Source organism: Mastigoproctus giganteus, chromosome 9 (genome assembly GCF_048544385.1).
Source record: "Mastigoproctus giganteus isolate SK-2022 chromosome 9, ASM4854438v1, whole genome shotgun sequence".
In the NCBI taxonomy this organism is placed as follows: domain Eukaryota; kingdom Metazoa; phylum Arthropoda; class Arachnida; order Uropygi; family Thelyphonidae; genus Mastigoproctus; species Mastigoproctus giganteus.
Window position 1 is genome coordinate 128,111,081 of NC_143583.1, and position 121,896 is coordinate 128,232,976.

Sequence of the window (121,896 nt, forward strand, 5' to 3'; positions counted from 1 at the left end):
ACTAAATCTTCAAATGCTTGAATAACGTTAGCAGAAGGAATAAATTCTAATGCTGGAATCATTCAGATCCAACGAGCAAATTCATGGTCTTGTTCGTATCAGGCTTTTAAACCTTCATTCTGTACCTTTCGCCAAACGCTTTGGGAAAGATGAAAAAAACAACCGGTATTTACAATACTAGGAAATTCTTGTTGGAAGGCTTGCATGACGCTTTGTTCGAAATCTGTAATAAATCACTGGGGTTGGTGACCCAGTTGTAGATTTTTAACTTCTTGAAGCAACTTGACGTATGTGGCATGAGTTTTGTTTGGCAGAAGCGCATAGACTACTGGAATAACTGCATTGAATTGAACCACATGAATTTTATAAAGCTGCTGGAAATGCATGGGTACTGTGCTAAATGTTCCATCAGAAAACCATTCCTGGCTACGTGCCAATAACTGAGGATTGAAATGTGAATTGAAATAGCAGAAATGTGTTTTGCAAGAAAAAAAAAGTAAGCAAACATTCAAAAAATGTGATATTGGCCTGTATATTGGAGATTGCGTTGCTAGGTGGCACTCAAAATAAGAATTTAATAGTTAAAATAAATGATTTTGCCTGAAAAAAAATATTTATTGACTTTCCAGTATGTTAAGAGTTATGGTAAAAACTAACAAACTGCTAGTAAAAAATAGGAAAATTATTGATTACTGGGTTTTGTATGACCATGGTCCTGAAAAAAAAGGAGCAAAATTTACTGCTAAATTATGGATATAAAAAGTTTAAAAACACTAAATTTCAACATAAATATTCATAACACAATGGAAATTAGATTTTTTTTAAAATTTTTTTAAAAATAATAAAAAATTTTGTCATTAATGGGGTAACAGTCATTGCCCCATGGTGGATCCATCACTTCTTGATGAAAGGAGCAGAATCCGAGTAGATGGTCAACCCATTCCAACAGCTGGGAATGGAATGGCTGCTCAGAGGATGCTCAATTTAGCATGGGGAATAGCTGAAAAGACCTGTCTCTTGCTTGACATTCTTGTCAATGTAGGAACACAGTGCACTCTGCTTCAGCTGTTGAAAGAGTTTCCTTTTGTCAATGAAGTCACTTAAAGTGTCGATGGATGGGTTCAATTTGCAATTTTGATGAGCAGATTGTGTTTCCTTATAAGCAGCTGAGAGCCATTTATTCATTATGGTTTGGAATGACCCAAAATTACACAAATCTTACACACTGCAGCTTGAATAATGAAACTAATCCATTGCAAAAGCCAACTCAAGACAGTTTGGAGAGGAAGATTTATGAGAGAGTTCCAAGAATACATTTCAAATAGAAATTTAATCACTGGAATGTTAAAGAATTGGGTTTTAAAATCTTTTTGGCCATCCCAGATTGGTCATTATGGGCAAGCACTGCATTAGTTTTGGACTGGGATACAAATTTGAAGGCACAGACTAAAGGCAAGTGGTCAGAATTAAAACAGTTGGTATCTACTTCACTGATATTGCTGCGAGGGAAATTTGAAAAAGTTTGTCAAGCTGTTAATTGAGCCGTATGGTAGGGAAAGGCAGTAACCTAAAACTTATAAAGACTTTCAAATTGTCAATTAGGTTATTCCATGTCTAAATGATGGCTGGGATTTGGAAGACTGAAGTCACCAATTATGATTTTGAAGCTATCTGCAAATATTTCCACTGCTAGCAACTTAAGCCAATTATTATATTTAAGACAAGTAACTAGAGGCTTGAGATAAATGGCACAGACTGTTACTGTGAGAAAACAAGAGATGAATGTCACCATTATGGCTTCAAAACTGTTGTCTTGAAATAAAATAACTTTTATAACTTTTGGGCATGTCAGAGATAGGACTAAAATTCTGCCACTGCTTTTCTTAGGCCATGTAAACGATTTTTCATCATAACCAAAGTTGAGTGCCATTGACTCAATAGAAACTTGTCCCTCAACCAATTTTTTAATGAGATAAAATCAAACAAGCTTTAAGGTAATATTTGATAGTGATTAAATTTTGTTTCTAACATTTCCAATATTTTGTGAATAAATCTGTAATTTAAGAGAAGATGTAACTCTAATAATGTGTAGGCAAGAAGGTCGTTTGGGTACTAGACTTAGTTTATCCTTGTAACGGTTAATCAGAAGGTTTTGGGAGAACTGCATTGAGAAATGATTTGAAGTTGGAAGAGATTAACACTCAGCATGATCTTTACATTTTATTGTGATTTTCTTGCCTTTTTTGAGCCTTAGAAAAGACAGTAGTCTTCCACTGAGAGGAATGGACCTTTGTTTTTGGGTCACAGCCATACATCCGTGATTCTCACCAGTAATAATGGAAGAAAAAGTATGGGTCAGCAGCAACATGTTGACAAAGATCCTGATATGTGAGAACTCACACCTCCCCGTGATCATCAATGAGGATGCAAAGCACAAACTTAGCTGAAATGGGTTACATTTGGAAATCTTGTATTAAAACTAAGTGACGTGTTCCATATTGATAAGAAATACCAATTTCATTAGCATTTTCACAAATAGTTAAAACAGAGATAGCTCCTAATCAGATCTCACAGTAACTGATTCATTGGTTTTTAAAATTGACAGACAGCCAAAGTAAAGGCCATCTTCAACAGTGGCCCTCTTTAAACTCTGAAAAACACTGAACAGTCTTCAAACAACAGACAGCATCTTCTCCAAACCAAAAGTTGTTTTTAACCAGGGCCAGCTTGTTTCAGGAGCAACTGAGCAGTGCAGCCACACAGGGAGCAAAATTTAGGGGGTGCAAAATTCCCTGCAAATTCACTGATTTGCTGTAAATCTCAAGTCACGATATGAAGTCAATCTTACGTTCCTATTCAAACAATTGGGAAGAGTTTGGATTTCAGTTATCGTGCATTCGAATGAATAAATGTGCCTTTGAATGAATAAACGTGAATATGTACTACATATGGGAAACAGCAACCCCAGAGCAATGTATCAACTCTGTGGTACTACACTGACAGTGGTAGAGAATGAAAGGGACCTGGGGGTGGTTGTGCAGGCAGATATGAAGTTCTCTGAGCAGTGCAGACAGGCTGCAAGAGTAGCTCATGGTGTATTGTCAATGATATATAGCAATTTTTCTAGCAGGGATAAGGAGGTGATTATTCCCTTGTATAAGGCAACGGTCAGGCCACACCTAGAGTACTGTATATAGGCCTGGAGGCCTCATTTCAAGAAGGATGTAGAGCTGCTGGAACGAGTACAGAGAAGGGCAACAAGATTAGTGAATGGAACAAAGGGGTGCTCTTACGAAGAAAGGCTTAAGTTTTGCGAATTACAGTGTCTGGAGACTAGGCACCAGCGAAGTGATCTGATAGAGGTGTAACAAAGCCTTGAATGGTTTGAGCATGCTCAATGCTGATGGGATTCTTCCTCAGAATAATCACCTGAGAGGACATAAATTCAAATTGAGGAAAGACAGATGTAGGATAGATGTGCAGAAATTTGCCTTTAGCCAGCAGGTGGTTGGTAGGTGGAAAGACTTCCATCCCTTGTCGTGGAAGCTGATAGCCTAAATAAGTTTAAGGCTCAGCTGGACAGGTATTTCGAACGAACAGAGGGGTGAAGTGGAAGTGGTTATTTATTTATTTTACTTTATTTTTTTTTTTGGCTGATGCTGCATAAGCTTGCTTTCTTGCATCAAATGCCTCTACTAATGCTAATATTGTGCAAATTTGCTGCTCAGCACAATCTCTCATTTTAAAATACAGAGAAACACAAACTACATCTTCATTTGACGCATGCTGATTCAGACTGATTGACTACAGATAAATGGGTGATTCATGAATTACTATGTCTAGATGAGTTCACTGAATATTGTAATAATTCACAACACTCACTAAAATGCACTAATTTCAACATTCAAAGTGAGTTCCCAGATTTTTTAATCATATCCCATATAAATGTATAGACGAGGGTTATCCCAACGCTAATGCGCACTTATGCTCCTCACTCCATACTGACACTTATCAAGATAATAATTTGAAGTATAACTGCAACATTATTTTGCATGAAACATGGTTCCTGCATTAAATGTTTATGTAGAGGCTTTTGAAAATGGATAGTGACACTGCTTCAGGTCAGATTACAGTCAGATCTGTTATCAAAATTGAAACTGTATGTGGTTAAACACAAACAAATTTATTTATGAATCAACAGTATCATGGCACAATTTCATAATGATCTCAAGGTCAAACCAGTTGAAGACCAACAACGCTCAAGTAGACTGAAAGCATTTAAGAACAACACATTAGAAGTCGTGATTACCACCAATTTGGAGGAATAAGACATGTGACCTGTGAGGAAATACTCAACAGATCTGGAACATCAAAATCATCTATTCACCAAATAAGGTGTTGCAAAGATGAAAGGTTGCCACCCAGTGGGTCTCACACACTTACTGTCAGATGAACAATATGTAAGGTGTAAAGAAACTGCAACACAGTTACTCACAACATTACTGACAAGAAGATGAAGAGTTTTTAAAATGCACTATTTCCACTGATGAGACACAGACACGTAACTTTGATTCTGAACTGAAGTCATAATCAGCTCAGTGCTTCAGAAGAACCAATCTTTGCCATGCCGCCGCTAAATGCTACTGGCAACAATCAAAGGTGAACAAAATAGTCATTACAGCCTACGATTGTGAGGGCATTAATGCTGCTGATCACGTGCCACTTAGAGATCAGTAAATGGAGACTACTATGCAACAATTCGTCATTTGAAATTATGCCCAAAAAATTCATCACAAGCAGCAACAAATGGTGAAAACTGGTGTGCTCATAATCTGTGACAATACAGGCCTTCATATCACTGTCTATAGAACTTGTTTTCACTGATTACGAGTGGGAGGCACTACCTCAACCCCTTATAATCCTGATATGCGTCCTTGTGATTATAATCTATTTCCCACGTTCAAAGAAAACCACTGCATGAACAAAGATTTCTATCTTTAGAAGCACTGAATGCAGCCATGACCCAACACAGAGAGCTTATCTTCAGCAGAACAGTTAGCATTAGTTGAGGCATATGATGCAAGAAAGCAAGCTTACAGCATCAGCCAAAAAAACCACCTTCCCATTTCACCCATCCAGTCACTCCAAATGTTTCTCTAGTTCAGTCTTAAATTTAGTTCAGCTATCAACTTCCACAACAGATGGAAGTCTTTGGAAAACATTGGAAAACAGGCATTGAGCTTCAGGTTGCATATCACAAAATTTTCTAGCAATGACCGACAAACTGAGTTAAAATAAATTTATTGAAATAAATAAATAATATATACATAAAATACTAAAACAGGGATAAAATATAAAATAAAATAAAAGCGTTAAAACGATTTTATTCAATTTGTCGGTATTCGCAAGAAATTTTATCGAGATGGAAGTCTGTTCCAGCAATCAACTACCTGTTAGCTAAAGGCAAACTTCCACACATCTATTCTACAACTGTCTTTCCTCAATTTGAATCTATGTCCCCTCAGGTTCTTAATCTAAGCAAGCGGAAGAATCCCATCAGCATTGAGCCTGTTCAAACCATTCAAAGCCTTATACACCTCAATCAGGTCACCTTGCAGGTGCCTAGTCTCTAAATGCTGCAAGTTGCAGAACTTAAGCCTTTCTTCATAAGAGCACCCGTTTGTTCATCACATCATTCTTGTTGCCCTTCTCTGTACTCGTTCTAGCAACTCTATATCCTTCCTAAAATGACATCTCCAGACCTGTATGCAGTACTCAAGGTGTGGCCTGACCACTGCCTTATACAAAGGAATAATCACCTCCTTATCCCTGCTAGAAAAATTCCTATATATCATTGACAAGACTCCATGACCAGCTCTGGTAACCCATGTGCACTGCTCAGAGAACTTCATTTCTGAGTGCACAATTACTCCCACGTCTTTTTCATTCTCCACTTCCCGAGTGTAGTACCACACAGTTGGTACATTTCTCTTGGGTTAATGCTACCCATATGCAGTACTTTGCATTTGTCAATGTTAAATTTCTGTTGCCACTTCTCAGCCCATCTGGCTAACTTTTCTAGATCCTGTTGCAGTAGCATACTGTCTTTACTGACATTAACAACCCTGCTAACCTTTGTATCATCTGCAAACTTGGACATTAAGCCTGATATACCTTCAACGTTATCACTGATAAATACACAAAACAACATGGGCCCAGCACCAAATTATTTATTACCACTCTCTGCCGTCTCCCACTCAACCATCCCTTTATCCATTGTAGCAATTTTCCCTTATTGCCATACCGCTCCAAGTTGTACAGCAGTCTTCCATGTGCAACAATATCAAAAGCTTTCTTGAAATCCAAGTATATATAATATCAAAATTATTTTTTGCTTCCAGTTCCTTTGTTACCACATTGTAATATCCACTCAAATTGGTCAGACAAGACCTCCCTTAACAAACCCATGCTGTGTTTGAACTATTACTACATTCTTGTCTAGATCAGTGTTTCTCAATATTTTTACTCTCGTGGCACATTTTCTGAAGAAGAAAAATTTCGCGGCACACCTATGTAGTTAGTCATAGAAGAAGAAATTTCTAAATTAAATAAATAGAACAAAAAATAATATTAACAATTTTTTTATTTATACTTATATTATATCTGTGTTATGCAAACAATTCTTACAACCAAAATAAAATATAAAAATAATTAAATAAATAATTACAAAAAGAAAATATGTACGCCTTCAACAAAGCTTTAAATTATTCAAATATTTGACAGAAATCAAATGAATTTTTATTTAAAAAATTATAGTCAATGTGAAATATGTGATTGGCGATGTTTTGTTATTTCTGCTATATCAGGTCTTATTTCAGACAGAGCAACTCGCAGGTCATCTTCGACATTTTCCAATCTTGATCGTTTTTTATTTTTCATGTTAGTGAGAGTTGAAAATCCTAACTCACATAAATACGACGTAGAAAATTGGAGTAAAATATTTATTGCTCTTTTAGATAACTTTGGATATTCATCTCTGACTGAAATCCAAAAAGTATCCAAATGAAATTCCGAATGTTTGATTTTTAATATTCTATCGGATGAAAGGGAAATCAGTTCTTCCTCTTCTTCAAGACAAAGATTCCAGTTTGATGTATCATTAATAAAAGGATTTCGAATCCAGTCATATTTTTCCGATTTAATAGATGGAAAATATGTTTTTATTGCCTTTTGAAGCAATTCCAAATGGTTTTTCACCACTGGTGCAAGAAAATTTCTCATCTGTTCAGGAATCTTAGGAAACATAGCTAAATTATTTTAATCAAGTTTATTCATCCACAAGCATAATTTTTTTTATCAAAAGCAATTAACTTATCTGTTGACGTTAAGATATTTTCGTTTCGCCCTTGTAAACTAGTATTTAAAATATTAAGATGTGCAAATATATGTTCTATGTAAGCCAGTTTTGCACATCACAATTCATTCTTAAAACAATCATAAAATTTTTGTATTTTCATACGATTCTTTTGTTTTCCTGCTGTATTTATTTCATTTTTAAAAAATGTACAAAGTTCTGTTTGCAATTCAAATACACGGGCTAAAACTTTTCCTCTAGAAAGCCAACGAATATCATTATGTAGTAATAAACAATTGTAGTTAGATTCCATGCTGTTGCATAATTCTTTGAAAATTCGTGATTTTAAAGGTCTGCTTTTAATATAGTTAACAATTTTTATTACGTCATCTAGTACAATGCTTAATTCTGTCTGGAGAGTTTTGCCTACTAAAGCTTCTCGATGAATAATGCAATGTGTAGAAATAAGATTTGAATTTTTTTGTTTTGCAAACGCCAAAAAACCTTTTTCAGGTCCAATCATTGATGCAGCACCATCTGTACAAATGCCTGTACAAAAATTCCATGATAACTTTGTCTTTTCGAAAAAGTTATCTACACAATTAAATATTTCCCTTCCTGTCGTTCTTCCTGGCAATTCTTGACAAAATAAAAATTGGTTCATAATTAAATCTCCGTTAATGAATCGAACAAATCCCATTAATTGTGCTTTCCCGCTGATATCTGTTGACTCATCTATTTGCAGAGCAAAAATTTGACCATCAAGTTTTTGTTGAACATTTTCTACTATATTTTCCGACATATCGATTATTCTTCGACTTATAGTATCGTTGGAAAGAGGAATTTTATTTATTTCAACTTCTGCATCTTTGCCAAACATACATTTCACCATTATACGACAAGCAGGACCAATCAACGTTTCTCCAATCGAATAAGGTTTCCCTTTTTTGTGCAATAAGTTGCGCTACTTCATAGGAGGCAGTTTGTGCTTTGTCAGACACTTTTGTGTTTTCCAATTTTTGTATTTATTTGGCACTATTTGTCATTAATCGTTCAAAATACCTTTTGTCTTTAGAAATCAAATTTCGATGAACTTTTTCCATATGGCGTTTTAGCTTGCTAGGAACCATTGCACTGTTTGCTTTTTTATGTCCACATACAACACATAAAGGTAAGGGGAAATTTATATCCCCTGTCCACGTAAAACCAAAATTTAAGTAATCTTCATTATATTTTCTTGTACTAATTTTCGATCTTTTTGGCTGAGATTCATCGGCACTGGTATTGTTCATATTATCACTATTTTCAATGGATATATTTGTATCTGCAGCAGAACTACTGTCGCCGACATCAATAGTTTTGTTTTTATTTAAAAATTTTCGTATATCCATTTTCAGTTTTTTCTAATAAACAAAAAACGGTTTTGTAGAATAACCCTAAATTATTTACTTTACAACACAAACACAGTTTAATATGACAATATTAATACGATATATATAAACACGTAATACGCCGCATGCCTACAACTCCCAGAGAACTAGAGAGAGAGAGACTAGAGATGGGATCCCTTATTTTGACTTAATGAGGTAATTCAGGGGCGCTGCGCACTTATACAGTATCGCGTCGGTCCGATTCACGTGGTCTGCGGGCTACAGAAATTGGTCTTTATTCAAATAGTGTTGGCGCCTGAACTGCAGACGCCCCTGTATTCGGATATGTCAATTTCAATTCGTCATAAAAAGATCCTTCGTGTACTTTATTCTTATTAATGGTATTGTACGTACCATTAATGGTAATACTTATTAATGGTATTGTATGTAAGTATATTCGGACAATGATGTTAAAATAAAAACGACGCTAGTTTTTTTTTAAGATTTCACGGCACACTTGGAAAATTTTGCGGCACACTAATGTGACGTGGCACACCCTTTGAGAAACACTGGTCTAGATGATCCTGCAGTGCTTCTTTAACCAGTGACTCCATTAATTTCCCCATAATAAAAGTTAAACTAACAGGTCTATAATTATTTGTGTCAACCTTTGAACCCCTTTTGTGAATTGGGGATACATTTGCACATATCCAGTCCATGGGGACCCCCCCATGGACTGGAGATGTGCAAATGTATCCCCCCCCAAATGTAAGTATGCTCTCATAATTATGGCTGAGGGTTTGATTACTTCCCTCAGTGCCTCCTTCAATATGACTGGATAGATTCCATCTACCCCAGTTGCCTTTTTTATGTTTAACTTCAAACAATTTCTCTTTCACTTTGCTCTCCATTATTACAAAATCATTTAGCTCCCTGTCAGTTTAGTATACTTTTGAATTCCTCATGTGTGAATGTAAAAAATGAGTATATTGCATATCGACCTCGCATAATGCGAGGTTGATATGCAAAATACTCATTTAGTTTGTCAGCTCTCTGAGCAGGATCATCAACAGTCGAACCATCAAGTGGTTCAACAACAACATTCCAATAGCATTAATTAAACATAGTTAAACAACATTCAAAAATTACCCAAAGGTTGGAAAGCAATCATAAGGTGCAACCAAAGGAGACTACATTGAAGGTTTTAATGTAAATTATTATAAACTAAATTCTTAAATTAACAGCTTTTGTGCATTACTTTTGGAATAACCTTTAGAATTATATATATAAAATTCTATCTCTCTGTAAACATCTTATAACACAAATTTGTATAAACTTAGAATTTTGCTTGTACAATTTCAATTTATTTACAAACATGCAGATGTGTGACAAGCATGCACAAATACTGTTATCTTTATCACTATATTAAAAACTCATATTTTTGTCTGAATACTTTTAAGAGGCACAGCTGGGTCTCACATAATGCGAGGTTGTTTAATGTGTTTTTCAGTTATTGCTATTTGAAAAAAATTATACCACTTTTCACTTTAGACAATGCAAATTTCCAGTTAACGTGATCTTTTTTTATGTGATAGTTGAAAAAGATTTGAATCACACACTAAGCTTACCACATGTTGGACAGGCAATAAACAAGCATTTGCCTGATGCCCACTTCAGTGTGTTCCTTCAACCATCGGAAAGAGACATATTACTTGCTTGTCTCCTGCTAATAAAGTCACTTGTAGACTTGCATTTAAAAATTCTGATTTTTAAATGCAAGTCTACAAGTGACTTTATTAGCAGGATGTTAGCAAAATGTTAGCAGTAGCAAAATGTTACTGTCTCTGCGATATTTGCCAGGCCCTAGAGAAGATTGTCAGCTATCGGAAATTGATTGATGAAAAAAAGAAAGCCAACACCGTTCAAGCAACTCTGTTCAAATATTTCCACAACAAATAGTTTCTTCATTGTGTATTTTATGCCAGAAGTTCCCAAACTTTCTCGGTTCACGGTGCCCCTTGGCCAAGAGAAATACCTAACATTTCTGTTTATTAAGTAGTTAGATCCAAACAACTTAATAAGTAATGTTGAAACTGTGAAATACCTTGAGCTAGTAGTTTGCACAGTGTCCAACAGATATCGAGCATCACTGTCTTTCCCTTGAAAATTTCAAATATTCCACGGCGCACAGTTTGGGAACTGCTGTTTTATGCAATAAACATTTAATTTTATAATCATTTTCATTATCTTTTATATGGTATACAGTTAAAAAGTTATTTTTAAAATTCTTTATGGACATTCTTGAAGGTCAAGGACCAATTATAATTTTTCCTATTGATTATTATATTTGATTAATGTGTTTCCATTTTGCGTAATGTGCTCGCGGGACAAATTAATCATGTTAACTGAGGTCAGCCTGTACTATTGTTGTTATTGACATACTGTTACCTTAGATCAAATTATGTCAGTGTATGATGTCTATAAGTGTTCACAGGCTAATTTTTCATGTTGTACAGGCTGAAAACCCCCCCAAAATTATTCATGGGGAAATGCCTACTCCCTCTAGATAAGCCCTGTTAGCTGCAGCTTTATTTAAAAAAGCCATTAAGAATTCCTCAAATCATTGAGAGGATTTAAACAGACCTCTCCAAATAATTAACAAGTTGTGAAAACCATTATACTGTCATGGAGGATATACTTTCTAAAGTCTTGTTAAATATATTTTTATTCTATTTGCATATGTTTAATTAAACAGTATATTCCTCTTATGTATGTATGTATGTATGTATGTATGTATGTATATATATATATATATACACACAGTGGAACTTCTCTATTACGAACTTCAATTTAACAAATTTCTCTATATTACGAATTTTTTTGCAAAACATTGCACCTTGAAACGAAATTACATGTAAAATTAACCCCATATAACGAAGTGTTAGTCTCTCTATAACGAATTTTTAAAAAAATTAGTAAAAGCATTTTTGAAGATTTTCAAGCATTTACTGCTAAACAGCCGCTCAAATATACTGCCTCCTTCCTTCCGAAATTGCGCATTAGCATTTGGAATTAAATAATAATCCTTTTAGTGAACACTTGTGGCCATTGACGCCCATAGGAGGGTCTTTGTTTCATTTTTGTAACAGTTATTAAACCAAATGGGTTTTCTTAAAAGTGGTCGTAAACTTTACAATAAATAGGGTAGATTTGTAAATTGATGTTGGCTCACGGGAAAACGAAATTCGCTGCGGTAAACCTTTAGCATGCTGCGGCGGCAATACATAGAATGCTACCATAGTCAGTTTTTAGTAACGCCTACTGAGTGACATTCGCTTCTCACCTCAACTGTACCACGTGACCTTCATGTCAATCATTATATGATATGTCCTTTCTCATCTAACTGGACTCCCAGTAGATGGTTTTCATGAATTTTTTTTTTTTTTTTTTTATTTCATTCGTCATCAATCACATAGGCTATATGCTCTTGTATTTTTTTTTTTTTTCTGAAAAGTAACATACAGCATACGTTAATCATAAATTTTCTTTCGTGTATATATGAATGAAAGCAGAATAAAAGAAATTCACAAAGTCGTATATTTCTTCAAAGTGAGTGATACTGCTGAATTGGCAAGGGAATGTCATTGAGTAGGAAGTACCTGTGCTAACAATTCACTATATGGCCAGCGCAGCGAATTTGCGGTGTATGTATTGGCAAGAGCTGCAGCCAGTAATTTTTACAATTGTGGAAACAATGTCGAAGAGAAAGTGTTTAAGTATTAATGATAAAGCAAAGATTATGATATTGACCAGGGTTTTAAGAAAAAAGATGTTGCGGCGAAATATGGCATATCTGCAACCAGTTTATTTGCGATTTTAAAAAAAAATCGAGAATCAATTTTAAATGCAATTGAAGGAGGAGCAGACAAGAAGCGAATTAAGTTGTGTATATACGAAGATGTTGATAAAGCTGTTCTAAAATGGGTGCAAATGATACGTGAAAAGAATATCCCAATATCGGGCCTAATAATTAAGCAACAAACTCTGAAATTTGCACAGTCCCTTGGACATACAGAATTTAATGCGAGCACTGGGTGGCTAGATAAATTTAAGAAGTGCCACAGAATTGTGGAAAAGGTTATTTGTGGAGAAAGTGTTAATGTAAGGAAAGAAGATTGCAACAGTTGGAGGAATGATACCTTAAAGAAGATTTTGGAAGAAAATGAGCGTAAGGATGTTTTTAATGCTGACAAAATGGGTTTATTCTTTAAATGTTTACCGAATAGAACACTTGCTTTTAAGGATGATAAATGTTTTGGCTAAACAAAGCAAAGAAAGAATCACTGTGCTATTCGGACCAAATATGACAGGAAGTGAAAAATTAAGACTTTTAGTCATTGGAATATCAAAAAACCCAAGACGTTTTAGAGGCACAAAATCTTTGGAAGTTGACTAAATTAATAAAAAAGCATGGATGACAAGTGATATTTTTGAAGAATGGATATTAAAACTAGACAAGCGTATAACAAAAGAAAAAAGGAAAATTGTGTTGGTAACTGACAACTGGCACATCCTGCCAATATTTCTGCCAAACTTAAAAGTGCGAAGTTGTTTTTATTAGCATTAGCATTAGTAGAGGCATTTGATGCAAGAAAGCAAGCTTATGCACCATCAGCCAAAAAAAAAAAAAAAAAAACCCACTTCCACTTCACCCCTCTGTTCGTTCAAAATACCTGTCCAGCTGAGCCTTAAACTTATTTAGGCTATCAACCTCCACCACAAGGGATGGAAGTCTGTTCCACCAACCAACCACCCGCTGGCTAAAGGCAAATTTCCGCACGTCTATCCTACATCTGTCTTTCCTCAATTTGAATTTATGCCCTCTCAGATGATTTTTCTGAGCTAGAGGAAGAATCCCATCAGCATTGAGCATGCTTAAACCATTCAAGGCTTTATACACCTCTATCAGATCACCTCGCTGGTCCTAGTCTCCAGACACTGTAATTTGCAAAACTTAAGCCTTTCTTCGTAAGAGCACCCCTTTGTTCCCTTCGCTAATCTTGTTGCCCTTCTCTGTACTCGTTCCAGCAGCTCTACATCCTTCTTGAAATGAGGCCTCCAGACCTGTATACAGTACTCTAGGTGTGGCCTGACCATTGCCTTATACAATGGAATAATCACCTCCTTATCCCTGCTGGAAAAATTCCTGTATATCATTGACAATACTCCATGAGCTACTCTTGCAGCCCGTCTGCACTGCTCAGAGAACTTCATATCTACCTGCACAACCACCCCCAAGTCCCTTTCATTCTCTACCACTGTCAGTGACCATGCAGCCATTACCTTCACACTGGTGCCACAGGGCAATCTCCCAGCTAAAAGAACATCACACAACCTCCCGAGATATCAGACTAAAAATATCACATGGAACAACTTTGACGAACTCATTAAAAACACTTTTACAGCAGATCTCATCGATTCCCTCAGTGATCTCCCCCCGGAGCACTTCCTGTTGGAATTCATGCACCAATGCACCACCATCTGTGATTCCTCCTTAAAGAAGAAACGCCACAAACCCAACCACGTACCTTGGTGGACCAGGGAACTCAATGTGCTAAGAACCTCGGTCAAGACTGCGCACAAACAGCTACAACGCGCCAGAAGGATTCAACTTCCAGAGCCTGTAATACGTCACCTACATGAAACATATCGTACGCAGAGGAAGAACTACTTTAACGAAATCTACAAAGAAAAGCACCAAGCATGGGGCCGCCTCATAGAAAATTCCTTACAAACCGATCACTGGGGACTGATTTACAAAATCATTTTTGATAAACTACATCCTGGGGAAATCGTCTCCTCCATCATGGATCAGAACAATGTGGAATCCTTGTCCTGGGAAGACTCCATCAACACCATCTTGGATGACATAATAAAACAGGACACACCATCCCCTGAGAGCCCATTCCAGACCTCCCTCCGTATAGACCATCTGAGCTACGCGGCTGTTGGCTACGAGGAACGCTTTTCACAGGAGGAAATAGGAACTGCCATTGAAGCACTCAATGAAGGCAAATGCCCAGGCCTAGACCTCATGGAGGTATCAATTGTGAAACGGATATGGTCACTCATTCCAAGTGCAATAATCAATTTGTATAACTCATGCCTATCACATGGAAAATTCCCCCTGGCCTGGAAACAAGCAAACCTGAAAATACTTTTAAAAAACCCGGATAAGCCACCAAATTTACCAACATCCTACCGACCAATAGCCCTCCTCCCAGTTCTGGGGAAGGTCCTAGAAAAACTGATTGCAGGCAGATTTCGTAACTATTATAATTCCAAAGGCCTCCCATCAGCTTCACAATTCGGTTTCACCCCTGGCAGATCCTCCGTGGATGCCCTAAATTACATCCTCAACTCTATCACTTCCGCGGAATCTACCTATGTCCTGGGCCTCTTTGTGGACTTCAAAGGGGCGTTTGACACCTTATGGTGGCAGAGCGTCCTGGCGAGGTTCCGAGAGGCCGAGGTCTCAACTCCAATATATCGCCTGATTGCTGACTACTTTTCTGACCGCAGCCTCGTGGTCTCGGATGGAGTACATACTGTGACCAGACAGGTTACTCGAGGCTGCCCCCAGGGATCCGTTCTTGGCCCTATCTGCTGGAACGTGGTCCTTGATGGGTGGCTCTCCATCCCACACCAACAAATAACCAAAATAGCATATGCAGATGATCTGGCCTTGATCTTATATGGCAACTCCAGACTACAACTGGAAACCTTAGCCACTGAAGCATTAGAAGACCTTAACCACTGGTGCAACCAACATAAACTAAGCATTTCAGTGGAAAAAACCTGTCAAGTTCTCTTCAAGGGCCGCCTGGATCCGCGTAGACCTCCCAATATCAAGCTAAATAACCAAAGCATTAAACTGGTAGACTCCCACAAATACCTGGGAGTAATCCTAGATAACAGGCTAAACTTTGTACCCCACTCTAGATACCTACTAAATAAAACAAAAATCATAACTGGGAAACTACTTAAAATCACCAGGAAAAAATGGAAAATCAAGCCATCAACCTTTCAGTTATATTACAAAACGCTTTTCCTTCCTACCATATGCTACGCCGCAGGGGCCTGGGCCCCTAGTGTCTGCCGGGACCAAGTAAACAAAATCCTTACTAGGGTTCAACGCTTCTTCCTCCTGGCCACATCCAGAGCCTGCCGCACAATATCATCAGCAGCCCTAGAAGTCATATGTGGGAAACTCCCAATCAAATTTGAGCTCATAAACTCATTCCTAAAATACCAACGCAAACTAGATACACCAAAGGAAATTGGGCAATACAGCATAGACCAAAACCTATCAGGAAAGGAAGACAGCACCCGTCTAAGATGCCAATTCCTGCAACAATGGCAGGAAGAATGGGCCACAAACACAAAAGGAAGAACCACGCTCCTATACTTCCCTGAAGTCATGGAATTCGGTAAAAACTGCAAACCCTGGCTTAACCCAAGCTTATACACGATGTTCTTACTATCAGGACATGGTAGCCTGAACTTCAAGCTCTACTCCTTCAACTTGACAGCGTCCCCAAACTGCCACTGTGGCTCCCCAGAGACAGTACAACACATCCTATTCGACTGCACACAATATACGGACCTGAGGATGCCGCTGCAACTTGTTACTAATGTTTACTTGCCAAGTGAGCTACCAATATTGGTGGCCTCCCCGGACCATTTCTCTGCCCTCTCCCTATTTGCAGAAAAGGTCTTCTCCCGCAGATCAAGACTACTGAACGCAAGAGAACAGACCTAGGTCGAAATTTGATGGAGGTCTGCACTCTACATCTGTATGAAACTGTAAGGAGCTGGTGAGTACAGCCGCATTGCCTACCAAGTAGAAGACTCAGTCAATGTGGGCACATGCCTGAATAGGAAACTCAAACCTGTTGTTGACAAGTGCGTGAAGTGAGTGATTGTGACCAGCATAACCACATCCAAAAAACCATTAAAAAACTGACAGCAACTTAAAGACTGACTACAAGAAGAGGTTGAACACTCAACCTACTGACTGTTAGGTAACTGATTCTGATGCACATAAACTGGTGGATCAGATACTCTTCCTTGTACTAGACAATAACTAACACAAACAACCAAACACAGGCTGCCAGCTCTAGGACAGGATGCGCCCTGCGGGAACTGTGCTGAAGCCTGCCATGTCAAACAGCCACAACCACTAGAAGAATCAGAGACAAGAATGGTGGACACAACCATATACTATGCCCCACTCTGGACAGGACTGAGCCCTGCGAGCTGAGGGACGAGTCTCAACACACTGGACTCATGCGACAGGATTCTAAGCCATGCACTGAAGCAACTGGCTCAGTACAGGTAAACCTTGTAATAGCTTTCTCCTCCCTCCCTCACCCAACTGCTGGGTGTGCCAGTTCCAGGACAGGATTGGGCCCTGCAGGAACAATGCACGTTTAGGGATTTTATTATTCTATTACACATTGTTATTAGCTAAAATAGTAGAACCTGGCTGCCTCCTCGTGGCTAGGGATGGGAGCGGGGGGGTTGGGGCACACCTCGCCTTCGACCCCCTGCTGCTAAATGCCAGGCGCCAGCCACAACCAACATAAAACAACACACAACTCACACTAACCTACCCAACTAGTAATCAATAAATTAAAATCAGAACAATTAAACATAAACTCAAACTTAAACTCGAACTCAAACTTAAATCTAAACTTTATCTATAACTCAATCTTAACTTAGACTTAAACTTGAACTTAAAATTAATCTTAACCTCAACTCTAACCCTAACTTCAACATAAACTAAAACTTAAACTTAAAACTGAACCTTAATCTAAACTTAAACTTGAACTTTAATTTAAACGAAAACAATAAATTAAACTTCAACTTACTTCAAACCTTAGCTTGAACCTAACTTAAACGTTAATCTAAACCTTAACTTAACCTTATTAGTGGAATTTCACAACACTGCTGGCAACAAAAAACGCTTAACATACGGCGGACATAGGGGACACCCTGGAAACCGCCAGTAACCTACATAAATACTTTGCAGTGTCACTACATTACTTGGCAAAAAGCCTTTGTAAATGTAAATGTCATCACATTACTTGGCAAAAAGCCTAACAAACGGCGGATATAGGGGAAACCCTGGAAGCCGCTAATAACTCACAAATACACTTTTTCTGTATACATGTCGCGAATGGATATATATGTGAGAATGTATATAAATTGTATATAAATCTTGTATCATGTATATATAAATGGATGTATATAAATCTTGATAATGTATATAGAATTGTGTGTATAAATAAAATGTAAAAATGTCAGTGTAGTACCACAGAGTTGATACGTTGCTCTGGGGTTGCTGTTTCCCATGTGTAGTACTTTACATTTGTCAATGTTAAACTTCATTTGCCACCTCTCAGCCCATCTGCTCAACCTTTCCAGATCCTGTTGCAGCAGCATAGTGTCAGTAGTGTCCTTGACAACCCTGCCAACCTTTGTATCATCTGCAAACTTGGACATTAAGCTTGATATACCATCATCAATATCATTTATAAATACAGAAAACAATAATGGATCCAACACCGAGCCCTGAGGGACTCCACTAATAACATTAGTCCACGATGAGCAGTGTCCATTGATTACCACTCTCTGTCTTCTCCCCCTCAACCACCCCTTTATCCATAGCAGCAATTTGCCTCCAATGTCACACTGCTCCAATTTGTGTAGCAGTCTTCCATGTGCAACAGTATCAAAAGCCTTTCTAAGATCCAAGTATATAATATCAAAGTTATTCCCTGCATCCAGTTCTTTTGTGACTGCATCATAGTATCCAATCAAGTTGGTCAGGCAAGACTTCCCCTTAACAAAACCATGCTGTGTCTGAGCTATAACTGAAGTCTTGTCTAAATGATCCTGCAGTGCTTCTTTAACCAGTGCCTCCATTAATTTTCCTGGAACAGAAGTTAAGCTCACAGGTCTATAATTACTTGTGTCAGCCTTTGATCCTCCTTTGTGAATTGGGGTCACATTTGCACATTTCCAGTCTATGGGTACCTCCCCTGAGTCCAAGGAAGCTCTCATAATTATGGCTAAGGGTTTGCTTACTTCCTTTGCTGCCTCCTTTAATATAACTGGATAGATCCCATCCACCCCGGGTGCCTTTCTTGTGTTTATCTTCAACAGTTTCTCCTCCACTTTACTCCCAGTTATTTCAAGATTCTGTAGCTTACTGCTAGAGTTGAATACACCTCTGGCATTCCCCTTGCTGAATAACTCCTCATGTGTGAATGTCGATGCAAAATATTCATTTAGTTTGTTAGCTACCTGAGCAGGATCATCAACAGTTGACCCATCAATATCAAGTGGACCAATCTGATTCATCCCCTTCCTTCTAGAGTTTACATAAGTAAAGAACTCTTTGCTGTTTTTCTTTGCATCCCTTGCCAAGGATTTCTCCTAATCTGCCTTCGCCTGCCTAACCTCTTTTGTAACTTGGTTGCATATCAACTTGTATCTATCATAGGCTTCTGTGTCATGTGTTAATTTGTAAGTATCCCATGCATTTTTCTTCTCTGCCATATGTCTCATTAGTTCATCTGACATCCATTTTGGCCTAAAGCTTGAACAATATTTCTTGGTTGGTATGTAAAGCCTAGTAGCTTCCAAGATAAGTTCTTTGAATGCTTCCCATTTTGAATTTGCTGTTGGTAACATCATCAGTTGGTCCCACTGTATAGAATTTAAATACTGTCTCAATCCATCGTAGTCACCTTTATGGAAGCAATAACCCTTCCCTTTACCCCTAATGGTAGTTACCTCTTTGAGTAAATCCCACTTCAGCACACTGTGATCACTGCCACCTAGTGGTTCATTTATCTGCAGATTCTTAATGCATGAAGAATCACTGCTGATAATCAAATCAAGAGTATTACTCCCTCTAGTTGCCTCCCGAACATGCTGATGTAGAAAACAATCATCCAATAAATCCACAAAAGCCCTGCTAGTGTGTGAGTAACCAGCCCCCAAATTCCAGTCAATATCTTGGAAATTAAAATCTCCCATTATAAGACTCTCTGATTTACTGGCCCACTCTATTTCCCTGTACAGTTCCTTATTATACTCATCAGAGTCATTAGGCCTATAGCACACTCCTACTCTCAATTTTGATCTCCCAATGCTTATGTCACACCAAACTGACTGAACACTGCACTGTGCAGCGATGTCGACTGGCTTCACTTCCTTGGTTTTTATGTGTTTCTTAACTAATAGCATAACCCCTCCCCCCTTCCTATCCTGTCTATCCTTTCTGTAGACGTTGTACTCCCCAAATTGCAGTTCTGCATCCCTTATATCTGTGTGACACCACGTCTCTGATATCCCAACAATATCTGCCTTTGAAATTTTGAGCAATACCTCAAATTCATCAAATTTGTTTACTAAACTCCTAGCATTGGTGTACACGCAAGTATACCTGCACCTGTTTCTATTCTTAGCTACCCTAACACAGCCCATGTGTTTACTTGTACCGCAATGGCTCCCAGCAGTCTCTGAAATACCATGCATCTTGTTTTTCAGGCTTCTGCTCATTCTAATAGAAGCAGTGCAAGAATCTCTTTCACCTCTGCCAGTGGCTACTGTCAATCTATTGGTCTTTGTCTCCCCCCAAGCTAGCAGTTTTCCGACCCACCTAACACAACGTCCGACCCACCTAACACAACACCACCAAACATAACGTCAAAACTCCAGCCAATGGACCAAGGCATTATTAAAAATTTTAAATTTCATTATCGAAAGAGAATAATAATGAAGATTGTCAGTGCATTATCAGAAAATGGAAACTTGGAGGTTACAATTAACCTTAGAGATTGCATCTCTGAACAGGCAAAAGTTTGAACAAACGATGTCACTGAACACACTATTCAAAATTGTTTTTCGAAAGCGGGATTTGCATTGAATACAGAAGTCGAACAACGACTGGACGAACAAGATGAACTGCCCCTTTCACAACTGAAAAACTTTTGGACATTATTAGAATCGTCTGGAAACATCGAAAATGAAATAACAATGGATAGTTATGTTTATGTAGATCACAGCAGACATCCAAATGAAGATGAAATACTGCTGAACAGTGTTAGACGCGACCATGATCACGAAGAAATTAATGATGACGCTGAAGACGCATCAGAACAACCCGTAGAAAAGCCAACTCGTGAAGAAATGATTAACGCTTTTAAAACGGTTCGTACGGTCTACAGTTTTGTTAAAAATGTTCCTGATAACGTTTTTAATGCTCTGAAGAAATGTAAGGTTTTCTTTGAGAATCAGACAATTTTTTAATTGTACTGTGCAAATGAAAATTACAGATTTTTTAAATTTGCGATACTTACCGGCGAAAATTGTGTAAACGTAATTTAAATAAGTATGGTCATTTTCTAATTAGATAACAATTTCTAATAAAAAAAGATATTCTCTGTATAATGAAATTTCTCTATAACGAATTTTTTCGCTGGATTTATCGAATTCATTATAGGGAAGTTCGACTGTATATATATATATATATATATATATATATATTAAAATAGTTACTGTAAAACTGTAATCCAAAGGAAGAAGAATTTCATTATATTCTTTGGTTATATTTCAGAGTCAGAACTACAATTAGACTACCTATTGATTGAGATTTTAATATTATCCAGAATAAAGTTGCTTTGGCGGTGATAATTGCTTAAAAAGGTAAAAATTAACAGAGAAAAATCAATATTTCAACTTGATAAGATGGTCAGAGTGTGAAAGGCTTCAGCAAATGGATAATTTATTATCCATAACATATATGAGTACACACATGAATTTTTTTTAAATAGTTTTTTTTTCTATTTGCAATATTGCTTAAATCAAGAAGCTCTCCTTCCTCTATTAATCTCTATACAAAATTTTACTAATGTTTCTGTATTTCTGGAATGCACATTCTGAATATTCTACTAGAGAATACTCAAAAACTGCCAAGTATAACAAACAGTTCTGGATATCAAATATCTGGAATCATTTTTTAACTATTTTTCTGGAACATAAGCATAATGGATTCCTTAGAAATTTAAATCTCCTGTGTTATTTTTACAGAATATTATAAGGTATAATTTATGAAAAGATTTATGACACTTACAAAATATAAGCATCATATAACACATAAATATTCACTAAACATACTGCTTCATACATAACCTTTTTGTGCTTTATTGAACATTTTATTAGTTTTAAAATATTTTCAATTCTTATTATTAAAAAAATTACATTTGCCTAGTCCTCAACCTGGAGCCATTTATTATATTTAAAAATTATTTAATAAATTGCTGATTTAGAAACTCATAGGTGAATCTGTAAGGAATTCTGCAAACTATATTAATATTGATAGCCTGAAAGGGTTGGGCAAAAGTCACCCGACAGTTGAATTGGTAGGGTTAGATTAGGTTAGGTTTATGTTGTGTTGAACATTATCTAATATACTTCTATATATTTTTAGATATAAAAAGAAATAAATATCTAGTAATGAATAAGCTTATAACAGCTCAAAGTTTTCATCATCAAGAATTATTGGAAAATAAATGCTGCACAAGTAAGGGAAGCATCAGAAGAAGAACATGGGAAAAATGCACCACATAGGGAAATTAAGAGACATGTTCCACGAATATGGAACTGTTGCTGACTTGCCATGTTCAGGAAAGCCACGTTCTGTCAGAACTGATGAAAATGCTGATATTGTGGCTTCTGCTCTGGCACAAAGTCCACAGAAAGTGCAATGTGCTTGAGCATTGTAATGGACATCTCTAGGAGACCTTTATGAAGATGTTTGTTTGTTTGTTTTAAGGAGCATTAGCAACTAAGGCCATATTGCTCCGGGATATGCGGTGGTCATTCCTCGACCTTTCCGCATACTCCGTATTTGGTGGTGACGGGCTCGAACCCCGGTCTAATCAAGAAGCATGTGCTACGCACTGCTGCTCCTTCCCACCTGGCTACGGAGGCGCCCTCACCTTTATGAAGAATAATAGATGATTGCAGATTTAAACCTTTTCAGTTTCACTTTATCCACTTCTAAAAGATGATGCAGACAGAAGACTAAATGTGTGAACTCTTTATTAATCAGTATAAAGAACATCCTGAGTTAATGAACAAGATCATGTAGCTCGACGAAGCCTCCTTCAAATTAAATGGCAAAGTCAACCAGCACAATCACATTTATTGCTCCTTAGACAACCCCAATATTACATGGGAACAACTAATCCAGCCAGGAGTAACTATCTGGGGTACTACACCCACTGAAGGGTTGATTGGACCGTAACTTAGGATACAGTTACAGGAGAAAATTACTGTCACATCCTTGAATCTGACCTTTTCCCAATACTGAAAAACCTAAAAGACTATAACTCGTTAATCTTTATGCATGATGGAGCGCCACCTCACTATGCTGCTAAAGTATGCAATTGGCTTGACTCTTTGTCAGATGGTTGGATTGGTAGATGGGGCCCAATTGAGTGGGCACTTTGCTTTTGCAACTCTCCATGGAATGCTGTGTCTGGGGAGTACTGAAGAATGAAGTTTACAAGAGAAAGCCAATGACACTTTTAGAATTAAGTAGAGCAATCCATGCAAACAAAGAATTGCTGTTACATGATATGCCATTCAGTAATAAAGAGAATGGTTTTTTTTTTTTTTGTTTTGGTTTTATTGGCGCATTAGCTACAATAAAGAGAATGGAAAATTGTTTTGATGCTGACAGCTTACATTTTGAACATCTTCTGTAGGCTAGTCAATTTCAAGTTCAATTTCATTTTTTTGTTCAATAAATTTGATGTAAATGTTCAATAAAGTTTTGTTTAATCGATGTAATGTAATTTTCAAGATTTATTGATGAAAAAACTCATTACATTTAACTGACAGGTGACCCAACCATGTGTGCATGGGTATGAGGGGTGATCATTTAATTCACAGACTGGTGCAAGATTTTATGTTTACAGCACAAACTTTCCATAACTGCCGCTGGAGCCGCTACTGAGCAGACTGTGTGCACATGCCAGTACAGCTGAAACCTGTTAAAACGTTACGCAAGCATGGCTCCCATTTTTCATTAGTTGAAATGCATTTTTAGTCACTGAAGAGCAACATTTTGGATTCCTTGTGAAAGTGTGGCGATATTTTCAGTTTAATGCAAATCTGTGACGCGTTTGATTTCCGTAAGAACAATAATAAACAACTTGTAACTTTACTGCAAAGTGTTTGAACATACATTTGCATCAATCGACAACTGTCGATTTTTTTTGTTTCTCAAATTGTAAGTTGTTATTTTTAAAATATAAATTTAAAGAAATGTCTGAAACTTCCAAAAAAATGGAAGAAGTATACTATAGAAGAAAAAATTGCTGCTCTTTATAGAATCAAGTTTGGAGTCCAGCAAACTCAAGTGGCTAGAGACCTTGGAATGAATGAATCTACAGTGGATGGAAGAAAGAAGAAGAGAAACTTCGTGATGCAATCAAATCTATGGAAACAAGCGATGGACTGCAACAAAAATGCTTGCAGCAACATGAGGATGAACAATTGGATAAAGATGTGTTTCAATGGTTTGTTCAAGAACAATCTGAAGGCACAACTCTATCTGGACCGCATCTGCAAACCCAAGCTAAAAAATTCCACAACAATCTTGGTGTAAACGAGTCCACAGGCATTCCCTGCAAGTAATGGATGGCTAACATGTTTTAAAAAGTGGCATGGAATAACCAAAACAACTATATCACGTGAGATACATTCAGCCAATGATGAAGCAGCATGCCCTGCCCAGCTTCAGAAAATAACTGAAGATGGTGGCTATACTGCAGAACAGGTATATAACTGTGAGACCGGACTTTGTTATAAAATGTTACCCAATACCACTCTGGCCTGTAAGAATGATGCTCAAAGAACACAAGGCCTCAAGCAAATAAAAGACAGTGTGACCGTACTTTTCTTTGTAAACCAAACAGGAAATCACAAATTGAAACCACTTTGCGCAGGAAAGTTTAAATCACAACAGTGCTTCCATCATGTGAACATTAACAAAAATGCATGGATGTCTTCCAGCATTTTTGAAAACTGGTTTCATAAGTAATTTGTACCTGATGTACGTAAACACTTACAGCAATAAGGGATGGATACCAAAGCTCTCTTGCTGCTGGTTAACTGCCCTACCCATCCTACTGCCGATTACCTAATAAGCTGAGATGGTAAATTTGAGTGAGCTACTTAATGAAAAACATATCAAAGATACAGCCTCTAGATCAAGGGATTATATTAACATTTAAAATGAACTTCCACAAGACCCTGCCCTGATACAGCAAATAATCACTAGTGAGGATTCTGTTACCCCTTATTTTTAAAGAAGCTGAACTTAAAGGAAGTTTTTTACATTGGTGGCAAAGCCTGGGAAACCGTGACAAAAAGGTGTCATTTCAAAATGTCAGAGAAACATATTGGGTGCAAGTCTGATCCTGGATAATTCCCAAGTAGCCAGTGACGGTGATGAAGAGAATGACTTTGAAGGCTTTATAGGCAAATGTCACTTCTGCTGACCAGTTTTTGGAAAGGTACACAAATGAAGGCCTGACAGAAGATGACATGGCTAATGTTGGGCGTGTACTGGCACAGTTCGTTGATAGAGAAGGAAGGGCCACAATAGAATGTTGAGTAGATGGGGACAACAACTGTCCTACATATGAGCACATGACTGACTTGGGAATAATCAAAAACGTTACTGGCAAAAGTCATGATCCAGGTTCAACCAAAGACAATAAAGACGAGGAGCCAGAGCTGCCACCTAAGATTGTGGAGGCACTCACTGGTTTGCAAAATGGACTTAAATTTCTTGAAATAGAAAAAGTAGATTCCCTTTCAATTTTACAGTTAAAATGCCTTATGGAAATTGTCAAAAAGAAACAGAATGAAACAGCCAATCCTTGAGTTTTTTTAAAAAATGAAAGACTTGAAAGTAATGACTAAAATGTGCAAGAGTTTGTTCACTCATGTTTACTTGGTAGTTGAAAGAACATGGGGCACTGTTTTCCTTTTTCTCCCGAATTTTTGACCGTTTGTTAATTTCAAAACACGAATGTAACAGTCAAAAACCACCTGGAAAAGCAGTTTTTGCGAGTTGAATTGTTTTTGTGATAAAAGGTGTGTATTTATCATGTTTACGTATATTTAACAACATGAATCTACATTTTTAAAAAAAAAGTATTTTTTTAAATACTTTATTTTTTAAAGTATTTTAAAAAAAATACAATGCATCAATAAAAGATTTGCATTGTTTCAATCTTTTATTGATGCAACGAGGCATCAATAAAAGACTGAAACAATGCAATTGCATATTATTTCCATTGTTATTCCTTCGGTGATTTTTCTTAGTGTAGCATTACAATTATCATGCAAAAAACGAGATGCGCAAAATTGATAGTATGTATGAAGTTTGAATGCCGAAAAATGCCCAGAATTTTCTAACATGATCCCGCTTATATCGCGATGCGAGTCTTTGGCCCCCGAGTATTGTGTTATAATGGATTTCACCTGCACTTGTATGAAGAGAGTTTTTTAGTCGCATGTCACTGAAGTTTTGAAGCAAGTATCAGGTCAGACATACAGACTGAACAGCAATATGCGATTCATTATTATTATCATCAGACAGGGCTTAAATGCATCAGAAACAGTTAAAGAGATGAATGAAGCGCATGGAACGAGTGTCTTGGTAGGATGGCTAATTTCCGGTGTGAAGTGGTTTCTCCATCAAGACAATGCCAAATCCCATGCAGCTAATATTATGCAGGAAGTAATCACTGTTATAGGTGCCAAGGTTCTGACACAACCCGCCTTATTCACTGGACTGATCCCTGTGTGTTTCTTCCTGTTTCCATGTCTGAAAAAAGCTCTGAAACACAAACATTTTGCATCCGACACAATGATGGTCGCAGGGCCACAACAGACGCACTTCAGTCTTTCGAAAAATGGCTTGCAAGAAGCATTGAATGCGTGGGTACGACGGTGGCGAATGTGTGTAAAGCTGTGAGGAGAAATCCACAGAAGATTCAGATGACAATTAAGATAAGATCTTGAACCAGTCCGCAAATATACATATTTCTATTTACTCTTTTATGAAATAAATAATAATTAAAAGTAAAATGCTTGAATGGAAAGAAGGAAAAGTGTCCCAGATCAGATTAATGCCATCAAATTACTGATTAAACATTACATCAGTCTGTAAAATAATTACAACAGTATGTAAGATAATAATTATCAATAATTTGCCTCATCATCATTATTTTACTTTTATTTTATTAATTATTTGTTTATTTATAGGGCATAACACATTAAACCAACTCAGGCTATCTTAGCCTTTATTGGTTCTTTTGGCCTTATGGCTCACTAGGAATGCTTTCATTCTGAACACTTTTATTCTGAATCCTTATGCTAAATTCTTATCTTACATATGCTCTATTGATCTAAAAGGCTCATTTGGAATGCAATGTACAATTTTATTGTACAGTTTTATACTTTATACACTATTATTCAATATCCTCATCTTACATACTGTTGTAATTATATTAAAACATATAAAGGTCAAAAACAGCATAAATAATAATACTCTGCAGGTCTTTTGGCTGATTTTGACTGCCATAAGAAAAAAAAAATTGAATAAAAGTGACATTAAGTCTTTCTAAGAGATTCTGACCTCTAAACATTGTGATGCAATTGCTATGAGTTCCTGAAACTGCACTATAAATGAATGCTTAAAAGTACTATAATAGATGTATAATGCTACATATTATTAATGTGGTGCCACAACCCTAATGGTTACTTCCATCTTATCCCAAGGTGACCAGATACCCAGTTAAAGCACTTTCCTGGCACCTCCGTAGCCAGGTGGGCAGGAGCAGCAGCAGCAGCAGTGAGAAGCACACGCTTCTTGATTAGACCGGGGTTTGAGCCCATGATCCATCAAATACGGAGGATGTGGAAAGGTCAGGGAATGACCACCGCATATCCCCGGAGCAATATGGCCTTAGTTGCTATGCTCCTAAAAACCAAATAACAACAAAGCACTTTCCATCTTTTAAATCCACTGCCAAACATAGCACAAATGAGTTCCTGGCAACTCTAAAATGAGATGGCACTAAACACAGAAACAGCTGTCAGAGTGGGAGCACAATATTACAATACAGATAATAGTATATGCCTCTTATAAAAATGTTTATTTCTAGTATAATATCAAGACAACTCATGATGAATGTATCACAGCATGAGAGATAAAAATGTCTTTTTACATGTTTCAATGAAAAAATCTTTGAGCAGCAGACCATATATAGGCAAGCAAGAAAATGCTCCATAACGTGTTAGCATTAATACTAATAGTTGAAAAGTAAACAGAGTTATAAAGCTTTGCTCCTATTAAAAACACAAAAACAGTAATTAAGAATTCCAAAACATGTCATCACATAAGAAGAGCAAAGCTCTCTCATTATGACAATCTTTTAGAGGTTATAATGTTATCTCCACAAGCTGCCTTGCATTTTCTGGCAGAATTATTTCATCTTGTAACACCATATTACAAATAAACAGCAATTATACCTTGATAACAGGAAATGATTATTTGTACTATAACACAAAAGAAAGTTTGTGATAATAGCATTACAACCTCAGAGCTCATAATATATGGACTTTACCTTTCCATACCCTGACTATTAAAAAAAGAAAAGAAAAAGAAAAGTGCAAAACTATCCAAGTAAATTCTGCTTTAAAAAATAAATAAAAAGCCCCAAACTTAAATGTGGTGAATATCAACAATCATCAAGATCATAGTCCTTTAAAAGAATATTCACAGTGTTTTCCATTAAATATATTTTAAAAATGCAAAATTACAATTAAAAACTACAAAGTTTTAAAATGGTAGAACTACGTTATTTTACATTCCATTTTAAAATATATACAAAATTAAACACTAATTTGCTGAACATATACATTATAGTGTGTAAAAAAATTTACACTATATTTGTATTTTCTGAAAAAGTGACATCAAATTTCCTTGACAAAACAAAAAAATTATTCAAGCCTGCCTCCAATAAGAAGCTTAATTGATTTCTAGATTGATAAGAAATCTATATTCAGTGAAATCTCTTAGTGGCTCTCAATGTGTTTGTGTGTATATATATATATATACACACACTAATGCTAATAACTGATAAAAGAGTGCAGATTAATATCAAAAAATGTCAACAATTATTACAAAATAGGTTTCTTCAAAAAATGTACAGTGGTAACAATACTAACTTTCAAAATTCACAGATCAAATGGCGAATTATATATATATATTGTACAGAATTCAATACTTTGGTCAACAGACTACAGTGCAATCAGCATTTTTAGCAAATAAAGATAATCCTACTTGTGTGCCTTATTAAATCCCACCTGCTGTTTCACAGCACTCAACATAAGCAGGCACTTGATAATTACCATGTAAGAAAAATCTTAAAACATTCCAGCAAGGGATTCTTCAAACCTGAAAAACAAAAACAGCATTAAACCCACCTGCAGTTTCATAGCATTCAACATAAGCAGGCACTCGACAATTATCATGTAAGAAAAATCTTAAATACTCCAGCAGGGGATTCTTCAAACCTGAAAAACAAAAACAGCATTTTATTTATTATGTCTCAATCACTGCCACTAATTAATTTTTATAGTCTATCTCATCAACCTAAATAGTGAATAATCTTTATATATAACTAATGATCAAAGTATTCAAACACCCACCTTTATGTATGTATATCACATACATCTCATGGATATGGCACAGCAGCAGCACATTAGAAACTAGATTGTGGATTATGTACTCCAGTTTCAACATGGTACGATGAGTGCCACATCGATAACAATGGGATGAAATTCAAACCATTATAATTATTACAAAAGCATCTCATCAGTAGACAAGGAGTTGTGGAAGACTGCGAGTTTGCCACACAAGGTGATGTAGGTTTCAACTATCTGAAAGAACTGTGAAGGTAACATATAAAGAGTGAAGTGATTTGAAAGCTTTAGCTGCTGTACCATAATACAAAAAGCAAGTTTGTGATAATAGCACTGTAACCTCAGAGCTCATAATATAGATTTTGGACATATCTAAGACTCCAGCTGGGAGTGTTTGAAATGGACTCTTGATAGTACATTCTAAAATTTAAAAGAGGATTACGGGTTCTTTGAGAGCCCATTATAAAGAGATCACAGAGATCTGCAACAAAATACAACATTCTTAACAAGTTTTTTTTTTTTTTCTTTAAGAACATTGCAACTGCATTTTATTCCCCTGCAAAATCTTGTAAGACCCCTTTCCAGAGAATCTTCAAGAGGATACCACATTTCTCTAATCATCCTCCCATATCACTGCCACCATTGTTAGCTTTTCAATGTCATCATCATCGGGAAGTTGTTTTATTTTTCATTTATTCTTCATAAAAAAAACATACTTTCATATTTATTTTTATTATAAGAATGGTTATTACATATACTACATGTCAATGCTTATTGTTCACTAATGTTTGCCTTGATTTCTGTAAGGATGGTCTGTTTAGCCTCTCTTTTTCACAAGATTCTGGCCTTAATATTTTCAGTGATTTCCAGAACACCCACACACTGCAATATAATATTTATATTACAGTGTGTGAGTGTGTAACTATAATACATTTGCTTTTGTTGGACTGCTTCTGCTTATCTACATGGCTTCGGCACACTATAATATAAATATTACAAACATATATTTAAAGAATGAATTTCCCTTCCGAGACTTATTCGAATGTAAAGCCATGAGGTCTTGGTAAATGAAAGGACATAGCATTTTGATAACCCTAACACTGTCAGTGGAACTATACTTTGAAACTTCACTCTGTAAAATCTCACAAACGTCAAAAGAGGAAAACTTTAATATATATATATATTCACACCACAATGCACCCCTCTATTGAAAACTTAAATACAGTTATTGAAACACCTCATAAGAATGAAGTACATGATAAAAACCTAATAAATAAATTAATTAAATAAAGTAAAAATAAAATAAATTAATCTACAATCAGAGATCTCATACCTGGATACTACATGAAAACCATCCTGGATGTAAAAATTAAAGCTGAAAATAATCCTTAAACTGAAACAGAAATAAAACATAATTTTACCCGTGATTAAATAAAACATAAGACAGCACAGGTCTCAAAGAAAAACACTGGTGCTATTTTGCCTAAAGCTAAATAAATCCTCAAATTTATATTTTCCAAAACATAATTCAACAACCAAATCCGAAACAATTTTTTAATTTTGAAAATATTTTAGAGCTCAAAATTACTAACAATCACTATCTGTAAAAGAAAACTTTTCTGTACTCTCAACTGTGAACAGACAAAATGTGTAAAAATTTCCAAAAGTAGCACTAACAATATATTTGATGAACCTGGCAAGACAATCTAATCCCATCATATAGCTTACTTGGGGGACACTTAATAGGCATAAATTAAAATTAAATGCTGAATATGGAAATTAATGAAATATGATTATAACCAAAGTTAGAAGTTTAAACAGAAAAGAAGTAAAACTAGATGAAATGAGATTGATATAATATGAGCAAAAACTGCCAACTTTTGACTTTCAGAAGTTGTAGTTCAGGTAATTGTAATTGAAGGAAACAATCAAAATGGGAAAACGTGAAGACAAATTTTTCAGAAAAAAGCAGGATTTTTTTTTTTTTTTTTTTAAGTCCACACTGTTCTAGAAATTAAATTTCACTGATATTTTTTACATTTTTATATTTTATTTTTATACACATTTTACATAAAAATACAGCCATAGGACTGTTTACCAGTACAGTATGGTTTCCAACATTAGCTTACCTTGGATTTTTCTGCCTATTTCTTTATGGAATTTTCTCTAAGACATCAACTGATTTTGACTGCTTCAAGAAAGATATTGTTGAAAACTTTGCCCTCTTCAGAACTGTCAAGACAAAGTTTTGCTCACAACAAAAGACTGCTGTCTAGACTTCATCCACAAAAATTCTAATTTTGAAAACAATGCAGTGCCAACTGATGAAATTTATACTACCTCAGCATTTATAAGGACATCATTTATCAATAGGAACCTGTGCACCATACAGTACTTCCTCAATGAGCAAAAGGAGAGAATTTTCTCCTGTTTTAGATTTTCCACAACTTTGGCAGAAGAAATGTTATGACTAAATTAGAATCATTCTTCTGGTTTAGTCTACTATACATCAACTTCCAAAGTGGAAGTGGAAGATTTAAAATACTCTTGGTATAATAAATTTGAACATCTAGGAGTAATAACTTCAGTACACAGATATGAGATACACAGGACTGAAGAGCTATGTTCGGATCCTTAACAGCGGAATAACATTTAAAAGAAACAAGCAACTGCTTTATTCAAGTCACAAGAGAAGAACATGAACAGACTTTCTGCACGAGTGAGGACAACATGCCTAGAATTATTCGGCTTTCTTTGCCTGTTTAGGATTGCTATCACTAAAAGTTTGCAAATCAGTTCTTTTTCTCGAGCTCATTAATTTGTCTTCTTTCAAAGCTTTTGGATTGTGCACTGGATCTGAAGACGAGTCCCTAGTGTCACTTTTAGTTGTCAATTTGGTAACTCTGAAATGTGTTCATATAGCTTTTATCATTACTTCTAACCTCTTCCCTAAAGAGGCTTGCTTGTTAAAGGTTGCCACTGTTCTACCAATCTAGTTAACACATTTAACCAAAGATACACACTTGCTTAAATATTTTGTGCTTCAGTGGTACGCATCAGTTGAAACTGTTTAAACCTGTCTTTCCTTTTAGCATTTCTTACTGAATAGAGTAGAGCATCAGTTATCCGGAATAACTGATGTCAGACCTCTTCCGGATAGACAAATTTTCGGGATAATTTTTCCAGTAAGATTAAATAAATTAAATTTAAATAAAGTTAATCTTACCGGAAATTTAATCTTACAATTAATCTCACCTTATTAGCATTAGCAGAGGCATATGATGCAAGAAAGCAAGCTTATGCAGCATCAGCCAAAAAAAAAAAAAAAAAAATCCTTCCACTTTAACCCTCCGTTCTTTCGAAATACCTGTCCAGCTGAGCCTTAATTTATTTAGGCTATCGACTTCCACAACAAGGGATGGAAGTCTGTTCCACCAACCAACTACCCGCTGGCCAAAGGCAAATTTCTGCACATCTATCCTACATCTGTCTTTCCTCAATTTGAATTTATGCCCTCTCAGGTGATTATTCTGAGCAAAAGGCAGTATCCCATCAGCATTGAGCATGCTCAAACCATTCAAGGCTTTGTACACCTCTATCAGATCGCCTAGTCTCCAGACACTGTAATTTGAAAAACTTAAGCCTTTCTTCGTAAGAGCAACCCTTCGTTCCGTTCACTAACCTTGTTGCCCTTCTCTGTACTCATTCCAGCAGCTCTACATCCTTCTTGAAATGAGGCCTCCAGACCTGTATACAGTACTCAAGGTGTGGCCTGACCATTGCCTTATACAAGGGAATAATCACCTCCCTATCCCTGTTAGAAAAATTCCTGTATATCATTGATAAGACACCATGAGCTACTCTTGCAGCCTGTCTGCACTGCTCAGAGAACTTCATATCCACCTGCACAATTACCCCCAGGTCCTTTTCATTCTCTACCACTCTCAGTGTAGTACCACAGAGTTCATATGTTGCTCTGGGGTTGCTGTTTTCCATATGTAGTACTTTACATTTGTCAATGTTAAACTTCATTTGCCACCTCTGAGCTCATCTGCTCAACCTTTCCAGATCCTGTTGCAGCAGCATAGCATCAGTAGCGTCCTTAACAACCCTGCCAACCTTTGTATTGTCTGCAAACTTGGACATTAAGCTTGATATACCATCATCAATATTATTTATAAATACAGAAAACAACAATGGACCCAACACTGAAGCCTGAGGGACTCCACTAATAACACTAGTCCACGATGAGCAGTGTCCATTAATTACCACTCTCTGTCTTCTGCCACTCAACCATCCCTTTATCCATAGCAACAATTTGCCACCAATGCCACACTGTTCCAATTTGTGCAGCAGTCTTCCATGTGCAACAGTATCAAAAGCCTTTCTAAGATCCAAATATATAATATCAAAGTTATTCCCTGCATCCAATTCTTTTGTGACTACATCATAGTATCCAATCAAATTGGTCAGGCAAGACCTTCCCTTAACAAAACCATGCTGTGTCTGAGCTATAACTGAATTCTTGTCAAGATGATCCTGCAGTGCTTCTTTAACCAGTGCTTCCATTAATTTTCCTGGAACAGAAGTTAAACTCACAGGTCTATAATTACTTGTGTCAGCCTTTGATCCTCCTTTGTGAATCGGAGTTACATTTGCACATCTCCAGTCTGTGGGTACCTCCCCTGAATCCAAGGAAGCTCTCATGATTATGGCTAACGGATTGCTTACTTCCTTTGCTGGCTCCTTTAATATAACTGGATAGATCCCATCCACCCCAGGTGCCTTTCTTGTATTTATATTCAACAATTTCTCCTCCCCTTTACTCTCAATTATTACAAGATCATCTAGCTCGCTGCAAGTGTTTACTTCATCTATGGCATTCCCCTTCCTGAATAACTCCTCATGTGTGAATGTAGATGCAAAATATTGATTTAGTTTGTTAGCTACCTGAGCAGGATCATGAACAGTTGAAACATCGATATCAAGTGGACCAATCTGATTCATCCCCTTCCTTCTAGAGTTTACATAAGTAAAGAACTCCTTGCTGTTTTTCTTTGCATCCCTTGCCAAAGATTTCTCATAATCTGCTTTCGCCTGCCTAACCTCCTTTGTAACTTGGTTACAGATCAACTTATATCTATCATAGGCTTTTGTGTCACATATTAATTTATATGTATCCCATGCATTTTTCTTCTCTGCCATATGTCTCATTAGTTCATCTGACATCCATTTAGGCCTGAACCACCTTGAACAATATTTCTTAGTTGGTATGTAAAGCCTAGTAGCTTCCAAGATAAGTTCTTTGAATGCTTCCCATTTTGAGTTTGCTGTTGGTAACGTCATCAGTTGGTCCCACTGTATAGAATTTAAATACTGACTCAGACCATCGTAGTCGCCTTTACGAAAGCAATAACCCTTCCCTTTACACCTGATGGTAGTTACCTCCTTGAGTAAATCCCACTTCAGCACACTGTGATTACTGCCACCTAGTGGTTCCTGTATCTGCAGATTCTTAATGCATGAAGAAGCACTACTGATAATCAAATCAAGAGTATTGCTCCCTCTATTTGCCTCCCGAACATGATGATTTAGAAAACAATCATCCAATAAATCCACAAAAGCCTTGCTAGTGTGTGAGTGACCAATCCACAAATTCCAGTCAATATCTGGGAAATTAAAATCCCCCATTATAAGACTCTCTGAGTTACTGGCCCACTCTATTTCCCTGTACAGGTTCTTATTATACTCATCAGAGTCATTAGGCCTATAGCACACTCCTACTCTCAATTTTGATCTCCCAATGCTTATGTCACAACAAACTGACTCGACACTGCACTGTCCAGCGATGTCAACTGGTTTCACTTCCTTGGATTTTATGTGTTTTTTAACTAACAGAATAACCCCTCCTCCCTTCCTATCCTGTCTATCCTTTCTGTAGACGTTGTGCTCCCCAAATTCCAGTTCTGCATTACTTATATCTGTGTGACACCACGTCTCTGATATCCCAATAATATCCGCCTTTGATGCTTTGATGCTTTGAGCAATTTATTTACCAAACTCCTAGCATTGGTGTACATGCAAGTATACATGCACCTGTTCTTTTTCTTAGCTACCCTAACACAACCCATGTGTTTACTTGTACCCCAATGACTCCCAGCAGTCTCTGAAATATCCTGCATCTTATTTTCCAAGCTGCTGCTCATTCCAATAGAAGCAGTGCAAGAATCACTTTCACCTCTGCCAGTGGCTACTGTTAATCTATTAGTCCTTGTATCCCCCCAATCTAGCAGTTTTCCAGCCCACCTAACATTTCCTCGATAGCATCAGCAAACATTCTTGCACCCTTTCTATTTAAGTGTATCCCATCCCTGTAGAAGCAGTCTCTCCTGTTAACAAGTACAGACCAGGCTGAAAAAAATTCTACCCCCTGAGCCTTGTACAATCTTTCCAGGGCCGAATTGATAGACGAATTGACATGATTAAATTAAATTTAATCTTACCTTATGATTAAATAAAATAAAATTAATTAAATAAAAAAAATTATAAACCAATCTCAGAAAACAGAAACATACATCCAGGCATTTTTTATACAAAACAGGAAAATTAGAAAGATTTTTAAATGCTCTCGGTTTTTCCGACTTACTGATAACAAGCACGGACAATCTGTGTGCCCCAGTAGCATTTGCACACATAGATTGTAACTTGCCTTGCTCTTTTCTCATCTTAAAACTTGGTGCAGGCATTCCTCTTTTGGTGGCTGGGATTTTTCTCGGTAATGCTTTCCATAATAAGCCCATCTCATCAACATTATAAACATTTTATTTCTCATAATTAAAATCTCATAATTTATTTCTCATAATTGAAAAGTAAGTTTCCTGAAGCAAACTTACTTTTCAAAGGACACCGATGCTGATTCATCTGCAGAAAGTTTCTTGCCTTGAATATATCTAGTTCACATATACCTTGTCTAAGTTTTTCAGCCAACCTGTGCTTGCCTTAAAATCTTCATTACCTATTAATTTTCGAATAAAATCTAATTCTTTTTCACACAACATTGGGCCAGATGCTGGTTCACTTAAACTTCGCTCTGAAGAAAACAAAAAAATAAAGTGAGTGTACTCTCTAAAGTGACATTTTCAGGTTTCAACACTTTTTCCTGCTAGTCCTCCTTCACTATCCATAATCTACACAAATTCTGTTATAGCATTGGAATTTTTCTTGATGTTGTAAATTGTTGAAGTCCCCACATTAAACTTTTTGGAAAGATTTCCTAAATTTTCACCTTTTCTAATTCTAGTAATAATTTTTGTTTTTCGTTGCAATGTTAAACCTACACATTTTCTTTTCGTTCCCAATTTACCATTAAAAATTGAGAAAAATAATAAATCACATAGTTTTGGGCCGATATTTTTCTTACAAATCTGGAGCTAAACTAATCTGAAATTCAATCATGGTTTCCGAGAAAACCCAGTAGTCTCTGTAATATTTTTCTAAAGCACATTTCTGAAGGTCACATAGAATTCTAGAGGTAACAACCATAAAACAATAAAAACAATTTGCAGTTTTTGGTTTATTGGGCTTTTTGTTTGTACAATCTGTTATAAACAGGTAGTAAACTCGATCTTTCACTTATCATAATTAAAATTCGATTTGTAAACGTAACCATAACTGGAGCTTACTGTACTACCGTTAATTAAAAAAAAAAGAAGAAAGATCAGCCTTTCAAATTATTCCAGATAACCAACGTTCTACTGTAATAAAATTTCCACTTATTCATCGACTTTTACCTTTCAGAGGAAGGCATGCAGCATACTTTTCAGCACACAAATTAATAAGATGACAAGGCAGCCTATTACTACCAAGTACTCACTCTCCTCTTTCAATATCCTTGCTACTCTATATTTAGGCCTACCATAACATGCACATTATCAACATTAAGTGCTAGATGGTTTCTTAAAGGAATCCGATGTGCTTTTAAGTTGTTCAATAGATGCCCAATGCTGTACCCTTCCAATACTGGAACGGTACAACATGGAGCACAGGGAAAGCTGCTTTCACTTTGATATATTTTATTTTTTATTATTATTATTATTTTTTTTTTTTATTACAAAAGGCCACAATAGGATATAGCTTGGAATCACTTTGATTATACCAATCTATAGCAATCAAAAATAGCCCATTTCAGAGAAGAGCAATGAGATAGGTGAAGGGAACAAACAGGTGCTCTTACCTAGAAAGGCTTCAGTTCTGCAAATTGCAGTGTCTGGAGACTAGGCATCTATGGAGTGATCTGATTGAGGCATTTAAGGCCCTGAATGGATTGAGTTAGCTGAATGTAAATTATATTCTTCCTCTTGCTGACACTACATACGAGGGAGCATAAATTTAAGTTGAGGAAGGATGGTTGCAGGATAGATATGTGGAAGTTTGCCTTCAGCCAGCGAGTGGTTGATTGTTGGAATAAACTTCCATCTGTTGTTGAAGTGATCGGTTTAAATTCAAGGAAGAACTAGACAAATTCTTGGAGGATAAGGACGGTGAAGAGTGTATGTGTGTGTGTTTTTGGCTGATGCTTTATAATCTTGCTTTCTTAGCATTAGTAGAGGCATATGATACAAGAAAGCAAGCTTATGCAGCATCAGCCAAAAAAAAAAAAACCCTCCCATTTCATCCCTCCATTCGTTCTTGCATCATTTGCCACTACTAACTACAACCCCATGTTTCTATTTTTCAATGTAGACTAATACACTTGATGGTCAATTGAATAATGAAAATAAGCATAATTTTTTTAAAATACTATGTATCGGGCAAACCAAAAGGCACAGATGACATCATAAATCTACAAAGAATGGAAAGAGACTTAGATTGCAGGATGAGCAAGAAGAATAGAAAAATTTTGCTCTTTGTGAATAACTGCACTCCTCATTATCAAATAAACGACCTACGTGCAATTCTTACACAAAGTCAAAGTCCAGAGCATTAGCATTAGTAGAGATGTATGATACAAGAAAGCGAGTACCTATCACCAATTTGACATCAGCTATTCAGCCACTTGATCAAGGTGCAATCCAGTGTTTTAAGAAAAACTATTGTAGAATGCTATTAAACAAAACTGTGCTATGATTTAAAAGCAAACTTCAAAGCTTTCCTAAAATCCAAGTATATGATAACAAAATTATTTTTTGCATCCGGTTCCTTTGTGCCCACATCATAGTATTCAATCAAATTGGTCAGACAAGATTTCCTCTTAACAAACCCATGCTATGCCTGAACTGCAGTCTTGTCTAGATGATCCTGCAGGGCTTCTTTATCCAGTGCCTCCATTAATTTCTCCAGAACAGAAGTTAAACTAACAGGTCTGTAATTACCTGTGTCACTTTTCGATCCCTCTTTGTGAATTGGGGATACATTTGCATATCTCCAGTCCGTGGGGACCTCCCCCAAGTCCAAGGATGCCCTTAATCTGGCTAAGGGCCTGTTTACCTCCTTTAGTATAACTGGATAGATCCCATCCACCCCAGGTGCCTTCCTTATGTTTAACTTCAGCAATTTCTCCTCCACTTTGCTCTTAGTTATTACAAAATCAATTAACTCCCACTTAGAGTTTGGTAAGCTTCTGGCCTCCACTTCCCTACAGAATTCCTCATGTGTGAATGTAGATGCAAAATACTCATTCAGTTTGTCAGCTACCTGAGCAGAATCATCAATATCGAGCAGACCAATCTGATTCATCCCCTTCCATCTAGAGTTTACATAAGTAAATAAGTCTTTACTGTTTTCCTTTGCATTCTTTGCCAAAGATTTCTTGCAATCTGCCTTTGCTTTCCTAACTTCCTTTGTGACTTGATTAAAGACCAGCTTATATCTAACATAGGCATCTGTGTCTCCTGATAATTCATGAGTCCCATGCATTTTTCTTCTCTGCCACTAGTCTCATTAGTTCGTCTGACACCCATTTAGGCCTAAACCTTGAACAGTATTTCTCAGTTAGTATGAAAAGCCTAGTAGCTTCCAAGATAAGTTCTTTGAATGCTTCCCATTTAGAATTTGCTGTTGGTAACATCATCAGTTTGTCCCACTGTATAGAATTTAAAAACTGTCTGAGACCACTATAGTCACCTTTACAAAAGCAAAAACCCTTCCCTTTACCCCTGATGGTAGTTACATCTTTGATTAAATCCCACATCAGTGCAATAATTGTAACCTTACTGCATTCTACAATCAATGCAAAATTTACAATCATGATTTTCTTATTTAATACTGTAGTACATATTATAAATAAGATTATACTACATTGTATTAGTAACATTACATTAAATGTTCAGGCTTTTACTTGTTTTTTTGCTGATTTTACGAACAATCGATATAACAACAGTTTTTCTCATTACCCTCGGGGGAGGAGATCGTTATATAGAGCTCTGACAGTATTTCAAACTGACTAAGGGGATGGGCAACAAATTGTGACTGTTACATTCTTTTAAGTTTAACCCTTCTAGTTTTTTGTTTAAGAATACTTAAAAATAAACATACATAGCACAAGGTTTAATAATACCTTCAGGAAGACACCAAACTTAAAGTTGCTGCAGATATCAAAAATTCAGATAAGCAAAGCAGATGTTTAGGGTAAGAATTGATCATTATTGAAATCTCACCATGAGGTTCCCCTTAACAAATCACATTCATTATTTGACAAGAATTTTTGGGTAATCTCTAAAAGAGATTGACTTCTTAACTACCCCACATAATTACAAATAAGTAACAAATTAGAAACAGGAAATCTGAGAAGTTGCTTACCGATACACTTCTTTAGTTAGATAGTCCAACACAGCTGGTCTTAACCTACCAATCCTTGCTGTGCTATGGTTACCTCGCCCAGTAATTACAGTTAATACCAATTTTCTTTGTGAACATGTTTTTAATTCGTCCTTCTTAATATGTAAGAAATGTTCCAAGACTTCCAGAGCTTCGTGCACATAGAGACCATGCAAATCTAAGAGTGTTGGATCATTAGCAGAGTTCCTAAATAAAAGTCAGAAAACTATTTTAAACATTTAAAAATGTATAATTACAAGTACATCACAGATTTTCCTGGAATCCTTCTAGGAAAGTTGGTTAACAGACTGCAAGCAATATTTAAAACATAAGATGACTAGCACTTACATTAATTTTACATAAATTGTTTCTTTCTTTTTTTTTTTTAAGTTTCCTTTTAATGTTTAGTGGTTACATTATTTAATAATCTGTATACTCTGAATATCATAATTTTGACTAGGGTACAGTTTAACTTCATTTAATAACTGCAGTTAAACTTTACTGTAGCTATAAAATGTCATGCACTGCTGTCAAATTCATCAGGTCCATTTGAAAAGCTCTGAAAAATCATGTGTATATAGCATGTTCCATTGTTAAGTTGTTTCATCCTGAATAATTTAACTTCATTGAAGAGCCAAAATACATTTTTATTCGCACTGGAATCAACACCGGCAACTGAAAGAAGTTCAGATAAGGTCAAATCACCATTAATGATAGCTAATGAAATGTTCTTTTAAGTCCTCAGCTGTTGTATAATCCATATAAAAATTCTCCAGGTGACAAAACTACACCTTTTTATGTTTAGAGATGACCAGCATCTTATCATAGTTTGTGGCCCTGTGTTTAATAGCACTTTTAGTTGTTTCATCCTACTGTAATACATTATGTGAGAATCGGGCTACTCTAAAACCTCTTACGGGAACTACTGTGACAATATGTTACTTTCATAGGATTAACTGAAAATCCTCCTGGGACTGCTCCGTATAGAAAACAGTCTAGTATTTAAATTTACATTACACAGCATTGCATCCCTCCCTAGTGTGTGAGAAAAAAGATGAATGAGTGGGGATGCCTACTCTATCATCCCCATCCTTCTACCTGTTTCCCTCCCCAGTCTTCAGTCTTCCTCCCCACTCTAACTAATCCGACCGAGTGTGTCCCTAACAATGCTGCCAAATTCTAATCAGTGTCTAAATTCAACTGCTTTCACATAAACTTCTTTCGACCTTTCCAAATTCTAGTGTTCACCCCTTTTATATATATGTATACACACACGCACAGGATCATCGAAAAAGGCATCCGTGATTTCCCTTTTAATTATCTTTGGAAATATTTGATCGATTGCTGTGATCGTAGCAAACAGTGTGGTAACTCACTAAGTTTTATTTGACACCTCAACAATGACCTTGGCTGTGCCATGAGTGTGCACAGAATGACTACTACGTGCACTGCCTCAGTCAGTATCAGTAAGATGGCCATGCAATAGAAATTGCGTGTTTGTTGTGGTATGCTGAATTTCAATACTGACGTATGTCAGTATTGACATTGCACTGTTATAACAGATTTAAATTCAGCGTACCACAACACACACTGCACTTTCTAGTGCACAGCCATCTTACTGACACTGACTGAGATGATGCAAGTAGGAGTCTGCACACACTCATGGAGCAGCCAAGGTCATTGTTGAGGTGTCAAATAAAACTTAGTGAGTTACCACACTGTTTGCTGCTATGATCACAGCAATCGATCAAATATTTCTGAAGATAATTAAAAGGGGAATCATGGACACCTTTTTCGATGACCCTGTATATATACAGGCCTTGTCACTGAAATTCTCAGAAATTAGGTGGCAGGGCCTAGCACCCTCTTACTTAAATAATCTACTGGGTGCTTGACCTGCCTCCTCATGGCTAAGCATGGGAAATGGTGGGTCCCAATGGCTAAATTGTCAGAGAAACAAACAATAGAACATAACACTACACAACAAAACCCTCTCCACACACTTTTTAAATCTCTGGCCTCCACAGAGTTCTGTGTCACGCGTACAAAGAATATAACGCGGAGATGGGGAACCCCTGGTGCCGTCAGACAACTAACACACTTTACATTGTAGAAAACGTTCCCAATCCCAATACTTTTAGTTTTTTGAAAGACACATTCAAAGCATGGCTTTCATTGCCCAAATAAATTCAGCCGTGTGAGTTGAGGTGCATCCTGAATGATGCAGATGTGCACAGTCCTGCTGCAACTGCTATAAAATTACCCAGAATGCTTTGCATCTTACTTTACAAATAAATTAATTTATAATTATTAATAAATTAATAATTCATTAATAGAGGGCAGTAGTCATTTTTACTGTTTAGTTGCAGCTCCCCAATATTTATCTTATTGATTTCTGTTATACCTACTAATAGTTTCTGATACCAAAATGACCCAGTTCTTCTGCTAATTCCACTTCTTTGTCAATTAAACTACTAACACTAATGGTAGGCATTTTTAGCACTGTTTCCTGGTTCCTTGGCAAGCACAGCTGGCAAGCACAGCAGCAAGGAAGATCCATGGTGTCCTATCAATGATTTATTGAACATTTGCTTTTAGAGATAGGGAGGTCATAATACCTCTGTTTAAGGCAATTGAAAGAACACATTTGCATTACCATGTCCAGGTATGGAGAATGCACCTAAAAAACATTCCTGATAATATGAGTTTCATTCTTCTATCATGGTGAACAATAAGACAAGATTCATAACAGAGGTTTAGATGATATGAAGTAAAAATATATACAGAAAAAAAATAAATTGTTACTCTTTTTTCTTTTCTTTTTTTGCAGACATTTTTTTAAAGAAATGAAACAACCTTTTGAGAAATTTAAAAACATCAGTAAATGCTACTACAAAATACAAATTTGTAATAGTATTTGTTAATATTATGTTTTAATGTCAATGAAATTTTTTTTTTAAATCTCACCTCATTTCGAAGATCTTTTCAGAAGCTCTCCAGTTTGATTCTTTTAGTCTCAATGAATGCAAGTGGCCCTAATAAACATGGAAGTAACAAATGAAAGTTAGAGTGCTTTCTGGAAGTTAGAGTGAATCTGAAACTAGAATCCTTTTAAAAGATAACAGAATGGAAACAATCTCTGAATTAAAAATAATGCAAATACTAAATAAGCTTGGGTCCAGTGTTATTTGGATTCCAATGTATAGTTGAGTGATTTCTATTTAATTGGCTTTTAAATTTCAAAGAATTATTATTCGTATATTTAGATTTTCTAAATTAATTTAGTTTCAGCTGCAATATTTTTACTCTTGTTACCCATCTCTTCCCTCCCTGCTTGATTTGAATTTAGTTTTAATTTCGCCTTTTCGCTCTTGTCTTGCCGTACTGGTGGCATTGCTTTATTTTATTTTTATTTTAATCCTTATTCTAATTTATATGGTTATATTTTAAGCATCATGTAGAGGAATATGCTTTTTGCTGCCTCTGATGTATGCTGTACCTGATGTATGCTTTTTATTATTTTTTGTTATGAAATATTCCGTTTTCCAACTATTTCAACATTATTTAAATATATGTATATATATATATACACATATATATATATAAAAAGTGTTAAAATGGTCAAAAATCAAAAAGCTTTGATGACATTATATATAGAAACCTTCTTCCTGAAGAGAAAGTAACAATTCTGATACCAATGCAACTTTAGAGAAAGAGTACAGAAATTAAATTTAAGAGATATAAAAAGCTGTCCAATTTGATGACTATTAAATACAGAAACTTTCTTCCTAAAGAGTAAGTGACAATCCTGATACGAATGCAACTTTAGAGAAAAATCATAGAAAATTAATTGAAGAAATATAAGAAGAAGATTTACATAGAGAGAAAATTCATAATGCCATAGTGCCCAAGAAATTACAAAGGCAGTTAGAGAAAATAAAAAATAATATTCAGGAATTTTTTTAAAATAAATCCTTATTTGCAATATAAGGATTTATTTTTAAAATAAAATTTTTGTGAAAATTCTTGCCCAGCTTCTTCAGGGTGACACACAGACTTCAAAGATCATCAGAAAAGTGGCAGCTATCTTTTAATGCAACAAAATGTAAGGTCTTACACTTGGGGAATAGCAACCCCAAAAAAAACTTACATGCTTGGTGGGGTTGAACTAAAAACCATAGAAAGAGTCAGATATGACTTTCTCCAAGCAGTGTAGACAGACAGCAAGGAAGATCCATGGTGTCCTATCAATGATTTATTGAACATTTGCTTTTAGAGATAGGGAGGTCACAATACCTCTGTTTAAGGCAATTGAAAGAACACATTTGCATTACCATGTCCAGGTATGGAGAATGCACCTAAAAAAACACAAGCAACATGCTTGGTGAGATTGGAAAAATGGGTTGCAGTGGAAAAATGGGTAAATATGTGGGCTGCAGAGCTTGTAAACTAGACACCTTAGAGGAGATTTGAATGAGGCGAAAGTAAAATGAACGAGGGTGAAATTTTTAGTTATAAATGATTCCAGAAATAGGAGCCATAAATTCAAATTAGGGGTGGAGGTTTAAACTTAATTGCAGAAAGTTTTCTTTTAGCCAGCAAGTAATTATTAGAATAAGTTGCCTCCATGGGTGGTTGGGGCTGACAGCCTGGGGTGAATGAAGAACGTAATTTTTCTTTCACCCACAGGTGTACCTTTCTTCTATAGTCCCCATCCCCTAAACCCAGCAAGGCCTGCGTTGAACAGCTAATCCCTACACTACAACAACCACTAAATGAATATATTCCTGACCAGCAAGGCACCTGAAGCCATAAAAAAATGGGCCAAAAATATTTCAAATAGAGTGGAAAATAATGCAAGGAAGCAAACTTATACAGCATCAGACAGGAGTAAAAATAAAAAAATAAAAAAAACGCATCTATCCATTCTCTCTAATAATTTATCTAAAAAGGTAAAAGGTAAACTGCAGCCATTATCAACCCACTGCAGAATCGAAGCCTCCTCAACAATTCATGATGAGGGAAATGGACCATAATCTGCCACGCTGGTCCAGTGTGGGTTGGCAGATCGACCGTATTTAGCAGTCAGGGGCTTGAACCCCGGTCTACTCAAAGGAGCATGTGCTACTGCACTCCCGCTCCTGACCATTCGGCTACGGAGTTTATCTAATTCTTCTTTAAATTTATTCAAGCTACACTTCACAACACCAAATGGTTGTTTCAAATCAATAGCTCTCTGGCTGAAAGAAAATTTTCATGTGTCTATCCTGCAACCATCCTCTTTCAATTTAAATTTATGCACCTTATGTGTACATCCAAGGAAGAGTAAGGATGCCATCAGCATTTAGCTTATTCATCCATTTAAAGCCTTAAATACTTTCCTGATGTTTCAATTTGCAGAACTAAATATTTTCTTGAAAACAGTACCCTTTTGTGCCCTTGGCTAATCATGCTGCCCTTCTCTGCACTCACTCAAGGCCATAATACCATAGTGCATAGGCCAAAATACCATAGTGCATCACTCCAAAGCATAGCTTTCCATTGGTTCATGGCCCAAGAATGGCAGACCATATACCAAATTAGACAGCATCTGGCATTAGTTGGGATGTTAGTGGCTTGTAAATGGTTGCACGACTGTGGTAACCCATATCATACAGCATCCTGAGCACTGTATTGGTGTTGACATGTGCCTCAATCATCTCACTGAGGGCCCGTGTGTGTGTGTGTGTGTGTGTGTGTGCGCGCGTGTGTGTGTGCGTGTGTGTGTGCGTGTGCGTGTGCGTGTGTGTGTGTGTGTGTGCGCGTGTGTGTGTGTGCGTGTGTGTGTGCGTGTGTGTGTGCGTGTGTGTGTGCGCGCGGCAACAACTTAAAACTTGTGTTCCAAACAGATGATTATTTTCAGGACTCTCCTCTCACATTCTATCAGTTTCAGAACACTTCCATTTGCAGATCACATCACTAATCATTGACCTAGGATCTTCAGTGCTGTTGAAATTTCATGTATAGGCAAACTGCTTATGTGACACCATATTATCATTCTGTACTGGAAGTCTGTTCACTCTGTTGATCACAGCAGCTTGCATTTGTACTACTGTCTCCTCAAAGGCCTACGAGAATATTTATAGTTGTATGTGAGATTTAGTGCTTGAGTAGGATGTAATCAACTATCGACAGAGGAGCATCCATACAGTAATGGTACGGCAGTGTATTTTACCATGCAGGACTTTCTGCTTCTGCATAATAGTGAGATTTAAAAAAATTCAAAGTGGCTATATCTATCTACTAAAATCTGATTTGTTTTCTCCCATCATTATGTAAAATATATAATTGATATAATAATGAAAATATAAGATGTTATGACAAAGGTAGTAATAAAAAAATAAGCTTAAATTTCAGCCATACCCAATTCTGCAATCAGTCCACTTATATTTAACCTTTTACAATTTTAATATTTTATATTTTAGTGTAACTATTTCATATGCACTGTATTTGCAATGCATGTGCAAAGATGCACAAAGGCTTTTGCTGCAATATCCAAAAAATAAAAAGGAAAAAGAAAAATAAATAGATAAATAAACTACCTGCATGTTTCCATTCTCACACAGGTAACTATCCAGCTGACCTTTGAATTTACCAAAGCTGTTAGTCTCAACCACCCATCGAGGTAACTTATTATAGTAATTAACAACTGATTAGCTAAAAGAAAACTTCCTAGAATCCAATCTAAACCTCTTTTCCCATAATTTATGGTCCCAGTTCTGGAATCATTTATAATTGAAAATTTTGCCTTCATTCATTTTACTATGCCCTCTCACAACTCATACATCTCAATCAGGTCTCCCCCCCCCACAAAGTTGAAGCCTACATATTCAAATTCTTTCCTTTTTTTAAATGTCTCCTCGTGCATATCTCACCAAGACAGGCGCCCACTTTTGGATCTTTCAAGAAATCTGATGGGTTTTTTTTGAGGCAGTCTCCATATCCAAATTTGGATACAGATTCCTAGTGTAGCACTGTCTTCTATCACTGCCATCAAGCAGTGGTGGAAGACATACTTCCACTGCCACTGAAAACATTGTGGCATCATAGAGAGTAGAAACACAGACCTGCACAAATGGCAGTTTGTGCAAGGTATGGCCAGAATATGCCTCTGACTTTGGTGGTTCTAGAATCAATATTGACAATGTGGCTGCAGCCATTCAAGAGATCACAATGGCAAGCCAACAAGAAAGGCTAGACTGGAAGGTACAAAGATGAAGATTGAGCTGCTACAATCTCATAATGAAAACTTGTCCAATGAGGACTTAATCCAAACTGGAATAAACACAGAGCACAAGAGGATAAATTGGCATCTTCTCTGGGGTATTTATCACTAAAGCAAATACCCCTTAGAAGATGCCTACGACAAAGTTTTTGCCTCAATTCATCGAAAAAATGGAAGTGGGACTGGATGTAAACTAAAGCTATTAAACAGATAACAGAGCTCTAAATGGCCAGGACAGTAAACAGCAGCAGCTGGAAGGAATTGTATATTAAGAATAAACTGGCTAAACAGTTATCTTTGGAGAAATTTCTAGTGCCAACAGCCAAGGAAGGTACAACAGAAGAAGCAGCTGAAAAAGAGCTAAGGTTCAGTTGAATCTCAAGAAAATATGTGGAAAAACAGCAGCAAATTCATTGCCACAAATACATCTGTTAATTAGGCTGCAATGACCCTGTTCATCTTCTAGCTAGTCAATGAATGATATCACTGGATGATGAGGTAATCATTTCAGCTTCTTCACCTTCATATTTTCATCTCCATTCAGCTCTTCCACTTGGTGCCTCTGTAGCCAGGTGGGCAGGAGCAGCAGTGCGTAGTGCACACTTCTTGATTAGACTGGGGTTCGAGTCCGTGACCACCAAATACGGAGGATGCGGAAAGGTCAGGGAATGACCACCACATATCCCCAGAGCAATATGGTCTTAGTTGTTAATGCTCCTAAAAACCAAATAACAACACAAATAAATAACAGCAGCTCTTCGCTTATCAACTCATTTAAGTTACATTGCTTACCATTTCAAGAACTTTAAAATTTTATTTTTGTCACATGACTGGAATTGTAAACATTTACATCTTAATCACATCCTTAATTCACTCAGATAATTTTTTGAATAATAATTTTAATTTATTGATTAGAGCATCTGTACATGAAGGCTGGTTATTTGTGTTGTATTTGGTTTTTAGGAGCATTAGCAAATAAGCCATATTGCTCCTGGGGATATGCTGGTGGTCATTCATTGACCTTTCCGCATCCTCTGTATTTGGTGGATCGCGGGCTTGAACACCGGTCTAATCAAGAAGCGTGTGCTACGCATTGCTGCTCCTGCCCACCTGGCTACAGAGGCGCCGTACATGAAGCATTGAATGCTAGAATATAATCAGTTATTCTTGTGAAAATATCTAATAAGTTAACACTGTGTTCTTCAGGGATGCAACTCCTACATTAACTGATCATTCCTTACTGATATACTTACTGATTTTATACTGCTGTATACAAATAAATTTATCACATTGCAGCCAACAGATAATAAGCATTAGTCACACATTTTAACTATAATACTATTTTTTTTTTTTTACAAAATTAACGAAAAAAGTTTGAAAAAATTTTTACCTGTTGAGCATAAAAGGATGATACTGATTTCATTCCTGCACGATAAGCATCCTGAGCTTTTTGAAAGCACTCTCTACGAAGCTGATAGTGTGTAGTAGCTTCTGTTCTTAAGTGGCTATAATCTTCGCCACTGTATATAGCAGTACGTTTAACTGGTTCTTCATCAGTACAGGCTATCCAATCTTTCCAATCATCTCCCATCTGAAATTTAAAAAATATATAAAAAATTTTCTAATAACATAACTATTTAACTTTCTCTTTTTATAATATGAAAGACAAAAATGATATTCACCCTATTATTTAAATGTTCATTAAATTTCTTTTCCACTTCTATTTCCATGAAAGGTTATTTTATCCACACAACTTGGGGGGGGGGGGGGTTTCTTATGAAAATCCCAAACACAAGAGGTATTGGAACTTATAGTACTTAGTACCATGCTTGGGTTGGAGATTGGGAAGACAAAAGAAGATATTTGTTGACATTAGACTTGAACTTCTGTAGACTAATTTTCAGGAAAGACATATAAAGGAAGGTTGTTCCAGAAAACGGCAGGTGAATGAATAAATGAGGAAGATGAAAAGTTGGTTCTGTGAGTTTGAAGTTGGACAGTAAAGGATGTTGGATGGTGGCGGCACGTGTTCGGACTGTTTTGAAAGAGAGAGCGGGAATTATAGAAGCCAATTCAGAAGAACAGTGCCCATGGAAGTATCTGTAGAAAAGGCATGCAGCAGAAATAGTACATCTATGAGACAGTGAGTGGAGAGACTGTTAGAGAGGAGTCATTAATTAACCTAAATGTCCTCTTCTGAATGGAATCTAGAAGCCTAAGAGAGGTTTTGGGGGCAACGCCCCAGATATGGGAATAATATTCCATGGTAGGGCAGATTTGCGATTTGTACAGAGTGAACAGCTGTTTGGAAGAAAAGTAACGCCGAGAGCGAAAGAGAAAACCAAGTTTTTTAGATGGAGAAGAAGCAATATTTGTAATGTGCTTGTGCTAAGAGAGATTAGAAGTCAGGGTAATCCCCAAAAGAGATATATCATTTTGCCTAGAAATCAGAGTGTCACCAAAGATAAGCACAGGAGCAGAATCCTTTTTGCAAGATATAAGACAAGACTGAGTTTTAGAAGGATTGAAATCAACTAAGTTGCCAATGCCCAGGTAATTCTCCCCACTGGAGAATTACCTGGACATCGGCATTTAAGGAATTTGTAACGGATATTCAAAAAGCTGTAGCTGATTGAGCAGGGCAAGGTTTTTCAAAATGGAAAGTGGAATGCAATGTGCTATCATCAGCAAAACTATGGATAGGATTTCCAGTCAATGGAAGAAGATCATTAATACACAAGAGGAAAAGAGTGGGGGAAAGAACTGAACCCTGGGGGACATTAGTGAAGAAGTTAGAAGACAGAGTCATCTACCATCACCCTCAGTGAGCGATCAGAGAGAAAACTGGATAACCAATTACAAAAAACAGTTGGAAACCATAAGAGGAAGTTTTTTTTAGAAGACTTTTATGCCAAACACGATCGAAAGCAATTTAAAATGTCAAGAGCAACTGCTTGTGTTTCACCAAACTTTTCCACTGAATTTGTCCATAAATGGGTAACATAAGCCAGAATAACACCAGTGGTGGATCAACACTGACGGAATCCATACTGGCGATCGTTGATCAGATGGAAGGTTTCTAGGTAGTTTAAGAGTTGGTGGTTAATTAATTTCTCCATTAATTTAGAAAGAGTAGAAGTAATTGCAATGGGACGATAACTGGATGTGTAGGACTTGTCACCCTTTTTAGGAACTGGCTGGATATGAGCAAATTTCCAAGCAGAAGGAAAAACACCTTTTCCAAGCAGAAGGAAAAAAAGGAGGCAAAGAACAGGAGTAAGTTCAGGAGCACAGATTTTGAGAACAAGTGGAGAAATACCATCAGGACCTGGAGCTTTCTTAGCATCGAGATTCGTCAAAATCCTTCTGACATCCTTTTGACAGAAGACCACAGGAGGCATGAATGGAGCATGCTGGGAATGGTGGGAGGTGTTTTACCAAGATCATTAATACACGAGTTGGAAGAAAAATGGGATGCTAGAAGGTCAGCTTTATCCTTGGCTGAAGTGTCAACAGAACCATCTGGTTTTGACAGAGGTGGGAGCAGAGATGGGCAAAAGCTGCGGCCAATAGCTTTGGCAAGAGACCAGAATGCTCAGCTACCATTAGGGCAAGAAACAAGTTTTTTACTCTTAGCCTGTTAAAAATCTAGTTTGGACTGATTAATGACTGCTTCACAATTGTTTTGAGCTTTGGTGTAGGCAGAAAATGAAACTGAAGAATTAGAAACAAGGCAATTACGATATACAACATTCTTCTCTTGAACAGCCTTACCACATTTATTGGAAAACCAAGGTTTAGATAAAGGACGAGATTTTAAAGTGGAGTGTGGAATAAAGGATTCCATTCCTGCAAGAATAATTTCACTGACACGATCTGAGCAAACGTTGACATCAGGAGTTTTGAAACAGTAATCCGACCATGGAAAAGAAGAAAAGAAGTCTCACAAGTCATCCCATTTTGCATTCTTGCAATGCCAAACAACACGAGGTTGGGAATAGTTATGAGATAAAGGTTTCATTGGAGAAGAGACAATCACCAAGTTGTGATCTGAAGTGTTTAAAGGACCTCTCACTTCGACCGTGTACTGAGAAGGGTTGTTTGTGAGAAAATGATCAAGCGTATTGGCTGTATGATTAGGATTGTCCGGTATTCTTGTAGGTAAATGAACAATCTGTGCTAGGTCATTAGTAATTGCAAAAGCCTCTGCGAAAAGATCTAAACCTCCCAAGCACTTCCTAATTAATTTCACAAATATACGTGGTCTCAATTCTAATCTCAACGATGTCCATTTCCACTTGCAGTCTGCCAAACCCCATGTACTTTTTCTGACAGAATCTCAGTTATCGGTTGATTCAACTACTGGACATCTCAGATGCCCAAATTATTCGCTGCATGATTCCTTTCGCCTCAAAGGTGGTACTTGTGGATGTGTCCGTTCTGATATTCCCTGTCAGAGACTTGGCAATTTGGAATCTCCTCTCTTTGATCTTCTCTGGCTTAAAATCTCTCTACCTCACTGTGTCAAATTCATCTGTTGTGTCTACCGTTCTCCCAACTCCACTAATCACTTGGAGCTCTTTGACTTCCTTGCTTTGCAACTTGACTTTCTCCAGTCCAACTTTCCTAACAGTGAGGTAATTTTCCTTGGTGATTTTAGTGTTCACAACTTGAGCTGGCTTCCGTTTTCTAGTCATACCGACCCAGCAGGTCGAGATGCTGAGGCTTACATTGCTGAGCGTTACTTACAAGGTTTTGTCGGAAGTTATTTATAACAGACTCTCAGCATATTCGGAGAAAATCATTAGAGAATATCAATATGGTTTGAGACCCAACCACTCAACAACTGACCAGATTTTCGTCTTGAGGCAGATACAGGAAAAAGCATTTGAGTACAATATACACTTATTCACTTATTTAACCTATAGGTATAATTTAAACAAACTTTTGATTCCCTCAAGAGAAGAAATGATAAATGATCTCCTTCTCTTGGGCATACCTGCAAATATTGTTAGGCTCATGAAAGCAACTCTGGCTGGCTTTAAGGCAGGGGTGAGAATTGATGAGTTGACGACTCCCTTTGATATTAACACTGGTTTCAGACAAGGTGATGTACATTCTCTACTATGTCATTTAACTTGGTTTTAGAGGCAGCTATCAGAAAATTAGAAGTGACTGGACCCATAGGCACAAAAGACAGTGCAGGTCTGTGCATATGCTGACGATGCTACTATTATCAGTATTACTAAAGGAGCACTGGAAGAAACAGTGACTAGGCTGGATAGTGAAGCACAAAGAAGAGGACTTAGGATAAATGAAGAGAAGACAAAATTATATGGAAGTCCAGAAAATGGCAGATAACATGGAAAATTTAAGAACCAGAGGCTTCTCATTTGAGTATGTTCAAAATTTTACCTATCTAGGCTTGCAGATAAACCAGTCCAACTCTATTACAATGAAATTAAGTCCCGTATCCTGGGTGGAAACAGATGTTTCTATGTACATGAAAAACTAACAAAGTCCAGAATATTGAACAGCCATTTAAAATTAAGAAAATACAAAAGTCTCATTAGACCGGTTGTGACATACAGTTGTGAAGCTTGGACATTAACAAGTAGAGATGAGCAGTTGTTGAGAGGGTTCGAGTGTAGAATTTTATGAAAAGTTTTTGGGCCTGTACAAAATGTTGATGGATCCTGGGGGATCAGGATGAACCATGAACTAGACCATCTTAAAGGTGTGCAGACATCGTCAGATTTGTGAAGAACCAGAAATTTGCCTGGTTGGGACATGTTATGAGGATAGATGACAGCAGAACTAAAAGTATAATGAAATGGAAACCTACCTGTAGGAGGGCAAGAGAAAGACCACAGAAAAGATGGATGGATGATGTAGAAGAGGACTTAAAGATCATGAGAAGAAGTTGGAGACTTCTGGGAGGGCTTACTGGTGGAACATTGTTGAAAAGGCTAAGACCTACCCTGTGTTATAACACCAAAAGAAGAAGAAGTACTATATTCCAAGATCTATACTAATAGATTATCAAAATTTTTTTCAATTTTCTCTATGCAGGCCACTAGACAATACTGTGTTGAATTTATATAGTTTTTTTTTTCCCGAAAACCAGGGATGAACTAATCCTAGAAATTTCTTTTTTCAGAGAAATATGGATAACCGTCCATTTTTCCCTAAAAAATAGAAAACACAGATCAATCAACAAGCAAACTGCTTGAACTTTGTTTTCAAACATATATAAATGCAAAACTCAAGAAATACATGCAAATTCGGTTGTACAATAATGCATAACAGTAAAGTATATGTAGAATTTTTACTATTTTTGCTGAATAATTTAGTGGCAGATTCCAATGGGACCTGCATCATTCTTTTTCAATTTAGCCAGAGCTTCTTTTCAAATAATGAAAGGCTAATTATATATAGGAAGGTGTTGACTGAAGTTTAATTTATATTTTTGAATCATAACATTTTTCATTTTGGGTTTTTTTTTTTTTTTTCCTGAAAAGATGGCATGTGCTAATATTGATGATATATTTGCAAAGGTGTTTCTTCCTAGAATGCTGTCAATTATATGAGACACAGCTATACCCAGTCCATTGCAGTTTATTACTGGGGTTGGCTCTGGCTGATTGTAGAAAAATCGACAAATGAAATGCTGCAAATCAGTTCAAAATCATTATTCTTTTGTTCTGAGCCTGTTCCGACCAAAAGTAGCATGGTGGAACTACCTCCCAATACTCCTGGTTGATTCAAAAATAAGTCATTTATTGGGAAAGGGTTACATATTTCAAGAAACTCAACAGCAGTGCTGCTGAAGAAAATTCTGTTTAACTTACACTAGTTCATTAAATTTGGTACAATGTAAAGAAGGGCAAAGTGGATTTCTGGACCACATGTTTGTGACCCATAGCGAAGTTTTTTGAGAAATCTGGAAGTCTGTAAAAACTGACAACTATGCATATAAATGCTTAATATTAATATAAAGCTTAATATTAATACTTTATAGCCAAACATTACAGCAGAATTAATTTCAAAAATCAAATCAAATTTCATTTTAAAAAATAAGGGAGAGAAACTGAGGAAAGAAAGGGGGAAGGAGTGTTTTAAAAATTCATAAAAACAAAAACTTGCCATTACCTTTTTTTTTTTTTTTTTATTTATATACATATTATTTATAATTTATTTCAATTAACTCCTAGATCCAAATTCCATACAAAATCTTAAAGTTTGCTTGTAGTAGTATTAGTGGCATGTGATGCAAGAAAACAAGTGTATGAGCTTATGCAGCATCAGCCAAAAAAAAAAAAAAAAAAAAAAAAACACACCATTCCCTCCAAATGCCTGTCCAGTTCCTCCTTAAATTTATCAACTTCCACGACGACAGGTGGAAGTTTGTTCCAGCAATTAACCACCCGCTGGCTAAAGGAAATTTCTGCACATTATTCTATATCTGTCTTTCCTTAATTTGAATTTATGCCCCCTCAGGTTCGTAATCTGAACAAGTGGAAGGATCCCATCAGAATTCAGCGTGCTCAACCCATTCAAGGCCTTATTACACCTCAATCAGATCACCGTGCAGGTGCCTGCAATTTGCAGAACTTAAGCCTCTCTTGGTAAGAGGATCCCTTCATTCCCCTCACCAATTTTGTTGCCCTTCTCTGTACACGCTCAAGCAAATCTACATCCTTCCTAAAATGAGGCCTCCAGACCTGTACGCAGTACTCAAGGCGTGGCCTGACCATTGCCTTATACAAAGGGATAATCACCTCCTTTTCCCTGCTAGCAAAATTCCTATATATCATTGACAAAACCCCATAACCTGCCCTGGCAGCCTGTCTGCATTGCTCAGAAAACTTCATATCTGACTGCACAATTACTCCCAGGTCTTTTTCATTTTCTACCACCTTAAGTGTAGTACCACACAGTTGGTACGTTTCTCTGGGGTTACTTCTACCCATATGCAGTACTTTGCATTTGTCAAGGTTAAACTTCAGTTGCCACATTCCCATCTGCCCAAATTATCTAGATCCTGTTGCAGTAGCACACTGCCATTACTGTCATTAACAACCCTGCCAACCTTTGTATCATCTCAAACTTCGACATTAAGCCTGATATACCTTCATCAATATCATTGATAAATATACAATACAACAGAGAACCCAACACCGAACCCCATGGGACTCCACTAATAACATTAGTCCACGAAGAGCAGCACCCATTAATTACCACCCTCTGTCTTCTCCCACTCAACCATCCTTTTATCCATTGTAGCAACTTACCCTTAATACCATTCTGCTCCAATTTGTACAATAGTCTTCCATGAGCAACAGTGTCGAAAGCTTTCCTGAAATCCAAATATATGATATCAAAATTATTTTTTGCCTCCAGTTCCTTTGTAACCACATCATAATAACCAATCAAATTTGTCAGACAAGACTTTCCTTTAAGAAACCCATGCTGTGTCTGAATTATTGCTGCAGTCTTGTCTAGATGATCCTGCAATGCATCTTTAACCAGTAACTCCATTATTTTACCTGGAACAGAAGTTAAACTAACTGGTCTGTAATTACTCATTTCAGCCTTCGATCCACCCCCCCCCCCTTTTGTGAAATGGGGATACATTTGCACATCTCCAGTCCATGGGGACCTCCCCTGAGTCCAAGGATACTCTCATAATTATGGCTAAGGGTTTGCTTAGTTGCTTTGCCGCCTCATTTAATATAACTAGATATATCCCATCCATCCCAGGTGCTTTTCTTATGTTTAACTTCAACAATTTCTCCTCCACTTTGCTCTCAGTTATTACAAAATCATTAGGTATCCTGCTACAATTTGATAACATTCTGCCTTTTTCAAACCTTAATAACTCCTCATGTGTGAATGTAGATGCAAAATACTCATTCAGTTTGTTTCCTATCTGAGCAGGATCATCAACAGACAAACCATCAATATCAAAGTGGACCAATCAGATTCATCCCCTTCCTTTTAGAGTTTATATAAATAAAGAAATACTTGCTATTTTTCTTAGCATCTTTTGCCAAAGATTTCTCGTAATCTGCCTTCGCCTGCCTAACCTCCTTTGTGACCAGACTAGCTTATATCTGCCATAGGCTTCTGAGTCACTTGATAATTTATATGCATTCCATGCATTTTTCTTCTCTGTCACGAGTCTCATTAGTTCATTTGATAACCATTTAGGCCTAAACCTTGAACAATATTTCTTAATAGGTATGAAACTTTTAGTAGCATCCATGATTAATTCCTTAAATGCTTTCCACTTAGAATTTACTGTTGGTAACATCGTCAGTTGATCCAATTGTACAGAAATTAAAAACTGATTGAGACCACAGTACTCACCTTACGGAAGCAAAAACCCTTTTCTTTACTCCTAATGTAATTATATCTTTAAGTAAATCCCACATCAGTACACTGATCACTGCCACCTAATGGTTCCTTTATCTGCAAATTCTTAATACACGAATGATCACTGCTGATAACCAGATCAAGAGTATTACCCTCTCTGGTTGCCTCTCGAACATGCTGCTGCAGAAAACTATCATACAATAAATCCACAAAAGTCTTACTAGTGTGCGAGTGACCAACCCATAAATTCCAGTCTATATCTGGGAAGTTAAAATCCCCCATTATAAGACATTCTGATTTACTAGCCCACTCTATTTCTCTGTATAATTGTTTATTGTACTCATTCGAGTCATTAGGCCAATAACACACTCCTACTCTTATTTTTGCTTTTGCAGTGCTTATGTCACACCAAACTGACTCAACAGTGCACTGTTCATCTATATCAACTGGATGCACTTCTTTTGATTTTATGTTTTTCTTAATTAACAGCATAACACCACCTCCCTTCCTATCCTGTCTATCCTTTCTGTACAAATTGTACTCCCCAAATTCCAGTTCTGCATTCCTTATATCTGTGTGACACCACATCTCTGATATCCCAACAATATCTGCCTTTGATGTCTTGACGAACACTTCAAATTCATAAAATTTATTTACTATACTTCTAGCCCTGGTATACATGCAAGTATACATGTACCTATCCTTATTATTAGTTACCCTAACAAATCCCATATACCCACCTGTTTCACAATGACTACCATCAGTCCCTGAAACTCCCAGCACCCCTCGTTCCAGGTTGCTACTTATTCTAATAGAAGTTGTGCAAGACTCACCTTCACCTCTGACTGCGGCTACTTTTAACCTTTTAGTCTGTGAATCCCACCAAACTAGCAGTTTTCCGACCCACCTAACACTGCCTCAATAGCATCAGCAAATATTCTTGCACCCTTTCTATTTAAGTGTATCCCATCCCTGTAGAAGCAGCCTCTCCTGTTAACAAGCACATACCACGCTGAAAAAAATTCTATCCCTTGAGCCTTGCACATTCCCTCCATGGCCGAATTGATTGACAAGGTTCTCATCATGTATTCCCTCCTATCGTGTCTGGGCAGAATTGCACACACTTTCAAATTTAATCCTGACTCACGACTTTTTTGCAACATTGACCCGTACTTGTTAAGTAAATCTGCAGATCTCCTACTCTTAATGTCATTGGTGCCAACGTGTACAACAATATCACCTTTTGTGCCCTTAAAAGATGATATATGCTTTACAATGTCATCAACTTTTGTCCCTGGCAGACATACCCTGGTCCTGTTCCATCTATCCTTTTTACACAATATATTCCCCGTCTTCCTGACAATAGAGTCACCAACAATAACCAATTCCTTTGGGACCAGCGCATTCTGCCTTGGAGATTGCCACTGTGTTGCCTGATGCCCAGGAGTGAGCTCTGGTGTTGAGTTGGGCAGCTGAGAGCTTGACGGGCCCCTCATATTAATTTCTTCGAGGGCATCTACCCTGCACCTCAAGCTCCCATAGATGCCCAGTAGAATGCTGAGTTGATGCCTAATTTCTAGACACTCTCTGCATCTGGCACACACACACACACAAAGACATCCTCCTTGGCTAGATCATGTTCTGTTCCAGAGAGTTCGGCACATTTCACAAGTTGCACATTTTTTTAGGCTGTGATGCGTTGGAGAATTGCCCACCTCAGTTCTCCCAAGTCACAGCACTCCTGCCACTTTGTGCCCGTTGCTTTGCAGCTCTAGTCAGGGGCATGATATTTTAAATTAATAAGATCAATAAATTTAATTAATTAATTGTCAATACTATGCTATCTAATAGAATCCTAAATGCAGTGATGCGTATTACGTTATATAATTATACATTAGAGCTGCCTAGTTACTACAATTAAAAATTTTAATTCCCTACTACTCTATACAAAAACAATGGTTGCAAGATTCGAACGAAACAACAGTTTTACGTATATTAAGTAGTAATCTACAAAAACTATCTAAATTAAAAATAAAAATAACCAGCGTAACAATAACTATAAGATTACATATGAAGAACAATATAAAATAACAATTAGGTAAATAAAAAGGCAAACACTTATCGGAGCCTGTAATTCACAACTGTAATTTTTAAAGAGAGTCAGCGCCCTCTTGTATAAGCACATTGTCAAAAATTTTGTTCAGAGGGTACTTACTAAAAGGATATTTATAAATATCCTAAAAATCCTAAAATCCTAAATATCCTAAAAATGGTAAATATCCTAAAAGGATATTTACCAATCAGGTCACAAATGTCATCAATTTAACCTCTACAATTCCACAGTAAAATCTCATTAACACAAACTTGGCTTATACAAAGAAATCCTTTATATGAAGTACATACCATTCCCCTACAAAAGGATAGGCTTTTCTATGTAAATATATTCATTTATTACAAAATGTGGTTTAATATGTATTGCAAAGTTTGTTTTGCAATACATATTTGCCCTGTGAGAAATAAATACTGTTATTTTGTATGTTTAATACAAATCTTGGCACAGTTATTGTCCTTATTGTTGCCTCTGGCCACTTACACAGTTCCCTGCTTCCCAAAAGATGCCACTGACGTGTTATAATTTACTTTTGTGTAAACAAAATCAATTTATGGTAGCAACAACGTAAATGCACTCCGAAAAACATCACTGTGAAGGATGAGCTGGTAATTAACAAAAGAATAAAAACAGTTTGTCTAAGTTATTATTATTATTATTATCAGTTTATTTAACAAACACCCCTGTACAGAAATTTCCTAGGAGGGTGAAAAGTTGTTTACATGCACTCCCTCGCTCTCCACAGAATTAAGGTCGGTTGCCATTGCTACGCCAGTTGAACAATTCTTTTGCTACAGTATAATCTATTTTCTGCGCCATTTTATCTGAGCTGATGCTTTTTTGGAACTTGTGTCTTTAAATTAATTAAAGTTTGTTTGTATTAAATCTCATCTAGTAGTGTTAAGGCGACAAACATAAACAGACAGAATTAAGCCTGTAAATTAAACTGAAAACTATACAAGAGGCTGATAGGATGGAACGAAGCAAAACAGACACTGCAAAGGAATACAACATCCCTTTACCTACTTTATTTACAACACTGAAAAAAAAACAAAAAAAAACGTGAAGCGCATGACACTGGAGTAGCGATAAAACAAATTCATGGTGCAAAACACGAGGAACCTAAAACAAAACTTTGAGTGGTACCAACAAATGCATGCATCTAATTTGCCAATATTACATCCGGTTTTGCAAGAAAAGGCAAATTATCTAGCTCAGCAATATGGAATTAGCGACTTCAAATGCAGCAGTGGCTGGATCCAAAATTTAAAGACGGGAATAACTTGGTTTCACAAAATGCTGCAGCAAGTCTGGATTAGTCAACAAAGAAAAGGCTACAGACTGGTTGTGTTCTGTATGGTCCATTCTTGAAAAATATGAGGCAAAGGATATTTTTAATCTTAATGAGACAAGTTTATTTCATAATTTGCTGCTAAACAAAACTATGTTCCAAGATGTTCTGAGGGCAGAAACATTTCAAATGAGTGGGTAGCTAATGCCAGGGAAGCAAGCTTAAATAACTTTAAGGGGTATGTCAGAGTAGTTAACTATACAAGAACAGTAAGTCTTAATTGTTTATGTAGTAATGTCAGAAGTGGCATCAATAAAATGAGCGAATTCGAACTGCTGGTTAGGACAAGGAATGCTGACATAATAGGGCTTATGGAATTTTGGCATTCATGGTGAGCAGATGTGGCTTGCTGAGCTCTTCACAGCAATAGCAAAGAAGTATAGATAAGAGGGGATTAGAGCAAGATTAGTGGAATACAGGTTATTGATTATTTAGTATACTGTAAAGTTTATTTTGATAAGTTTTTTTTTTTTCCTGCAATAGTTTGATTTTTAATATTATAAATATAATTTTTTGAAAGTTTCTTTTATTAATATTTAGTAAATTTTACAATGGTTGCTACAAAATCTGCCTTGAACACTTCGTCAGAGGGTACCATGACTCATACAGAAATAGCCGATGGCGATTTCCAGGCAAGTCATGATTTTATCCTTTGCAGAACCTGTGAACTGCGGCACGTATTCCAAGATCAACCTAGATAATCATAGTTTATCTGGAGATTCTTTTCGTTGTCACCATTGTAAGGAGTGCACCGATCTTAAGTTAAAATTTGGTGCATTGCTAGAACAATCTGAGTCACTGAAAAAACAGGTGCTTGCCGTCGAGAATAATATAACTGGGAGCTCATCGGGGACTCAAAACGCTAGTATCCTACCAAGTGATGCACTCCCAATTCAGGCGCCAGAAAAGAATAACCCAGTACAAACTACTCTGATACAAAAGGACTTAGTTCTATTAGGAGACGCCATTGTCGGGGAAACGGGAAATATTTTATGTAATAAGGATAGGTGGACTAGAACCAGGGTATGTCTGCCAGGAGCAACTATTAATGATGTCACCAATAGATTTTAAGGGGGGCTTAAAGAAAATATTATTATTCATGTGTGGACTAATGACATTAGGCATACATGATCTGATGATTTGTTAGACAAATATAGGACCATGCTGAAGAAATGCCGCAAGTTAGGTCACAATGTCTACTTGTTTGCAATTCTGCCCAGGCACGATAGGAGGGATTATATGCTAAAAGCCTTGTGGATTAACTCAAGACTTGGACTCTGCATGTCTTTTAGGGGGAAATTTCTATCAGCTTGGCCCGCACTTGTAGGTAGAAGGAATCTGTTTTATAGAGATGGGATAGATTTAAACAAAGGTGGTGCAAGAGTATTATTGAGGATACCTTAGTGGTTCAAGGAAACTGCTAGTTTGAGGGATCAAGGGTAATACAGATATGTTTATTGGATAATACTGGTCAAAGTAATGCTTGCACATACCTCAAGAGTTCTTGTTTGTTACGACAACAGAACATATTAGCAAGATGTTGTGAGGGCAGAAACGTTTCAAATGAGTAGGTAACTAATGCCAGGGTAGTTAACTATACAAAAACACTAAGTCTTAATTGTTTATACAGTAATGTCAGAAGCGTCATCAATAAAATGAGTGACTTTGAACTGCTGGTTAGGACAAGTAATGCTGACATAATAGGGCTTACGGAAACGTGGTGCCACCTTGAGATAAGGGATGATGAGCTTCAGTACAGTTTGCATGATGTATTTAGAGAGAGAGAGAGAGAGAGAGAGAGAGAGAGAGAGAGAGAGAGAGAGATAATCTTTAATGCCCTTCATGGCCAAAAAGCCAGGGGTTTACACTTTTACAGCCTCCCGAAACTTCCGGGAAACTCGAACAATTATTTACAAAAAAAAGTAATTTTACAAAAGTTTGATTGAGATGACTTAACATCGAGATAAGAGCACCAGCTCAATCAGACAGGAACAGATGCAAGGTACACATCAGTCATTGCTGATTAGTCCTGTTAGTCATAATTTTTTTCCGATAAGTCCGGTCAACAGCGAATTTGTTCAGGTCAGCGTCAAGTGCCTGGGTTTGCTTGAGCATTTTCTGAGGGAGGAACCTGTCCGAGAGATGGAGTCGTGCTGAATGCGAGTAGAGCTCAGGATTGGCCCCAAGGGCAGAAGGGGGGATCCTCCAGCCACAAGTATCCCAGAATGGTGTTGTGATTATGCCTGTTATCATCTTGACTGTTGCTAGCAGGCGTTGGTCGTTGACTAAGGTGGGAAGCCGTGGAATCCCGAGAGAGCTGGCAAGCTGCGTGGTACGAATCAGAGCTGGAAGGTTGTGCTTCCTGTTGGCCCACTTTAGGAGCCAGAATTCTGTGGCAAAGAGTGGTTTCTTTATTGACGGTGCCGCTGACGCCCAAATTTCAGCAGCATGGAGTAAAGGTGGAAAGATAATTGTTCTTGTGTACCTCACGGTTGTCTTTTTATCTCTGATATGAAGGAGATGCTGTTTTGCTATCCACCGGAGTCTTGAAGCACGTGTGAGGAGCATGTCTATGTGGGCGTTGAATCGAAGTTTGGAGTCTAATACAACGCCCAGATCACGATGGCTGGACACAATTGGGATGAGAGTGTTGCCGACCGAAGGCTGGAGAGAAGAAGGAGTTTGCTTCAATGAATACACTACGAATTCGGGCTTAGCAGGATTGATCTTGGGCCCAAACTGGCAGAGGTAAGATGTGACTGCAGCGAGAGTGTTGTTAATTTCTGTTTTTACCAGATCGAGGCCTTGACCAGGGATGATGGGAGTGAGTATCTTGATATCATCTACATAGCTCAGTAGACATTGAGAATGTACAACCAGTGGGAAGATAATAGATGAGAACAGAAGGCCGGAAAGGACCCCTCCTTGTGGGACTCCTGCCGTGACGGATCTAGTAAGGGTGCGATCTCCTGTATGAAGCTTTATAACTCTGTTATTCAGAAGAGAGGAGAGAAAGCATAATATGTTCCCTGTGATCTGGAAGTGGCATTCCAGGAGAGAGAGTAGTTGGTTTACTTGGACAGCATCAAATGCAGCCTCAATGTCTAAGTAAGTAACAGCTAGTTCGTGCCTTTTCTCGAATGCTGACAAGATAGTATTCGTGGTGGCTAGCAGATTGGTGATCGTTGATCTGTTTGGAAGGGAGTAGTGAATTTGGGCTGGATTACTGGGCAAGATCTGCTTGGTGAGGATGGGGAGTAAGGTCTTCTCCAGGAGCTTCAGCAGGCTGGAGGAGTTGGAGATGGGTCGGAAGTGTTTAGGTTTCAATGGCGACTGAACTTTGGCTAAAGGTTTGATGAGATAGTTTGTCCATTGCTGTGGGAAAATCTGGTTTGAGAGTAACTGGTTGAAATAATTAAAAGTGGCTGAATAATGTACGGACTTAGACATTTGAGCATGAATGGGGAACTCCATCATCACCAGTGGTTGGCGAGGCGGGTAGAGAATTGATGGCGACGATCAGCTGTTGTTTTGTGATCTGAATGGTGTTCAATACCTCTTGCTGGGTTGGATCTGTTAGTAGAGCCAGATCTGAGTTCGGCATAGGATTACGATTAAATCTTGTGACGAAATCGAGCCACGATTCAGGATCAAGTTGCAAAGGAAAATGAAGGTTCACTTTCTTGTATGGAATTTTTCCTTTAGCCAGATCTCGTTAACGTATAATTTGATTGCCTCAGATTTCAGGCGATTAAATTGAGCCCGTGCCCTTGAATAAACGATGCGATCATTGACATTTCGCGACTGTTTCCACGTGCGATGGAGCTGTTGCTTCAGCTGGAAACTCATTTTGAGTTCTGAATTCCACCAAAGTCTTGTTATATGGACTGATTGTGATTTTTTTAGAGGCAGCATATTTGGCAACCATGTTGATCCAGTTTGTGAGAATGTTCACAGCTAGCTCTGGGTCACAAGTCTCTAACGTCACCCAGGGAATGAGAGAGGCGGCTCTGATGCACTTATCTACATCAAGTAAATTGGGACTAGTGATGTCAACCTTTTTTGTTCTCTTTCTGGTTTCTAATTTGGGGGCTGGCAGATATGTAGTCACATGTATTGGGACATGATCAGAGTGAAATGACGTTTCTGCATTTCTGTTATTCCCCCTGGTTGGAGCTTCATTAATAAGTTGTAGATCAGCACATCTCAAGTGTGCCAGAAGATCCTTTTTCAGATTAGATAGCCGAGGAGGTAAATTGAAATCACCACAAACTAAGTGAGAAGCTGTGGGATGCGGCTGATTGATTATCCAGTTGGAAACTTCAAGGATGATTTGCTGGGAAGGCGTTGGAGGTATGTACACCACACAGATGTCAAACATCACGAAGTTGTATCCTAACGTAACGAGGATTGCTTCGTAGTTAGGGGAGTTACTGGATTTATTATCCAATAGCTTTAAAGCGGATTTCTTGTAAAATATTGCGATGCCTCCACCCTTGCGTGCAATCCGAGATGTGAATACGATCCCATAATTAGCTGGGGCAGCTGCCACTAGGAATTCTTGATCATCATTGAGCCAGATTTCGGTGATGGCGAGCAGGTCAAAATATCCGGGGAGCAGAATTTGCTCCATAGTGTCAAGCTTGTTCCTAAGACTACGCACATTCTGATAAAAGATGGTGCAGGCAGGTACTCTAGGTACTTTGATACGGACGGGTGGTCTCTGACATGGCACTACTCGATTCAGCAGGGTGTATCTAGGACTGATGAGCACAGGGATCGGCATATTGGTGTTCTGTGTCTGTGGTTCTGGTTGCGGTAACGAGATCTGGGAAGGATAGGGAAGATAGAAGGGATGGTGAGGTCATGCTTCTTATCAAAAGCAGCCTGAGCATGACAAAAGCTTTCCCAGATTCAGACATTTCACATGCTAGTATAGAATCTGTATGGTGTGAGATGGTTGGAAGCAAAGGTATAAAGAGAGTGGGAGTAATCTAGAGGCCAGGTGATTGCGAAGATTATGATGAGAGCCTCTATATGCAAATGGAACGGGCAAGTAAGAATCGATGTCTTATCATTGGCGATTTTAATTTGCCTCTAATTGATTGGAGCAAATGGGAAGGAAACTCCACATGGGAGACAAAATTTTTAAACCAACTAGATGATAGGGAAACATGTTAGGGAAAGTACTAGGGAAAAGAATACTCTAGACCTCATTACCACCATCACCCATGAACCAGATGACATAATAGGGTTGACAGTACAGAACCAGTAGCAGGAAGTGATCACAGAGTTCTACAGTGGATGATGAAGAGAGAGAGGTTGCAGTAGTTACAGGCAAAGGAATGGGTTATAATTTCAGGAAAGGAATTTACAACAGCTTAAGGTACTACATGGCCTCTATTAACTGGACAGATATCTCACAGAGAGAATACAATTGAATTATGGTATACCTTTAAAATCATTAATCACAGAAGCTTTAATTGCATATAAACAATTAAAAAAAAATGCACCACAAGAACAATTCCAAGTTGGACGAATAAGAAAGTTGCCAAATTATTTGAGCAGAAAAAGACGGCATGGAAAAGTTACAGAACAATAAAAAGTACAGAAGCCCATAACAGCTACAAACTGTTCTGTAATAGTGCCACAGAAAAGGTTAGGCTGCCAAAGGCAGATTATGAAAAATCGCTGGCAAAGAGAGGGCAAAGAGTGAGGATAAGGAAATCTTCACATATATAAATGCAAAAAAAAGAGGACAAACTAGATCAGCCCTTATGTAATGGACATGGGATAGTATTAAATACCCCAGCTGAAGTTGCAAATGAACTCAACATATTCATTAACTAACAAGTGAAATTTCATTCCTATAGGTGAACGTACACCAGAAGTGGAGCCCAGAATCTGAGGAAGGACGCTATGGTTGACAAAGTGGAATATCAAGCAATGATCAAGTTCCTGCATTTGCAGGGTAAAACAGCTCAAGAAATTGATGAAGAAATGAAAGCTGTGTATGGCAGAATTGTCCATCCTATGACACTGTAAAAAAAAGTGGAAACGGGAGTTCCAGTGCAGTTGTACAAGTGTCTTTGATGAGCCAAGAGAAGGAAGGTCATCAACATCCATAGACAGTGAGATGGTTGCAAAGGTTGTGCAGCTGGTGCTGAGTGACAGACGTGTGACAATTCATTTCATTGCAAATGCAGTGGGAATTAGTTATGGGTCTACCTGCAGCATTTTACATGACCAGCTGCACATGCCTATGGTCTCTGCACAATGGGTTCCAAGATTGCTGATGCCTTTGTAGAAGCAATGTCGAATGAAATGGTCTCGCCAACTGTTGGATTTGTGTAATGCAGATGTTGAGAACTTTTTGATCGGTTGATGACAAATGATGAATGCTGGGTGTACCAGTATGATCTGGAGACTAAAGACACGTCAAAGCAGTGGAAGCACACCTCCTGATTCATCTCAGTAAGTCATCAATGAAATGGAATTGTGGTTTCGGGCAAAAAAGTGCGGACTTCTATGATCAAGGTATTAAACAACTGATCCATAAATGGGAGAAATGAGTTACTATACATTTTTTTTTTTTTTTTTTTCCTTTTTGGTAGTTGGCGCATCGGCTTCTGTGGCCATAATGCACCTCCCAAGGCTTTTGCAGTATTTTGATCCAAGCCCGAGGCGGGATTCAAACCCGCGACCTTTGGGTTGCCAGGCAGACAGGCACTTTACCCACCCGGCTAGCCCGGTCGGCACTATACACATAGAGTACATAGAAAAGGATTAAAGTTCCTGTGAAGTTTCACCTTTCTACTATTATTTATAGGTAAGGGTGGGAACTTTTTGATACCCCTTGTACTGTGCATCGATATTTACAGATGAAAAACCCTTATGTCAAGGAGAAATTATGGGAGTGAAGTTCAAAAATATGTAATTAATGATATTGAAATTTCACATGTTTATTTAATGAAAAACAGTTTCAAGCCTACAGGGCAGTAAAGCTCCTGGGGTTGATGGCATATGAGGACATATACCCTAAGGGAGGCAGCAAGTGAGTACATTGAACTATTGAGCCTAATTATGAGAGCATCACTGGACGCTGGAGTAATTCCGTTGGATCAAAAAAGTGCCAACGTATCTCCAATACATAAGGGCAGTTCTAAAAATGAAGTGGGGAGTTACCAGCCGATCAGTCTAACTTCAATAGTAGGGGAAATCATGGAGACAATGATCAAGGGTGGAATTCAGGATCATTTAGATAGAAGTGGAATTCTGAAGGATACTGAGCATGGTTTTGTAAACGGAAAATCTTATTTAACTAATCTGGTTAGCTAGTTTGAAAGGGTCACTCAAGACCTGGACTTAGGGAATAATTTCGACATAGTTTATTTGGATTTCAGTAAAGCATTTGACTCAGTGCCACATGGATGGTTACTTTATAAACTGAAACAGGTTGGAATCATGGGGAAAATCCTTAGATGGAGAGCTAGATGGTTTCAGGGCAGGAGGCAGAGGGTTTTGGTTATCAAAAGTGAGCAGAAGAATGGCTTCAGATTGGACTGATGTAAGAAGTGGGGTTCCCCAAGGATCAATATTAGGACCACTGTTGTTTTTGATTTTCATAAATGACACTGATGAAGGGATAGAGGGCGTGATGTTTAAATTTGCAGATGATGTAAAGATTGGTAAAGTGGTTAATGATCGCCACCAAGCAGAGGTCTTTCAGAGTGACCTAGACAAACTTCAGGGATGGTCAGAAAAATGGCAGCTATGCTTTAATCCAGCAAAGTATAAGGTATTACACCGGGGGAATAGTAACCCCAAAATAACTTATACACTTGGAGTTGAACTAAAGCCGGTAGTGGAGGAAAGGGACTTGGCTGTTATGATACAGTCAGACATGAAATTCTCTGAGCATTGTACACAGGCTACAAGGAAGGCCCATGTTGTCCTATCGATGATTTATCAAAAAATTGCTAGTAGAGATAAGGACGTCATAATCCCATTATATAAGGCTATTGTTAGACCACACTTGGAATACTGTGTTCAAATATGGAGACCGCACCTAAAGAAAGACATTGTGCTTCTTGAAAGGGTCCAAAGACGGGTAACTCGTCTGGTGAGATCAGTAAAAGGGCATTCATATGAGGAAAGACTTCGAATATGTGGGTTACAGAGCTTGGAAACTAGGCACATTAAAGGAGACTTGATTGAGGTGTTTAAGGTGCTGAGGAGCATAAGTAAAATGAACGAGGATGAAATTTTCAAGGTTATAAGTGATTCTAGAACTAGGGGCCATAATTTCAAGCTATAGGGAGATGTTTAGACTGGACTGCAGAGAGTTTTATTTTAGCCAGTGAGTTATAAATTACTGGAATAAGTAACCTACATGGGTGGTAGAGGCTAACAGTTTGGGGAAATTAGGGAAATTCAATTTAGGAGCAGCTGGATAGGTTGTCTATTTCCTTTTCTCTTTTTAATTATTATTTATTTTTTTTTCTTCTTATTTATTTTTTTTTTTTTGGCTGGTGCACCATAAGCCATAGGCTTCCTTGCGGCATGTGGCCATTGCTAATACTAAAATGTTTGCTGTTCAAGGAGAGTCTTGTCATGGTGGAAAATAAAGACACTGTTCTGTTATGCTGAAATTCAGATGGCAGCACAAAACTACGTCCACTTGTGACTGGTAAGTTTTCAAAGCCATGATATTTTAAAGAAATTAACCAACTTCCTTGTAATTACGAGGCCAATAGAAGTGCTTGGCTTATAGCCAAAATGTTTCGGTCTTGGTTGAGCAGAAATGTGGTTTTAGAAAAAAAGGAACATTTTGATGATTCTAGATCGTTGTATAGCACATTCTGCTGTTGTTAGCATTAGCAAAGGCACACGATGCAAGAAAGCAAGCTTATGCAGCATCAGCCAAAAAAACGGTCCCATTTCACCCCTCCATCCTTTCCAAATACCTGTCCAGCTCAGCCTTAAATTTATTTAGGCTATCAACTTCCACCAACAAACTACCCGCTGGCTTATGGCAAATTTCCGCACATCTATCCTACAACTGTCTTTCCTCAATTTGAATTTATGCCCTCTCACTCTAGTTAGTAAACCGGACCGAACCTATTGGTAACTCTCTAGGAGGCTTCCAGATCAGCTAGTGTATAACCTTGCTACCTCTACTCTGCCAGATAGTGCCTGGAGGGAGACCGAGTAGTGCGTATGCGGGGCATTGTCGAGACACGTTATGTGAAGGATCTGAGCATATTCTTACCATGTGTATACCAAAATTTCATTACTTCATACAGCATGTCCCACCCACTTTTTCTTACTATTGAATACACCATGAATTGTCAAACTAATAGAGTAAGCTTATCTGCGAAAAGATCTAAACCTCCCAAACACTTCCTAATTCATTTCACAAATATACGTGGTCTCAATTCTAATCTCAACGATGTCCATTTCCACTTGCAGTTTGCCAAATCCCATGTACTTTTTCTGACAGAATCTCAGTTATCGTTTGATTCAACTACTGCTCATCTCAGCTGCACAAATTATTCGCTGTATGATTCCTTTCGCTTCAACGGTGGTACTTGTGCATATATCCGTTCCGATATTCCCTGTCAAAGACTTGGTAATTTGGAATCTCCTCTTTTCGATCTTGTCTGGCTTAAAATCTCTCTACTTCATTAATTTTTAAAATTTCTTCTGCTGTCTCTACCATTCTCCCAACTCCACTAATCACTTGGAGCTCTCTGACTTCCTCTGTTTGCAACTTGACTTTCTCCAGTCCAACTTTCCTAACAGTGAGGTAATTTTCCTTGGTGATTTTAATGTTCACAACTCCAGCTGGCTTCAGTTTTATAGTCACACCGACCCAGCTGGTCGAGATGCTGAGGTTTTTACTAATGACCTTGCACAGATTGTTCATTTACTTACAAGAATACCGGACAATCCTAACCATACAGCCAATACGCTCGATCTATTTCTCACAAACAACCCTTCTAAGTACACGGTCGAAGTGAGAGGTCCTTTAGGCACCTCAGATCACAACATGGTGATTATGTCTTCTCCAATGGAACCTTTATCTCATGACTATTCCCAACCTCATATTGTTTGCCATTACAAGAATGCAAAGTGGGATGATCTGCGAGGTTTCTTTTCTTCTTTTCCTTGGTCGGATTACTGTTTCAAAACTTCTGATGTCACAGTTTGCTCAGATCGTGTCCAAACCAGATGGTTCTGTTGTCACTTCAGCCAAGGATAAAGCTGACCTGCTAGCATCCCATTTTTCTTCCAACTCATGTATTAATGATCTTAGAAAAACATCTAGCACCATTCCCAACATGCTCCATTCAATGCCTCCTATGGTCTTCCATCAAAAGGATGTCAAATGGATTTTGACGAATCTTGATGCTAAGAAAGCTCCAGGTCCTGATGGTATTTCTCCACTTGTTCTCAAAACCTGTGCTCCTGAACTTACTCCTATTCTTTGCCGCCTTTTTTCACTTTCTTATTCCAAAGGTGTTTTTCCTTCTGCTTGGAAATTTGCTCATATCCAGCCAGTTCCTAAAAAGGGTGACAAATCCCTCCCAAAGAGTAGAAGTAATTGTCCCACTGCAATTACTTCTATTCTTTCTAAAGTAATAGAGAAATCAATTAACCGCCAACTCTTAAACTACCTAGAAACCTGTCTTATCAACAATCGCCAGTATGGATTCCGTCAGTGTCGATCCACTGGTGATATTCTGGCTTATGTTACCCATTTATGGACTAATTCAATGGAAAGGTTTGATGAAACACAAGCAGTTGCTCTTGACATCTCATAGGCTTTCGATTGTGTTAGCATTAGCAAAGGGATTTGATGCAAGAAAGCAAGCTTATGCAGCATCAGCCAAAAAAAAAAAAAAAAAAACTACTTCCACTTCACCCCTCTGTTCGTTCAAAATACCTGTCCAGATGAGCCTTAAACTAATTTAGGCTATCAACTTCCACGACAAGGGATGGAAGTCTGTTCCACCAACCAACCACCCGCTGGCTAAAGGCAAATTTCCGCACGTCTATCCTACATCTGTCTTTCCTCAATTTGAATTTATGCCCTCTCAGGTGATTATTCTGAGCGAGAGGAAGAATCCCATCAGCATAGAGCATGCTCAAACCATTATACACCTCTATCAGATCACCTCGCTGGTGCCTAGTCTCCAGACACTGTAATTTGCAAAACTTAAGCCTTTCTTCGTAAGAGCACCCCTTTGTTCCATTCACTAATCTAGTTGCCCTTCTCTGTACTCGTTCCCAGCAGCAGTGTTTGGCATAAAGGTCTTCTAAACAAGCTTCCATCTTATGGTTTGCCAATGTTTTTTGTAATTGGTTATCCAGTTTTCTCTCTGATCGCTCACTGAGGGTGATGGTAGATGGCTCTCTGTCTTCTAACTTCTCCACTAATGCTGGTGTCCCCCCAAGGTTCAGTTCTTTCACCCACTCTTTTTGTCTTGGATATTAATGACCTTCTTCCACTGACTGGAAATCTTATCCATAGTTTTGCTGATGATAGCACATTGCATTCCACTTTCCATTTTGAGAAACCTTGTCCTGCTCAATCAGCTTCAACTTCTCGGATATCTGCTAACAATTCCTTAAATGTTGATCTCCAGGTAATTCTCCAGTGGGGCAAAAACAACTTAGTTGATTTCAATCCTTCTAAAACTTAGTCTTGTCTTATATCTCGCAAAAAGGATTCTTCTGCCCCTATGCTTATCTTTGGTGACACTCCAATTTCCAGGAAAAATGATATACAGCAGGCCCCCGTTATAACACGGTTCGCTTTATGCTGATTCGCTATAACACTGTTCTTATATTATAACCCGTATCTGACTATAACGCTGTCACAGATCACTATAACGCTCTTTTACAGATTGCATTTTTGGCATATTTAACGAAATCGTTTCATTTGATGGAGTCGATAGCTTGAAAATGAATAGCAAAACAGCATTAAAACGTTTCCCACGCCGACTTGAAAACGTTTCCCACGCTCAGTGAAATTTTCTCGCACGCTAATTCAATTGCAGTACAGTGACTTGTTACGTAGTTCCGAGATCTAACATTTTAAAAAATGATCAAGTATATTGCTTGTAATATTTGCGTTATATGCATTTATCCGAAGTCTAGTCATCACTCAGTACCGTATTAGACATCGTGCGAAACGGACAGTTTACTTGAACATTGTATCATAATTAATGCAACCAACGCAGTTACATTTTCGAAGAGTTAATAATGGCCGATAAGAATGAAAAAGCAACAACGTCTGAGCGCAATACGAAGACTATAAATGTAAGAAAAAGACTGAATTTAAAAATTAAATTAGACATTTCGAAGCGAATTGATTCCGGTCAAAGACAAGCGGGTGTGTGCCATAATTTAGGACCTGCAAGTTTAACTGTAAGAACAATTATAAAAAAAAATAAAGAATTAATTTTAGCAGCGGGAAAGATAGCTGTTCCACTGCAAGCAACTAGGGCTAGGCCGGCTATTAGGATTGAAATTGAAAGACTAACTAATTTTATTGAAGATAATATCCAATGCAGAATTCAGTTAAGTTAAATATTATTAAAAAAGGGGGGGGGGGAGAGAGAGCCAATATGATGATCTGAAGAAAACTCACCTAAAAAAAAAAAAATTGTGGAACCATTTAAAACTAGTAAGGGCTGGTTGAATAGATTTAAAATCCAGGGAGAAGCTGCAAGTGCAGAAGGAGCCGAAACTTTCAAAAAAGAACTTGTTAAAATTATTGAAGAGGGATATTATGTGTTATACTTCTCAGCAAGTTTTTAACATAGATGAAGCAGGACTTTTGTGGAAACGAATGCTAAAAGAAGTTTCATATTGAAAGAAGAAAAAAGCATGCCAGGTTTCAAAGCGGAGAAGGATCGGTTGACTTTATTGTGGGTGGTAACGCTGCGAGAGATTTAAAATTAATACCCCTTTTAAAAAAAGAACTTGTTAAAATTATTGAAGAGGGATATTATGTGTTATACTTCTCAGCAAGTTTTTAACATAGATGAAGCAGGACTTTTGTGGAAACGAATGCCTAAAAGAAGTTTCATATTGAAAGAAGAAAAAAGCATGCCAGGTTTCAAAGCGGCGAAGGATCGGTTGACTTTATTGTGGGTGGTAACGCTGCGAGAGATTTAAAATTAATACCCCTTTTAGTTTATTTGGAAGAGGGCCAAAGTTCAACCCAAAATCGACACATTTTTCATGAATTAAATTAAATCAATTAAATTCATGATTTTAATTGGAATTGTAAGTTTAATTTTGATACGTAAGTAGTTACCACATAATTATATATGTATGTAATGCAGAATATTTTATATGTACAAATATTTGAATATTAAATATTTTGACCGACATTTGTGCATCTTTTCCCTACCGTTTATTATTGATTAGAAATATCCTATGGCACCAACCACAACTCACAAATACATATGTTACCTTATGGGAATGTGGCGCTCGCTTAGCGTAGATTCACTTAGCGCTCTGTTTTTACGGAACGAATTATCAGCGTTAAGTGGGGATCACCTGTATCTCTTTTGGGGATTACCCTGACTTCTAATCTCTCTTGGCACAAGTACATTACAAATATTGCTTCCTCTGCATCTAAAAAAACTTGGTTTTCTCTTTCGCTCTCGGCATTACTTTTCTTCCAAACAGCTGTTCGCTCTTTATAAATCGCAAATCTGCCCTACCATGGAATATTGTTCCCACATCTGGGGTGGTGCCCTCAAAACCTCTCTCAGGCTTCTTGATTCCGTTCAGAAGAGGACAGTTAGGTTAATTAATGATTCATCTCTAACAGAGTCTCTCCACTCGCTGTCTCATAGACGTACTGTTTCTGCTGTATGCCTCTTCTACAGATATTTTCATGGGCACTGTTCTTCTGAATTGGCTTTTATAATTCCTTCTCTCTCTTTCAAAACAGTCCGAACATGCGCCGACACCAGCCAACATCCATTTACTGTCCAACTTCAAACTCACAGAACCAACCTTTCATCTTCCTCATTTATTCATTCAACTGCCATTTTATGGACCAACCTTCCTTCATACGTATTTCCTAAAAATTATAGTCTACAGAAGTTCAAGTCCAATGTCAAAAAATATCTTCTTGCATGTTCTCAACCACCAACCCAAGCACAGTACTAAGTACTATAGGTTCTAATACCTCTCGTGTTTGAGGTTTACATAAAAAAAAAAATTTGCTTTTCTCTTAGTTTATCTTACAATTAAAATAAAATCTTTAGAAACGGTGTTATTCCTGTTACTGTATTGGTAGACAAGGTTTTTATCGTTATTATTTTATTTTATTAATTTAAATTAATTTATTTTTGATATTATTATTATTATTTATTATTAGATATACATACAGTAATATACACAAAAAAAAAAAAAAAACACACCAGAGGTAAAATTTTTACACTTTTTGGGGACCTGGTTACTACAAACCTCGAAAATTTAGGTCCCTTGAAGTTTGTATGAAGTAGATTCAACTGTACTTCAAACATTCCTTGGGTTCTGTGTTTGTATCTATTTTTTTTCCAATTGGCATTCTGTTTAACTTAGATCTGTAATTACTTTGAATAGGAAATTACAGGCGTGTAATTACTCTGAATTCTGAATAGGAAAGACAACCAAACAGTTTGCACATCCCCAATCTTTAGGAATTTACTTCCCCTGAATGCAAGAATTCTTTCATTAACTCTTTTGCTGCTTCTTTTAATATAATGGATTCCATAATTTTCCGTCACAGGTAAAATGGGTAATTAATTACATTCCTGTAAGTTACATTTATAGGTCTATAATTTCCTATAATATCGTCAGCCCTACCTTTGTAGCCCCTAATACCAGTAAGGCTGGACTACCTCCAGCCAGCTAATATGTTGGCAATGATTCATATCACCAAAAACTAACTTAAACCACTAAGAAAAAATTCAGTGGAATTCTTATCTCATTTTTGTTTCCCAATGCTTATATCACACCACATTAACTCAATATTATGCTGAGCACTCATGTCCACTGGGTATACTGCTTTAGATAACCTGTGCTTGCAAACTTCTTTGAGAATGTCTGTACTGCCTAACATAAAGTAACAGTATTGAAAAATAATTTATAAAAAGATGATATTCAAAAAAGAAAGGGCAAAAAAAAAAGTTATCTATTTACATGGAATACTTACAAATTCTAAGCTTTTCTTCTTTCCTGCTTCTAACATTTCCTGATCAAGGAGTTCTAATTCAGCTTGACTCAATCCTCCATTATCAATACCTATAGTATGCTCAACAGAAGCCACTGTTTCTGGCAAAGAGTAACTGCATAATAAAAATGTAATTCTTATCAATAAGTTTATCATTAAATTGAAGAACAATCACACACAGCCTTCAAACAAACATTACAGACTTATTTTAAAGAAACAATGGAAAGGAGTTCTTGTGCAGGATTACAGAAAATATAGTTTCTAAAAATTACATTTTATCAAGATCAAAATTTTAAAAAATAACAAAAAGAAATATCACATGGGAATGGAACAATATTTTATATTTTGTAAATCAAAAATAACAGCCATATTTTATGGACCACAAGACATCCAGTTTTTCCTGTGAAACATTGCCTAAAATTCCTGTACATCCTGTAAATACCTGCACCTAAAACTGCAAAGCAGCATTAAAGGATGCATCTCTCATACACTTTCACTTATCTAATCTATTTGTCTACACACACATACCACACACACACACACACACTCACATATATATATATAATTCAGACTTGATACCCATCAGGGAGGGTGCCGTCAAATTCTTAAATAAGAATTCGACGGAATTTGGCTTTCAAAATTTAATTGGGTGTTCAAATTTATTACTCATTTAGATTTTCTGAATTATTCTGGAGCATTGCTTCTACAATATTTTTAGTCTTGGTTACCTTTCTTCCCCTCCCTACTAGTTTGATTTTTTATGTTTAGTTTAACCAATTTTCACTCTACTACTGGCCTAATTTTTATTTTTATTTTATTTTAGATTTATAGAACAAGCAACATGCAGAGGAAATGAAATTATGCTGTCTCTAATAGTTTGTCCTACTAACTTATTTTTCTTTTATTCATTTTCGTTCATTAATTATATTTATCTTACATGGTAGTAGTGGGATGATATGCTAACACTACACCCGTACTGCCCTCTTTAGTCTAATACTTATCTATATAATCTGGTTCAACATTCATTTCGTCAGTGGTGTGGTTTTTCCATGTTAGTGCTTGTATCTGTCCTATTTTATATTTTTCCCTGCATAATGACTACCATTATTCAAATCCTCTGCATTGGCGGTTCGATCTATTGATTGGATGGGGGAGCTGATCTTTCAATTGGTTCGCCTTTGCGAGGATTCGTCTAACATTTGAAATGCAATGATTCCCTGATCATTATTAACCTTGTGATCCTATGTCAATATGGGCATAATGGTCAGTCTATTTTTGTTTATTGTATCTTATTTTCATTGTAGTTAGCTTCTGTCTCTATTATTTGTGATATTTCACATAATTCAGACTTGGTACCCATCAAGGAGGGTGCTGTCAAATTCTTATTTAACTGGCTTTCAAAATTCAATTAGTTGTTCAAATTTATTACTCATTTAGTTTTCTGAATTATTTTGGAGTGTTGCTTCTACAATATTTTTAGTCTTGGTCACCTTTCTTCCCCTCCCTACTAGTTTGATTTTTTATGTTTAGTTTAACCTATTTTCGCTCTACTGGTTTGTCATACTACTGGCCAAATTTTTATTTTTTATTTTTATTCTAGATTTATACAACAAGCAACGTGTAGAGGAATATGCAATTATGCTGTCTCTAATGTTTTCCCTACTATCTTATTTTTCTTTTATTAATTTTTGTTCATTAATTATATTTTATTAATTATATATATATATATATATTTTTTTTTTTTTTTAAGATAAGACTAAATCATTGTTGTCTAATATATTTGAGTGAAGACTGCAGAATGTCTGGCTAGAACTTGTTACTTTATTCCCAAGAAAAAATTAATATACCTTTAATTCATTTGTAGAATAACAATTCATTCAAGACTGTGGAATCAGCAATGCCCTTGATAGCATAAAAGATGGTCACTCTTTGAAGAAATAGAAAATTCAGATTGCAATATCAGTAATAATGAGTAGCAAATTTTTGGGGTTCTATGATTAGTATTAGTAGAATAGCAAATGAGGCAAGGAAGCAAGCTTACACAAGGCAGGAAAAAAAAAGTGATGAGCCTGAATTAATAAAAAATATATCTTATACAAATATTGCTCTGGGAGAGGGTACTAGAGAAGCACAAAAGTGTGACCTTGGTAGTTTCTTTAACCCAAAACAGTCAGCCTTAGTTTCTTTTTTCATATGTGTGTTCTTTGTGTATTATATATAATGTCACCACCAGAAACCAAAGAACAGAACAATGGATCAACATCAGCTTTTGTGTAAAGCTAGGGAAAAAGTACCACTGAAACACATTACAATTTGCAAAAAAGGTTGAAGATGAGGCTCTCGTGTCCCAAACACAAACATTCTGATGGTTTAAGCATTTTAAAGAGAACCGAGAAGATGTAGCAGACAATTCTTGAAGTAGACGACCAAAAATAGCCCCAAATTGGTAAACAAAGTGTGCAATTTACTAGCAACTGAACATCAATTAATACTGAGAATGTTAGCAAGTGAGTTAAATTTGAATAAGGAATCAACTAAGATCAACAAGTACCCAAGACTTGGGAAAAACAAAAATTTGCACAAAGTTTGTTCCACACTGCATGATGATGGGGAAAAAAAATTCAGACAACCAGATGCTTACAAAAATTTTGTTCAAACAACAGACAGTGAACCTGGATTCCTAAACAGCATTATTACTGGGAATGAAAGTTGGTGTTGAAATTGAGATTGAAAGGATGCCAACACCATCAAATAGCTGAAAAAGGTATTTGATAGTGTTCATGACATTCAGAAGAACTGAATGTTGTGAACAGCAGAACTAAATACTCTCACAGCAGACGAGTTTTTCAAAGCTTATATGAATAAATCAGTCTCATTACTTTTTTTGCCGCACTATGAATACGTCAGCCAAAAAAAAAAAAAAAAAAAAAACTACCCGCCTCACATGTCTTCCCCTCTAATAATTCACCACTCTGCATGGTTTTCTATGTTTGTAAACTAATAGCTGTTTTTAACTCTGGTTTTTTTTACGCTGATTTCAGAAATGTTATTCATTTTTTTCCCCCTATCACATATCATTTTTTCACAAATCACTTAAGTTGATGTCATGAGTTGTACTATTGAATATATTAAGTTAGGAGTAAATGCTGGGAATTAAAGAAAAACATTCTGGAAACTTTTTTCATAGCTTGTACTCATAGTTAAGAAAACTGATTACTTACTTATTTGCTTCAAACAACTCAACAAGAGCCCTCTTATCAATGCCAGGAAATGATTCATATAATTTCTGAAGTTTGATTCTTGTGGCAAGATCTGTATTATCACTATCAGCTCTTTTCATCTAAAAGTATTGAATAATTAGATTCAGAAATATGCTCTGGGATTTAGCTAACAAAGTTTGCTAATCATGTCAGAAACCTGACTTTTCCATTTAGGTAATTTTTATTTATTTATTTTTTAACATTAAATAAAATAAAAATAATATTTCTTACAGTAATAATCAGATACAGCTGACTCAACAGTTTTACAAGTTCCAATTACTTGTTTAAGCTGTAAAGGTACTCTTTCTTTGTAGCTCGAAGATGCACTGAATTATATGGTGTAGCACTTACTCATTATTTAAATAACATATTTTAAACATCCAGAGAACCACTGGTATTTTAATTATACAGAGTTTATAATTTATTTATACATGAATCACTGTTTACAACAACTGAATTCCGTCTACTGCTAAATAAGAAAACTAACATCAGTTAATTAAATTAAATTCAAAAATCAGACAATGTGAAAAGTGGTGCAGTTGTGCTAACTAGTATCTGCTTCTAATGTGATTTTCATATTCTACATCAGGCACGGATGGTGGAGTAATAGGATAGGACTGCTGACCGGCCGCAGTTCCAATCTGTTTTCTCTGACGGTCATCCCACAGTTAGTTATCTTCAGTTATTATCTTGGTGCCAGCAGCGATAAAAATAATATTTATGCCCTTTTAAAAATGAATAAAAAACAAAATTCAACAAGAGCATCGTGTCTTCAACGAAGAGTGGAACACAAAATATTTTTTTGCTAACATAAATAACAAGACTATTTGTCTCATCTGCCGGGAGAGTGTCTCAGTGTTGAAAGAGTACAATATTAAAAGACATTTCACTCCTAAACATTCCGAATATGGTGCCGATTTAACTTCAGAAGCGAGAAAGAAAACTGCTGAGGGATTGATTCAAAATTTATCTAGACAACAAAATGTGTTTACGCGGCTAACTAAGGAACAAGAAGCTACTGTAGAGGCAAGTTTTGTTATTTCTCATATAATTGCGAAAAAACAACAAGCCTTTTTCTGATGGAGACTATATTAAAGAATGTATGACCAAAGCTTGTGGAATTATATGTCCTGACATTAAACACAAATTTGAGAATATAAGTTTATCTCAGCGAACCGTAGTAAGAAGAACTGAATGTATCGATACAAATTTGAATGAGCAATTATTATCAGTATTAGAATCCATAACGTGGTACTTGATAGCTCTCGACGAAAGTAACGACCAAAAGAATACTGCACAGTCATTAATTTTCATACGTGGATGTACCTCTAATTTTGAAATTATTGAAGAGCTTCTTTCAGTGGAATCTCTTAAAGATCAAACAACGGGCTGATATATTTGAAAAAGTTGAAAAATGCTTAACAAGATATAATTTACAATGGAACAAAATGGTAAGCGTAACAACTGACGGAGCACCAAGTTTGACAGGTATAAATGTTGGGAGAAAATTCAGGATAAAATTTGTGAAAATTATCCTGATTATAATTTAATTACAATTCATTGTATTATACATCAACAAGTATTATGTAAAAATGTGTTAAAAGTTGAACATGTCACATCTTGTATTATTAAACTAGTAAATTTAATACGATCGAGGGACCTGACACTCAGACAATTCGTTAATTTTCTTCAAGATATCGAATCAGAGTACACAGATATTCCTTATCATAGCCAAATTCGATGGCTTAGCATAGGAAAAGTTCTTCAACGAGTATGGGATCTTAAAGATGACATCATTCTATTTTTAAAACTGAAAAATATTATGGACTTTCCCGATGTTGTTGTTATTTGGTTTTTAGGAGCATTAGCAACTAAGGCCATATTGCTCCGGGATATGCGGTGGTCATTCCCTGAATGACCTTTCCGCATCCTCCGTATTTGGTGGTGACGGGCTCGAACCCCGGTCTAATCAAGAAGCGTGTGCTACGCACTGCTGCTCCTTCCCACCTGGCTACGGAGGCGCCTGGACTTTCCCGAATTAACTGATAATAACTGGATTTGTGATTTTGCGTTTACCCTGAACATCGTGACACACTTAAATACTTTAAACACCGTGTTACAAGGAAAAATTTATACGCCCATGATATGGTAAAAAGTTTGAATGGATTTCAATTAAAGCTCCAGTTGTTCCTTTGACATTTATTGATTAACAAGGTAGACCACTCTCCAACCATATAGTTGCTGATTCCAGAAAATAAATTTGAAAAATATTGTGAAATTATCAACACGCTGAATGATGACTTTTCACGAAGGTTTGGCGACTTCCGAAAAATTGAGACAAGTTTGGCAATAGTGCGCGACCCATTTTCAATAGAAATTGATAGTACACCGAGTGAACTACAACTTCAGATTATAAATCTGCAGTGTGATACCGATTTAAGGGAATTGCACCGTTGTAAGGAAGTCTGTAAATTTTACAATACTCTTAATTCAGACAAATTCGACAAACTTAAAGATTTTGCCCGAAAAATGTTGGTTATTTCTGGATCAACCTACATATGTGAACAAACATTTTCCATCATGAATCTAAATAAAAATTCTTTACGATCAAGCATCGCCGATGAACATTTACAAGTTTATCATGAGTTTTATCATGAACATTTATCATGAGTTTTAAGAATCTCAACTACAAAATTAACACCCAAAATTAAAAAAATGTTAAAAGAGGTAAAACAGTTCCATTCATCTCATTAAATTCTTGGTTGTTAAAGAATGATTTTTTTATGTTATATTTCTTCATGATAACAAATAATATATATCTAAAAATAGTATTTTACGTGCGGCTCGCCTTCTTTTTGAATTCCTAATGTGGCCCTTCAGCCAAAAAGTTTGCCCAGGCCTGTTCTACATCTCGTGGTTGCCTGAAACAATCCAAATATATTTTGTTACATTTGTGACAACTACGGTGTGGCAAAACAAAAGGCAAAATATAACATCACTTGTGAAAAATGTATGTGGCATATTTTGGAATTATATTAGGTGAGCAAGAAAAAATTACGGTCCCATAAAGCAGGCCATACATGTGTAAAGCTCGTGATTGTGAATTGTGGTAAAAAGAAAGCCAGATATTTGCTATTTGCATGGTGTGTAAAAAACCTTAGGATCATATTAATGACTACTATTTTTGTTTCAAAAATGTAGCAGGTTATAACACAAAGAATAAGCAGAGCATTGTGAACTCTAACAACATTACTTGAACTCTCAACTACCAGTTCCACCAGTTATTCTTGACCATATGCCATCAGATCCTGAATTTGACATTTGTGACCTAAAGGATGGTATAAACTACTGCGGTAAAGAAATTTGTAATTCTGGACCACAGCTGTTTACATAAAGTGATCTTGTGAGAGATTTATATCAATCCAAAGGGTCTGCAGAGTTCTTAGGATTAAGACTTAAATCCAGAATGTGCTGGCTTTGAGAAATCTTTTTGCAGTATAGACATCATGAAAAAGAATTGGTTCCCCATTTTTTCCGAAGAAAGCTCAATGATATACTGCAACAACATTCCTGCAGTTATGAACTTTTTTTGGTTTCTCCCAACCAACAGAGTGTGGGCTATTTATTGACTCATTGAAGCAAAGGTTCGAAGGTTCAATTATCTTTCTTAATGGAAACAAGTATGCATCTATAGCTGTAGCCTATTCAGCACATGGCACCTCCGTAGCCAGGTGGGAAGGAGCAGCAGTGCATAGCACATGCTTCTTGATTAGACCGGGGTTCGAGCCTGTCACCACCAAATGCGGAGGATGCGGAAAGGTCAGGGAATGACCACCGCATATCCTGGAGCAATATGGCCTTAGTTGCTAATGCTCCTAAAAAAAAACCCAAATAACAATATTCAGCACACCTAAAAGAAAAAAACTGTGAAAATGTTAAGCTTCTTTTTGTAAAAATTTGAGTACAAGAATCATAGTTGGATAGTATGTGAAGAATTTAAAATTAATGGTCTGCTACTTGGTCAACAACTTAGTTACAACAAAAAGGCCTTGCTTTCTGCACAAGTGGGATATAACTGAGCAAGAAGTAGACATTCAGAAAGTGTGGCCACCAAGACAGTCTCTAAGACTGGGTTCAAAGAACATTAAAGTCAAACCACTAGCAAATCGAAACAAAGTGTTACCTCCTCTACATATAAAGCTATGTTTGATAAAACAGTTCATCCAGGCCTTTTAAAAAAAACGGAAATAAATTGTTTCAGTTGGGTTTTTTTTTTTTTTTTTTTTTTGAAAATCCCAAACACAAAAAGGTATTAGAATCTATAGTACTTAGTACCACATGCAGGTTGAAAGATGAGAAGATAAACAAAGATACTTGTTGACATTAGACTTAAGTTTCTATAGATTGTAATTTTCGGGAAATAGGTGTGAAGAGAGGTTATTCCAGAAAATGGAAGTTGAACAGATAAATGAGGAAGAATTGATCAGCTGATTCTGTGAGTTTGAAGTTGTACAGTAAAAGGATACTGACTGATTGCAGCAAGTTTTTGGACTGGTCTGGAAGAGACAGGAGGAATTACAGAAGCCAATGCAGAAGAAGTTGAAGCTGTTTGTGAGGGACAAGGTATCTCAAACTGGAATATGGAAAGCAATGTGCCATCATAAGCAAAACAATGGACAGGATTTCCAGTTAATGGAAGGTCATTATCATACAGGAGGAAAAAGAGTTGTTGTATTTGGGTTTTTTTAGCACAAGGGCCTCTTCGGCCAATATTCTGCCTGTTCAATTTTTGCTTATCATGAATTTCACATGTTATTGTGATCACAGACTATTATAAAGATTTATCTGTTTCAAATAAGTAAACAGTTTCTCAAAATTTGCTTCAGTGCCCAGAATATGTAATAAGGTTAACGGTTCCTGCAAGTGAGATAGGGAGATAAAGCTTAATTTTCTGGTAGTTGGGGACATTCGATGAGAATATGTTTTATTGTTAGCTGTGACTGGCAAAAGAAACACTGAGGAGGGTTCTCTCCCATAAGCATATACAGATGAGTTGGATGTGAATGACCAATGCGGAGCCTTGCTAGAATTACTTCTTGTCGCCTGCTTTTCCTAATACTAGATGTCCACAGTTTTGGCTCTTTTTTTTTATCTGCAGCAGTTTATTATTTATTTGAGCTTTCCAGAGGTGAGACCATTGTTTCTTACATGTTGTTTTAATGTCAGATTTTTAGTCGGTGTAGGGCAATTTTAGTTGCCTGGAAGAGCCTGGGTCAGTGTGTTTAGTGCCGTCATCTGCTTGTTCATTACCTGGGATGCCTACATGACCAGGTATCCAGCAGAAGGTAACCTTCTGGTTGGCTGTTTGATGGTAAAGTAACTTAGATCATATCTTTTTAAGAATGGGATGAGAGGGTGAAATGGTAGATTGAATGGCAGTGATTGCACTTAAGAAGTCTGTGTATATCAGAGATTGCTTGATATGGCTGTTGTGTATTTTATCTAGAGCTAGTTTTATAGCAAATAATTCTGCAGTATAGATACTGCATTCCATAGGAAGAGACGCAGCAACTAAGAAGGTGGAAGAAACTGCTGCAGCACCTATGGCTGCATCTGTTTTGGAACCATCAGTAGAAATAGGTATTTTATCCGAGTTTTCTAACGAATGAGTTTTATAGAGCTGTTGAAAGTTGATGTTTGCCAGACAGGATTTTCTCCATCTTAAAAAGAAATTGTCGCAGAGAGGTGAGCATTCAGTCCAGAGAGGTTCAGGAGTATCAAGGCCTTGGAATATGTTCTGAAATTTAATATCCCAACTGATCATGAGTCTGTCTGTTTGTTTGTTTGTTATTTGGTTTTTAGGAGCATTAGCAACTAAGGCCATATTACTCCGGGATATGCGGTCATTCCCTGACCTTTCTGCATCCTCCGTATTTGGTGGTGACGGGCTCGAACCCCGGTCTAATCAAGAAACGTGTGCTACGCACTGCTGCTCCTTCCCACCTGGCTATGGAGGCGCCTGATCATGAATCCTTGCAGTCGAAACCCTGAGGGGCAGTTTTCATTAGGTTTATTGTGATATAATTTGGCATATTGAGGATCAAACAGGTATTGGCAGCTGGGGTGGGATGGTATGCATTTAATTTTTGCTGCATAATTACAGAATAGTTTTCCTCCTGAGTTGCAGAGAGTTCATTTGCCTCAATATACAGGCTGTGGACTGGAGATGTTCTGAAGGCTCCCAAAGCTATCCTGAGGGCACTGTGCTGTATGGTGTTCAGACGTAATAGGGAGCTTTTCCTTGCAGAGTCATAGATGGGTGCACCATAATCCAAACATGACCAGATTAAGGTTCTGTAGAGGTGTAAGAGGGAGCTTCTGTCAGCACCCCATGACATAGCAGAGACAGCTCTTAGGATGTTTAGTTTTTTAAGACAAGTAGTTCAAAGGTAAAGCTATATGGGAAGCAAAATTTTGCTTGTTATCTAAATGTAACCCCAACAGATGAAAATCATTGGTGACAGGTATCAGCTGTTTTTTAAAAATATTTCTGGATCTGGGTGTGTAGTTTTCGTTTTTTACAAAAATGAATTGCAGTGGATTTCTTTTCTGCTAGGGAGTAACCATTTCGTAATGCCCATGATTCTATTTTAGCAATGGAAATCTGAAGCTGCCTTTCTATGATGTTCATAGTTTGGGACTGACAAGAGGTAATGTTGTTATTGTGGTTTTTAGGAGCATTAGCAACTAAGGCCATATTGCTCCGGGATATGCGGTGGTCATTTCTTGACCTTTCCGCATCCTCCGTATTTGGTGGTGACGGGCTCGAACCCCGGTCTAATCAAGAAGCGTGTGCTGCGCACTGCTGCTCCTTCCCACCTGGCTACGGAGGCACCTACAAGAGGTAATGAGGTTGTCAGCAAACATGTACTGTTCTACTGTATTAGGTATATCCCATGTCATGTTTGTAATTCTAATTGCAAATAATGTTGCACTGAAGATGGAACCCTGTGGTACACCCTCCTGCTGTTCAAATGTTTTGGATAGATTTTTCATGTATCTGACCTGAAGCGTTCTGTGGCATAGAAAGTTTTGTATAAATTGCGGTAGATGACCTCTCAAAGCCAAAAGAATGAAGATCTCGAAGTACACCATATCACAAGATGGTATCGAAGGATTTCTCAATATCGAGATTAATCATGACTAGATGTTGTCCCCTTATGAAGCATTACGGATATTTGCTTCCGCTTTTATCATTACATCTAACATGGAATGATTCTTTCGAAACCCGTACTGATTATTATTTAGCAAGTTGTTAGTTTCTAGGAACCAAGTTAGCCACCTGAGAACCATTTTTTCCAGGACTTTGCCTAAACAACTAGACAGCGAAATCGGCCTGTAGTTATGTGGAAAGGTACGATCTTTTCTGGGCTTCGGGAAGGCTAGAACTATTGGGTGACACCAGGAGGCTGGGTAAGCATTTTCTAAGAATATTCGGTTGTAATAGTTTAACAATGTTTTTTTTTGCACTGCTGTTAAACTGTTTTAACATTATGTAGTAGATCCCAACTGGACCAGGAGCACTACTGGATGTTTTATTGAGTGCCCCTAAAAGTTCTGTTAATGTGAATGTTAATGTGTTATAAATTATTATAAAACATAAACATGAAACAAACACTTTGAGAAAATATAAATAATAAGATTAACATTTTGGTTTGATTACAAAGTTGCAAAAATGAACATAGGCGGAATACAGCGACATTGTCCGAACAAATCTCATTACTCGATGGGCGCTCTGACTGCGTGCCACCTGCAGCCGACCAATAGGAGCCCTGCCCACCTGCTGATCACGCATCTACTCTTGTTTACGTTTACTTCGTCTTTAACGTGAATAAACAGTAGTTCAGTTCAGAAGCGCGAGAACAGTTACCTAAGCAAAATAATTATTATTTTTATTACCATGGACAAACAAACAGCAAAAAAGAGATTATTTCAAGATGTGCGTGGACTGAAAGGTATGGATGTATGGAAAATGGTGACAAATTGATATGTACTTTATGTACAGATATAATTACCGCCAGGACTAACAATATTGAGTGACACTTTTCTTCAAAACATAAAATGTGAGTGAAATGCCAAATGATGAAAAATATAAATACATTGCTAAACGTGTATTAAATTATGGAAAACAAAATAAATTTTTGAAGAGATTTGTTACCAGCCACAATTACGCTACATCTGCCAGCTTTGTTGCAGCTCAGTATTGGTACCAATGGAAAACCGTTTAGAGACGGCGAATTTTTGAAAAATGCATTCATAAATTGTTCCGAACACTTATTCAATGACTTCGCAAATAAAAAACAAATAATTGAGAGAATTGCCAGAATAATTCCATTGTCGTCAGTGAAGAAATGCCATTGTCCGCCAGAACAGTTCAGCGTCGCATTGAAGATATGGCAAAAAATATTGACGCACAGATCAAAAATGATTTGTTATCTAGTGACATAATTAGCATGCACTCGATGAAAGTACCGATGTAAATAGTATGGCTAGGCTGGCAATTATTATTAGATTTGCATCAATAAATAGTTCGAACATCAATGAAGAACTATGCGTTCTTGTTTCAATGAAAGACACGACCAAAGGCATTGATATTTTGCGTCAAGTACAAGAGTTTACAAATTTCAAAAATTGGAAAATATTGGATTTAAAAAGTAAATTGTTTTCCATAACAACTGATGGTGCTCCAGCTATGAGAGGAAAAAATGTTGGATTTGTGAAACTAATGGAAAATGAACTTGGCCGTCCACTTTTATCGTTCCATTGTATCATACATGAAGAAAATTTATTTGCAAAGGCATCTACACAACAACTTAAGAATGTAATGGAAAAGGTTGTTAAGATCATAAACATAATAGTAGCACGATCTGCATTAACACACAGGCGCTTCAAAGCTTTTTTGGAGGAAACTGAATCGGAATATGGAGATTTGCTGTTACATGCTGAAGTACGATGGTTAAGTCGAGGCAAAATTCTTAATAGATTTGTAGAGTGCTTTGATGATATACAAATATTTCTTTACGAAATCGGTGAAAATGATCTCGAACTCAATGATAAACAATGGTTTTTAAGACTTTTGTTCATAACAGACAATGAACCATTATAATGATTTCAACATACGACTCAAAAAATAACCAAAAAATTTTGAAAACGTACAAGGAATGGAAGAGTTTTTGTTCGAAATTAATATTATTTGAAACTGACATAAAAACTAAAATATTTCTTTTCTTTCCCTTACTAAAACACCAATATGAGAAAGAAAATATCGATGAAAGCAATCTAAATATGTTCGAAAGTTGTAATTTGAACATTAAAAGTGATTTCACTTTTAATATTCATTTCACTTCTTAAAACTTTGAAAGTAGATTTCAAAGTTTTAAGAAGCACAGTAAAATGTTTACATTTATAATACAGCCCGAAGAAATAGAGGAAAATGTTTTAGATTTGCAGTATTTTGAATATCTTAAAATTGACAATTTAAGTTTAGAAATGATTGATTTCAATGTTGTGGACGGACAAATTCAAGACATTGCGGAAAGATTTAGAAAACACTGAAGATGATCATCTTCTCGTGATATCATCGTGTTGGGCATCACTTCCTATGAAGTTTTCATCTTTGAAAAAAATTGGCTTTGCCATTTTGTCCGCGTTCGGTTCTACTTATACAATGTGAGAAAATATTTTCACACATGAAATTTATTTTCATGTGTGAAAATATTTTTCGTGTCTTTCGGTAGTTAATCGCAGATTAACTACCGAAAATTCAGACGCTTGTATTCGTCTTAAGGTGACTAAGTATGAATCAGACTCAACTAAACTGACGTCACAAATTCAGCATCAGGGGAGCCATTGATAACGAAGAGAATGCTTATAAATAAAGTACATAAATTATTAACGAACTAAAACTTAACAATTATATTTGTTTTTATAATAATTAGAATTATAATTTTGGTTTTTTTTTATGTTTAGTTTAAAAAGAGTTTAAAAGCATATTGTAATAGTTTTCTCAATAAAATTTATCTTATTATTCACTAACGGACTGTTTTAAAATGAAAATACCCATTGACCCGAACCGTCTTCTTAATAGTCACATTTTGGTTGATTTTGACCAGCAGCCAAAAAGGTTGCCGACGTCTGCTTTAGAGCATTTATTCGAAAACCAAGGTTTACATAAAGGAAAAGATTTTAAGGTGGAATGTGGAACAAAGGATCTCATCCTTAGAAGAATAATTTCACTGAGACAATGCAATGGAATCTCGTTAATACAAAGTTCAAGGGACCTAAATTTTCATGTTTTGTAATAACAAGGTCCCCCAAAAGTGTCAAAATTTTACCATTATTTATTATTATTTTTTTTTGGTACATACTGTATATCTAAGAATAATAATGAATAATAATAATATCAAAAATAAATTAATAAAATAAAATAAAAACAAAAGCCTTGTCTAACAATACAATAATAAGAATAACATATTTTTAAAGATTTTATTTTATTTGTATGATAAACTAAGAGAAAAGCAATATTAACAGAAATGAAAATATTGTACAGTATATATTTTGATATATACATTATTTTAGTATCATAGTAAAAATAATTACAATAATTATAAAAGGAGACATAAAACCCATTAACGTTTTAATAAATTAATCTAATTTAAAGAAAGAATCCAAATGTTGTTTGCACAGTTTTTGTCCTATATGCATTTTTAACTACAGCACAGACATTATCAAATACAATAGTTGTTTCTTTATCAACATTACTGCAGGCCAAGACATTCTCTATTATGTTCAATGAATTTTGGGCATCTTTTTTAGATAGCAGTATGCGTGCGTCTTCACTTTCGCTGTCGCTGATAACAAAAACAGCATTGCTTTGTTTGGTATCCAGCAGCTCTTCTGGTGTTGGCGGTGCAGTGGTAGCAACTTCATCGTCCACCTTCACAAACTCTCCAAATTTGCCAACAAAAATCATATGTTCCTTCAAATTCCTCCATTCCTCAATGTTGCTATCACACTTGTCTGCTGGACCATGTTCTTTGATGACATTCTCTTCAAAGCCACTCTTTGCGAAGCAGTTGATTATTACACTTGACATAATATTTTCCCAAGCAATAAAAGGATTACGGATAGCATCCAAGACATTCCAGTGGTTGCATTAAACTGGTGGTATTGGGGGATAAAAACAACAGCCGTATATTTGTCAAACACTCTTTGAACTGAGGTAACAATTGCAACTGACCTTATTCCCGTGAAAAGCGAGGGAGTGTATGTAAACAACTTAGAAAACAACTTAAGTAACTTGGCAGAATGTGCTGTACAACAGTCTAGAATCATCAAAATGTTACTTTTTTTCTGAAGCCATTCTTCTGTCCAATTTTGATAACCAAGACTGAAAAATTTTGATCGTAAGCCAAGCACTTCTATTGGCCTCATAATCACAGGGAAGTTGGTTAACTGCTTTAAAACATCTTGGCTTGGAAAACTTACCAATCACAAGTGGGCATAGTTTTGTACTGCCATCTGAATTGCAGCATAACAGAACAGTGAGTCTTTGTTTACTTAATTTTCCAATATGACAAGACTCTCCCCAAACAGCAAATGCTTTGTTTGGCAGCAAATTATAAAATAAACCTGTCTTGTCGAGATTAAAAATATCCTTTGCCTCATATTTTTCAAGGATGGCCCGTACAGAACACAACCAGTCTGTAGCTTTTTCTTTGTCGACTAATCCAGATTCACCGCAAACATTTCGCAAAACCAAGTTATTCCTGTTTTTAAATCTTTGGAGCCAGACACTGTTGCATTTGAAATCACTAATCCCATGTTGCTGAGCTAGATAATTTGCCTTTTCTTGCAAAATCGGACCTGATATTGGCAAATTAGATGCACTTTGTTGGTACCACTCAAAAAGTTTCGTTTCAAGCTCCTCATGTTTTGCATCAAGAATTCTTTTCCTGTTTTTCATCGCTGCTCCAGTTTCACGCATTTCAAGTCTTTTTTGTTTTTTCAGTATTGTACATAAAGTAGGTAAAGGGATGTTGTATTCCTTTGAAATGTCCATTTTGCTTCTTTCCATCCTATCGGCCTCTTGTACAATTTTTAGTTTAATTTCCAGGCTTAATTCTGTCTGTCTACGTTTTGTCGCAATAACACTGCTAGATAAGATTTAATATAAACAATTTTTAAATTAATTTAAAGACAAGTTCCGAAAAAGACGTCAGCTCAGATAAAATGGCACAAAAAATAGATTACTGTATACGATAGCAAAACACTCTTTGAACTGAGGTAACAATTGCAACTGACCTTATTCCCGTGAAGAGCGAGGGAGTGTATGTAAACAACTTAGAAAAACTTTTATTCTTTTGTTAATTTAACAAATCATCCTTCAGAAAGATGTTTTTCAGAGTGCACTTGAAGTTGTAGCTACCATAAACTGCTTTTGTTTACACAAAACTAATTTCTAACAAGTCAATACCATCCTTCGGGAAGTAGGGAGCCAGGTGACGGGAGGCAATAATCGGATCGTTCTGCCAAGATTTGTATTAAACATACAAAATGACAATATTTATTTTTTTGTGGGGTGAAAAAGAACTTTGTAATACATATTAACCGAATTTTGTAATAAACAAATATATTTACAAAGAAAAGCAGGGGAATTCTTTCGCAGGGGAATGGTATGTGCTTCATGTAAACGAGTACTTTGTATAAACCGAGCTTGTATTAACAAAATTTTACTGTATAAGCAAATATTGACGTCACAAGATCTCAAACAGTAATCCAACCAAGGAAAAGAATAGAAATCTCGCAGATCCTCCCATTTTGCATTCTTGTAATGCCAAACAACACGAGGTTTAGAATGGCCACGGGAAAAAGGCTACATTTGAGAAGAGACCATCATCACGTTATGACCTAAGGCAGTGGGTTTCAAACTGGCAGCCCGCAGGCCGCATCCGGCCACTGAAGCAATTTTACACAGCCCGCGAATACATTTCAATTATGTATTTGTTGTAAATACGGTGCTTATAGTTTTAGTTTTAGAGACATAAAGATATGGTCTGAGCTTATGTGCGCGACTGCTATTGAAGGAAGAGATAGAATGAATAGGTTGGAGCTTTGTATTTGTCACTGTATGCTTGTATGCCAGGCCACGTGACTGGGGTAAGGCATCCTAAAATGCAGGATGGAATATCAATTCCATCAGCATTTTAGACTCTAAGGAAAAAAGCCCAAGCTTGTTATACCTGAGAGAAAATCTGTGACAAGGCTCAAGGACCAAGTGTGCTAAATTTCCATTGCTTTCATGGGAAAAAATCAAAGCAGAAATATTTGTTAGACATCAAATTGGCAATCTGCTGCTTGTGGATTTAGCATCTAACATATATCTGAAAAGTCCAAGAACAAAACTGAAAGAGTTGTTTGGACTGGCTTTAAAAATGCAGTGTGTAATTTTTTTTGGAAGCAATAATCACCCAGATAAGACAATCGTAATTGACAGAATGAGGAACTAGACTTGTATTCAGAATTACAATTGAAATTAATCAGTATCATTAAATGGTAATTTTAATTACCATTTAATGATACTGATTAATTTCAGTAGATAACTGGAGAACAAATGAAACCTCACTCACCAAATATACTAATAAACTGAAAAACTTGAATACCATGTGAAAAACTGTTTTCTTAATCACTTCTTTAAGCTCCCGTGTAATGCCCTTGTTGAGGTTTTATGGTGCAAAAGCTGCTTTGGCTATATTGTTCCTGTAATGCCCTTCTCTCAATAAATTAGCAGATTATAAAGTTTAATGATGGATATAGTTTAACAAAAAAACTAGACAGGATATACTGAACAAGTTGGTACAAGATCATACTGTTTTCCCTCCTCCTCTTTCTAGAAATCATAAATTTTTCTTTAAAAAAATATATTGAAATTATTTCAATATATTTGTATATATATATATATATATATATATATATATATATATATATATATATATATATATATTGAAATTATTACTACCTCTTGTCTACTAAGCTCCAAGGCCATTTCCATATCCATTATTTCAGCAAAAGGTAACACTTCTTGACTTTGGGTAGTCCTTGGCACATATCCTAATTCTAAAATCTTACATGTGGATGGAGTAGAAAAATGCAGCCTTTGCTGACTCTTTTCTTTACTACATCTCTGAATGCAATCAGTTTCTGCAACAGCCAGAGCGGTACTTGTGGCTGAACCTATTAAAAAAAAAATTAGAACAAGAAAAGAAATTCAAAAATAGAAATAATATTATTTATTTTTTTCTTTTCATACTTTAACCTATGTGAAATTAATGAGAAAGTGTTTAGGATGTTCAGATCTCACAGATAAGTTTGTTCTATTAGTTTGACTATTCATGATACTTTTAGTGGTGAGAAAAGATGGGGAAGACATGTTGTGATTGAGCTTGAGCTTCCTTTTCCATCTCCAGGCTTTTAGTGTATTTGAAAGTTATTTTACATTACATTTCAGTACAATTTTTTTTTTCTTTCTCTGTAATTACGGATGATTTTATGGGTTTCATAATTTTAATATATGTTGGTACATGTGGTAGATAGAGTGAATGCCCTTTGCATAAGAGTTCAGAGTTTTTTTCTTATTAAAACTGGTTATTTTTTTTTTTTTTAACAGATAAAAACATAATACTTGTCATATCAAGTTTACTAAATTTTAATTCTTACCACTCCCATAAATATGTATTTATACTTATATATTTTTATGTGGAGGATCAAAGAAGCATGAACACACACACACATTTTCAACATACTTTCAATGTAGCATCAACAAATCATGACTGTATTTGTATAGATTCTCACAAAACCCTACAGAGATATGCTGCAAGCAATTAACTGTGTTTATAAGTAAAAGTATCTGTTTTTATTTTTACAATTAGTGAAAATTGACATAACAGGGTGCCAGTTCAAAATGAAACTGAATCAGATAATACATACAAATAGAAAGGATATTAATGCAAAGAAAAAAAAACAATGACACAACAATAACTTGTTGCCGTATTAAAAGAGGGCAACAAGTTAATCAATGACCTGTCACTTATAAAGTCTCTCTCAAACCAAGTAATCAACACCCATACACTGTTCAACTCCAATCTCACATAACTAATTGAAGAGGAAACTCTTCATTTATCCCCCTTCTACTTCTGTTCTTTGGAATTACATTCCTTTGAATGTACTTCCCAAAAACTGCAACCTACAGAAAGTTGAGTTCAATGTCAAGAAGCCTTTTAACTTCTCGACCTTCAACCCACATGATACTAAACTTCTATGTTCTAATACCTTTCGTGAATGGACTCACATTGAAAAAAAATAATAATAAAATATACGAAGTAGCCACATACGTTATTTTTATTTATTTAAAGATAGTCATATTTATAAGTACAGAGTGATAATCTAAAAAAAAAAAAAAAAAGTCAATCTTATGGAATGCATGACCTCGAATTTATCACTCTACATGCATACAAAGGTGGTACATAGAAAAAAAAATGCTACAAAATTTAGTGATTGCCTCAAATATTATATAATTTAATGATTATGAATGAAATTTTACCTAATTTCATCATTTTTTCCATTTCTTCTTCTTCTCTGCTAAACTTAGCTTCTAATGTTTGTTTCAGCTTTTGATGAATTTTTTTTGCAAAATCACAGTCTATTTCCACTGTTAGATCATCTTCAGAATATGCTTCTATGTAAAAATAAAACCAAGCTAAGTAAAACATGAAATTCAAAGAATCAGTTCTTTCCTTCTCAAGTACCATAATAAAAATTCTATAACTAAATATAAAATTTAATGCCCATCTAATAAATCCAATAACTCGTTTTTGATGAAATGGACAAAAATAAGCCACCACTAGCCTATATTGCACTGTGGGATTGTTAATGCACATCCAACAAGTATTGTGTAAATAATAATGCATTATTTGCATATGTAATTATGGAATGTTACCTAATTAATCACAGCAAATTGTATCAGAGAAACATTAGATTTCATTGGTCTTTGTATCCAGAACTTAGTTGTTTTCAACAGGTTCTATGTCTGGTATTACAAATAAGTGAAGAGGTCCTGAAGTGAGCAGTAGTCACTGGACGGTGAAGACATATATAATGATTATAAAAAATATCTTAAAAAGAAAAGAAAGATTACAAAAAACTTTTGCACTTCAAATGGGACTATCTCAATAACATCCTAGGTATCTCAAATTTCACAGAGTACTCTGTTGCAGAATTTGACAACTAAGAATGAATATTGTTTGCACATCACTTGCCAATCAAGATACAATATAAGTAGATAGCCTGCTATTATATCTCACAATTATGGTGTTAACCCCATTTGCATTGTGTACACAATTGCATATATAAGTATTCATCTATGGATCCACTAACCTCCAAAATTCCAATAACTTTCAAAATTAGAAAGCATAGAGAATGGCCACATATAAATTTCTCATTAAATTTCAAAGCCACTCCCAAACATATATTCAGAATACCCACCTCACAACATTAAGTGTAAGTTTACAACTGATTACTCTTTAGTTTAATATATGAATTTCCAAACATCTATTCTGGAAACATCCTTTTACAATTTAAATTCATGCCCCTTGTGTGTCTCAACTGAAAAATGGTATAGATGCCACTGTTTACTTTACTGCACTGTTTACTTTACCCACTTAAGGCCTTACACACTCCAATTAGCCACCACACATACACCTGGTTTCTGGAGACTGAAATTTACAGAATCCCAGTATTTCTTCAACACATCTTTATCTTAACTAAAATTTACAGAATCTCTTTTTTTTTTTTTTTTTTTTTTAAGGTAGGACACATCTTTGTCCTATCTAAAAAAGGTTTTTAAACCAGTATTCCAGATGTGGCCTAACCTTTTTCAGTGGTATGATCATCTCTTTGTTCTTATTGGCAGAGTTCCTGTATATGATTGGCAGCCCCCCCACAGAATGTTCTAAGACTAAAGTAATCTTCATATGCAAAAAGTAGGAAGGCTTCTTGATACTCTCTTGTTTTTGCTTGGTCTTTTAGTTTTCTATTCAATCGATGTAAAAGTATATTTAGGAAGATTGATTATTTCCTATACACTTGTATAGGAATAGAAACATTCTCTTGTACTTGACCTTTTGTGGTTACTGCTGTAACTCTCTCTCTCTCTCTCTCTCTCTCTCTCTCTCTCTCTCTCTCTCTCTCTCTCTCTCTCTCTCTCTCTTCTCTCTCTCTCTCTCTCTGTCACACACAGGAATGAATGGGATATGCTGATGTATGTTCTGGAAAAGACCAGTGTGTTAAAGGTATATATACGATCTTGAAAAGATCAGTATGGTACTTTAAACGACAGCTAGAATAATTCTGGCCAACCTCCACATGGCAAGGATGGAAACCAAGTGGTTTTTACTTTTTACACTTTGAAATTCTCTGAATTAAGTGGTCGGGGAACACAACCAGTGTACATATCACATTATGATACATAAACACCACTACACGATTGGCCTTCATCTGTATGTTGTCTTCACATATTACATAGCAAGACCTCCAAAAAAATAAAAAATTTTGTTGGTAGGGCTTCAACTGCTTAGTAAATGGACTGGTCTTAATTCTCATAGAAGAATGGGTTGCCTGGTATTGCACTGCTTGTAAACAAACAGCATTCCCAAAAAGTTAATTTGACATTAATTTTAAAGATGAGACAGTAATATTATGACAGACTGTTTCTGGCCTTAATCACCCTCAGATGGCATGTGGTCTCTATATATCAGATGAAGGCCAGAAGCTGGCTGTCATAGCACTATCTCATCTTAAAATAAGCGGCAATTAACCTTTTAGCAACAACAACAGCATTTACATTAAAAGTAGTGCAATACCAAAGCAACAACAGTTGTAATTCTTACATCAGTGCAGACTCTAATGTGAGAATTACAACCATTACATATACTAAGCTGCCATTGTTAGTTTTAGGTGCAGCAGAGACTTAAGACCATATTGTTTCCCGGTGTTTTATGTCTGTACACGTGTGTGTGTTCAGGAGCTGATTTGCATGAGTGGACTGAAAAACATGGAATAACTCATGGGGTAAACTCTAGTCCCTCTGCCTGAGACTGGCGAACTACAGCTTCAACTAAACAGAACTTTAGAAATTCCTCAGTGATGAGACTAAAACCCAGAGACCTCCACAAACAAGTAAAATATTTGAAAACCACAATATTATCACAGAGGACATACAGGAAACAGCTTAGACCCTGCCAGCCACAAAAATATAATAAGTCTTCCAACTTTTTATAAATTTGAAATTAAGAAAAGTGAGAAGACTCAATAGCATTAACTTTTTATAATTGTTAACAGAGAAATATATTGTCCATCTGGAAAAAACAACAGCTAAAAGTTTATTAAGAACTAATAAGTAGTATAAAACAGGTACAAATAAAATAAAATAAACAACAGAAGCATTCGAGCCTATGGGTCTTTTCTTCAGCTATAAATGCACAAATACGTTACATATGGAATCAAGAATAGTACTGGGCGTGGTAAGGCTAGACAAACAAAGTGCGTGCATGGGATTGCACATAATGGAAGGAACATTCACTGGACAGAATCAGATACTTGTTGCTGCGAATGTAGGGTTCATACGTGAGGTGTATGCCAGCACTTAGCGCACTGTAAGACAAGTGTCTCCATAACTGGGTGTATGCATACGCATCTGTTGCAATTGAAGACACTATAGTATCTGGATATATGAAGTGCCTCGAGCACAAGCGTTGGTGGTAATTGCACAATTGGTCAATGATCTCAACATCACATCGAGGTCATGTTGTACAGACCAATAGTGTTCTGCAACAGCAGAGTGCTGACTCCTAGCACTCCGCTGCACGTAATGGAAGGAACTTTTATGTATGCATTTCTGCTCTGTATTCAAAAATAATGCTGAACAGCTGAATTCTTGTTTCATCAGTTATTGTTATCAACTAAGCTGTGCACCAAAGTGATCACGAATAATTCATCCACTTTAATGTGAAATAATAATAAAAAAATTTAAACCATATTTCAACAATCACTAATCACAGTCTCCAACTGCTACTTTTAATGGCTTCAAGCACTTGTCTTCTCCAATAGCACTCACAAATAATCTTTACGAGCTTCTTGCCCATCATGTGGTATAACATTTACTATTATTTAACAACAGGTTTCACTCTCTTCCTTCCTGAGGCAGAAAACAGAGATAGTTTATAACTGGTGCACTACAGCCTCAGCATTAGTTGCTGAACCATAAAATCCCAAAGCAAACAAACAAATAGCAGGTTAAAGAGTAGTAGTGGTGGCATGTGATACAAGAAAGCAAGTGTATGAGCTTATGCAGCATCAGCCAAAAAAAAAAAAAATAAAGGAAATTTCTGCACATCTATTCTATATCTGTCTTTCCTTAATTTGAATTTATGCCCCCTCAGGTTCGTAATCTGAACAAGTGGAAGGATCTCATCAGAATTCAGCGTGCTCAACCCATTCAAGGCCTTATACACCTCAATCAGATCACCGTGCAGGTGCCTAGTCTCCAGCCACTGCAATTTGCAGAACTTAAGCCTCTCTTGGTAAGAGGATCCCTTCATTCCCCTCACCAATCTTGTTGCCCTTCTCTGTACACGCTCAAGCAAATCTACATCCTTCCTAAAATGAGGCTTCCAGACCTGTATGCAGTACTCAAGGCGTGACCTGACCATTGCCTTATACAGAGGGATAATCACCTCCTTTTCCCTGCTAGCAAAATTCCTATATATCATTGACAAAACCCCATGACCTGCCCTGGCAGCCTGTCTGCATTGCTCAGAAAACTTCATATCTGACTGCACAATTACTCCCAGGTCTTTTTCATTTTCTACCACCTTAAGTGTAGTACCACACAATTGGTACGTTTCTCTGGGGGTTACTTCTACCCATATGCAGTACTTTGCATTTGTCAAGGTTAAACTTCAGTTGCCACTTCTTAACCTATCTGCCCAAATTATCTAGATCCTGTTGCAGTAGCACACTGCCATTACTGTCATTAACAACCCTGCCAACCTTTGCATCATCTGCAAACTTCGACATTAAGCCTGTTATACCTTCATCAATATCATTGATAAATATACAAAACAACAGTGGACCCAACACCAAACCCTGTGGGACTCCACTAATAACATTAGTCCACGAAGAGCAGCACCCATTGATTTCCACCCTCTGTCTTCTTCCACTCAACCATCCTTTTATCCATTGTAGCAACTTACCCTTAATACCACATTCTGCTCCAATTTGTACAGTAGCCTTCCATGCGCAACAGTGTCAAAAGCTTTCCTGAAATCCAAGTATACGATATTAAAGTTATTTTTTGCATCCAGTTCCTTTGTAACCAATCAAATTTGTCAGACAAGACTTTCCCTTAACAAACCCATGCTGTGTCTGAATTATTGCTGCAATCTTGTCTAGATGATCCTGCAATGCATCTTTAACCAGTGACTCCATTATTTTAATCGGAACAGAAATTAAATTAACTGGTCTGTAATTACTCGTGTCACCCTTCGATCCCCATTTGTGAATTGGCGATACATTTGCACATCTCCAGTCCGTGGGAATCTCCCCTGAGTCCAAGGATGCTCTCATAATTATGGCTAAGGGTTTGCTTAGTTGCTTTGCCACCTCATTTAATAAAACTGGATAGATCCCATCCACCTCAGGTGCTTTTCTTATGTTTAACTTCAACAATATTTCCTACACTTTGCTCTCGGTTATTACAAAATCATTAGGTATCCTACTACAATTTGATAATCTTCTGCCATTTTCAAACCTTAATAATTCCTCATGTGTGAATGTAGATGCAAAATACTCATTCAGTTTGTTTCCTATCTGAGCTGGATCATCAACAGACAAACCATCAATATCAAGTGGACCAATCAGATTCATCCCCTTCCTTTTAGAGTTTACATAAGTAAAGAAATCCTTGCTGTTTTTCTTAGCATCTTTTACCAAAGGTTTCTCGTAATCTGCCTTCACATGCCTAACCTCCTTTGTGACCTGATTACACACTAGCTTATATCTGCCATAGGCTTCTGAGTTGCTTGATAATTTATATGCATCCCATGCATTTTTCTTCCCTGTTACGAGTCTCATTAGTTCATTAGATAACCAATTAGGCCTAAACCTTGAACAATATTTCTTAATAGGTATGAAACTTTTAGTAGCATCGACGATTAATTCCTTGAATGCTTCCCACTTAGAATTTACTGTTGGTAACATAGTCAGTTGATCCCACTGTACAGAATTTAAAAACTTTGTGACCACTGTACTCACCTTTACGGAAGCAAAAACCCTTTCCTTTACACCTGATTGTAATTAAATCTTTAAGTAAATCCCACATCAATACACTGTGATCACTGCCACCTAGTGGTTCCTTTATCTGCAAATTCTTAATACACGAATGATCACTGCTGATAACCAGATCAAGAGTATTACCCTCTCTGGTTGCCTCTCGAACATGCTGCTGCAGAAAACTATCATACAATAAATCCACAAAACTCTTACTAGTGTGCGAGTGACCAACCCATAAGTTCCAGTCAATATCTGGGAAGTTAAACTCCCCCATTATAAGACATTCTGATTTACTGGCCCACTATTTCTCTGTACAATTGTTCATTATACTCATTCGAGTCATTAGGCCTATAAACACACTCCTACTCTTATTTTTGCTTTTGCAGTGCTTATGTCACACCAAACTGACTCAACAGTGCACTGTTCATCTATATCAACTGGGTGCACGTCTTTTGATTTTATGTTTTTCTTAATTAACAGCATGAAGAGAGTCCTCAGTAGACTGAGAACTCTCTTCTATTTGAATACCATATTACAACTTTTCATGGATATGTTTTGGCACAGCTTATATACAGTGATCCCTTGCTTTTCACAATCTCTCTCTCTCACATTATTCACGGAAGCCCCGCCTGCATGGGTCTGCTTGGGATCTGGCTTGCATGAGTCATGCGTCTAGTGTTTCCTGTGTGCACACACACACGCAGCTGTATATGTGTAGAAGAAAAAAATTATGAAAGAATTATAAAATACAAAAATATTTATTGTTGAGTTTGCTAACAAGTATCATAATCATTTGCAGATAAAAGCTTCTTTTATGTTTGCCATTAAACAAGAGTTTACTGATAGCTAGTAGAGATCAGCCTCCCAAGACAGGGGTGGTGACATGCCCCCAAAAGTTCACTTGTCAGGGGGGAACACGGCAAAGGATCAATTAAGGATAAAATTATAGATTAAAGATTTTAAGTGCGGATGAGCTGTTGCTCAGGTAGCGCATTATACAAGTAGTGTAGGTTAGTGATGATAATGATGATGTCATCATCGGTAAGGTTGTTGTTATTTGGTTTTTAGGAGCATTAGCAACTAAGGCCATATTGCTCCGGGAATATGCGGTGGTCATTCCCTGACCTTTTCGCATCCTCCGTATTTGGTGGTGATGGGCTCGAACCCTGGTCTAATCACGAAGCGTGTGCTATGCACTGCTGCTCCTTCCCACCTGACTACGGAGGAACCTATCGGTAAGGCACCGGCACACACTGGTCTAGTCGAATTTTTTTTTTGTCAGTTGTAAGATTGTTACTGTGATGTTCACGTGTTGTCCTCTACGAGCATTTCTTTTTTTTTACCCTTATCTACTAAAAATGGTACCTAAACATGACAATTTTTGTGAAACCAAGAGAAGAAAAAAGCTCTCACACTGGCAGAGAAAGTGGAACTTTTAGATAAGATTAAAGATCTGAAATCTTTTGCAGGTGTAGGGAAAATATACGATATTAACGAGTCTACAGTGTGGTACATTTATAAAAAGGAGAAGGAAATCTGCAGTTGTTTTGCGGCTAGTGTGCCAAAGAGTGCAAAGATAGTTTCTCGTGTACACGAAAAAGTGCTAAGTAAAATGGAAAGAGCGCTGAGTGTGTGGATGAAAAAATATAAAAAAGGAATTGCCAATCAATTCTACAATTTTAACAGAAAAAGTAAAATCTCTTTATAACCATTATCACGAGGAACAAGGTGGAGAAGGATCATCTTCTGAAAGTTCTACAAAAACCTTCACTGCCAGTAAAGGTTGGTTTGAAGGATTTAAAAGAAGATTTTCTTTACGAAATTTAAAGGTAATTGGCAATGCAGCTTCTGCTGATCAAGAAGCAGTAGCAGGTTTCCCTGAAGAATTTCACAAAATAGTAATTGAGGAGAAGGGGTACATACTGGAACAAGTCTTTTATGCAGATGAGTTTTTAACACAGATGAGCTTTACTGGAAGAGAATGCCTAACAGGTCCTACATCACACAAGAAGAAAAATGGATGCCAGGATTTAAAGCAAGTGAAGATAGGGTGACACTTTTATTGTGCGCAAATGCAGCAGGTGATATGATCAAACCCGTTATGTTTTACAATTCCCGAAACCTGAGAGCTTTAAAGGGAAAAAACAAAAATTAACTCCCTGTCTACTGGCAAAGTAACAAAAAAGCATGGGTAAAACAAGAATTGTGCCTGGATTGGTTTAAGCATTGCTTTGTACCTGAAGTAGAGAAGTATCTGGGCTGAAAAATCTTTTGTTCAAAGTTATGCTTATCCTGAACAATACGCCAGGACATCCAGAGGAATTGAAACATCTAAATAAAAATATAGAACCCTTTGGGTCTTTCTGCCACCTAACACAACTTCTCTCATTCAACCATTATATCAAGGTATAATTCGGATGTTCATAGCTCAATACACAAAACTGTCCTTTCATCAAATTTGCAATGCAATGGAAGAATATTGAAATGTTGGAGTAATGCAGAGCTGGAAAAAATTCAATATTGCAGATTGCATTGTCACAGTTAAAGAAGCACTGAAGGAACTAAAACAGGACTTGGTCAATACATGCTGGAAAAAGTTATGGCTGGAAGCTGTGAAAAAGTCCACAAAAATCCCTTCTGCTGACCTAGAAATACAAGAAATTGTTAGCATGGCACATTGCATTGAAGGGGAGGGATTGTCTGACATGGTACCTGGAGAGGTAGAAGAACTCTTACAAGAACCTAATTATGAGTTAACACAAGAGGATCTTGATGAGTTTATACAAAGTTCAACTGATGTAGAAGATAAAGAAGAAGAAACGAATGTGAACCAATGGACGCTAGTCTTTTGCAGATCTATTTAGCTATAGAAATTTAAAACAAAATCCATGAATTATATCCTTCAATGGAAAGGAGTATGAAAATTGCTCGAGAATTGGAACAGGCATTTGTGCCATACACCATGCTGTACAATGAAATGAAGCAAAAAAAGAAGCAGCTCCCTATAACACTGTTTTTTCATAAAAAAGATTAATTTTTCCTTTATGTTAACTAATAAAATGTGTGTGTTCATATACATAGGATAATTAAAAATTATTTTTCTTTAGTTTTGATTTAAATGCGTTAACAAATTTAATAATAAATCATTTTATTGATTTCTCTTATTTTTATTTTATTTGCATTTACAAGAAGGAAAGGTGCCTCCTTAGCCAGGTGGGCAGGAGCAGCAGTGCACAGCACACACTTCTTGATTAGACAGGGGTTCGAGCCCATGACCACCAAATACAGAGGATGCGGAAAGGTCAGGGAATGACCACCACATATCTCCGGAGCAATATGGCCTTAGTTGCTAATGCTGCTAAAAACCAAATAACAACAACAAGGAAAATATCCCTTAAAAAAAATGTGGAAGTGGGCCACTGAACTTCTGTTGAACACTGACAGCTGGGTGTACATTTATTACTTTTAAAATAAATGTTTTTGTGAGGGGGGAGTAACCAGGGAGGGGGCATCAATTATTCGTGGATTTTCACTATTTGCGGTAAGTCTTGGAATGCATCCCCCGCGAATATCAAGAGAACACCGTACACCTCTTTTTCATAGCTGTGGCCTTGTCAAACTGATACTTTCTCTATAACAAGGTTTATAAAGTTGCCTTTTTTTTTTTTAACTGCTGACATCCCATTGTAAGAGGCATCTCTAATCCAGTGTCTAGCAATCTCATAACCACCAGCACTTCAGCTGCTCTATTAATCCCTACTTAATTTTAGTACTGAAAAAGCCCATGCCATACTTCCGTCGTTTCTCCCCTTATTTCTGTTTAAAGCAACCTGACTAATTTTCTTGATATAAAACGCATCTTTTATTTTTCTTTTACAAAGTTACTTTCCCCATTACTGAAAATTTCCTAGCACTATATGACTGAGTACACCTGATTGTATGCTCTGCCAATTCAGATTCTTGGTGTTCCCTTTGGCCACGTGTTTGTGTTCATCTATGCACATTTTAAATCTTCTTCCCACCTCACATATATATATACCTTACCAAACTTACATTTATATTTTGTATATTACAGAAGTATAAATGTGATAAGATATATACAGGCTAATTATGTGATGAATAGCTCCTTAAATTACATAAATGATGCAATGAACATCTACTGATTTGCCTGTTATTAGATCTTTGAACTCCATCTTATTAATAGGCTTCAAGATCACCTAGAAACCAGGCAAAAACCAAAGAATGCAATAAAACTTCATCACTGAACGCTTCCAGCAGGTTGCATGTCTCTGTGACACTTTTGTCTAGTTTTTAAATAAAATTTAATTTTTACTTATTGCTCATCCATCTTCACACAACACAGACTAATACTGATCAAAACAAGTTGGTGCAGAGACATCAATAGAAAGCCATGCTATGACAGGAATAGACGTGTGAATTTGAATGGAAGTAGAGAAATAAGCCTCTTTTGTGTATATACATAAAAGAAATTATACAACAAACTGCTACTGATTAAAAAAAAAAAAAAGAAGTCCTGGAATGTTGGGGACATACCTGTGTACACATGTGCATGCACACGTGTGAATATTCTTATCATACTCCCTCAATTTGTCTAGAAAATATAAAGCCACGAGTCACATGTAAATTTCTAGTAATTCTGCTGCATGAATGCAAAATCAAGAAAAGATTTCAGGATAGAAATAGACAGCTCCTGCACTCAGTTGTTATTGTTGTTATTTGGTTTTTAGGAGCATTAGCAACTAAGGCCATATTGCTCCGGGATATGCGGTGGTCATTCCCTGACCTTTCCGCATGCTCCATATTTGGTGGTGACGGGCTCGAACCCCGGTCTAATCAAGAAGCGTGTGCTATGCACTGCTGCTCCTTTCCACCTGGCTACGGAGGTGCCCCTGCACTCAGTAACCTAATGACTCAGAGTATTAAAATAAATAGTAAGCAATCAGTTAAAAATACATGAATGAAGTCTAAAGTTTATATTTTTCTTTTCTAAGAACATAACTTCTCCATGTAGTGATGAGCTTGGAAACTTTAGATATGATGATAAAGAAATTGGTTGCATGTAGATAAAGAATGCTAAAAACTTAATAATTGGGTTGAAAATGCAAACTAATTGATAAGTAAAGGCAAAAAACGAGTACAGTTCATGATAGACAGAAACAAAAACTCATGGGTTCAATTCTACTCTAATTGCAGGAATGTTAAAGATAAGACAATATCAAGTAAAAAGCATATGAAAGAAGTGGTTTACAGTAATAAATGCAGCTTTTACACAGTGTGCTACGTAAAATCTTCAAATAATACTGTAAACCATACGAGGAAGAAAACATCCCCAAAAATGTCCATAGGCAGATGGGGAACTTATAAAAGTTTCTATGCTATAATAATAAGTGGTAGATTAAGAGTCCATCAATATCAAACTGTACTGTAAGTCTTCAGTTAATATCTGACAGATAAGCCTTCTTTCACCTAATGTTTGCTTACACTCAATGCTCTACCTTCTTACGTCTGTGGGACACTTTTTTTAAGGTACAAAGCACATAAACTGCAGCCATTATCAATTCACTGCAGGATGGAAGCCTCCTCAACGATTCATATTGAAGGAAATGGACCATAATCTGGCACACTGGTCCAGTGCAGGTTGGCAGATCGACCGTATTTAGCAGTCGGGCTTGAACCCTGGTCTACTCAAAGAGCGTGTGCTACTATGCTCCCACTGGCAACTGAAGTTTAACATTGACAAACCGAAAGTACTGCATACAGAAACAACAAAAAACATGGATATTTTAACCCACAATTATTCACATCAAAGAAAAGTCATACAAGAAAGAGTACTGGTATACACTGTCATCATTTATTTTTTTTAGAAGAAATAAGAGATAGAAATAGTTTAAAATTGCGCATTTTTACATTCATTATTTTAACAAGCAATATAATTACAAAAAATCTTTTTTAATAATGCAAAACAACACCAACAATGACAGCAATCTATAATTTTCAAATCTGTTACACAAGTTGGCAAGCAATATCCATATTACTCCACTCAATATACTTCCATAACAAAAAGCAAGCTGAAATAAATGTGATGGTTCTTCATTATTTTATTTTTTTTTTTAAATATATTTAAGTAAAATATTAAATTTAAAAAACAAAACTGGTCACACTGAAAAATGTCAAATAAGCAAGCACATTGATATACTGCACCAATGGTGAGAGGGCATCTAATACACCTTCAATTTTAACACAATGATGCAAATAAAAAGTAAAAAACTGTAATAGACAAATAATAAAATTCACATAACCATTCCTCTATTACATTTCTTTTTTTAGTTTGCATTTTGTTTTTTTTGGAAGTGATGTATACAAGTATACCTCACTTGATCATTAAAAGAATTCTGTAGCCTTGAAGGATTCAAAATCTCTACTATAAACAGTTTGTTTGAAGATAAAACAATATGTATATTAAGATTTTAATTTCTAATTATAACTTATAACTTTTAATAAATTTACTTAAATTTATTTTTGCAATATGAACCTTAACTATACAAACAAAAAAAAAAAAAAAAAAAAATCCTACCTGCCATGATATTATGTCCAAATGAACCAAACAACTCTTCTAACTGCAAAGCAAAGATTTTATGCAATTTTAACATCAGTTTCGTTGGTGGCAAAGAAATTTCTCCTTTAGAACCTTCACATTTATACATTACAGAATCCTTTTGTTCATTTACTTCAAATGTTTCAAGTGTGGATTTGGTTTTGGCTTCAGAAAGAGCTGGTTTTGTATATTCATTCAATACACCATCAGATTTTCCCTCAGGTTTGCTAGACCAATCTTTACTAATATCTGGAATTAGTTCACTATCTCCTGACTCTTTCGTTACAATGTCAGTCTGCTCAGTGCAAGTAATGGAAGATGGCAGTACAATTTGTAAATTTATGTCAGAATTACAGTCTACTAAATCACCATCTTCAATAATCTTAAGTGGTGTTAACTCTCTAGACTCGCGATCACTATTATCAGTACTATAATCAAACCCACTATGTGAGAGAAGATCAGCAACCCAATAATGATCTCCATGACACTTTTCATATATATCTATCAAATCATCTGGATGCAATGATGGAAAGCACACATGTAAGAAATTTATTTTTTCTTGCATTTTCATTTCTTCAGGTAGATCTTCAGTAGTGGTACTCTTATCAAGATTTAAATTGCCAGAAATCTGGTCCAGAATTCTATCACATGAAACAGCCTGTGATGAATCTGCAATGGTATTTGAATTACTTAACAGCACCATTAAGTTATCGGGTACACCAAAATCAGACTGTACTTTATACAAAGCAACAAAATCTCCAGCTTCAGTCTGACTTTCCCTCTCCTCTGCAGCCACAGTCATAACCTGAGTGGTATTATCATCTTTATTATAAAGTAAATTATCTGGAAAATCAGGGATTTCCCAGTCTTTTTTTGATAAATTTGTATTTGTTGGCTTTGTAATCTCAGTGAAGTTTGCTGCAATTTTTTGACTTACCTTTGTAAAATTTTGGTCATCATGATATAATTTATTTTTGGAGAAATCTAAATTATGCTCATCTAGTACAGAATGTTTAGTATTTTCATGTATAGGAGCAACGAGTGGAAATGATAATTTCCTGTGACCATTTTGTTTCAATACACCCACACGCTGGGGTTTGGGATTCGTGGCTCTTTCTAAATCTTCATTTATTTCTTCATCAGAACTTATCCAATTTAATTCTTTAGAATCTTCTGCAGTGTTCCAATCTATAATTTCATTTTCATTATCTACAGAGTCTACTAATTCTTTATTTTCATTACAGACATTATCTGTGGCTTTTACACTAGAAAAAGCAGACAGTCTTCTACTCAGAAATTTAGAAACATCACGTTGTGATTTTGGTTCATCAGAATGTTCTGTATTATCTTCTTCACTGACACATTCTGGAAAATTCCATCCAGCAAGTTCATTTGGCACTGTCTGTAAAAGATGTTCTAATTCTGGTTGTGAAACATCTGTAGTAATATTATTTGTGCCTGTTTCATACCCTGGAACAAAAATCACATTCTCCACTGCAGCATTCAGCAAACTATTTTCTTCGCTCAATATCTTCATCATAACTCCTGGCTTTTTAAAAACATATTCATCTGAAATAGCGTTCAGCGGAATTTTATAATCCTCTTTTTCCTTCCCATTTTCTGTACAATCTCTCTCCTTATCCACTTTGGCTTCCTCCTCCACTGTCTTGGGTTCATCCTTATCCTCCCCCTCTTCTTCTTCTTCCTCCTCCTCCTCCTCTTCTTCCTCCAAAATGTTATTTTTTAGAGATTCACCATTTGGCTTATTACCTAATATATTACCAGACCAAAAGAAGTCATCATCATGTTCTGTAACTGCTTCCCATCCAGATATATCTTGACTAGAACAACTAGTTGAGGTATGGCAGCTTTGACTAACTGAATCCTCACTATCTTGCCTTAACAAAGCCAGCAAATCAGTAAGACTGATCTTTTCTTCTTTTTCAAATTTTTCAGAATGTTCACTGTTTTTAAGTGTAATTAATTCATTTTCTAATTCAGATGTTGTATCTTTAATATCATCTGTATCAAATGCCTCCTGCTGCTCTTCACTTGTTTCAGACATAGAATCTTTTGCATTGATAGATGGGGAGTCTGAATTTGTTTCCATATGGCAAAGACTCCCGGGACTATTACTTTCCAATTCATCTGTAATCAAATTTCCAGCATTTGATGTATTAGGTGCTTCGCCATTTTCAAAATTTGAAACTGAATTCTCATTTTCAAAATTTGTAGCTAAATTCTCATTTTCAAAATTTGTAGCTAAATTCTCATTTTCAAAATTTGTAGCTAAATTCTCATTTTCAAACTTTGTGGCAAAAGATGTGTCCGATAAAACATTTAATGGTCTTTGTTTTCTACGTGTTTCATTTACTGATCTAATCAATTTATCAACTGTTAAAGTTTTATCATACTTTGTTAACATATACTCAATCTTTTCTTGTGGCACACCGTGGATGCAATGTTTTGCTAATTTACTAGGTTTAAATTTCCATTTTGTATCTGGTTCTAAAATTTCTACTTTATATCCATGTTTTAAAGCCATTTTCACATAAGGCTTCATTTCCCAAATTTCTAGATTTGTATTATCTATGATAACGGGTGTCTGATGTTTCTCAACTGCTCGTTTTGCTCTTTTTTTATTCCATTCATGGGCTTCAGGAAGTTTAGTCCAATCATAACGATACCTTCCTTTCCTCCAATAATAATCATCAGTACTTAACACTACACCAGAGTAATGCAACTGTTTTGCTAGAGTAGACTTTCCACTTCCAGGTAAGCCTCTCATAAGAATTAAAATCTTTTTGCCTTGTTTAATTTCACACGAAATACGTTCTTTAGGCGTAATCATCAAATTAGCCTCCTCAGAAAGAATGCTATCACATGAAGTCATGTGAACAGGCACAGTCACTTCTTTATTTGATTTAAACAATTTGTGTGAACCTGCAACATCAAATGAATGATTATTCATTTGGTGTTGCATATTCTTTTGCAATGAGATAAATGAGACAGGACTTCCTGATGTACCAGGACTGCTTATCATGGCTGTTGGTTTTCCTGATACTCGAGAGTGAAGTATAGGAGTTATGAACTGTGGCACGCTACCTGTCTGGAAAAACTGTGGGGAAATATTATTCACAAGATAAGGATTAGGTCTAACAAACCTTTGCATAAAAGGTGGATATCTGGCCACAGGCCTGACAGTTTCCTTATGGTTATTGCCGATTACCTTCATATTATCTTGAGTACCAATGCTATATTTATCACCCTGAAGTTTGTCTTCTAAATGATGATGCAATGACTTTAAATGTTGTGGTTGGAATTTACATTTGTGATTTTGTGCTTGACAAATTTCTGATGAATTTTCATGTATTTTCAGATTTGGTGTTGATACAGAATGACAAGACTTTTTTTTTAAACTGCCCTCAGAAAACTCATTATTATTACAATGCTGAGCTGCATTATGAAGCTGAAACTCATCATCATTCAAAGTTCTTTGCATTATGTCTATTCCATCAGTCTGATAAGAATTTACATCCAAACTATTACTTCTGCATGGAAGAGGTGGAGACATTTCACTATTCCATCCAACTGCACTGTGAAATTTCAATTTATTTTTATCATGTGGGTTTAATTCCAATGTGCTATCAATTTCTTGTTTCTTTTCAATCAGCAATGTCTCTTCTTCTGCAACTTCTATATGATCGAGTCCCATTGTTTGAAATCCTTTTTCATGAGGATGACTCAGAATCTTATTTACATTATTTTGATCTTCTGTATTTGAATCACTGGTTAGGGCAAATAAGGTCTCCAGAGCTTGATCCACTGGAAATAAAAATTTAAAACTTTAATTTAAGTTAACTTAAATCTAAACTGAGATTTTAAGAATAATAATAAATAAATTTATTTTTCTTCAGTCTAACCCTCCATCACTGAGACTTCACCTTTCAAGAAACAACATAATTTTATTTATTTTTTTTTTTTTGTTGTTGTTATTCCTATGAATCTGGGAGTGGATTCATATTCTCCCATGTACCTTTCCCAAATTTTTTTCCCCTAAATGATGATGATGCAGTATTTTTCTGTTTTCATTTTATTTACTGCAGATTATAATAGGTTTAACTATTTAGCTGGCAACTACAAAACACGTGGAATACATGGTCTAATTTTTTCAGAGTATAAAGAAATAATTAGCAAACATGCCCAGATGAATGGATGAATAAAGGGGGACTCCACATACAACGAGGACCCCCTACAATTAGGCCCACTTTTGTACCTGTTGTATGTCTAACATTTTTTCATTCCAGCTTTTCACTATGCAACTTTGGTGTGATTAAAAGTGATTTGGTGGGTATATAAAATTTATTAACAAATTATGGGTTATTTTGATAGCTTGATGTCTTATGAAAAATATGATATGTCAATGTCTTATTCAGTTTCTAAATAATATTTTATGTTAGTAGGTGGAAAAAGAATGAATATCTGGCAAATCAAGCATCATTCATCGAATTTTAGACCAAAGAAGAGAGAAATGTTATAGAAATCCAAGAAAGAAAGAATGACTAGAGTGTTTGGGGAAGTATAACTAATTATGCTACTATTGCAAGATAGTCGGCTAAGTTCAAAGCAGGATGGGAGCCAGTTGAGGATGATCTGGTTGGCAATCTGAAATAATCATTTCTGAAATAAATGCCATTGCTGAAGAAAACAGAATAAAAGTGTCTGAACTTCAAAAAAGAAAAAAAAAAAAAAAAAATTACTTAAAATTTCCCATGGAAGCATTTTAACAATAATATGTAAGCATTTGGGAATGTCCAAAGTTTGTGCAAAATGGGTTCCCAAGAAATCTTTTCATTCACGAGAAACAGAATCATCAAAAGAGAATTTTTAATTAATTCTTGCTAATTCGGATAGATTTTTATCCCATCTGGCAACTGGTGATGAAACTTGGCTAAATTTTTATGATCTTGAATCCAAATTAAAAAGCAGGCAGTGCAAGTACAAAGGATCTCCAACCCCAGCAAAGTTTCCAACCCAAACATCAGCTGGAAAACTGCTGGCCTCAATTTGTGGGGACATAGAAGGATTGTTACTAACTGATTAACTTGAACCTAAAAACCACAATAACAGGGAAACATTGTGGCAGCCTTTGCCAAAGTTAAAAGCTGCAATTCAAGAAAAGCTGGATTAATGTTTTTTGCTTCCCCATGACAATACAAACGTGCATAAAGTCCAGATTGCACAGGCTAAAATTCATGAATGTGGATCTCAACAATTAAACCTACCTCATGCAGCCCACATCTGGCCCCAACTGACTATTATTAGTTCAGAAACCTCATGTCTCATCTTCATGGAACTCATTTTGAAGATGAAGAGCTAAAAATATCTGTAGACACTTGTTGGATACCCAACCTGAAGAAATTTTTTTGAAGGATTAAACTCTTTGCAAAAAAATACAATAGGTGTATTCAACTTTAGGGTGAATACACTGGGGAAAAAAAAAAAAAAAAAAAAAAACAATATTGTACTTATGTCTTTTATACTCGATACTAATAACTTTTTGACTACTCTTCGTATAAGAGAAGAAAAAGAACAAATTGCAAAAACAGATAGGGCACAAGAAATTTCAACAAATGAGAAACAGAATATATTTTTTAATTATCTTATATATAATTAGCATCATCTAATATTCCTAATGTGCAGACATCACTCAAGAAGAAAGGAGGATCAATATCAAATTCTAAGCATATGTTCTGTTTGTCCCTAATTTTAGGCCCAATTTTAATTCCACAGAGAAACATTCATTTTCACACCTCAGCCTCAGCCTCATATAGTCCCAGTTCAACTTGGACTGGATGAGGTTGAGGTATCAACTCTCAGTCCCAGTTTTTTATGGCATGGTAAGCACTCTGAGGATGACATCAACAGCCCTCTGTCCTTGAATGGACAGAGTGAGAAAATTACAGTTACCTGAATACCAGTTAAATCAAAATTCGATTATCCAAAAAGTTTTTTGAAGTTTCTCAGTGTTATTTTTTTCAATAATCTCACTCAATCAAATTTATGCATAAGAAACAAAACTATTACATGAAAATAGTAAATTTATCATTCCACTTAACAATGCAATTGTTCAGTGGAATGATAAACCAGATTTCCAAATACAATAACTTCTTTTAAGAAACTGAGATAAATTGTGCTATGAAGAAATTCTCGGGCATTAGTTTTCCCTAGCACAGTTTGAGCATCATATATCTGAAAGAAAGGGCAAAGTAGAATTCTGACAAAAGTACCCACAAGGCAGACGCCGGAGATTCAAAAGGCAAAAAATTCAATACCATTTCACACCCGCTGTGGCTTTTAAAGGAAATGAATTAACAACCTTATTCACCAACATGCTAAAAGATGTCATCCAGGAGAACAACATTCTTGACCTAATTTTTACTAAGGGTTTAAACGGCAGAAATGCAGCACTGACATGTATACTGACACGATGTGTTTATTGATAAGACTGTGAAAATTACTCTGAAAGAGGCTATCTATTTTGGATCAAAAAATATTACATCTGAATAATATTAATATTTTTGAATTCACTAGAACATGGATAATATTATCAAGGAAAAACAGCGAAGGTAAAGAAAGCCTGCACAAGAAGCACGCAAAAGTTCGATGAAATTTACCGGTAAAAGTACTTTGCCGTAACAGCATTTGTATTGTTGCTCGCTTGGTAAACAGATGGTGGGTGTTATCGGTCAGGAGTAGAAATTGAAACCCTCCCGAAGTGGAGGGGTAACCTGACCTTTTTTCTTTAGAATCACTGGTGGATAAATTGTATATTAAGAAAAAAAAAGGCAAAGGAAGCCCACATGACAAGACTGGCAAACTTCGAAAAAATTTACCGGTGAAACTATGTTACGAACATTTTTTACAACCCCAGAACTTCCAATATGACTCTGTTCGTGATTCAATTAGTGATTCTAAAGGAAAAGGTCAGTTTACCCCCCACTCCACTTACGGAAGGTTTCAAGCACCTGTGGGATTCAACTTTTACTCCAAACCGATAACACCCACCATCTATTTACCAAGTGAGCAACGATACAAATGCCGTTACGGCAAAGTACTTTTACCAGTAAATTTCATCGAACTTTTGCATGTTTCTCGTGCAGGCTTTCTTTACCTTAGCTGGAAAAACTATTCTAACACTTCATACACCATAATGAATATTTTGATAAACATCATATTACAAACTTTTAACATGTCCTGGTTCACATGCATAATGCAAAACATTTTATTTAATGATATGATTAACACAAAATGAATAATATTGTTGGTTCAGTTATGTTTAAAATCAATCAAGGAATTTATCTCTAACTATTTTCTGAACTGTTTTTTAATCTAAGTTTATTCAGATGCATTCATATTTTATGAAAATTATTAAAGGAACAGTTTCCCAGCTTATACTATGTTTTATTACTACACCTACATTACCATATGAGTGTAACAGATATTTCAGTCACAGTATATATTTTTTTACTTTCATCACTTTTATATTTGGTTCTGTCAGAATGAACATAAGTATTTTTAATAGTAGTGGCATGTGATGCAAGAAAGCAAGTGTATGCAGCTTCAGCCAAAAAAAAAAAAAAAAAAAACATTTCACACAACCATTCCCTCTAAATGTTTGTCCAATTCCTCCTTAAATTTATTTAACCTATCAACTTCCACAATGACAGATGGAAGTTTGTTCCAGCAATTATCCACCCGCTGGCTAAAGGCAAATTTCCGCACATCTGTCTTTCCATAATTTGAATTTATGTCCCCTTAGGTTCGTAATCTGAACAAGTGGAAGAATCCCATCAGAATTCAGCGTGCTCAATCCATTTAAGGCCTTATACAGCTCAATCAGATCACCGTGCAGGTGCCAAGTCTCCAGCCATTGGAATTTGCAGAACTTAAGCCTCTCTTGGTAAAAGGATCCCTCCATTCCCCTCACCAAACTTGTTGCCCTTCTCTGTACATGCTCAAGCAAATCTACATCATTCCTAAAATGACACCTCCAGACCTGTACACAGTACTCAAGGTGTGGACTGACCATTACCTTATACAGAGAGACAATCACCTCCTTTTCCCTGCTAGCAAAATTCCTATATATCATTGACAAAACACCATGACCTGCCCTGGCAGCCTGTCTATGCTCAGAAAACTTCATATCTGACTGCACAATTACTCCCAGGTCTTTTTCATTTTCTACAACCTTAGGTGTAGTACCACACAGTTGGTACGTTTCACTGGGGTTACTTCTACCCATATGTAGTACTTTGCATTTGTCAAGGTTAAACTTCAGTTGCCACTTCTCAGCCGATCTGCCCAAATTTTCTAGATCCTGTTGCAGTGCCACACTGCCATTACTGTCATTAACAACCCTGCCAACATTTGTATCATCTGCAAACTTCGACACAAAGCCTGATATACCTTCATCAATATCATTGATAAATATACAAAACAACAGTGGACCCAACACCGAACCCTGGGGGACTCCACTAATAACATTAGTCCAAGAAGAGCAGCACCCATTGATTACCACCCTCTGTCTTCTCTCACTCAACCATCCTTTTATCCATTGTAGCAATTTACCCTTAATACCATTCTGCTCCAATTTGTACAGTAGTCTTCCATGCGCAACAGTGTCAAAAGCTTTCCTGAAATCCAAGTATATGATATCAAAATTATTTTTTGCACCCAGTTCCTTTGTAACCACATCATAATAACCAATCAAACTTGTCAGACAAGACTTTCCCTTAACAAACCCATGCTGTGTCTGAATTATTGCTGAAGTCTTGTCTAGATGATCCTGCAATGCATCTTTAACCAGTGACTCCATTATTTTATGCAGAAAAGAAGTTAAACTAATCGGTCTGTAATTACTCGTGTCACCCTTTGATCCCCCCTTTGTGAATTGGGAATACATTTGCAAATCTCCAGTCTGTGGGGACCTCCCCTGAGTTCAAGGATGCTCTCATAAAGAAGCATTTATGTGTTCACTGGCATCAAAAATTATCGTTGTTAATGCTTGCGAAATAGTTTAGTTATGTACAGGCGAGAAGAATCAGTGATTGCATTTTGTGTAAATTTTTGTTTCTTGGTTTTTTAAAAATTACTTTTTCTTCATTTGTTTTCAGCCGTCATATTTGCCGTCCGCGTGTCATTTCAAATCCACTGGGCAAGGAGAGGAGGGGGAACGCATTGAGTGGGCGGAGTCACAACCCGTCAATCATTGCTTTCCCCCTCCTCTCCTCGCCGCCATTTTGAAAGGGGTACCCGTTTCTGAATCTCTACCCAGAAGTTAAACTAACTGGTCTGTAATTACTCGTGTCACCCTTCGATTTCCCTTTGTGAACTGGGGATACATTTGCACATCTCCAGTCCGTGGGGACCTCCCCTGAGTCCAAGGATGCTCTCATAATTATGGCTAAGGGTTTGCTTACTTCCTTTGCCACCTCCTTTAATATAACTGGATAGATCCCATCCACCCCAGGTGCCTTTCTTATGTTTAAATTCAACAAAATAGATGTGCAGAAGTTTGCCTTTGCCACTGCTAATGCTAAAAACTGCATGAAACTGTCCAAGCAACAACTATCTGGGCACCCACCAGACAATCTGCCTGATGATTTTGTTCACAATATTGGACTGAGCAGCTATGTCAATTAGCTCCTAATCTGGTAGAAACTATAAACTGTGCTCATTATTTTCATATAAGATACTATCAAAGAAAATTTGGGTTCACCAATGTTGGCAGTAGCTTCCTGTGATAATGCTGGTACACTGCTTTGTTTATTCTTGCCTTCACATGATAAATGCAATCTCCCAATTCTCTCTCCCCTTCACTGTGCATCCTATCTCCTCTTTCTTACCTTACATTATAAACTGCTCTTCAGGGCCTGATTTAAACTTGCTGTGGCCCTAAGCTATAACATGTATGAGGCCCTTCTCTCTTACAGTTCACCTATGACAATATTTAAAAAAGGATTTTATAAGATAGAACAAGGCCCCTTGTAACGTAAGGCCCTAAGCTGTAGCTTGTTTAGCTTATATGTAAATTCAGCCCGGCTGCCCTCCCCATTCTTTCTTCAGTTTGCTACATTACATCTCAATCCCTTCCATGCTGTCACAACCTTTCCTATACAGATGGTATCCATGGTATTCACCAGACAGATGGTATTGAGTTTACTCTGAACATTAAAGGAATTATGTTAGCTTAGTTATTTAAAGTTTTCTTTTAATAAAGAAAGCATTTCACTTATGCAAGTTATCCTTACGCAAAATGCATATATTCAGTGTTTTATTGCTTTTGTTTGATTTTTATTATTACTAAGTTATAAATATATTTTATTTTATTCTAATACTGTACTGTGTTTATTTTGTCATTTAATAAATAAATTTAAACGTTTTAATTATATTATTCCTGAAATATAGTCTGTCATAACAAGATACTTTTATTACATATACATGCGGCAACTGAAATACGAAATAGTATGACATAAAAGACAGACTACATACCACTGAATTCACATTCGGAAAATATCATTGACACTACATCTGGTTCAAGCTTTTCCTTAAACATATCCTGTATATGTCTCAGAGACTGAACAGGATCTATATCATCGCCCGTGGCAAACCAGTTTTTAATTACAGCTCCATTTTCTATGTTACGATCTTCTCTAGTATGTTTATATTTCTTTGACATCTCGCCGCGAAATTCTCCAGCATATAAGTTTCGATTGGCACCATCTGTCACCTTCCTATTGTTTTTCTTCGGCATTCTTCTTTATTAGTTAAGTGCCATCTAAAGAGTACGACGAAACAGGATGTTCAAGTAAAGAGTTGAAAAACGCTATGCAAATATATTTCATGATTTTATCTTGCTTTTGCAAAATTTATCTTCCTTTTGCTAACACAACATTAGCCTTCAAATTTAAACAGATAAAACATGCCACACAGCAACTTACGCAACAGATCAACATAAATAGCGCCACTACTACATCATCCTCGTGTAAACAGTGGAATTCGTGTTAAATATTGTTGCATGGAGCCAAGGTTATATAATCTCAAACATGAAAAAAAATTAATTAATAATTCTTCTGTAAGTGAGAATCCGACTTAGGACATTTTTCTTTTTTTTTTTTTTTTTGGAGAACACCTCTCATTTCATAAAATCTGAATGAAATTTTATGAGATTTTGTAATTCCACCGAAAACTCGAATTTTGAGTTAATCGGAATTAACTCAAAAGGAGTGAAAAAATGGTCTTTTCGCTACCCCTCTCAAGAAAGTAGTTAATAAATAAATTTTCTGTTTATACTCCGGCACGACAACCAAGTCAGTACAGTTTACAATAAATCGTCAATACAAATATTTATCGTATTTAATAGTCAGGGGCTTGAACCCCGGTCCACTCAAAGAACGCGTGCTATACTCTCGCTCCTGAACTCTGGGTTGCGTCAGGCATTAATGTTGCTGTCCTAGACTAAATAGGAATTACCTGGATTCGATTCTCGTCTCTGGCCTAAAGTACAAGATGGTTCTATTTTACAAACACGAGGAGCCTTTATGGACAATTTTCACTCAGTGGCTGAATTTTTCCTTCTCGGAGAGGACTTCCATGGCATTCACTGGTCAAAGCAATTAGAGGATCACAATACAAACGATATTTGCGTAAATATGATGACATAAGTACCTCGTGATTTCGTTGAAGATGAGTTCCGATCAGTGTATGTCGAAAACATTGAAAGCAATTCCAGAACAAACCATAACTGCTGCTTTACTATAGCATTGCACACCGGAAGTAAATTACTGTAAACTTGTAGCAACAGTTTTAGTGACCGCTCTGAACACGGACAACGACTTTAGTATGGTGTATGGTCCCCACTAACTGCCAGACATGATGAGCACCTGCGATACATCAATGAAATCAGGATACCAATGAGGCGCTTCAAGAATCATCAGCAACCTTTGTATAAGTGCTGTTTCTATCTAATTAAGTATCACTAGACAGTCTGGACAAGCTGCAATACGCCTTCCCAGGGCATCTCAGACGTGGCCAAAGATATTCAAGTCGGGGAAAGAAAGTTTATCCATATGGATGATATCCTTATCATTCAACATGTTCTCGCCCAGTTGTGCTCTATGCAATACATCGTTACGGTCCATCAGAATGAACTCTTCATATACAGCACAAGCATAAGGAAGCAGAGTCAGCGAAAAACCCGCGAAGCCCGGTGCAGCTATTTTTCAAAGGTCCCTGCTTCTTTAACCTTACATCCATATATATAGTCACTTTGTTTACATGATGTGTGTCGTGCTCACAGGAATAGTACAGCACTTTAGCTAACAAAAGACGAAATTATTTATGTGATTATGTTAGAAATAGACATGCCCTCGTATAAATCAATAGCCCAGAGTTTGGAAAGCATTAGTTGGAGAAAAATGAACAGTTTACGAATGAATAATATAAATTTAGTGTCGGGGTTATTCGGGAGGGCGATTTCCTGTCCGTGCTAGTAACGACCCTGGAAATAGTACATATACCCAATAAGAGCATATATAGGGAAAAATCTCATAAATAATATGCACTCTTCTGCCACTTTATTAGGTATATCCCTGCTGTGCACACAAATGGTTTGTGTCACAACGTTGCAAGTCACATGACCACAGTTAGGGATAAAAATGCAACAGAATAACGTTTCTAGTATCAGTTAAGCGTACAAACCGTAGCAAGAATGGGGAAAAGGAGTGATCTGACGGACTTCGAACGTGACATGGTAGTAGGTGCAAGACATGCTGGACAAAGCATCTCTGAAACAGCAGTTCTCCTGAACTGTTCACGCACCACAGAGTCAGGAGTGTATCGAGAATGATGCAACGAACAGAAAACATCCTCTCAACGACACTCCTTTGGAAGAAAATCTATATATATATAATCTTTATTGTATACAAACGTGGTATATACAATAGACCCTTCACAGCAGCAATGCCAGGGGTTTTACATTGGATGGTGGACAATAATAGCCTTGGGGAGACGGGGCCCACATCGAAGTTTGGGCTCATCCCCCAGAGCCAACAATAAAATAGAATCAGTGTCAGATTATTTACAGGACATTTTATGCTTTTGACAGTATTTACACTGAAATAATAAAGATATTCAGATTTACATTTATATTAATATTTATATTCGTAAAGATATTATTGACTTTATTTACAACATATTCATAAAGACATCGTGCTTTGAACATTATTTACAATATATTGGGCATTATTATGCTGCCCTTATCAATGTGCACTTTGCCTGGCCAAGGTCAGGCTCTTAAGGATCTCTCTTCGGTACCTCCGATCCTTCACAAACCTACAGAGGTCGCCGTCAATTGAAAGGATTGTGGGGAGCATCTCCCTGGGGAGAAAGCGGTCACTGAGTGATAGTCTGTTGTAGTGAGCTGTGAGCGTGGGAGCTGACCTCAGTCCGGGTAGAGGGATCCTCCAGCCACACAGTTCCCAGATGCTTGGCTCCGAGACCATTCCGGTTGTCATCTTGACAGTGAGAACGAGGCGTTTTTCAAATACAAGATCTGGAAGTCGGGCAAAGTGAAGTGACGTCGCCATCGCAGTTGTCCTTTGCTGGGGTGGACGACGATGTTTTTGCGTGATCCAACGAAGGAGCCAGTATTCGGCGGAGTACACGCGCTTGATGTTGGTAGGGGCCGCGGACCCCCAAATTTCCGAGGCATACAGTACGACGGAGTATACTGAGGTGTATATGTACCGACGAGTCACATCCAGATCCCTAACGTGGAGCAGTTGTTGTTTTGTGGTCCAGCGCATTTGACAGAATTTTGCTATGAGCTTGTCAATGTGGGGGTTGAAGCTCAGTTTATAGTCGAAGACGACTCCCAAGTCTGTATGCATCTTGACCACTGGGAAGGGAATGCCGTCTAGAGAAGCTTGGATTTCAGTGGGTTGGCGCTTCAGAGAAAAGACAATTTGGGCTGATTTGGCAGGGTTAATGAGGAGGCCAAATTGATGGAGATAGGATCCTAAGTCGTGTAACTTTTCACAGATCTTTTTATTGATGTTTGAGAGATGTTCGCCAGGGTTGATCTGAGTATATATTTTAATATCATCGGCATAGCAGAGTATGTCTTCTCTCTGTTGCACAAACGGAATAATAACAACGGTGAATAATGCTCCGGAGAGAACTCCGCCTTGGGGAACTCCCGCAGTGATCTTTCTCCGGATTGTGTGTTGATCCGCTTTAAGATGAATGGTTCTGTCAGAGAGCAGGGCTGTGATAAACCACAACATGTCACCTTTTATGTAGAAGTAGTTTTCTAGGAGGTGAACAAGTGAGGGAATACTGATGTAATCGAAAGCAGCTTCCAGGGCGATGTAGGTGACAGAAATCTCTGCTTTAGCTTCTAGTGCACTGAGAATGGTGTTAGTTATCGATGTTAAATTGGTGACTGTGGATCTCCCTGGAATGCCATAGTGAATCTGTGGGGGTTTCTGAGGCATGATTTGATTGATGATGGTGGAAAGTAATGTCTTCTCCATGAGCTTCAGGAGGCTGGAAGAATGAGAAATTGGTCTGAACTGTTTAATTAGGGTTGCAGATTGGCATTTAGGGTGTGGCCTCACAGTATATCTGTTCCAAAGAGGGGGAAAGTATTGCTGCGTTAAGACACGGTTAAAAATTGATAGTAGAGGACCGATTATAAACGAGCTAAGACATTTAATCATGAATTGTGGCACAAGATCGGGGCCTGCAGTTGCAGTGGG

General features: G+C 36.6%; 2 protein-coding genes across 2 annotated transcripts; both read right to left on the reverse strand.

Moving 5' to 3' along the window:
* Positions 1–6,816: 6,816 nt before the first annotated feature.
* Positions 6,817–8,246, reverse strand: LOC150080718 (protein ZBED8L-like). Its single transcript, XM_090380796.1, has 2 exons — positions 7,859–8,246; positions 6,817–7,307 (listed from the first exon to the last, which is right to left on the reverse strand). Exons 1-2 carry the CDS (start codon positions 8,244–8,246, stop codon positions 6,817–6,819), a joined length of 879 nt encoding a protein of 292 aa, XP_090236922.1.
* A 20,954-nt stretch (positions 8,247–29,200) lies between these two features.
* LOC150080719 (NEDD4-binding protein 2-like) lies at positions 29,201–118,065 on the reverse strand. The gene is made up of 10 exons (XM_090382029.1): positions 117,629–118,065; positions 107,054–110,899; positions 94,673–94,807; positions 93,092–93,306; positions 78,976–79,094; positions 75,737–75,869; positions 49,062–49,262; positions 43,375–43,442; positions 40,390–40,614; positions 29,201–29,463 (listed from the first exon to the last, which is right to left on the reverse strand). Exons 1-10 carry the CDS (start codon positions 117,888–117,890, stop codon positions 29,418–29,420), a joined length of 5,250 nt encoding a protein of 1,749 aa, XP_090238155.1. The 5' UTR covers positions 117,891–118,065; the 3' UTR covers positions 29,201–29,417.
* Between the last annotated feature and the right edge of the window lie 3,831 nt (positions 118,066–121,896).

Excerpts from the sequence above, each read along its gene's own strand:
- LOC150080718 (XM_090380796.1), bottom strand. The coding sequence starts at position 8,246 with ATGGTGAAATGTATGTTTGGCAAAGATGCAGAAGTTGAAATAAATAAA. Across the intron at positions 7,308-7,858 it reads AATGATTGGACCTGAAAAAG|CTATGTTTCCTAAGATTCCT; the intron begins GTTTTTTGGCGT and ends AAAATAATTTAG.
- LOC150080719 (XM_090382029.1), bottom strand. The coding sequence starts at position 117,890 with ATGCCGAAGAAAAACAATAGGAAGGTGACAGATGGTGCCAATCGAAAC. Across the intron at positions 94,808-107,053 it reads TGGACATAATATCATGGCAG|AAGCATATTCTGAAGATGAT; the intron begins GTAGGATTTTTT and ends ATTTTTACATAG. Across the intron at positions 75,870-78,975 it reads GAGTTGTTTGAAGCAAATAA|TTACTCTTTGCCAGAAACAG; the intron begins GTAAGTAATCAG and ends TTTATTATGCAG.